The sequence below is a fragment of the Vanessa atalanta genome, chromosome 2, assembly GCF_905147765.1.
Source record: "Vanessa atalanta chromosome 2, ilVanAtal1.2, whole genome shotgun sequence".
Lineage (NCBI taxonomy): Eukaryota > Metazoa > Arthropoda > Insecta > Lepidoptera > Nymphalidae > Vanessa > Vanessa atalanta.
In genome coordinates this window covers 4,091,713-4,235,891 of record NC_061872.1, presented here as the reverse complement: position 1 = coordinate 4,235,891, position 144,179 = coordinate 4,091,713, and the positions used below count along the sequence as shown (strand labels likewise).

Below are 144,179 nucleotides of genomic sequence, written 5' to 3'. Positions count from 1 at the left end.
GCTATCGCGCAATGCACCACCAATCTTGGAAGCTAATGTGTTATCCATTGCGCCTGTACTTACACTGGCTAACTAAACATTCAAACCGTAACACAAATTCACCGAAATATATAACTGGCTGGGATCTACCAAGACGAACTCCAAGTAATAATATCGAACAAATTCTCGATACATTTAAAGAAAGGAACGCTGAGTTTCTCACCGTCACGAAGCGCTTGAACACGTTTCCGAAGAAATTGATTATTTTCTTCAGTCAGTATAAAATAGAATAACAATATAATCTAACCTATTATATTTTTTAGACCTTTTACGTTATATTATATCCAAAAGAGGTTTTTAGCGTAAGTAGTGTGTGCCAGTTTATACTATGTCTGATGGTGGTTCATTTTCAACGAGATCTTAAAATTCATAAATTAATATCTTTATATCTCTTATTGCTGAGCATCTCAATCAAGTAGTCGAACTTATCATAATTTATTTTGCGAAATCTATATTCAGATTTTGTCTCTGTTGCTTTTTTTCAACATATCTGAGGTATGTTAATTATATAAGACAGATATTTTATCTTTAGCTTGGCAGTACGAAGGCGTTATATCTTTCGAAAGCAAGGACGTTTGTGTTATTGGTAAATACTTTATGAATTCAGGTCGTTTTCTCTAAATAAATCAAATAGTAGTCCGACAGTTGCAAAAGCAATATAATTTCATCAAATAATTTATCTCTCATGTTAATCTTTTAAGAAGATATAGTTATAAATAAAAAGTAATAATTAAGCAAAAGATTATGATAGATATTTTTTTTAACAGCGGCTTGTTTCAGAATCAATTAATCGTTTCGGTGTCACGTTGCTATAACTTATAAATCAGGCGTTTATAAAAAAAAAAAACAATTTACTATCGAAATATTTTTTCCGAAATCAACTCAAATTAAAAATGTTAGCTTATGATTTATAATCTTAAATGGTTAATAATATATCGCAACCGATATAATGTTCATATTATATAATGTGTACAAGCTTTAGATTTTTTTAATGATGAACTTGTTGAAAATCAATAAATCACTCTGATCCCGTTATTAGGCTGACTTATGCCGCCTTAACATTGCCTAATAAAGGCAAATGGCACTCAAATCATCTGAGATTGCTTACAAATATAGAGAGAATGTTACAGCCGGTTTTATCGTATCTTATATTAATCTAAATTCCTCAAAATGGCTAATTCACACCTTGTTGACATACATATGTAGATATTTAATACATATAAGAGATAAAAAACATCCGATTTAATCGACATAAATTCAATTAAAATAAAGGTCATTATATTTAATTAAATTCCATTATTAATTATAGCCTGATTGAGTAACAATTAACAATATCAAACATCGAAACACGCACACAAAATTATTTGTTTTCTTTTATATAAATGAGTAGAAGTTTTCTCAATAAGATTTGACCTCTGCAAGCCCATGAATAATTATTACGACGAAATGAAATATTTAACAAATAAACTGATTATTTTATTCGAGTTTCAATTATGTAATAATTACTCTTCCTCTAGCATTAGCAGCCCGTAAATGTCCCACTGCTGGGATAAAGGCCTCCTCTCCCTTTGAGGAGAAGGTTTGGAGCATATTCCACCACGCTGCTCCAATGCGGGTTGGCGGAATACACATGTGGCAAACTTCGTTGAAATTAGACACATGCAGGTTTCCTCACGATGTTTTCCTTCACCGCCGAGCACGAGATGAATTATAAATACAAATTAGGCACATGAAATTTCAGTGGTGCCTGCCTGGGTTTGAACCCGAAATCATCGGTTAAGATGCACGCGTTCTAACCACTGGGCCATCTCGGCCCAGTGTTTAGAACTGGGCCGAGACTTTCCTCTAGTCTAGAAGAAAACTATCACGTAAATAAGTAACTTAAATGGAAAGCTATAAATAAGTATATAAATAAGAAATTAACTACAATAAAATTAAAATAAACTACTTAAACAATAAGAAAAGTATATTTTGAATGTTACTCATAACTCATTGTAGTTTATTTCTTCAAACTAGATAGAAACATAGTTTGTAATAAAAACCAATATTTAATCATAATTAAAATGATGTTCTCTAATTTTTAATTGATTTAAATTTTATAAGAATAATAAAATAAAGAAAGAAGTACAGACTAAAAAACCTCAACATCAGTGTTGTTATCGTGGTGGCAGAATCAAGTGCAATGTCTACGTAGGCCATCAGGAGGTGAACGGCATGCTAGAACAAGCTTCACAGTTATAAAAAATATAAATAAAACTGCGAAAAATACATCTTTCATTAAATTACATAGTTCAAATAAGTCAATGAGTATTAAATAATATTTATTATTATTGAATACCGAAAGTGTGAATAAATGTAAAAAATATAATAATATTTCCTTTACTTCTTTTTTGTCAAAGAACTATGTCCGTTCGGCCTAGTTCTCATAAATTTATATCGATAAATATAATGTATTGATAAACTTTAAAATATTAAAAAAAATTAGGTCATTTTCATAAATCGATTTTAGTAAATATATTGCTAAAGGACGTTAATTATAATTATCTAAATTGTAATTCCAACAATCAGTAAGATTTTATTACATTGCGATTGGAAATTAATTAAATCTTTAAGACTATTACAACCTTCATTTACTTGGTTTATTTTTTTTAATGACATAGATATTAGCTGACGTCATTGATGTTATTCACAGATAAAAATAAACGACAAAGAGTTGATGAGAAATACCTTTACTATTTGAGAGAATTGTTATGGGAACATCAGAACATACCGCAAACAAAGGTCACATTCCTAATGTAATCGAGAAAAGGTCAAAACGTCTTCTGTTACTATTAAATCGTTAGGATGCTAGAGAATAATAATAACAAATGCAAATCCGTAATGGCATCGCTACATTTAAATTTGGAAGACGTTCTTCTGGAAACTTGAGACGCCATTTTAAATTTTTAATTCTACAAACAAAATATTGTAGTTTTTGTGATATATATACACTTATTTATATATATCACAAAATATATATTTTATATATATATACTATATTTGTGACATATATAGCAACAAACAGTTAAGTTATAGCTCGTAAATGTCCCACGGCTAAGTTAAGGCTTCCTTTTCTTAAGGGCAAGGTTTGGAGCTTTTACAGGGCGCTTTGAATAAATATATAATTGATTGTCCCGGCTTCAAAATTTTTACTTCCAGTTTTGTAGCCCTGCGATCGCGCTACCAAACAGGATCCAATCTAAACCATCCACTCAAAGCACACCAAAAATTTCATAAAAACGTGTACAACCGATTAAAAGGAGTTCAGTTACATTCACACATACCGAAGATATTATATATGAATACATATATATATACATATAGTAAGTATCACGAAAAAATATTCATACGAATCTACAGGCGTACAATGAAAAGTTTTGCAAAGAAATGGTTCCAAGGAGTTATCTATACATATGCAGGTTTCCTCACGCTTTCCTTCTTTAATGAGGATGACGCGATTTCAATACAAACAATATAAGCACGCCAAAAGTCAATAATCCTTTAATTGTCGCCTCGTACCGTAAAATAACCACAGTTAAAATTAATATTTACATAGATTTTTGACCCGTAGATCTTATCCCTAAGAGATAGACATATACCATCGCTTACTTTTTTGTAGACCTTTTTACAATGCAGTACATTATTTTGATAAATCTCGTAGTTTAGCCAGCGTTTGCAATGTAAGCGCAAAAAATGTGTTTATTTCCGAGCTCACATTAGAGATCTCTAAAATTATCAGTGTTTCTCTACTATATTATACTTGTATTATATAAACCTTCCCCTTGAAACACTCTATCTATTAAAAAACCCGCATCCAAATTCGTTGCGTAGTTTTAAAGATAAGCATTCACAGGTACAGACAGACAGCGGGAAGCGATTTGTTTCATACTATGTAGTGACTGACTGCTTATGATTATTTATAATGATATTATAATCGTCATAATAATAATATAATTCTATATATATTTAAGCACTTAATGTTATCAATTCTTATGTTAATAAATTACGACTATTTACTTGGTGGTAGGGCTTTGTGCAAGCCCGTCTGGGTAGGTACCACCCACTCATCAGATATTCTACTGCCAAATAACAGTACACTGTATTGTCGTGTTCCGGTTAGAAGGGTGAGTGAGCCAGTGTAATCACAGGCACAAGGGACATAACATCTTAGTTCCCAAGGTTGGTGGCGCATAGGTGATGTAAGGAATGGTTAATATTTCTTACAGTGCCTATGTCTATGGGCGGTGGTGACCACTTACCATCAGGTGGCCCATATGCTCGTCCGCCAAACAATGCCATAAAAAAAATATATACTTAATATATGTATATCATAATAATTAAAAATCTATTATTACTAATACTCATCTATTATCATTATCTCATCGTAAGTCCAATCTAAATTAGTCACTTCGTGAGTTCAAGGATAAAAGTGAAATATATTCATATACGCGACTATAGCCTATACAAACTGCATGATAAATGCAGTTGATGCTGTTGTTTCTTGTTGTTCCCCGGAGATTAGCGTTGACACTCTTTCGTTTTAAGGGTTGCCTAGTGGAAATAAATAATTTGTTTTTATTATCATGCCAGCATAACCACAAATACTAATAATAAGAAGAAGAACTTCTTATTGCGACAAAGTCATTTACACGAGAACTTTGCCTTCAATATAGATTAATATAATCTTTTACAGCACGTTATTTAAGTGAATATATTAAAAAATATTACAGATTTAAAATGCAGGACATAGCGGTTTGTTTTGTCTAATGAAAAAAAATGTGAACGTTGTATATAAAGACACCCTGTTGTATACTTAGTATAAATATTGCAGCCGTGCGAAGCCGGGTGGGTCTCTAGTAATTAAAATAACAGTTGTTCTGTGAAACATTCGGCCTTTTTGGAGGAGATCAGAGTAAACAAAAGTGAAAAATATTAAACTTATTTTTTGATATATATTAAGTTTTGAAATTTGAAATTATTTTGATTAAGAATTTTATAACACAGAGTAACTTCTTTTAACATTGGCGTTAAAGTGCTTAGCATATTTTATTAGCTTAAACATCCTAAATCACATAGCGTATCAACAAATTATATACAAGGAAGCCAAAAATATCGATGACGAATAATCCAAAGAAGATATAAAGCTTACTTAGTCATATTAAAAAAAAAACAGCTCCCACTAAATGACGCCATGGAGCTTACGATGATTCATCTAGATGCTTATCACTCCTGTAACTAAATACAAGATAAGATGTTTGCCAAATTATAATGCAGATAAACCAAATAATGCCTAATGCAAAGAATATTTTATAATTGTTGTCAAAATGTTAACAGTAGTTTAAAGATTTAAAAAAACTCTTCGATTGCCAAAAAAGTTTTGCTAAGCTTTTGTTTGAATGCAAATTTGAAAACTAAATTTGTTTTTTATCAATTTTAATCAGTTTTCTATATTTTGTTGATGAAAATTCCTAATAAATTTTATTCAACTAAAATGGAACCGTAATTACAACACTCAAGTATTCATTTTGCGTCGACCCTTATCTCAAACATGAATGTACTCGTTCAAAGATTTATCCGTATACTGATTCGAATGGAAATAAAACCGTAAGAAAGCAAATGACTGCCTCACGGCAAGTGATCACCTTTGCCCTTTGACTTCGTAAGGGTATCAACTACTCCAAGCATTGTCAGCGCATCTCGTCTCTCTAACTATGGATCAAATAATACTAATAAATTGTTATGTATTGACTTATTATTATTGGTTTATTTGCTGGTACATCTTTGTGCAAGTCCGTCTGGATAGGCACCATAAACTTATCGTATATTCTACCGGCAAACAGTACTTCTTATTGTTGTGTTCCGGTTTAAAAGGCGAGTGAACTAGTGTGTAACTGCCGCAACAAGGTACATAAAATCTTAGCAAAAATTAAAATTTCTTGTAGCGCCAATTTATATAGGCAGAGGTGGCTACTCGCCATAAAGTGGCCCGTTTGTCCGTCCCCCTATTTATAACTATAACAACAAGTTTATATCATTATATTTCTAAATATATAATCAGCTACGTACAACACCCGAAGTAGGTTGCGGGAACCGACTGGATGTGGAGGGCGAAGAGCCGTGAGCCGTCTTTAGTCGATGATGATGAAGATGAAAATATGTTATAAAACCTAAAATGGGGGCATTTGGACTATATGTACGCACAAATAATGAGATCACTAATACCTAGCATAGTTTGACAGATCGGTTGACATTTGTCGTTGTTCCGATGCTTAAACCAAAAGTAACAAAACTTCGTCAGTAAATAGGCTATCCTATATATCTATTTATCCTATACAAGAAAATAATTATTCAAATGTTACCGATAGATTCTAAGTTAAGTGCTACAAACAAACTATTCGGCTTTTAATATTATATTTACATTTATTCACATTACTTTCGCGCACTTCTTAAATTTATCTCTCAGAATATAGAGTAAATATTATATATGTTTAAATAATCCGTTACGTTAACGTTTTTCGTGGTAGAAACCTAGCGCAACATATTTCTCGTCATCGTGTGCATTATTTTATCCTGATTTGAATGGTAGAAGAACTGGTGTTATAAGAGTCATCTCAGGCCAGCTCATCGATGATGCGTGAAATTCCAATGTAGATAAACAGGTGACCACTCACGTGGCTAACTGATTCATCCTAGGTACAAAACAGAAATGTACATATTATCCACTTATATTATTAGGAATATTATCTTTTGACGAAACTTTGGCCAACGCGGCCAATATCGAAGACCAACCAACTGCATAGAAGATATTATAAGGCACACGTTTACACATATGTACGTACATAAATGTTGGTTTGATCTCTTCCCCAACTTTGGAATCCCATGAGACGACAATTCCATATTAATGAAGCATCAGATGCATGATCACAGTACTTTTATTATTTCTGAGAAAAAATAGGGTAACAAACACAAGTGACAAACTCCTGCTGCTACTTTTTTAGTTTCGTGTTTCTAGACTGAAATCCTCAGAAACTCTTTAACTTCTAAAACTGGTAGCGAACCAACGACTTCAAGTCCAATAAATTCATGCGATAACCACTACACCAATGGGACAGTCGATACTATTATTATTGCTTATATTTACAAGATTCTTTAGTTCTAAATTGACTTATGACGTATACGCCTGCGTATATAATATCACTTATAAGTTATCGAGTCTCATTTAATGTATTGTGTCTGATTATTTACTATATACTTATTACCATATTTACTCATACACGTGTACATAAACTACTACATAGGAACACATGTGTACTATTATAACTATTATAAATACTAACTAACTATCATAAAAACTAATCAAAGACAATGAGATGTAGACATAGACAGGTTTACTACTTTTTAGTAAATGTTATATTCCTAACTGTAGATACATAAATCTTTCTTATATCAAAACTTCGTAAAGTAATAAATTACAATGTTATTAACTTTAGTAATGTATTAAAATATTAAGGTAATAAAAATCTTGATTTTAATAAAACTGACACTCAAAACGGATCCACTGAAAAATAAAACGTCGCCTTAGAGACATTTCTTTGCATTTTTGCACTTTACGCCTATACATAAGTCGAAGGTTTCGTTCAATTTCAAATATATGTCCATATAAAATTTAATATCTTTAATTGTATTTTGATAAACAGTACTAATTTCTACACGGATTCTACTGCTGTTCATATAACATAACAGATTCGTATGAATGAAAAACCGGGATAATTATTATATATATTATTATAATATTTATTATGGTTTTTTATTTTTTATTCGTAAATATTTTAAAATAATCATCTATAAATAGTCATTTCGGAAATATTAAATAATTTTTTAAATAAAAATGTAAAGTGTTTTAAATTGAATATGAAGTAAATAATTTTAATGATTATATCATATAACTGTGTATATTTTTTTTTATTTAAACCATATTGTTATTGAATAGCATCGAAAGAACCGTACGTCTCTGAAATTATATCAATAACATTGCACTAAGGTGCATTATTCTGAAACAAGTGAACATTACGGAATATATCTTCGTCTCGTTTTTCCTTTATTGAAATAGAACGAGACGTATGACTTGAATGAGTACTGCTTTCAGTATAAATGTTTGTATCAAACCTGTTGGACAACCTCTAGTCACGACTCTGGGTTCAAATTTCGAGTAACTGAGCTCCGGAGACTAAATAAAGCGGTACAAGCCGGAGCCAAGAAACAAGAAAAGCATATTATTATTTAACTTAATAGTAAATAATAACAATGTGGAACCTCTTTGGTAGCCGTTTGAAGGACTCGTCAGTTCATTTTGCACCTTCCACCCTTTTTTTTTAAATTTCGCTTTAATATGCCACAAGTAAAAATAAATTAAACACTAATTAGATTTCTACTAAATGAATAAAACAAATAAAGTAATAAAAACAAGAATATCTTTTAGAATACTTGTAAGCAATATATATTTATTGAACAATTCATTGCATGCTGGTTGGTATTCATTGTATGCTCAACAAAATCTGACAAGTGGCTATTAATTTACGCGAGAGATTAAAATTAATTTGACCGCCCTTATTTTAATTTTGATAGCTTGATAAAATCAATAGGCCACTTTAGGTTTCAATTTATCTTTAAGACAAATGTATTCATGTGCTTGATAAGGCACTTTACTAACTAAAAATGTGTACACGTATTTGTGTTGATTATCCATAGACGGAAACGTGCACACATATTTGATGGTAATTGCTTAATTTTCACAAATATGGCAAATAGGAAATACGGGTTTCGTCTACTTGGTGTTTTTGTTATATATCCGTTCAATTAAAGGAACATACGTTTGTACAGTCGACTCCTTCGTTCAACATCATTGGACCACGTGCGTTTATGTTAGACTAAATATCGCTCGCTGATTCGCCCGCGTGTTATGTATAAAATAAAACAGCCGGTGTCCTTAGGGCTCAAGCTTACTTCATAAAAAAAACATAAAATTTAAAAAGTGGGTAAGCCTTAAAACCGTAATAGACAAACAGAGACACTTTCGCAACTTATAGTATTAGTATAGGAGAATAAACTATTTTTAAAATAGCATATTTAAGTGATTCACGAAATCGGTCTTCACTTATGTATGCATGACGCGTATTTAACTTTTTAATAATTACGAATGCGCCAAATGTCAAACTAAGCAATATCTCTAGAAATGAAACCGTGCATATCAAACTCCCAAATCAAATAATAGAAAGATACACCAAGATACAACTGGTTACACAGATTGAATAAAAAATATGAAACTACTCGAACACACTAAGCCTTGTAAAGTACCGTTAAAATGTATGTCTTATACCAATTGCATTTTGATTTTATTCATTTTAAACTATTAATTATTATTATTTTATAATATACACAATAGTTCCCACGGTATTCGTATTAATCCGAAGCACTGAACTGGGTCTTTAGATCAGGGAAGAATCTATACTAATATTATAAATGCGAATGTAACTCTGTCTTTCACGACCAACCCACTGAACCGAATATGGTATAATCAGGTATGAAGTAAACTTGAACCCCAAAGATGAACATAGTCTACTGTTTTATGCCTGCCTGCCTATCACCTGACGACCAACCCCTAAAACGGAAGCAAAACCACGCTTGACAACTACTGGCAATAAATTCGATGCAATAAAAATATTACAATGTTATGTGACCGTTGAGTGGATAAGGAACTGAAGCTCATCAGAAAGGGTTTTTGAAGTTGTTCAAAAACCCTTTTGATATCTATATACACATTTGCACATAATATGTATCGTTCTATCAATAATTCTAATTGAATAAATGTATATTATACTATAAAATGCTTATATGATATAAATAATGTAACAATTTATTTATAAATAACTCTAATTGCTATAAAGTAATATGTATTATAATTTAATTTATCGTCCGATTGTTATTATATTGTAATTTATATAATATATAATCGCAAAGAACAATCGTTTTATTCAATTGATTGATTTCATACAACTTAATTAACAGACTACAATGAAATATAATTACAAATACACAATTTCATAACTAATTTGTTTTTTTTTTTATCACTTTGATATATTTTTAAAGATAGTTGCTTGAATTTTATCAAAAAGGAAATGGATAGGCCACCTGTTTTGTCGTAAACTCGCCTCATTTGTCTATTACCTCCTTAGACGATGATATAATTTCATATTCTAACTCGACTTACCTACTTCTTTTGTTAATGTTTTTCGTTCAACGAGTTATTCATTATTAGTTTATTTTGTCGCTTGTTATTTTGTATAGCTAATGTTTGTATCATTGCGCGCTAATCTCAGGAAGTGTCAGTCTGATTTGAAAGATAATTTTTGCATTTGATAGCTTTAGGTTACTTGAAGAAATTTTATAGATTATTTAACTTGACGCTACATACACTTATTTTCTTTTATTTTGTTTTGTTTTGCTTCTGAGTTCTGACCATCAAACTATTTTTTTATGTTGATTGTATCATATAGGAAAAACTGCTTTTGAGATAACGCCACTATTAATACCGGAAATTGTTAATATTATGAATATATTAGATAATATAAGAGATGTGAAACGCCGAATTATTAAAGTCTAAAGTATTTAATAATTTCCTTTTTTTTTATAACAATCAAAGAATATAGCTTTAACTTGTAACAAGGTTAAAATCCTGCGAGTTACAGTGCGTAAGTAACACGTCACTTGCCCCCACCTGACGTCGGCCCCCGACCTGCGGCGACTCCCTACAACCAGGGGTAATAAAACTTTGGTTCTAATTTTAACAACATTTATTTCTTGATTTCTTATCATTTTTAATAAATCTATAGTATTTTAAATTAGTTATTTATTATTAAAGTTTAAATGATGTGCAAGTAATATTAAATTACGTAATGTATATTAGTTCATTAAATTCGTATTCCATTATTTTCGACAAGAATCACCGATACTACAATTATACCGCATCGTATCAACTTGCAGAAACACTAACATAATTTGTTAATATTTAAAATAGGAAACCATTTTTACAGTTACAGTAATCCTGATAAATTGCATATCTATAATGTTATACATTTTAATTTAAAGGCATTTCATATTTTTTTTATTTTATTTTATGACGCTTTTCCCGTTTAAATCTGCACGTTTTTCATTTACTTTCTGTACATTTATAAACTATATGGTCCAATTACACTTAACGTATGCAAAACTATTAATACTTACTATGAATCATATGACCTATCGTTCCTAAACCGGTTTGATGTTACCAAAAGCATTGTTTGCCTTGACGCCCAACATCAAATGTCAGATTAACATATAATCTTTGCTGTTCTCGTATTATGAAACCCTTTACACCAAAATAAAATTTGTGTTGTACGTTAGTTAAAGGTTAGTGTATGCTATCTGTCATACGTAATTTCTATAATACAAGTATTTGTATAAGTTAATATTTCATATAGACGAAATTAACATAAAATAAATAAAAAAGATTTTATGCAAGATAAAACAATGACGACCTTTAAAAAATTTAATATTTTCCGTGGCTAATTTTTTCGTTAATTTTATGTCAAAAAGTTTTCATATACTTTTTCTATTATAAGGGATCTGGTTACAATCAAATTGCATACTAAATAAAACATGCCTTTTTATTTTCTTTAAAAAACAATGACATAAAGGTTATTAACATCTGTACGTACCTGTAACGTTTTGCTTAGTTCCTGCCTGCTGCTCCTGAGGTAGAGGAAGAATGACGTAATCGACTATTCAAGGTCTAAAAACTATGGGGGATCTTCCTGCTTATGTTATACTTCACTTTCTCGACTGTTTTTTTGACGGCGATTTTTATTTAACGACGAAAATGTCATCCTTTACTGTGACCAAATCAGATGTTGATAAATTCACGACTTTTTCTAAGTGATATTGCTGAAATAATTAACAGTGCCAAATACATATATATACAGTCCATTTCCCACAAAAGACAGTTTAAAACAATATATTATTATGACGTCAATTAATATTCCATTTATATTTTATTTATGACGATCAACACAACTAATTAAGGTTAAACGTACATTTAAAAAAATAATAAAGATAAAGCTTAAAGAACTTCTTCCTTGTTTCTAATTAAAACAAATGAATTAAATAATTAATCTAAAAATTAAATATATTTTTCAAATTAATGACAAAAAGGTCAATACATCTCGTTAATAACACATCATATTATAACAACCATTAAAAAAATCTTAATTCTTAATATTTAATTCGGTTTTTTAATAATTAATCGATATTAAAATGATTTTCTCATTAAACAACCGATTTTGTCGTAAAAACATTATAATTTTTCCAAGTGTTATCTCTATGACACAGACCACAAATACTTAAGGCAATAAAAAATAACTGCATTTTGATTGGATTCACAATTGAAGTTTGAACCCATTTAAATTATTATCAAAAAATAGAAAAAAATACTTAGAAATATAACAAATGCCATATTTTGTAAGATATTATTATATCCATATAAGAACTCTGAACAAAATTCATATTAACCATAAAAATAATTTTAAAAAAACATAGCATCGTGTTTTTTTGTTAAGAAACATAACAAATATTAATCTGATTACATTTAAAGTATTCGAGCGATTAAAAAAAGAGCAAAAACGTTAAATATACATCCGTCTCTTACCTACTCATATAAAATTATCAAGTGTAAGAGAGACGGTTCATGCTAAAACGTCAACTATTATATTGAAGATCCTTGTATGAGTCACTTCTGTGTTTGTATCGTAACGGCTGTCGACGGTTGGGAATTGGGAATGACTTATTTTGTGTAAGCCTTCAATCTTACTTAGGACAATTGAGTCAATAAGTCAGTAAATTAAAAATCCCCTAATACATAAGTATTAATACAGGAAACTATTTGAAATAAACAGATTTGACTTCGCTAATGACCTTAATATGCATTGGTCAAGTAACAATTATTATAAAATTAGTGCTTAATATTTAATTTACTAAAATCTACCTACGTTTAAAATTGTTAAGTAGGCAATGACAATTTAGTAGTTTTTTTGTTTTACTACAATATGTAAACAAATTTAAATTTTGAACAGTTTTAAAACTATATTTTTTATTATAGTCCAGTCACATAGTACTTGTTATCAGCACCAACAGTGTGTCCAAGACTTCAACTCTATCGGCTAAGTAGAACCACCTGAATTTTATTCATTTGTAAGTCTTAAACGAAACCTAACATTTGAACGATATTTCATAAAAAAAAAAGGGGAATTATAATTTCATAAAAAATTAAATTAATTTTCCAGTCATAAATCCTTTACAATTTGAATCATCGCCATTTAAAAATAAATATGTTTTTTTATTCCTTTATTAAAATGAACCGAGAATGTATAAAAATGTTAAAGTTCGCAAGACAATTATTATCGTTATAAAAAACCATATGTCTACGTTGTTAATGAAATTCCTTGCGATCATTTTGATTCATACAAGCTATATGTGATTCATTGCAATTTATTTTTTATATCATAATAATATTAATAAAGTTAAAAGTCACGAGCCAATGAGAAATATCCTAACATCCATATATCTTACGTGAAGCGTTGTAAATTCAACAGTATAATACGTAAAAGTAATATGTACAAAAATGCAAAGGAGACTTTAACATCCTTGATCATGAACTTGCCAATATGAAAAATAGTTTACAAATTACAGTGCGTTTATCGTGCAAGGAATAATTTAATATTATACACTGCGAACTAGTCCAGTTAACATATCCGAAACTTGTATATAATTCATTAAAGGTTTTATGTATAATGGCTAAAATTTGACTATATTTGTTGATGTGAAAGAATCATGCCTACTAGGAGATTAACTTACGTGCGCCCCATAAACCGAAAGAGTAATATTTATTACGATATAAAACTTTATACAGACCCTTGTTCCAACCGAACCCTACCGATTTTACTTTAAATAAAAAAAAATATTCAATTTCCAAACGTAAATTTAAGCATATGTACATTTAGCACAGATTTCTGAACCACCCATGGCTGGTATTTGATATGTATAACGTAAATTATGATTATTTAGTTTAAACAATTTCTCTGGACGCGCTCGAGAATAGGAAAATTTTGGGGCTAGTTTGGAATGTAATTAATTTTTTAATATTATGTCTATTTTAAAAGTATTTGCGCATTATTAATTTGTTTTTGTCTATAATTCTTATCACTTAGACTATAAGTATCAGATGGATTATATATACATTATATAATGATAAACATTTTGCGATTATATTTAATTATTCTCCCAATTACAAAACAGGTAGACAATCGTCGCAGTGTAATGACTCAAGCATTAACGTTTTTTAGGAACGTTATCCATTAACAACAGTTTAGGCCGCCTTGAATTACTGCATTGACCTTATGTAATGGCCGGACCTTGTTATTACACTACTAAAAAACTGTATTTAAATATTTCTTTCCATGTAAAACTAATTTATTATTTTTAATTCAATGCCATAAAATAGCAATACAAACTTTTATTTATGATTGGAATTTTTAGACGTAAATTGATCACATAATTGTAAGTAAACGCCAATATAAATTGTCATTGGAATAAATAAAAACCTATTCGTCATATAATTCCTCCGCTTTCCTCTTAATTATATGATTTAAGAATGTCTATCAATTGATCCTAAAATATCTTCTTTTTTTATGATATCGGTAGGTGGACAAACAAATGGGCCACCTGATATATGGCAAGTGGTTACCACCGCCCATAGACAATGGCGCTGTAAGAAATATTAACCATTCCTTACATCACCAATGCGCCACCAACCTTTGAAACTAAGATGTTTTGTCCCTTGTGCCTGTAGTTACACTGGCTCACTCACCCTTCAAATCGGAACACAACATTACTGAGTACTGCTGCTTGGCGGTAGAATATTTGATGTGTGGGTGGTACCTAAACAGACGGGCTTGCACAAAGCCCTACCACCAAGTAGTATCTTACTCACTCAAGTAATACTGTTGAGAAGAAGATTTATATGCGCTCCGGTTTCACGCGAGTACAATAAGGGTACTATTACAACTCTTAGATTGAAGATGATAAATGGTAAAAATCTTGTTTTATTTCGGCTAGGCAAGTTGAAAACTCAAAATCCTCGGCTTTTCTCTACTATAACCTGCACGTATTACCTATAAACGTTTCTCTTGAATCGCTTTGTTTATTTATGAAAACCACATTAAAATCCGTTGCGCAGCTTAAAACATCTAAACGTACAGACGGCGGAAGGCGACTCCGTTTTATGTCGTTCTATGTTGAGAAGTCGAATTAATATTAAGGGAAGTAATTACAATGTAAAACTTAATCTTACAAATGAAGATATATCTCTAAATTTGATAAATAATTTCTGTTTTTCAGAATATTTGATAAGTGTTAAGGCTGAAGAGCCGAGATGGCCCAGTGGTTAGAACGCATGCATCTTAACCGATGATTTCGGGTTCAAACCCAGGCAGGCACCACTTAATTTTCATGTACTTAATTTGTGTTTATAATTCAACATCGTGAGGAAACCTGCATGTGTCTAATTTCAACGAAATTCACTGTGTATTCCATCAACCCGCATTGGAGTAGCGTGGTGAAATATTCTCCAAACCTTCTGCGCAAAGGGAGAGGAGGCCTTAGCCCAGCAGTGGGAAATTTACAGGCTGCTAATGTAATTTAATGTGTATGTGTTAAATCTTATAAAACAGGTGCAAGTCCTCTGTACAGTCTCAGAGCTACCACCTGTGTTTATTATTAGACGGAAGCTAAACGAGTGGATGACCCCTCATACTCATAATAATGTTCACCCGATTGCGCTCTAGAACTGGCCAATTAGAATATATTGTATTATTTTACATGTGCATGTTTTGTTAAATTACTTTAAGTGTTTAAACACCTGTTATCCACCAAATAAAACGTACTAATTTACTTATAAGAACACTTCTTAGACTAACCATTAGAGGATTAAGAATAAGCTGAATGAATCAAATAGCATGTCTTGGACAAATTTAAGCGTTCTCATATTAACATTAAACAGCTTACGTTAAGAATTCCTTTTTATATACCAATAAAAAATTCCTGCACATCCTCCCATTCACAACTCAGGTAAAGGCGGATACTCACGACAGTGGGTACGTGTCCCGTTTAGTCTCAGAATAAATAATAAATTGTGAAATGGCATATGCTCAAAAATTACAACTTTCAGTCAGATCAGGTCAATGGAAATCTACTGGCAATTTGCCACTGTTGCCTATAGATATTAGCATTATAAAAAATATATTTCTTAGTTTAGTTCGTATATTTAAATCGGTAGTGTCCCTTGTATCTTTAGTTACACTGGCATTAGGTATATTTTATGCTTAGTATTGCTGATCGGCGGTAGAATGTAATGTGTAGGTATTCACTTGCGTTGTGTAAGTGCTCCCATCAAACACTTCTTGCGAAATATTTCAATATAATTAAGCAAATAACATCGATTTTTGAGCAAATTACCTCCCATTTTTTTTCCAAACAAGGCTTCCAAATATGAACAACGACAACGTACGTGTGTTTATGAACAGTAAATATTGCTCACTTATTTGTCACTGATAGTTCAAAGAATATTAAAACGTATTTATATTCGAGTAATATTAATATTGGTTTGCACCAATTCTCGAAACAGTAGACCAAATATTTGCGACTGCCAATATATATTTTGTTGTAAGATTAATTAGCAGTACCGTGACTAAAATTGTTATTTTTAATACAAAGAGAACACAGTAAACAGAATTTAATAAAAAAAATATTATAATGATTATTAATCAGTAGGGTAATGTTTAGGTTTCTTAAATTTGTTTCATGTCATTTCCAGTACAAATAAGATCCAAGTCTAAAAAAAATATGCGAAGCTCTTTATTTAAAGATAATAAACCCCGTTGAACTCTCGTCAGTTTCCCTTGGAAATGTTTATATCATTTGCATTTATGATTCAAGAGGCATTAGATAAGATGGTTTCATGCATTAATTTCTAATCAAATGTACATTAGTTTGCTGATATTCCTTTTGACTCACTTTGACTGTAAATCAAAATTTCAATACACTGTATAAATTAAATATATCTGACTTTTTATTTACTATTTATTATTTTTAGTACTGGCTGTATAATTTTTTGATTTTTTTTTTTTTAAATGTTTGAGACGATATATTTCAAACATATTCGAGAAAGAATATTTATTAATAAAACAATACTAAATAAATATACTAAAAAAAACACTAAAGCAATCCTTGCAGTGGAATTTTATGAATGCCTGAAACCTAAAGTAAAACGAAGTTATAGCAGTGTTGCCAGTCAAAATATAATCCAAGGCAAGGAAGTTCATCCGATAACATGTGCTGTCACAGTCCAGTGCTCGCCCCACTTGTAAGAGCCACTTCCCTTAACCTTTCCACTTGAATCCGTGACACTTTCTTATTTTACTTCAACATGTTGCTATTATACATGATAATATACATGTTTATATATGTGGTAAGAATGAGCAAGCGCCTAATATCATTCATTGACCGGTAATGTGGCGATGATATTAAAAAAATCTGTATAAATGAAAATAAAAAAAAGTAAATGTTATTAGTAAAGAAAACTTTTAATTGGACTTACATGCTCGTCTGGGAAAATACCAATTACCGGTTAATCTATTAGACCATTACCCACAGCGTTGAATGACGGTATTAGAGATGAGTCACACTACATCAACTTAAGACTCGATACCAAAAAGTTGAATTTTGTATTTAGATAAATATATTGGACAAGCTAAATGACAGATATGTAGTGACAGCAGGTGGACTAATTGCTTTGTTGGCTTATGTACTTTCATATTTATTTAAAAACAAACGAACAACTAATTACTCTTAGTAAACAGTTACCTTCGGACATATAAACTAGCGCTATTGGAAATATAAACCTTTTCTTACTAAGCCAATGTTGCGCCGACCACAGAATTTGAAGTGTTATATTACATGTTATGTTTAAACTGGAACAGAAATATTGCTATTTGGCGGTAGAATAGCCGATGATTAGGTGATACCAGTTAAAATATTTATCACAGCATTAAAATAACATTCAGACAGTGTAATTTAAGTTTGTCAAATGAGTTTTTATATTGAATATCCTTGAACAGCTTACAGAATTACTTTAAAAATTCTTTCTTTAATTATTAATTCTTGACCAAAATATAGCGAACTCAATATTACTTGTATGAAACATAATTAATAATTCCTTGACACTCAGTAATATATCAACATACATTTTGAAATAATTAGCTTGGTCAGTATTATTTAATAAATATACGTTTTTCGCTAAATCATGCCATTGCTAAAATAATGTCAATGATGCAACATAGAAAACTAGATCGTACGTACGCTTATCGAGAAATTCTTGTTTCAACTTAAAAGGCCGGTACGATTTCGTGAAAACACTTGACACAATAAACAATAATGATAAAATTTGGTTGAATACCTGTTAGAACTTTGATCTACTAATATCCACATGTATGAATCCACTAAAACAGAACTAGAATAAGGATAGTGATGATATGATGATGATCGGTAGGATATCACACGATCCTGATTGATTGACCTTGATGGCATAGATTAACGGAGACTGGCCGACTGCGTAATGCGAAATTGGAAATCGTACACGACCGGAAAGAGTGGCGCAGGACCAACGACTACGCGTACTTTTTAAGACAAAGGAGTCTAAAGAATGACAGCTCGAAGCTAAACTCTTAATCAGACCTAATGACAATATATTGGTGGAGAATCCCAATAACGTTTACTTAGTCAACCCGCGGTTTGAGCCCAGCAAGGATCTGCAATCTTATCAGATCTAAAGATATAATATATAATATGTAAGATGCACTCCGTGATGATGGACCGGAGCCGAAGCATTCCTCGATATATAACGTCAATGAAAGCTGAATAGTTAAAATAATCTATCTAGTATGTCTATCTCTGTCATACACAATAGTTTCCAATATATTTATCTCGTAATAAAGAAGAGACTGACCTTATAAATATCGATATAAATATAACTAAAGACTATTGAAAGCGCAAACCTGTAACTTGTTGACATTATGAGGAAACCGACATTTTTCTTCGAATCTATAAATTATTCAATACAATACCATTAAAGGAATTATTCATCTCTCACGAACGCATTATGCATTGATTAATTCCAACAAAAAGGCCTTTTGTTCAACTAGACAGACGAACGAATATTTTTAAACATATCTGAAAAAATGTAGTCCGTTAATAATAAATAACAACTCAATATTAGGTTATGGGCCTTTTGTCGTTACAAGGAATATGATAATGTACTATATTAAACCATCTGTTACATTTGCCCCTGGGCTTCTAGCTAGTGGCTAAGCTTAGCGAGCAACCTCATCATGTAGTTTACATATCAACCTGTCCGTGCGTGTCATAAAAACACTCTCATCGTTTTATTAAAACGCATCAAAAGAGAGAGCCGAGATGGCCTAGTGGTTAGAACGCATGCATCTTAACCGATGATTTCGGGTTCAAACCCAGGTAGGCACCACTGAATTTGCATGTGCTTAATTTGTGTTTATAATTCATCTCGTGCTCGGCGGTGAAGGAAAACATCGTGAGGAAACCTGTATGTGTCTAATTTCAACGAAATTCTGCCACGTATGTATTCTGCCAACCCGCATTGGAGCAGCGCGGTGGAATATACTCCAAGCCTTCTCCTCAAAGGGAGAGGACGCCTTTAGCCCAGCAGTGGGAAAATTTACAGGCTGCTAATGCTAATGATGCTAATGCTAATGCATCAAAAGTAGTATAAATAAAATCCTTCAAAAATAATTCATTTTCAATGTATCTCTTACGGAATTTTATGTAATATAAATGTGTATTATGAATTCGAACAAATATGATATCTGATCGATTTGTAAGCGTAAAGCTACTTATATGAAGGATAGCTTAGTCTTAGACACAATACGTAATACAACACCTTATTAATTTTCTTATAAGATATCAAGGTAAGTGAGGTATGAACGTCAATAGAGGACAAAGGCCTCAAGTCGCTTGAATCAGAGCGTAACCTATCATGCCCTACTGTGTTAACGGACGAGTGCTTTTTAGGATCTTTAAGATATAGGTTTCTATGTGAAGACTCGTTTCCCTACTCGATATCTCGGTATTAAAAACGCCTGTGAAACAACTCTTTTAATAGATAAATGGACAATACCCATAATCTGAAAATTACAAAATATCATTTTAAAGACATGTCAGTTTTTTTTTTTTTACATAGAAATCAATTCTCTCAAAATTCTCAATTCTATACATAAATCTAAAATGTCATATCCTTTGTATGTGTTGTTATAGTGACTCCTCCAAACCACATTACGATAGAAGCCACAACTTAAACTCCGAGGGTTTTGATTCTCGAACGATATTTACGTTCATGTAAGATCCTTCGGTGTCTATAAGAATTATCTCATAATTAAGGTTACTTTTTACTTTTTAGTGTATAATAAATAGATAAATTTAAGTAGATGCGACGGTATTATAGGACTTTGGAGGTCGAATGTTAATTCATCTAAGGAATGTTTTAATCTGTGAGATCTTTATAAATAATAACCAGATTGATACCTGAGTATAGAATGGCTTAATGTACCTTGTACTTGAAATGGAACCACAAGAACAAAAAATTCTAACCTGAGTTAAACTAAAAATCATGATGCTAAATAATTTGCAGAAACTCCTGGTGATTGCAATTTAATTGGGGCTATAAATATTAAAAAGGGGTCTTCCTAATTTCATACCCAATACATTTAAGAATAGTCATGAGTAAGGATGTGGAATTATATTTCCTATTCGAGGCTTATTAAGACAACATGTAAAGAGTGTGTGTTATGGTGTGAGAAGAGTATAGTAAGAGAAAATAACCTCAAAGCAGTAGTGACCGCTTAATTTTAAAACGTTACATGTAGAAATGTTGCACGCAAATATTACCTTAAAACTTTTGATACATAGCTTCTAAAGTCGATTTAGTTAGTAAAAAAACATTACTAAGTTTAAACTATTTATAGAAATACTTTTATAAATTTCTTAACTAAATTCACCCGCATTATTATTCAGTTTCTTTCTACATTCTAAAATGCCTTAACAAGTTATACATTCTATATACTTGCCGGTTTATTGGAAAATATCCACTTAAATCGTTTTATTTGCGAATCTTTTTATTTTACGTAAGCATAAAATATTTTATTGAAACATGGTTTCTATATTTATTTTTATCAGCCAACACTTCAAAACATGTGTACACGTGGCAACATACGTTCGGATTTTCTTACAATGAACATAAAGACAAATCGAACTAAACTTAGTGCTTCAACGTACATCAAGGGATCATAATCAGACGCAATTCCGAGTATCCAGCGATAACTGAGCTTACCTGCGCTTTGCCCTCTCTCGATATAACCCCACCGAGTTAAAAAGCATACGCTTTTGCAAAAACATTCCACTGTTCAATAAAAACTGAAACGAAGATTTATTTTACTTTAATATTATATGTCATATATAAAACAATTACTTATTACAAAGGCTCTAATATCTGATATTAGATATACAAGTAGACGAAATGAGATACATTTCACAATATATGACAATTGACTTTATATGTTTTATCGTAAAAAAATTAAATTGTTCTCGATATTTTTAAATAAATAGTATTAACTCTTTACGCCTTTCTCAATGTATTATTTATGTTGTTAAAGTTACGGGCTTCCTACGTATCACAAGCCATTTAGTTGTTAATACTTTTATAATAGTTTAAATAATAATCTTAATTGGAATATAATTAAATTTACATCAAGCTCGATTTTTCTACACCTACAATGTTGTATGGTTCATTTAGATTGTTTTTTTTTTTTTTCATGTCCGCTTACTAACGCAGCCACATACAGCCATTAAATACCCCGGTTAAAAATTTTAATTAATTTTTTTCTTTGTTTCATTCGCATAAAAATATATGTATATTTATATATAAGGATTCATATTATACCAAAAAAAAAAACTTTGAATATTTATATTTGTTAATTATTTCCACAATAACATAAAAATATTTAGCAAAATTTGTATATGAATACCGGAAAATCTATTGTTAGAATAGTTATTACTAATACTTTTTCCGGAAAATAATCATTAAATACAATGAAACAGAACAATCAGTTTATCTGACCTTGCTTTAGAAATAGATTTTAAATCGGTTCTTATTACATGAAATCACTTCACTATCACTGTCCCGAAACAATTATATCCTAACAAAAAAACAATAAATCGTATAATTACAATGCAAAAAGTATGACTGTTTACACAAATAGCTAGGTATAAACTAATTTGTAGTATAGAATATATTTTCTAAAATTGATTCGGATTGTATAATTAAAATTATATGAAATAGGTATTAAATATAAATGTTTCTATAAGAATCCTTATTAAAATTAAACAATAGAAACTATTATTAAAAAATAGATTTAAAATGGTATCAACGAAAAATATAAGTATGTTCTATATAGTAATTGTAAAAATCCTTATGATCAATCTTACAGACAAAATGATCCAAAACCTTAACGGAACACGAGACGCGGAAAAAGGTTAGTATCTCAATGACGCAGCGTACCTTCCCAACTCAGGCGGGTTACGACGCCGGTGGGCGGGCGCACGCGACCGGGCGCCACTCGCGCGCGCACCGCGGACCAAGCCGCTTCGAATTTCGAACGTTATAAACGTCAACGTCATTGCCATTTTATTTTTTGTGCCAGTGTATGGAACTTAAGGATTTTTGTGCCAGTATTTGTGTTCCTTACTCAAACAGGTTAGTTTTATTTTAATTATAGCACTATTTTGTAATATAGTCGCGATTTTGTGTACGAAAGGGCGGAATTTTGAATTATAAAGGATTTTAAACGGTTTCGTCAGGTGTATAGAATTTATGTAAGCTTCGACATTCCACGTGAATATATTTAAAGATAAATTAATATAAGTTTATTTACATAATTTACTAAAATAATGTTATTATTAGATAAAAAATACAAGGAAGTACTACATTTTTGAGTTTTATAAATTATATTTCCAGTTATTTTTAAATTATAGTTTTTTATCATTTAAAATCTTTATATTTCCTGACAAACAATTCATTTTAGTGGTTTTGGTTTGTTATAAGGACAATTGTCTTAAGGAAAGACATCAACGAGTTCTTACATTCGAATCTTACACGATACCAAACGAAACTTAATTATATAGCTTTATTTATTACTTGCAAGTTTTAAGTACGGTTTTATCAAACAACCTGAAACTTTTTTGACCATTATAGTTAATGTATTCATCAAATTTAAAGTTGCAACACCAATATAAATTTATTATAATTATTTATAATCTGTTAATATTTCGTTTTATCGTAATTGCTTTTATAATAATTCGAATGTTTTAAAATTGTTAATGGCATAATAAAACGGACGAGTCGTTAGAGAATCTATAATATATTCCGTATGGCGAGTTCAATCGACGTTCTCTTCTCGTATTGGTAATTTACTTGAAGTGTTTTAGAAAACGAGTTGCATACAGTATACCTAAGATATATAAAGTAAAGGAACAGCCTGTAAACGTCCCACTGGTGGGCTAAGGCTCTTTCCTGTAGGGAAAGATTTACATCTAATTTTACCGCGCTGCACCAATGCCCTCATCGGAATTATTATTAGACATGCAGAATTTCTCACAATATTTTCTTCCACCGCCCGTGACAGTAGGAATTATAAAAACTAATTCAGCACATGTAAATTAAGTGGTCATACCCGGATTTGAACCTGCTATCATCAGTTACAATGCAACCACTGGCCGATCGGCAAAAACGTATTAACTTTATATTATTAAGACGTTGATTAACATAAAATTATATTTAAGAATCATATAGAAGACATTATTACTCGCTTTAAAATATCAAGGATTTTAATACATTTTGTGATTCATTTATTTATAGGTTACGTATTGTTTTATTTCTGGCGATAACAGTACGGAATTGATAATGTACAAGTTTCGAAATTGTTTTTAAGTACATTATAAGCAATATGTAGTCTGAATATACGTCGCCGTTAAAATTAATACTTCGTGTATGCTCATTACGTTCCTAGATATACCTATGCAACTATTGCAAACGTTGAATTAAATGTTACTTAAAAGTAACTTTAAGTAACGGTAACACTTATTTTTTATCATAAACTTACTCAATGCTGTACTTTATAGAACGTGTTGTGTATGCTCTTACAAAATTTACATTTAAATTTAAGTTACGTTTTGAATAATTATGATATTTATATCACTTGACGGCAGGGCTTTGTGCAAGACTTTCGGGGTTGGTACCACCTACTTATCACAGTCTTTCGCAAAATAAGAATACTTATTATTTATATGTTTCGGTTTGAAGGGTGAGTAAACCACTATGGTTACCATAGACATAAGGTGCATACCTAAAAGTAATTAGTTAATATTTCTTAGTGTCTATGTAGTAGGTGTATGGTTGGTGTTGCCCACCTAAAATCAAATGTTTGATTTGTCGTATGCCTACCTATTTTATAAATAAATAACTATGTTACGTTCAGTAAAATTAAAATATATTTTACCTAAGTAAACTATTACACAGTACCCATGTTACGAAAAGATACCATTGATATGATAAAAAAAAATATCATACTTGTATAATTGTAACTCTTACTAAAAATATGACACTTTTTTTAATTTGGCTTTTATTTAATCGCAATGACAATGATAGCAAGCGTTTATTCAATCTACAATAAAACGCACTAACCCAAAAAATACTTAAAGAACAAAATATTAGTCATCAACAAGAAAACCCCCTCCCGCTGCCCCTAAACATACCTAACTTACAGTGATAGAGAACGGGAAGTCACAAGACTGACTCGCTCACAGAAATTCAGAAGCAATGACATTAAATTATAATCATTATATTATTATGGTATAAAAAAAACGCACAGTTGGAGATCATTATATAATTTTGAAATGTACTTTTTTATTATCATATGAACGTTAAAACAATTTCGTAACATCGATTAATTTGCTTTTTCGATTATGACTCGAATGTAACGTGACTTATCAGCGACGTCTTACAAAAACTCCTACGTGACATCGCGTTTACGTGATTATTCAATAAAATAAACAAACTAATTTATTATTATTATATTAATACCCATTTCTATAGACTACACTTATTGCTATTGTATACATCTTATACGTATAATACACAATTAAACATAACAAATAATATTGCCATTATATAAAATTAATATCTAGGTCTATTTTTTATTTAATAATTCCCATTTTAAAAATAGTTTTTTATTCTTTATTCTGTAAGAAGTAATTATTGCACATTAAAATAAACCTAATTAAATATATATATAAATATTAAGTATACCAAAGACAATTTATAATGTATTCTGTTATTTGCTTCCTGTCCTTGGAATTATGTTTTACGTTGACCTTACAGACCCCTCTGTCTAATTATAGTGTATATTAATCAAAATCTAACAACGACTTCGAGATTATCAAATTGTATATATTTACTTGGTGGTAGGGCTTTGTGCAAGCCCGTCTAGGTAGGTACCACCCACTCATCAGATATTCTACCGCCAAACAGCAGTACTCAGTATTTTTGTGTTCCGGTTTGAAGGGTGAGTGAGCCAGTGTAACTACAGGCACAAGGGACATAACATCTTAGTTCCCAAGGTTGGTGGCGTATTGGTGATGTAAGGAATGGTTAATATTTCTTACAGCGCCATTGTTTATGGGCGGTGGTGACCAATTACCATCAGGTGGCCCATTTGCTCGTCCGCCTACCGATAACATAAAAAAAAGAATTAGGATTAGATACAGTCGATTAAATCGAAAAAAGGTTTCTTAATTTTTTTTAAAATATAGAATCTAGAGTTCGAAGAATTATTTTAAAATCAACATAAATGTCACAAGAAAAAAAAATTGGAATTAATATTACTAATTGCATAAAATTGTTTGAAATAGATTTATTACACTTACCTAATCATGCTAGGTGCAGCTGCAGGTGGAATAAGCTTTAAAGTTCCTTAAAGGTATGCCCTAAGGTAATGTAGGTTAATAAGGCTACTTAATAAGAGACCGGTAGTATGACACAATAGACTGCTAATACGTACTACTACAGATTAATTTCGACAAAATTAAGTACTGCGAAAGTAAAAAAAACTTAAAGTTAATTAATCTTTAAAAAAAACTTTCTTGAAACAACATGAATGCAACACAATCTACAGTTCAATCAAGTAAAATATCACAGAAAAAAAATTAATTAAACAATACGAGCCCATTCCCGCGTCTACCAAAACATCGCTAAACTAAAACCGTTTTTTTTTTTTTTACTTCCATTGTGTTATAACATATATATGTATTATATTATTCGTTCTGTGTCAAAGCAAGATTTCCCATAAAAATAAGAACTGGTTTAGAGTTCAAGCTACTTCTGACCTTGCGTGATTCTTGGGGCCGAATTGGGATAAAATGAATATTAACATTAAATAAATGTAAAGGTGACAAGAATAATAATCCTACTTATTTGAAAATAAAAAATATCTGATAATCCCCTAGAGATTAAAATGACAGATTTTAATAATACCCTAAAAAATTACATACAAAAATGATTTTCTCTCCCTACTTAAATGACTTGACAAACTCATTATTTCATAAAAAAGATCTCGATTGCGTGCTTCAAGTATATATTTCACAAAAAGCTAACTGATTACAAATCGATAAACCGAATCGATTAAATTTATCGGTTTCAAATATAAATGACAAGCGAAAACGGATTTTGTAGGTATTTAAGTAATTGTAAAAAACTAAAGTTAAGAATAAAACCTATTAACTAGGTTATATTTTTAATCTTTTTCAAAGATATTACCGAATGCAAAGATACCGATTCGTTACAATATCGTGCGTCACCCCTCAAAAGGAATTTCCTGTATCGATAAAACAAAAAGCCAGGTCCGATACACTCACTGTTACTGAGCCAGAGACAATACACAAAATGCAATTTTCATAATGTAAACGATTTTTAGATTAATTCTATATTATATCGTTCGTCATAATCGTTCGTGCCGCGATTCGACAAGTCCAAAGTAGCTCAAGTACATAATTCTTTCATATCAATTGCTGAAACAAATTAAACTGTAAAAAAAATATATTAATACCTCGTTAATTATACGACATTCGATTCATTTCGTCATTTACACTGAAAGAGGTCGCTACGTTCTAAAAAGTTTTATTTACTAACATTGCAAATACATTTGTATAATGGAAACTTTCGTTGTTGGAAGAGGATGTGTATATAAATCTTTGTAATGTTAGAGCGAGACAGGGTATACGCATGTTTGGCTGGTAGGAGTGGTGCAGTATGCGTTTTTGCCGCGGCATTCTGCACCTTCAGTCTTGGTCTAAGTCATGGACTTGGAAACGATAAATACTTAGACATTATGTAACTGGACAATGACATGAGAGGCGCAAATTTTAATCATAACTTCTTGATATTTAAGTATACCATTTACACAAGGTGTAGTAAAAATTGACCGACCTGAATCTCGCCTCGATAATTTAAAACACGATTTTAAAAAATATAATCAATTATTTGCGAAGAGTAACCGCGTAAAGCGTACTAATTGCCTACCTAGTCTACCACGCCACGTATTACGGTAATACGGACATACGTACACTTTACTTAGTATTAACATGATACCGATTGAATGATTCTTATCAAAACTACCGAACACGTACGAATGAAAGTGGTTCGCTGGAAGAGCAATCCTTGGTATAATAAATGGGATCCTCTTGTTGCTAATTTTAATTCAATAAAATCATTTTAAAATTTACGTTTAGCTAAGCTAAGTAAAATAACTAATGTTATTCATTCCTGTATACGTCACTAATATCAAATGATTACTACTTTATTATATGAGTCCATATTTACTTACTATTCGTCTCTATTGCACGCAATATACGAAAATACAAAAGACGTGACAAAGAAGGTGAACGTATGCAAAGGCGAACTAATCTTATTACTTGGTAGGGCTTTGTTCAAGCCCGTCTTGGTAGGTACCACCCACTCATCAGATATTCTACCGCCAAACAGCAGTACTCAGTATTGTTGTGTTCCGGTGTTTAAAGGATGAGTAAGCCAGTGTAACTACAGGCACAAGGGACATCTTAGTTCCCAGGGTTGGTGGCGCATTGGTGATATAAGGAATGGTTAATATTTCTTACAGCGCCATTGTCTATCGGCGTAGTGACCACTTACCATCAAGTGGCCCATTTGCTCGTCCGCCTACCTATACCATAAAGTGATCTCTCCCAGCCAACATCGGGCATAGACTACTATTAGAATTAATTTACGGCACTATTACAATTTACGGTGTTTTTACGGTAAGGAATACGTCATCAATCGAATCACTTCGATAATTCCTTGATTAATTACGTGAGTGAAACCGGAAAAGTAAATAACAATATATATATTTTTTACAATCCGCTTCCGCCTACATCTTGCGTACTAGCGTTAGACAAAAGCGCTCGCTCGTCGTCCTTCGCGCGACCGGTCCGCGCCGCTTACTTTCGCAGGCTAATTCGAACAACGCTCACTTCTGCAAGCACTATTAACTTCGCTAATGATTGATTGATCAACGGAATGCTTATGAATTTTGAATTCGAGAAAAAAAAAACAAATTGAATAAAACACCCAGTTTAAACTGTAAGTTTTCAATAACATTCGAGCGATGGTCGTTATTGATTTGATCTGAATTTGAATTTAAATAAAATTACACCTTAACATTTGTAAAAATATTAAATAAAAAAAGAATATGAACAGTCGATTTTGAAATTTGTCATACATACTTGGATCGGTTTCTAAGTTGGATTAGCTCAATATATAATAAACAACTCGCAGGTATAAAGGCTGATTTATAATCAATTCATAGTTGAAACACGTGTTGCCGTTACATAAGCATTCATAAGAGACTGGTCAAATCGTAAAGAACTCGATTAAGTATTGAACACATAGATACGGTGCGCATCTCGAACACTTGTTTGCATGTTGATGACGGACACAACTCACAACGCAAACGTTCGGTTTTGCGTCTCATAAATTACTTAAGAATACAAGTTATAGTCTTGAGACTTGGTTTTTCCTATGGACGTAACGTGATCAACAGGATCACAAGTATCATAAAAACTATCATACAAAACATAAAAAACTATATTCATATTTTTACAACACAAATAAATGAGTTATAATTTAATGATCAAAATTATGGCCTTCAATTATCTTTTTTGGATTTAAGTAACATAACGTAAACCAAAATCGAAATAAAAAAAAAAATAAAAAAAAAAAAACAAAATGTCTATTTTTAATTTTACATTACTTACATACGAATTGATTATGAAAAGAGTAAACACAAAAATACACTTTCCATCCAAACATGTTTATTACGTAAGCTCGGTCAGGTCAGGTGGTACCACCGCATGAGTATGCGATTATTGGAGGTCAGTGTGGATTTGACATTTAGGCGAGCAATCAATTTGTCTTGTTACGTATGGAAGTAACTATGTTTTTCGATACGTTAACAGTATTTCGTCGCTTAATTTCATTCGTAATCGAAATTCTCCAGAAATTTCCAATTATACGCGTTATCGACATTACATAAAACGTAATGATGAACTATAATATATATACGATCAGATTTAAAAATATAAAATTTAAACATACTCTAGACTTACAAGTAATTTAAATCGTATTTTTTGAAATAAAATAAAATGTAAAGCTATCCCCGGTTCGAAGCGAAGCTACATGAATATTCATTAATTAATAACATAAATGATTACATTAAATATATAATTATTACATAATTATTTATACAAAAATACAGAATATGATTGTTTGGTTAACATTTGTGGTCTGTATACTCCAACGTAACCTTAAAAAAATGTCTTGTAATAATGGTTTTTTTTTTATAACGTTTGATCCCTAATAAAGCGAAGGCAAAACAAACTACAGCTTACGACGGTTTGATAAATTTGCTAGATATAAGGACATACAAAATTCGTAAAAAGTAGCACATCATTAAAACAAACTAGACAGTCGATAAACGGGTTTCGATATTGATTAATCTAACATAAATATTCATAAATCAGATGAGGTTATGTAACAACCGGTATCGAAATTTCGTTATAACGTGTCATACAACACTAAGAATGTCATAAACTAGCGACGCGCACCCGACATTCCACGGATGAAATTTATTAATAAAGAAAATTATATGATATAAACATATAATTTCTACCCTATAACGCTCAGGAATACTGTAGCATATATCTATCTATCATAATTATAATACATTACTTGGACTACCTCGTCGGAGCTGCAGATCCCGAGATCCTGGTTAAAACTCCAAGTCGTCCCGAAAATAAATTATTGGATTTTCCGTCGAAAAAATCTCAGTAACAGCCCGGAATCTGGAAGTGAGAATGGGAACGGAACTACAGCATGCGCCGTTGGCTTGTCTCCCTTGAGATTTTCCGCCGGCTGAAATCTATCAAAACGATACCATAGACTATTTTTGTCTAAATAACATTTTAACAGTAAAATATGAAGCGTATAAAACAACGCTAAGTAGTTAGTATTAAGATAAGTTCTGAAACTAAATATTTACTAATATATTACCTTGGTCTTACTACGTTAAAACAATTTGGCATATTTAAATTGAATTTGTCATGGCAAATTATGTCAAGGAAAAGAATACTAGTTACTTTTTTATTATTAAATGCTTATTGCTAAAGTTTTAACGATGCACACGGCGCGTGTTAAGTATATAACCTTAGCAATTCTTCAAAGTTCTCACGTAGAATGAGAAAAATAGAAGACAAGATAATGGATCATAAATAAATGACTGTAACTAAAATACTTAATAAGAAGAGACTATATATTAACACAAATAATTACTTATGAAATTAAATATCTATTAAAAAGTTGCCAGTGGTCTAAATTCATACAATTTTTTATCATTGGACGTAAATTGTGCATGCTTGTGACATCTTCAACAGTATTTACTGTTTACACAATAAAAAGTACATTTTTTTTTAGGTCAGGTACTAATATATTTTATTTAGGTTGTGCTAGAAATCTAAAATTCAATCGAAATTATATTAATAACACTAACCCTTAAAAAGTTATTTCAATTAGATATTACTTGATTTCGTTTAAAAATATATATCTTAAAACTAAATTACATCCATATAATATATAATTGTATATTGTTATCTTACGTAGCTTCAAAACCATCGTGATCTTAAAAAAGTAGCCAAAATATAAATTTGAAACATGATACTGGTTGCTATGCGGACTATTTCTCTTATGAGTCTATTTTTTTCATTAAAGTATTTAGAATTTTAGTATGATGATCAGGCGTACATTAAAAAATATTTACAAAACTATCACAGAAATAAAATGATATTTGAATTACGAATTTGATTCATTCGACGTACTTAAAAGCACTCATCGAAAAAAAATATACAAGTGTATGTTTCCAATATCTATTCAAATTAAACGGTGTGTTTGTGTCAATATACTTAACTCGTGTGCACAATCTGTTGCCAGTTTTTTGTTGATCGAGTGATGTGATCGCAGTACGCTAATCCATAGACAACATTGAATCAAGTAGCTGATCACGACTGTTTCATTGCGCATAAGGTCACACCAGTTGTAGTTTCGAATTTAGGTTTTTCTTAGCAAAAGAAACATAATGGTATACCTATTTTATATTTAAAACTTTGCGTTTAATTCTTTAGCTTGGAAATACTAATATAAAAATATGTAACCGTAAAAATCCACAGGTTTTGAACGGGTTCCAAAGCTAATACACTTACAAACTACGAATTTTTCAATTGGACAATTAGTAGTTAACCTTTGTAAAAGAACGTCATCCAATTTGTCGTCGTTATTTTAGGTATGCTGAGGTTATTTATTAGAAGTAACAAGTATCATCTATTCACATCGAACTAATGGCAATCATTACTTCAGTCGATTAGTAGTGGTCCCGGTCAACACAGGTTTTTGATTATATTATTATTGCAAAATTTGTTATTATTTATGGAATGTTAATTTTATTTTTTTCGTTTGTTTCAGACAGTAAAGGTGCCATCAGTGTCAGTGAGCGTGACCTGTGATGTGCAACGAACATTTCGAACAATCGATTGACATAAATTAATCGATTAACTGTTAAACGAATAATTAATCGAGTTTTTAATTACAAAATGTGTTACAGCGGTTATTAGAGTTGGGAAATAAAACGCGTAGTGTACTTTGCAAGAAGCTAAAGTGACATTGACAAAGTGTGCAGTGAAGTGTTTATTATTGGGCAGCGCTCAACACTTGACCGTCTTATTCTTGGTAAGGATCACCTTTTATTACTTATTCTAGAACACTACATTATTGGTCTAATTTTAAAAAATGTAATGTTATTTCATTTATAGCTTTAATATAGCAGATTCAAGTTACGCACTTCGTGGAGTAACTTTCGTTACGTAAATATGTATATTTAAATTAATTAAAAATTTAATATGATACTTTTGTAAGGATAATAAAAATGTCATAATATTAATGAAAACGAAAGTGATCCTTTTTGGGCTTAATTGACCCTTATTCTGTGCATAAGTATACCGCAATAATTGCTTACAAATTTAAGTAAGTAAGCCATTTAAGATTAAAAGTAGGTTTAGGAGGATTATGTCAGTAAATCAGAATTAATTTTCCTCTCTTGACAGTTCGTATTTTTAATCTGTGAATAAATTATCTGATGGAACGAGTTTTTTTTTAGATGACATAATAATCTCTTAAATAATGTATTGATTTCAAAACATTGAATTCAATACATTATTTAAGAGACGCTTTATAAATCATTTTAGTATAGAAAATACTAATAGAATAATTCCTTCCTCGACAACATAAATGCACGTCATTGTATTTGTCAAACTGTAACCAAAAAGAGAATTAAAAACATAACAAAATATCATGTGATGCGGAAGAACGAAAATAACGAACTAAAATCGTATTTTAAAATTTCAAGTGATCGTTTAATAGGATATTTAAAATTTATATACTAATATTATAAATGCGAAAGTTTGTATAGATGTTTGTTACTCTTTCACGCAAAAAAACTCTATGGATTTTAATAAAACTATACAATTATATAGCTTATACATCAGAACAAAGGATAGGCTATAATCTATATAGATACGGATATTGTATAAATTGACTAAAATAACGACTGTTAAATTAGTATGAAAAAAAATTATTCGTATAAATTTTAAAATTTTAAATGAGCTAGTGTATTTCTTATTACAAAACATTGAACCGTTCCATACCTTTGGAATGGACTTAAGCAGTTTTTTTTACTATTTGTTGTCAGTACTTGCACAACGTGAACTACCGGATAGGTAATAGCGGAGCTCGGTCATATATGTATACTTCAGAACGCATCATAAGTATATTATAGCAATAATCGTTTCAGTTCCATGTACTTATAAGAAAATAACTATAAACTATTATCTCTAATAGACACGTAATATCAGCATGTAATGTTCATTTAGAAAATAACACAAAGCAATTTTAATACAAGCTATATTGAATGTCAGCGAAACAATTTCTAACAAAACAGTAAAACTATATAAGAGACATTGCGAACTCATTGTATGTGTGTGTGTCAATGTCGACACGAATACGTTGAATTATTACGAACATAGGAAGTTGACCATTATAAAGGTAACATTCCAATATAATTTATAATAAATAAATATAATAATCGTCAACTAAAGCTTTTGTTCTTATAAGCGAAGTATTTATTGTGTTATATATCTGATAGCTATCAGTAGCATTTGCACGGTTACAATACGGGTCTCACGAAACCTTTATATATTAAATAATATACATTTCTATTGGTCGGCCTTTTTGTTTTCTGACTAATTCAACTATCGTCTTCATATTTCAGCCCATTTAAAAAAAAAAACATTATGGATTATACACCTAAACCTTCCCCGTGAATCACTCCATCCATAGTAAATAGAAAAATGTTTAAAATCCATTTAGTAATTTTTGAGTTTACCTCGTACAGAACCGATTAGAGGACTTTTTAAAAGTATATAAGTTAAATAATTGTATACATTATATATTCATATTTCATGACCGCTTTGAATGTCAACACAACTATATCCCTGATGAACTGGAAATTAAGATTTCTACTTGAAAAAATTAAAACCTCTTTGAAGAATACAATAAAATTATGCATCATTTTATCGAATATTTGTACTTTAAATATTCATGGTATATTATCGTTCTTAAAGGTTGAATACTTTTTACCATTATTAGGCTGTGTATATTATGTTTTGAACATGTATTTAAAGGGTATTTTTAAAAAGTTCGTATTAACAGAATCTGTCATTAAGTAGGTACTCTGACATCATATTTAAGTTTTGACAATTGACACCAGGTTTCTGATATTAATTAAAACGTAACTGTAATAATTGACCTAGTGATTATATCGAAATTATTTCCAAAACAGTGATTTGTTAATTGCAAATTAGCTAATGTATTTAAGTGAAATTAATTTTGTAATTACTAACGTACCTATTATTGAAAAGCAAGATTTTCCAAAAGATAATAAACTCGAGCCTGTAATAATTGTCAAATGTATTATGATTAATTTAAAATAATATCATTAAGGTAAATTAAAAAAATAAAATGCAAAATGTTGTACGATTTACGAATCATTTCGTGGAATTATGGCAAGATCTAAAAATCATGCTGGTAATAATGAATCAGAGTAAAGGAAGAAAATCTATTTTTTCGAATTATAAAAAAATAAATAGATTTGTAATTTACCACAAACTCTAAATTTAACTTAGTACGAGCCAACTTGAAAAGACATTCTTTGATTTTTCCTTGCAAATTCTTTTAATGACAATGGTACCTACGTTTATCTAACTTAGCATCTAGCATTTGAGTGGCGTATTGATGATTAACTTTGGGTTCCCATAACATCGTCATCGTGATGTGGATGTTCCGGTCATTGCTGTCAGTTGTTCCTACCACGTAATTGTGAAGGTCATATTAAACCATTTGCTATTTACGGACTTTGGTTTACATAATCACTGAATGATTTACTAATGACCAAAAATTATATTTCTAATGATTTCATGATATTTATTCTACAAACTAAACTACTTTTTATGTTTTATTACTTTAGGAAATAAATCTGGATTTATAAAATTAATGTCGTTACATTGAGATGAACAGACCGTTCCGGTCGACGTTGCTATTATGCCCTTGTGGAAAATCATCAAGGCCAAGGACGCGAGAATTATGCTTGGATCACTTGAGACGAAAAATCATCCGTAACGATTTTTTTGTATAATAGTTATATATAATAGGTAATTTAATATACTAATAAAATTATAGATATACATAAATAAATAGTTTACTTTTCTACTTATTTTGTCATAATTAGGAAAGCTAATTATGGAGAATGAACACGTACATGCTTAGGGATGATAGTGATACGAATGCTCTTGTAACTCATACACGGGTGTTATCGATAAAATCAGAAATTATCGTTGCATCGATATGTAATGTGTATATATAATCATAAACTATCTTATGTTCTTTGAACTTATAATTATCTGACTTGCCCTTCAATAAGTAGAAATCATTATTATTCGGCAGTAAAAAACCAATTCGAGTCTGCTACCCAGAAACCCACCCGAAGCAGGTGCATGCAGGTGCTACTTACCCGGCAGAATGCGTTTACATGTGACCCCCAGTGTATAAAATAAGTGACTTAGCATTAGCAGCCCGTAAATGTCCCACTGCTGGGATAAAGGCCTCCACTCCCTTTGAGGAGAAGGTTTGGAGCATATTCCACCACGCTGCTCCAATGCGGGTTGGTGGAATACACATGTGGCAGAATTTCGTTGAAATTAGACACATGCAGGTTTCCTCACGATGTTTTCCTTCACCGCCGAGCACGAGATGAATTATAAACACAAATCAAGCACATGAAATTTCAGTGGTGCCTGCCTGGGTTTGAACCTGAAATCATCGGTTAAGATGCACGCGTTCTAACCACTGGGCCATCTCGGCTCAAGTGACTTAACTCTGGAAGTGACTTAACCGAAGATATATTCTAATCTAGGCCAGTACAATTTCGTTACGAAACCTACCTACCAAATGTAATTCTTCCACTCATATCCAAAACACTTCCATATCAAAAAGCGTCTAACTAAAACTGGAACTTGGGTTGCTTTATATGTTCTGTATAATCTATATAGAAACTTATTTTTTTTGTGTAATCTATTCCTAAATGATTGTTCATTGTCAAGGTCAAACGTAAAAACAATTTTATTGTCACGCGGCCTGCATAGGAAAATCATTCCTATATAATTAGTCATGCGCCGCAGGTTTACGCGGCATTTTTTTGCAATAACATGGGCCTAAAACATATTACGTAATTACCAATAATCTAGCTAATTCTTTTTAGTTTTTAGAATTTCGAATCGTTTCATAATTGTTTTTGTCCTAGCAATAATGACTTGGTGGTAGAGCTTTGTGCAAGCCCGTCTGGGTAGGTACAACCCACTCATCAGATATTCTACCGCCAAACAGCAGTACTCAGTATTGTTGTGTTCCGATTTGAAGGGTGAGTGAGCCAGTTTAACTACAGGCATAAGGGGCGTGACATCTTAGTTCCCGAAGTTGGTGGCGCATTGGTGAAGGAATGGTTAATATTTCTTACAACGCCATTGTCTATGGGCGGTAGTGACCACTTACCATCAGGTCCATTTGCCCGTCCGCCTACCGATATCATAAAAAAAAAATGATATCGTGGTTATATCTACCTAGTTAATTTATTTATTTGCACAAATAATACCACATAATTCACAAAGACATTCTCCTCCAATCAACCCTATATCAGAGTATATATAGTGCAAAATTAGTTTAATAAAAAAATAAAATAAATAAATAACGGTATTTTAATAGTATAATAAATATTATGTAATTATTGTAAAGAAATATGCAATTTATAAGAATTTACATTGATAAACCAGTCCTCAGAACATTACATAAAGTATGGGTATATTGTATTTGTACGTAATAAGAAGATAATATGTATGTCCCAACGAATTCCAATACCAAGTTTGTTCATAATTCGGCAATGACAGCGCAATCTTTAAACAAATAAACTTAGAAAATTTATATTCTTGAGACATTGCTGTTGAGCGTATGCAAATATTTGGCCAACTTGATTTTTCACAGCTTTCGTTTTTTTTCCGTTTATCATTCAATTTTATGAAGTATGTATATAACAATACTTATTTATTTATTTATTTAATATTTGGGAAACAAACAGATGTAAAATATAATCTAATTACATAATACAATTTAAATATCACATTATCCAGCGAAGTTACCACCGATTGATAAAACATAAAATGCACTCAAATATTTTAACACAATAAGAGAAAAATTATTGGACAATATTATAAATATATAATTAAGTTAATTTAAGATTGTTACAAATATTATCTTTAAATTGAATCAAAGATAAATGAAATATATCAATGTTCCCAAAATGCTTATTATATTCGCGACAAGCGAATACGTTACAATACAAACAATACAACTTGAATTTATTTTGGAAACACGCAAATTTAGTCACTTATACCCATGTAAGATTTTTTATATTTAGAATGTATTTTAAAACTTTTTATATCCTCAAAGCGGCTGAGTCTAAAAATCTTTGCGCTTGAAACTGTTCAATATTGCAACCGATACAACACAAATATTATTGTTTGATAATAGAATAGGAAATTATTGATCTGATTAATAGTACTCCCAAATAAAACCCTACCACTCAAAAGCGGTTCGTATAAAATCGGTAACACAAATTTAAAAAGTGCGTGCTGTTCAACACACTGCTTTGACATTGTACTCGATTACTTATTGCCTTGAAATTATAATCGATTCTATAATGTCTGTTTTTTATAAATTAAATATATTTTTAAGAACAGCTACTTATATAATGTATGCATTTTGTGTACCTAAATGTACTTATTATGCGATATTAATGCAAGTGGCCCGTCGTCACTTCTTGAAGGGAAAGTGCAGGGTGTGGCGGCTGCTTAACTGGATTCCTTTAAAAAAAAACTTGTTATGCAACAGAATTTATGGATATGCCGACTACGGCATTGATCGCGGCCCAGAAAAAAAAAACTTAAATATTTATCTGTTTGTCGGTCTGTTAGTCTGTCTGTTCCCTCTTCACAACCATATCACTTAACCAAATTTGATGAAATTTACTTTGACGCGAACTTAAACTCATCCAAGAAAGAACATGGTCTACTTTTATATGCCGAACACCTGACGACCTACCCATGAATCGCGAGCGAAGCCGCAGGCGACTACCGCACGTACCGCAAATATCCGTTACTGCCTAAACTGAAATTCGAAAAGGCAATACTGAAATCTTATTGGCCACAACGTATTGCGGACTAGGATTATCCGACTCGAGTGGAAAGCTCCGCGACCCAGTACCGTACCTGTTCTCCTTTACATAACACTCGCAACTTTCACTGCAATCACCTTGCATTTTTCTGCGTCACTGCATCTTACGTCAATTATTATTTAATTTAAAACACCGATTGCATAATATTAATTTTAATTTATATTTGTGTGAAAATAGTATTTACATGTGTGGGTGAATCCGTGACCGTCATTAACAATTTGCATATTGTTATTTGATAATTCTACCTATAATTCAATAATAATACTTTTATTAAATACGTTATTCCCATTAAATGCAATATAATGCTTATAATCGATGGCTATCTCTAGTTATTACTTCAATTATTTATAATTAACGACGAATGGTTTTATATACATTTATTAATATAACCTTAAGTCGATGCGTTATTATCGAACTCACATTTCTAACTTAACTAAACTTTATAGTACACTACGTATTAAAAACAAACTAACCTCACAACAAACGCTTGTGTCAAAAGAAGCAATTATTTTTTTCTATTTAGACGGAATTTTGTCACTCAGTGACTGTCACGCCCGTAATTTTAATTAGTTATTATAAGTACATCGACTATTTATAGAACATTTGAATATCCTATATAACATCCTGGCTCTATGATAGAGGAGAAGCAAGTATGCCTAATGGCAAACGGCAGAGGCCAATATCATAGCATAATCTCGGTAAAACGTACTGTCTCTCGGTTGAGTTTCATTCACATGGACGTGATAGATGTCATCTATTTTTTCAAAATAGGTGCAATTTGGAGAATCTATTTAACACATTAGAAGCTAAAAATAATTTCGTAACTTAAACAGTGTAATCGATTTGTTACAGACTGTAAACACATCACTATTCCGTATTCATTATTTTTTACACTTGACAGGTAATTTTATTGTTTTTATTTTGACTTAAAATATGACGAGTCAAAGAATTGTTCAATAAAGAAATGATCTATATATAACAACAATTATCTCGCTCAAAAGATGTCAAAATAACTATGGCGAATATTTCACAGCGAAGTATGCGGCTCCGTGGCTTAAAACGATTCGTTAAGCTTGAGGCAGACGTTGACCTCGTGGAGTAAAATATTAGCGATTACACTAAAAATACTAAAACCGTTTCGAATTGGTGCTTTGCAATTTATTCCAAAGATATCTTCTCTTTAATTTTGACTAAGTAAGTGCTGATTAAATAAGAATGAAATCTTTTTTATCTCTATAGAATTGTTTAGATATTTTGCACCTATTGTGCAATGTCAAAACCATTGACAATTAAACTACTTTCCCTTAATATTTACTTATCTGCGATCTTCTGAAATAACTAAGAAAATAAGTGAATTTAATTTAAGTATAATACGCACAAGTTTAGATGGCTGGCTTTGAATTTTTGGAATCTATTGGCAGATATTATTTTATTTATTTAATTTATGTGTTTATTTAAAATTTATAAATATAGAACAAAATATATAAATATATTTTGTATAAATATAAAAATAAACCTTACGCCTTAACACGAAGATATATTTTTATTTATTTTTAATAAGTAGGTAGTCGGACGAGCCAACGTTGATGGAAGTGGCCATCGCCTACAAACCTTGGTGACATAAAATGTTTTAACCATTCCTTATAGCACCAACGCACCGCCAACCTTAGAAACTGAAATGTACATAGCCCTTGTGCCTGTAGTTACATTGGCTCACTCAACTTAACAACCTACGCCAAGTTTTACTCTATTTTACCCAAGACTTTTACCACATCGTTATTTTACTAACGAAGCTTATAAAGAATAAAAAATAATCAGTACGTTAAATTTATAAAACAAAAATGTATATCACATAACGTATGTATGTATAAAACATTTTATAATACCAAATATGTTTTATTTGATAAAAACACAACAACCAATCCACATCATTAGAGCAAATGACTTGACTTTCTTGTATACAAGTACAGTTTCCCTTTCAACGTATAATGTCGTCTTATAGTCAGTAAAGCCGTATAACAAGTTCAGACAAATCAAAAAGTAAACGGTAATAAACGAACCGACACCAGGACATCAGAAAGTGGAAGGTGGTTACAACCCTTATACGGTACGACGGCTTTCGGAGTCTGGAAACTCAAGCTTGGATGATATAGTTATTATAATTACATTTTTAACATAGTTTATAATAAGTTGCAATAAATGCTACTAATATTCTTTGGATTCGACAGAAACCTGCAAGTAATAAAAATTTCGTTTAACGATCTCTTATCGTGCTGCCGGTCCAAAATAGTTTTGGGTAAAATTCTGACAAAACATTATCTTTACACAGTATAAAACAAAGTCGCTTCCCGTCGTCTGTACGCTAAGATCTCTTAAAGTAAGTAACGAATTTTGATGCGGTTTTCATCAATAAGTATTCAGAGTATAGAGACAAGCCGTGAATATCAATTTCTTAGCCGGAAATAAAAACTTTTTATTTTTTTTCTTCAATATAAATGTATATATATCATCATATAGATCAGGTGTGAGCCTCCTGCTCGTTTCCCTATAACATAAAAAAGGGGACGACCAAAGAAACGATGAATGGATTGTTTGTAAGACGATATGATTAGAAAGAATGTTACTTGTGAGATGACGTCCGACAGAGGAGTAAAGTAAAAGTCAAATTGGGTTAAGTTCAGGAGGATGATGAGAATGATAAATGTATATAGATCCTCATTAGGCTCATGTGAAGCCGGGACGAGTAGCTAGTAAATTATGGAGGCACTATATGCATATAGCCGATGTAGATCTGCAACGTTTTAGATATCTCAGAGCACAAAATCCGCAATTTAAAATTTCACGGACCACTAACACACTTTTATTCTGTTTCACGGGGTTAAGAAAACGCTTTTAAAATTATGATGTTTTGCGACTCAGTGGTTTGCAACAAATCAATTTACATTAAAATACTTTCGTCCCATTTTGCGTATAATACGAGTACCGAAAATCCAATCAGTAATATCTTCTATTAGGAATTACAAAAAAATGTCTCGTAATTTATTAGTAGATATATTTCAATATGTAAAATATAACCCATTCATTTCAAAATAACTGCCTCGTTAGTCCAGTTGAGTTTGTAAGCTAGGCTTGGCAAAAGCTACTTTACTAACGAGGCAGCGAGCAGATCCAGAGGTTCGGCGCTCAAATCGTTAGTTAACCGGTTTTTCTTTGAATGCAATTTTAGAAGAGCCTATAGTTTAATTAGAGTCCTTCCGCGCATATATAAAACCGTTGATTTAATGTCTTAACAATCTGGCGAAAAGTGAGAAAAAAGAGAATGCACCTGTATTCGTTCTCTATGGTATTTCCTGTCCTAACCATCAGTATTGTTCAACTACATATTTTGAGAATAGAGAACGAACGAAACAATCCAGGATTGGTGTAAAAGTATAAGTTATTTTACGAGTTTTCCCTATCCCAATAATATCTCCCAATTTCTCTATGAGATAAAGAACATCAACTACTGCGAATATAATAAATAGGAATATTTTAATTAAGTTTGTTTTCAATGATAGCAAAGTACGAACATACCGATTACGTATAAAGTGTCATTATCGTTAACATGTGATTTTATGGCGTGACTGAGCCATCAAGACTTGATATTACATGCATGCAAACGCTTTAATAAATTACGTGGTGATGAAAAACATGATGGAGCAACCTTCATCGGGCATGTCTTGGAAGAAATTTTGTGATAATTATATCTAATATTCCGTAATAGAAGCCTGATGAGGTTTTCAGTAGCAAGCCTTTGAGTCTGGTGCCTGCATGAGTATGCAAAAGTAAAACCATAATGATGTAAAATATGCTAGCGATAAAAATCGTGATACTTTAGAAAATATAACATGGCAACACTAATTCTTCATAGCTCGTGATCTCCGAATTTATTTCGACATCACCTATGTAATAGTCGTCAATTACTTAGCCACTTTGAACGTTGTGTAAAGTAAACAACTGAGGCATTGCGAGTCTTGAATAAATTTTGATAGCAAACATAACCTATTCGAAAACTACATAATATATCTCCGTTTCGCAAAGGGGAAATCACAAACACCATTTATTTGTTTCCTTAAAAAAAAATGTGATAATTTCAACATCTAATAATCTATGGATTTCAAAAGGCCTTCAAATCGAGTATTCTATTATTGTAAATGAAATTAAAGTAGAAAAAGTAAACTAATCTCAAGCGAATTATAAAATAAACATAAACATCGACAGTAACTCATCAAATTATCACATACTCGTAGAAGTCTATTACATTAAAACCTTTTTGAAATACATTTATTATCTGTACCCATCTGTTATGCATGTGAGATGAAAGTGAAACTATTCTATTAACTACTTTTACCCGCTACATACCACGCCCATATCACTCAACCATGTATAGATTAAATAGTTTGATGTTATTAGTATCAGTAATCCATTTGTTCTGTCAGATGTTAAACGAATGATAATATCGATACTTAATCGATTTTTATAATTAATAAGAATTAGATAGGAGGTGGCGACAATTTAAATATTTTGCAACTTTATTTTTAATTCTAAAGTGCACTGTATAAAATAAAACAATAATTTTTTTATTTGCTCCAAAACCGTTTTACTGCTTTTGTTTGCTTACATTGAAGAAAAAAAAAGTAAAAAAAAAAAGACACGGGCACAAAGATCAATTATTATTTTTTTTTGTTTTTATATGTAAAAGTTTAACCGTTTTAAAATCATACATACATAAATGAGATATAACTTAGATATTTATGTGAATGACTATAATTAAGACAAATAGACGATGGCATAAAAGGTAGGTCTGTGTGTGATATGAAGGGACTCTTTGTTGACTGAAGGGACAACGAAAACATCGTTTTTAAATTTTGTATTTCTTTTTTTAAATTATTTAATTTATAAAATAAGTATTTAGCATGAAAAATTGTTTATATTGATATTACGGTTAAAATAGCGGCATCTTAGTACACTTACTTAATTGATTGTAATGACGAATTACAGGTGGAATTGTAAATGACATTCAGCTGCAATACATAGGTATGTGAACCATATATACTTATAGTAAAAAAATAAAATTATAAAATTAAAATATTACTTAGTGTGAAATCTTCTTCCCTTTTAATTAAATATAAATGAATCTTTGTCCTTTACGCGTTCCTAAACCGATTCTGAAAGAATTAACCAATTGTACTGCGTACGTCAGCAACGGACCAACGGCGAAAAAAAAACCAATTTCATATTTGTCGTTCAATACAAAAGTTTTATGTGTGTAACGTTAAATAAATCAATAACGACGTAATTATCTTATAGAATACGTCAAAATTATCCAAGGTTTAAACTGAACACTTAAAAGAAAATAAAAAAACATTTCATATTGCATTTATATTTTATCATACTTAATTACGATTATTACAACAAACATTAGCTAATGGTAAGTAATAATTTATTTACATAATGCATACTTGTTTACTAAGACGTACCTACTCGTTAGATCTGCACTTACGCCGATATAATTTTATGAGTCTTGTCGTATAATTTACGCCTCAAAATCGTGATCATTATTAATGTCAATTTACGACGAATATTTTAATAATATAAATAAACTCAATTTGCACTATTCTGTCTTTACCTAACAAAACCTAACGTTGAAAAGTTGATTACGTAATAATGAAAGATAATGATTGTAATCTTTAAAACAATATTAGATATATTGTTTTTTTTTTTTTTGTAACGTTTTAAAATCGGTAATAAGATCAAAGTAAAAGCAATCACTTAATAATTACAGAACGTTCCGAGTCCGAGACATCAAAATAGAATAAAATCTTTAACACAGCCGCATTGTTCGACGTTACCCAATCGAAGATGCTCGCGAAATTACTTTTACTAAATCAAAATAATAGAAATTTAAACCATGTACTCCAAGAATAGAGTCTTAAATCCTTCAGCAGAGTGTATACGAAAATCGCATAGCCTCGATAAAGTGCTAAAGGTGCTATTAGGCATCGATCACACTCTAACGGTAGAATAAATTTTCAATACACTTTTGTGGTTTTACATTTTTTTTTATTAGATTATGTTTTTTTATCAAATTTAATAAATACTGATAGAAAACAACAGAGTTTATAAATAGTTTCATTTAAGACTGTCAAAAGACAATAATCTAAATATAAGGCTTTTATAGCTCCTGCTTATTTTTTATCCGAAGATGAACAAAATGAATATCTTTTTACAATTTTTAAGATATTTATAAGATAGTGTCATGTCAAAGAGTATAGATACCAATTGGTTAATTTAATAATTACGCATTTGGTATTATTAGCTAATAAGCCATTCAACAATCAAAAATAAAAAATCATATAGGACGAAACAGGAAGACAATATAAAGATTCATAATTTAAAAAAAAAAAAAACGTTCTAAATGTGTATTATTTTTTTGACGACAACTTTAACTAAATTTTGTTTCAATAATACTTAGTATTAAATTTTTATATCAAAATAAGCAATACAAAGACACGATTACATAGAACTCCAGTTGAAACAAAACAATACTAAGAAAGTTGACTTCAACCGTTGAAGGATAAAATCTTTTACAGATGAAAATCTACAGTTCAGTGACCTTCTGTGACTGTTCCTTTAGCCGCTCGACGCTTCAATAGATAGTCGGATACTTAATAGATAGTTAGATACTTACTGTACAGATACTTAATTTGAGTTAACATTAAGATAGTAATATTATCATACAGGATGGACTTAATTTGTACCTACGATATGAAATTCTACCATCGACTTTTGTCTTATTGTAGTAATTTTACACTCCGAAATTCAGTGACCATCTTGTAACGGTTTATTTTTACAGTTACGACGTATTTTTTATTTAGTAAGGTTAAATTGTAATTTTAATTTAATTTTCAACGTCAGATGACTATTAAAAAATCATGTAAAAATATCGACGACATAAGAGAAGAAAAAAACATAAATATCCGAAAATCTTTTCTTAGATCTAGTCTCTACGTTACCAATGAAGGACTTCCAAATACCAAAACTTTATCGTATACCGTTTAAAGTGGCTGATAGGACCTTATATATAATATAGAATAATTACTGATATTAATTATATTGATTAGATTATAATATAATTTTATAAAACGGTTCATCGGAATAAGGAAATACTAATTTACTTAGTGTAATATTCTCTTCATACCAAAGAAATATATTTAAAATAAAACTCGACGAAAACTATTCTTAAATTATGGTATTAATTTACATAAATTGTTATCCTATCAGTAACTTCTATAGAAATAAGAAATAATTATGTTTGATTGCATTATTCGTTAGCCACGTTAATCGGTTTCGAAATCGATTCAAATCTATTACAGATAATAAAGTAGCCGCTCGAATTTATTGTAATATATCGATTCATATTTATTCACACAATGAGACATCGATGACATCATTTTATTCGATAATGAGTCCAAGTTAGATTTTTTAAATATTCCTGTCAAAAATAATTTATTTTACAGCAATGAGTAATTCTTATATTTTACATAATTTATCCAAGGAATACACGCTAGCCTTCAAAAGCATCAGCCGGAAACCCGCATGGAGTCGAATTCAAACCTACAAAAAACATTTACATACTGTACAAATTGGTAATCAATCGTTCTGCATATAGTTCCTGTCTGATCTGGGAATATTTGTCGGAACAGATAGAAGCAGAAGATAGATATGTGTAAAAACGTGTTCAAATATTGGCTGGAACATAACATCTCAGTTTCCAAGGTTGGTGTTGTAAGGAATGGTTAATATGGCAAACGGTACCTATGTCTTTGGTCTTCGGTGATCACTTACCACCGCGTGGCCTTTTTGCTCGACCGCTTATCTATTTGGAGAAACTGATATGACCCAGTGGTTAGAACGCGTGCATCTCAATCCAAGATTGCGTGTTCAAATCCAAGCCAGCATTTCTGAATTTACATGCGCTTAAATTCTGCATATAATTAATCTTCTGCTCGGCGATGGAGGAAAATATTGGTAGGAAACCTGCATGAGTTTTATTAAAAAAAAACTGTCACATTTAGAACACAGAAAAGTATTCATAAATCATGTAAATAATCACCTAACTAAGGTCATCAACTTCTCATCGTCAGGTAAAATCGTAATTTAAAATTATCGATGTTTTAATTGAATACCTATGTTTAATTATTTTAAGCGTGCAAAATTCTAGCTTTAAATGCAGTTTTATTGTGTTTGTGTAAAAAAATATGTTAATAGTTGACACGGTTAAGTTTTCGAAATAAAAAGGCACACCACTAAATAAATCCACGTTTTGCAACGCGTTAAACATGCACACGGTTTTGGCTATTTGGTCAAGGCTTTAAAACGAGGTTTAACCAATTAAAGCCAATTACGGTAATGCGTGATTATTTTCTCTATTTTATCTTTTGAAATTATGAAAAAAAAATACTCGCCCAAAACTAACTACTTTTAATACATTTGAACATTACTTGCACCATGGTGCATGTTGTGCTTAAGACGTGTCTGTTATATATATATATATATATATATATATATTGATGTTGAATGTTGTGCTTAAGACGTGTCTGTTATATATATATATATATATATAATATATAATATCGGCGACAAATAGTCACACATGATCTTCCTTGCGTTTGCTTTCCACTATAAAATACCATCTTTGTAAAGGAAAGCGTACATGGGTCTCACATAACGATCAATAACAGCTTCCGTATATAAAAGTCGTGTTTAGTTAATACATTTGTCGTACGCACTAATCCTCCGCCTCGCCCCCCAACCGCAATGTACTCGTTAAGGTCATATACTAAATAGTCAATATAATTTCGTCATCTAACAGTAATTTGATCAATGCTACCGAACCCTTCGCTCGGCAGCTTAAAAAACCGCACCGTAATATGCCTTTATAATATCTATTTAATATTTATAATAAATACGTCTTTGGCAAAGTATTACCAAATAGCATGATGTAGGCAAACCCACTTGATGCCTGCAGGCGGTGTTTCAGGGTCGATTAGCACCCACACTGATTCTGAACTCTCGATTTCTATTGACACACACACATCTAATGTAAGTGACACGTGCTTAGAAACGGTGAGAGTGAATTTTTTATTCAACATCTTCATAACACATTAAAAGGGCCTTGACCTTCACGTACCGCATCGAACTAACTTCTGCTTGAAGAAGAAAATGTTTCAATCTAAGTGTACATACATTATGTACAAGGAAATGATTAAAAAATGTACATTTCAAGTCAATTAACAAGTTATAATTTCAATAATGACGTAATACCGACTTCTATTAATTCCGAAATTAAACTTCTGGTCCAGCATACGGTCTAACAAAGCCCCATAAAAGTTTTGAATGCACGACGAATTGAACATTTCTCCTTGAGAGAATGAGCATTTTTTGGTTACTGTTCATTGTATTCGTACGGTTATTTAATAAAAATATTACGTGTATTATATAAAACAGAATAATAGTCAATTATTTAAAAAAAATCTCTCCGCTTGCATGAAAATGACTATCCTTAAACTATTGAAGTAATTCAAGATGAAATTTAGAAAACATCATATTTCCAAGCCTATTACCATGACAAAACTATTTTTTTTTTTAAAACGGCCAAGTACGACTCGGGCTCGCGCACGATGGGTTCCGTACCATTATCTATAAAACGGCAAAAAAATCATGTCTGTTGTATGGGATGCCCCACTTAATTATTTTATTTATTCTGTTTTTAGTATTTGTTGTTAAAGCTTCAATAGAAATAATCATCGGTAAAAATTTCAAGTGTCCAACTATCACGGTTCATGAGATACAGCCTGGTGACAGACGGACATATGGACGGACAGAGTCTTAATAATAGAGTCCCGAGCTACCTAACCCTACGGGTACAGAACCCTAACAACTATAGTTAAGTTAAGTTAAGTCAGTTAAGTACATATGTATCATTGCCTGAACCAAAAAAAAATAATTAAAAAAATAGTTTTTAATCATTTACTTTTTATACTTTAAAAAATGTTTTCATAGCAGCGTTACAAATAGTACCTTCAAACATTGCAACAAAGTACTATCAGTAGCCCAACCATAATTACGGCCAAGTTTTTGTTATCCATATTACTAAAGTGAGCATCATTGAAGCGAAAATAAACGCGATCGATGTTAAAACGATTCACATATTACAAAGCGATTACATCAAACAAATCAGTTACACAATATGATAAATACTTTCTTAGGTACATTCACATTTCGGCCTTGTTTCCGGTTGCAACGGAAGTAACGGTCAGAGACGTCGCGTGCTTTGTGCGAATATGGCATTCGATCTAACGATCGGCTAAGGTCTATGACACTATTATGTGTTACGCTAAAAGAATTTAATTTATTTTTACTTTACGCTTTAAGTATACTTAAGAATCGAACGGATTATAACAGTGAAAAACATCACAGCCTGTAAAGTTTCCACTGCTGGGCTAAGCCTCCTCTCCTTTGAGGAGGTTTTAGGCTTATTCCACCACGCTGCTACTGATTCACTCATGGCAAAATGTCGTTGAAATTTGACGCATGCAGGTTTGATCACAATGTTTTCCTTCACCGCCGAGCACCAGATGAAGTATAGACACAAATGTAGCACTTGAAATATCAGTTGTGCTTGCCTGGGTTTGAACAATAATCGGTGAAGAAGAATCTAGTTCCCAAATTAAGTGCGTACACAATTGCGTTGCAAGCAATATAGATATAAACGTTTAAGGAAGAATAACTTACATCAAAATGAGTTTAATTAATTCCGTTTAGTGGAAATTATTTTTGTGTAATACTCGTAAACTAATAATATTTATAAAATTACACTTTAAGCCTTGTACTTGAGAACGATACACTTATTTTAAACTTCCTATTTCGTTTTCCTCGAGTCAGATTTGCATATATTAGATGTTATTAAAGCAACCTGATTTACAGAAATGGTTTTAAATATATAGAATTATGCTTTAAACCCATATTCAATATGGCGTGCTTGATTTTTTACAGGCCACTCATTTAATTAATATTTTTGGTTTTAAGTATCCAAATTTCCTGGATTGACTGAATACATACAAATATATATATATATATATATATATATTTATATTATTAGGAATTTAATTTTTAAACGTGTATTTAAAAACAAAACGTGTTGTTGCAGAAACACTTAGTATTTTTGTGTACCGGTTTGAAGGGTGTGTCAGCCAGTATAACTAGAGACAAGGGTCATGACATCCTACTTCCCTAGGTTGACGGCGCATTGGCGATGAAAGAAATGGTTAATATTTCATAAAGCACTAATGATACACGGCGGTGTACCACATACCATTAGGCGGCCCAATTGCCTGTCTAGGCGGAAGTCTAATTCGCGGAAGCATATTTTATAAAAAAAAAATATAGAAACAACGTTATAAGGTCGGTTATTTTTTTTAATTACATATATATAAAGGAAGTCAGAAGCACAAACAGGCAGGATGGTAAGTAATCATTACCGTCTAATTCAAAAACATTGGCAGTTTTAGAAACATTCATCAGAGATTTTTAATCCATTACAGACGCAAACCTATAAATGACACAAGGTCACGATAAAATCAAACATATTGTTTTAAAAATTTAAGTCATAATCTCTTTTGTTTAAATTGGATTAAAATAGTCTTACACAATTTTACATTTGTCTAAACGAAGGTCGTCCGTCACGAGACTGTCGCAGTTCATTGTCAAGTAAAAGTTGCTCGGCGTGCTTACATAAATGTAGTCGACTAATTGACTAATCGAAAGCAAGTCTCACATCCATTACGGTTCGTTATTTAGAAGATATATCTTAGATTGATTGCGAAACACTTTCATTTACAACGATTGCTTCGCGATCGCCTCACATGCGATATTAGACCGGAATCATATCTCATCACACATATTACATTTTAATATCAGAGACGATCGCTTTTATTTACAATTTACGTGAAATGAAAACCGAGATAGATCCTTGTTTTGAACGAGAATCTTAATCGAAGCTTGTGAGTCTAAACCCAGGAAAACATTTCTGAATTTAATTCGCTTAAATTGACGTTATAAATCATCTCGTACTTGGGGTAAAGGATAAAAAAGTGAGGAAACCATTGGTGCATCATGGTGGAATAAGTTTCAAGCCTTGTCCACAATAGACGATGTCTTAGTTCAGCAGTAACATTTACAGCCTGTTACTGTTTGTGGACTGTTACCAGCCTTAATGTTTTTCGTAAGAAACTGCATTATAAAATTACAAACATAAGCCTTAATTATTCTTATCATTCATCTCAATTATAATTCTCCGTCGACAAGTCATTATCTTCGAAGTCAATTCAATTGTGTCGTTCGAACAGGCGTGACGGCACTGGCGACGAAGCCGCACCCAAATTCTTCTCACTTGTAACTTGCTTGTGGCAGCATAGCTTTGCGCATGCGTGACATAATTTTCATACCTACATAAACATTATCTACGTCTTACCGTAATTTAAATGTATTAAGCTATCACGTAAATATGAATTAATTGTGAAGGATTTTTTTCTGACCTTGTTTCTTGACCCACAGGCATTTGGCACTATAGTAAATATAAACGACTGTTTCCTCCATCGATGCTAACTATGGATCTAAGTTGTAACATACTTCGTACTGCAATACAAAAATTCAGATTGTGATGCTGTCTAACAATAAAATGCAGGCACAATAAAATTTCATAGTTTGATATAAAAATCTATACTAATATTATAATTTCCGACGGTAATCACATCAAATTTAAATCAATCTTTTAAAACTTGAACGAAAATTGAAATGCTCGCAGGAGGTTACTTGTATAAAATTATATTTTATTTTTCATTGGTAAATATACGTATCATAGCAATGCCAAAACTCCAAGGTGATATAAAAATATAATTGTAAATTCGATAAAAGAATAGTTTTTAAGACGTCATCCCTTCTTATTCATTATATAACAAAAAGTTTATCCTCGCAAACGATACGTTGGTTCTGCATAAATGCGGATATACAATATAAATAAGCCTACGAATATAATATCGTAAAACCTTAATCACTTCACAGCGCGTGACCAATGTTACAAATAAGGTTACAGACCGGTTGCATTCAATCCATTGCAAGAACTACGACAGTCTTTGTTACCGGCCTTGCGATCTGAAAGCATAACTTCCGATCAATCATAGTTATAGATTAACTAGTTATCGTCTACGGCTTCGGTCGTAGGTATATATAGGTAGGTACCTACACAAGTAGCCCATATCCATCCTTGGGGCTCAAGCTTGCGTCATACAAATTCCAACAATTAAGTACGTAACAAACAGACAGACAAAATTACTTTCGTACTATTATATTAGTATAGATTAGCTTATATCTACATTACCTGCTGCTTTACTTTACTGCTGTATATATTTCCAAGTTACAAAGTGTAATTAAACCTAGTAAACTTTGTCAATTGTAAACTATACTCAAACAAAATATCACGTCGATCAGGGCTTTAATTCTACTGACAAATGTACAGTTCATTCCAATCGAATCGAAACATACTCGTTGCCGTTGACGTTTTCCTTTTCTACAAACGCAACTACAATCCAGTTGCGGTATTAGACCGCTTCATGAAATATTAGCCTTTTTACATTGTGTTAAACTTCAGTAAGTCTAATGACATATTGTGTTATATCTTTTCAAAACCCTTTATAAGTGTACTTTTCTGACTTGAAAACAATAAGAAAAAAAAATCGATAAGACGTCGACTTTACGGACTTTCAAGTATTAATTCGCATCAAAATATTCTATGTCAATTAGAAGACTTGTCTTTAAGTATTTTAACGCTATTTATAGATAACATAAAAAGCAAAGAACAGAAATAGCGACCGTCGTAAACACGAGAGTTCCATCGTAATTAATTATGTCTTTATGTTGAAAGCGTTTATGTTTAAAACCTGTCTTGTATTTTGTTAGTAGACACAAGTAAAACAACAACATGTTATTATTATACTAATACATATAAAGTCTACTATCACTCCAATTTTGAGGAAGTACCGTGTGACACTTTTCCCTGGTCGGCTTTTTAAATTAAAATAGCATTTCCTAAATGTAATGACTTAAGGAGACGGAAATAAAAGTTGCATAGAAATGGTTTTATTATAGTTTCTAATTTAAGCAATTGTTTTTTTCTATAATCAAAGATCGGAATATTTTGCAGTAGTAAGAAGAAGGTTCTATTTAAAACGAAATAGATTTTTTGTAATCTTTTCATCTCTTTGTAACATTGCGAACTCGGAACGCATTTAATTATTACTGTTGGCAAGACCAAATTACAAAAACAAATGTAAGAATTCATCAGTACGTTCTCTTTGAATTGCACTATTTTATTGAAATATTTGTGTAACAAAAAAATGTGAATGCTCTACTGCTAGTCTACGGCCTCCTCTCTATTTGAAGGGTAGGTTGGGAGTTCACTATAAAACTATTTAAATACTCATGTCAAATATACATCCGTCACTGACAGTATTCCTCACGATGCATTTTGTCTTCTGAACACTAGATTAATTAGAAATACAAATGGACTTATAGATAAAAAATAATACTACAATTTTTTAAGGTCACCTTTATTCGATTCTCCTGTTTCTGTATAACGATGGATAACTTTTCAAAATAACAAGTCCTATCATATTAAAACCAAGCCATCACTTAAGATAAACCATTATTAATAAAACGCAAAAAAAATTTATAATAGTCATCTATAGAAAAACAGAAATAATAAAAAAACTACTGACGCACTCTATTAAATAGATACGTAATTTTTTCTTAAAGTTTCCCGACTTCTTAAAATTCGCTCGTCTTCATTACCGAGCGTGTGAAAAATTCCGACTCAGACATAATAGTGTCTAAGCATCTAGAATAAGAAACGAGTTACGGAAAACAGCTAGAACAATGTAAACCAGTTGTAATTGAAACAAGAGTTAACTATTAAACCGGACTCGTAACGTCACTTAAATAGCACATTAATTAGTATTACGGAATCCTGGACAACTAACACTCGGATCAGATATAACGGGCAAAGAGATTCTTAAATCAATTTTAACGAAACAATTATTAGATAAAACAAAAGATGGATCACGAGGAACATCAAAGGAAAGCAACTAAAGCGAATACAGATTCAAAAGCGAATGCAGATTTCGGTCAGTACGAAACAAAGCTTATGTTTTTAATACTGTCACTTAACACAATTTGGCAATCGCTATATAGTCGTAAATTACAAAAGAGTTTAATATTATGGACGTTTCTTTCAATCACGATAGATGATTTGTAGTAAGATGTGGTATTATATATGTAACATGTATAAATTTCGTGTCGATGTTTAGTACGTTGTGAAATAAACTAATTGTTGAAGGATTTTCAAGAAAATTGCAATAATCCTTTTTCTAATGTTATATTTTAATAACTTTAGCTTACTTAGTTAAAGTTAACTATGTGACTTACAAATTAAGTATCAAAATCATTCTTTACAAATCATCAAACTGCTTAAAATAATCTTACAATAATGTACGATTAGGTATACTATTTACGACTAAATATTTAGAAATGTATGCATTTGAACAACAGTTTGTAAATGTAAAGAATTAGCTACATTATAAACATAATTCAGCGAGCGTCTTAAATTATACGTTACTTACAAACTAAAGTACTGTAGTGGCGAATATGCTCCCACGCGATTTGGTTCATTTACCTCCAATACCAAGTAGCTGGTCACTGACCATTATACAGTTACACACCAAACTGACTTCAGCTGATATAAGGGCCGTTACAAATAGGGAAGCTACATACAAAGACTACAAAGGTTTTATTTTATAACGGTATTTGTGATGTCACGATTCATGTTGTAATTTGGAATATTTAATATTTAATATAATCCATTTGTCATATGAAATTACTGAAAATAAAATAATAACAAAAATTATAGAAATAATTTTATGCATCCTTCAATGTTAATAAATTTTGTAACGTTTTATTTCTAATTCCTAACGGAAAAAAAACTACTAAAACCATTTACGAGTATATTCCGAAAAGTTTTTTATTATTATGGATTTAGTGAAAAATATTATTAATTATTTACGTAGGTTTGCAATTTCACCCTTCTTAAACGAAAAGCGTGAATTTAATGTTATTGTTAATATAAATAAATTCTTAAGATGAATTATTTTGAATTAAGTTTAGTAGCTTAAATTATGCAACATTGTACGTACGAATACCAATGTGCAAAACTTGTTTGCAAGATTCTTTGCACTTAGGCGTAATGGTGATCGTAATGTCGATAATCAATCTTCATTACACCAGCTATTATATAGGTAATGTTTTTGAACAAAATTAGTATGGTACCGTTACATGTGATCTGATCACGCTATGTCACAAAAAAAGTTATCAAGAAAGCTTATTAAGTATCCAATCATTTTCGACTGTTTTTTCCAAACTGTTTTTTCCGAAAGATTATATATATAATAACAAAATAACTAAGAAAGTTTGATGATTAGATTTAGTCCTAATATTTAAAAAAAATAATTTCGTATTAAAATTCTTTGACAAATAGCGTTTGAGTAATTCTCAATCAAAGTCGCAACGAGGTCATTTGGTGTCACGACACTTGTTATGTGAGGGCGAAAGTTGCTTAACTTTGAACACTTAACACATTGCAACTTGAATACAAAGCCATGATTTTTGTCAAGATAAGTTCCAAGTAAAAATATTAGCTACAAAACTGAAATTAATTTAACATTGTACATTTGTTGTAAACAAAAGCAAAAATGAATATGTTGAAACAAATGCATATATCCTGTTTCAAATGGTCTTTTAAATACGTGTAGGTATATAATTTAGGAACCAATGATATCCCTTAATTTAACAGAATAATTAATACGGTTTCTGCCAATTTCAAGTTATCGGTGTAATAGAACCAAATTGCATTAAACATCCGGCTTATCTAATTGGATTGAAATTTATTTACACGTGAGTAATGCATAAAACTTTCAATGTTTCGTATCACGAAACATATTCAAGGTAAGGCTCGTTAAGAGAGAGGCTGTAAGCGAATACACATTCCATATGAGTTAAGATTTAAACCACCCGCATATTATATTGTTAAGGCTTAATTTATCCCGCCAAAAACGATTCATACACTTTATGGTAATATATTTTCTTTGTTCGATAATTGCACAAAACAAACCATTTCTCTGAAACCAATTTGATAATGTAACATAACTATGACGACCTCCGTGGTCGAGTAGTGTGTACACCGGTTTTTCATAGGTACGCCACTCCGAGGTCCCGGGTTCGATTCCCGACCCAGTAGATGTAGAAAACAGTTCATTAGGTTTCTATGTTGTCTTTGGTCTGGGTGTTTGTGGTACCGTCGTTACGTCTGATTTTCCATAACACAAGTGCTTTAGCTACTTACAATGGTATCAGAGTAATGTATGTGATTTAATATAAAAATAGATACCTTGTAATATACGCTAAGTAACTCTTCCAATTTTAATTCGTATAGATATATTATTAATCAATAAAACAAAGGCATATATGGTTATTGATCACACCTAATATAACGAGTTTTATTAATTATTGAAGGCTGGAATTTTGATTGGCAACGCACGCTGAGTGGGTTTCATTGCTATTCAGAATGTTCAAACAATCAAACATTACTCCCACGTTTGAAATTAAGGTTCAATGTAATTTGAGAATACAAATGCATATTTTGATAAAATATGACGTAAAATCTATAGTAATACTCTTACTACTCTTAATAAGACGAAGAATTTGAGGAAATTCTTGCTTAATAAATATCGCTTAGTATAAATACTAGTGCATTAATTGTGTTGGTTTAAATGTTTTGTATCCAGCATATTGTGAGTTTTAACTAGTTTATAAGGTTGTTTATCTTGGGGTTTAAATTCTAATCCCGGTTTGGCTAATAGTTGTGCTGGACTGCGGTCTCATTACACTATGATAGTAGGGTTAAAGTAGCTTTCGCAGTTGACTAATCTGTGTCAATCATTGTTAAGAATAAACGAGCTATAAAAAAGGTTTTACTCCACACTACCCCTATTATGAAAAAAAAAAAGTGTTTTTTTTTTTTATATATATATAAGTATTTATTCTTTATAGTAGATTTAGCTTTTATAATCGTTGCGTGGTTGTAGTGTAGTGGTTGTAGAACCTTTTAAACTAGTCAACGTCGCAATTGTATTCAGATCGGGTGACGTGTCGCAAGTAGTCATGATCAGAATTACCTAATATTGCCCACTGACTGCAACGCTCCGCTCTGAATCTTTGATCATTCATTTGGCTATTAGTATTTTGTACAATGTCTTAAACGAGGTCCATGCAAATCTGTACCTTACGGCCTTGAGGATACACCCATTGAATTACAATTATTGAGTACAAGGGCTTGAAATGTAGTCGGTTTGGGTATATAACCTTATGCATACAGAACATTTGAAGAAATGACTTGTGAGTAAAATTTTAATTCTATTTGAAATGACCCTTTTAAAGGTCTTGTTTATCATTCGTAAATTAAACTTCATTCGAAGCTAATAATACATAATTATGTTGTTTATAAGCAATGAAAGGGGCTTCCCCGCAACGTTCAAATTTGCTGAGTATAGGCGACGGGCGCGTTATATTTGCCTAATCATAGATTTTTTTCATAATATACGTCTTATTTATAGAGAAGATAGTGACTTCAAACCAGATCAAACACGACTGAATTTTCGTATGCCCAATTTGCATATATAATAAATCATCCCATGCGCAGCGGTGAAGGAAAACATGGTGAAAATGTATCAGGTGTGTATCCCTAAACCCATTACGGGACCCTCCTAGCTGAGGTGGACATTTAGGGGCAGTTACTTTTTACATATACAAAGACGAACATTATTATTATAGCTTTGCTATATCCTGTTTTATTGTAATACGCTATAATGTAAAATAAATGTGCAGAATGTCAGTATGCATAACACGAGTTCTCATCAGAAAAACCTTTCGGACGAAATCCGGACAATGCGTTGATATAACGCGGGGATTTCCTTCCTTAATTAGTTATATATTCCGTTTATCACCCGACTATTTTCCTGATACCTTGATTTGTATAACCGTGTTCAATTGATTACCTCATTTTACGTTTACGTGATAATACTACATTTATTCAAGTAGACTTATACTACCAAATCTGAATCGTCTCAGACTGTATCTGTGTAAGCTACCGCCGACCAACCGACCAGTAACTCAATAGTTACTCTTTTCCAATATTTCAAGTACAAAGTTATCTCAACGTCTGAAAATCAACAAGTAATATAAGTCCACGCTTTATTTTATCATCTATTTACTTGGGTTGAGATCTAAATTTATTATTGGCAAAATTATAAAATATTTGATCAATTTTATAATGAACCTTTAGTACCCTTGGTTTAGTCTAGTGAAACGTCAGGTCAGGTAAATTAATGTTTGACTGGCCCGAAGTATGATAAGTTAGCCTTGTTAAACTGTGCAAGTACAGCCATTAATCAACAGTCCTACACGACTGGAGACAAGTCAGGCGCAGGACCTATGAATTGCTACTGCGGACAAGCGCCACACAGCAACTGCTACTGAGAAATTCTTGACAAAAAACCGACTTGTATAAATGGTCCGGCTCGGTATTCAACCCTGAGACCTCACAATCTCGAACTAGCTATACGATTAAGCGTAAACACTTTCTAGGACAGTAAACGCCTGTAGATGTCGTAACAATTACTTACCTATCGTGAGTGACCGCCTGTCGAAAGTGTTAAACAAGGAAACTATTAGGTACTTTAATAAATTTTTTGATAGTTGTTTGATAGTTTTTTAATTTAATATTATCAAGCTTTATTTTTTTTATTAAGCAGACGTATATTTAGTTACAGAAATTTCGTTAATATAGAATTCAATTTTCTTTTTTAAATTGAAAAAAAAAAATAACTTAACATTTATGAGATGTCAAAGTCATTGTCACTAGCAATTTATAACAAACTTTAATGCGGACGAAATAAATATAAAAATACTGCTAAAGAATTTAAAAAACAATTATTATCGTGATGTCATCTTTATAATGACACACCCGGATCACCGATTCATATTCGACACTTTAAAAAAAAACAGAGAACCTTTAATTTATGGTTCCTTAAATATTATTTTTAGTTTTTCGTATTAAAGTGCAGGATTTCGTAAAAGTATAAAATTTAAATTTAAACGTCATCTGGGCTATCTTATGTGTCTGTTACTTTTTAATTACAAGCAATACAATTTATATATTCAAATTATTACAAACACTTCATTGTTTGCCCAATAATGAATGAAGAAATATCGACATGAATATCGACTTTTGTTAAAGAGTTTAAACAAAAGTTATTGATGCTTAATTAACACATTTTTCAATTGGATTTTCTCTAATTAATTGTAATCTATTATAATTTTCCTTAATTTTGACGAGTCGATGACGAGTTTCGATTGCAGTTTCTTAAGATTACATAACAGTTCTTAAGACGGATAACGTTCCGGTGTAATATCCGCGTTAAAACAATTAAATTTTAATGAAATCTCTGCCTGACTTGGAAGGCCAGACGTTCAATACCTTGGGAAGATCATTGTTGAAATATATCAATGAATAATATTAATAAATTAAGTAAATTTTAAGAATTTGTTTAACCGATTCCAATGACAATAGTAGTAAGGATAAATGGACACAATTTTGACATTCAATTGACATAATATCAGCATGGATACATGAAAAAAATACGGTTGGTAAATTACGTTACAAGTCACTTTTTTGACGATATATAGACAGAAAACACGGTATTTAATAATAACTTAATTAAAAATCTCCTGAGAATTTATAAATAGTAATAGAAATAATTTACAATTTTAAAAAAAAAAAGTAAATCAATGATTTGGTTTTTGTTATCGCTAAAACAAAAAAAAGGTCATTTATAAAAGAGTCTCGCATAACTTGTATATAAGAATACATAGTCTGTATTGCGCCTTATTATTATTACCGAACTGAAGCACAATAAAATACATAAAAAATGAAAATAAACTAGTTATTTGGTAAATTATTTATTTTAAAATATTTTTTTAAATTACCTTAAATCAGAACTTTCAATATAAACACGGGTGTGATTGCAAATCTGTTTGAAAATTAGTCTAGTTAGCTAAACTAAATACCTAGAGGTCAAAATTCTCCAATAAAAAACTGGTAGGCAAAGTCCTGCTATGCATCTTGGTGGGTTTGCATATGGTAGAATTGCATCTGACACTTGCAAGTTTTGTCTATCTGTTTCCCTTAACCGTCAAGCACAAGATGAATTTATTAAATTTAATAACTTATGTAGAAAACAATCCTTTATTCTAACCGCTGGGCCATCTCGGCTCTGATAACAGATATTCTCTTGAATTTACGTGTCAAGACGTTGTCGTGACTCATGTGGCCTGAAGCTTACTTTCACATGTGCAGATTAGACGCGGGCGTGAACACATCTTTGCAAATGAGCGTTAAGAATTCGTAATCTATCCCCACACTAATGTACCGACAGCTTAACTACATTAAAAAATGTTTGTAGGTATATAATAAAGGTCATATACAGTTATTCTTTAATTTTAAGTGATTAAGGAAAGTTCAATCTTTAAATAATCGTAAATTAACTTTCTGGGTCAGTAATTATGTCTCTAGTGTACTGCTCCTGAAAATGTTAAGAGATATATTTTAAATATAACTGTGTATGTATGTATGTTGACTGTTGGCTCTATTCTGTCTGAACATCCACATGATAACGAACTTATAGAAAATAATATTAATAGTTATAAAAAAACCGATCGTTATATTATTTTATTTTATTATATACCTAGACGGACGCGCTAATAAGTCACCTGATGGTAGGTGATCACCACCGCCCATAGACATTGGTGCTTCAAGAAATATTAACCATTAAGGAATGGTTACATCATGGCACATTGGTGATGTAAGGACATCACCAATGTGCCACGACCCTTATTAATTAAGATATTATGTCCCTTGTGTCTGTAGTTACACTGGCTTACTAACCCTTTGAAACGGAACACAACAATATGAAATATTTAGCGATAAAATATCTAATGTGTGGGTGGCAGACGAAGGAACTTCTCAACAATCAACAGCATAGACACGAATATTGTATATAAAACCTTAGTATTTACAAAATATACTTATAATAAATATTTTATATCATTTTTAATATTTCAATGATTTAACGTCTATGCCAAAGGTATTATTATATAAAAACAAGCATAAAACTTGTATCTTAACTGTAAGGTCTATTTACAAGGGTTTTGCACCAGCTCGCAGCAAAAACTTAAATCTAATGCTAGCGTAAAATGCAGTTAGTCTAGTATGCGACCAGTACGGCAAGCCTTTCACGACTAGATGTCTGACATTCCTTCCCTAAAGAATATTATCAATACGCTACAGCCACGACATCGAGTTATCATTTGTTATTTAGTATTTTTAGAACAATCTATTTCTTTGAATGACGGTGACAATTCTGCTTGTATAATATACTTTTAGCATGAAGTCATTCTTGTTGAAAATATTTTATACAGCGTGTTCATAAAAATATTAATGACAGATAAATAATTAGTCTGCAATGTCATTGTTAATTCGTGTAGCGTAAAAATAATAACTGTATTGAATTCGTCTTAATAATATTAATTTATAATAGACTGCACTTATTAAATACTATCAAGCAATATCGAAGATTTTTGTCGTTAAAAATCCTAAATATACAAACATATGTGCATCGAAATGTATGCCCCTGTATAAAACAATAACAATTATTGTTTACGTGATTGTTGTCTTCGTCGTCCGACTGCGCTGTGCGCGGTCGATACTCCGAACGAAACCATTGCCTCACATTAAAAAATATAAAAATGTCAAATCGGGCGTCCTTATCTAAACGGTAGAATGTGAGTGAACAAAATGCCAGGTGGCGGGAATTTAGTAAGGAGCGAAAGGTATAGGAAGACGCCTCGGACTCCAAGGTCAGCGCATGCGCGATACTACTATGCTAGATCCATGGTAGAGACGCCGAATACGCGGAAACCTAACACACCGAGGTCAAGGTTAGATATGACACCATATCATCTTTCCTTGTATATATAATTTTCAATTAGTATTATTTATTAAAAAAAAAAACATATTAATCATTGAACTTAAATACATTTCGATGTTTTGTTTTATTAAATAACTGAGTGAGTGAGTACGTTTTCTTATTGATTTTATCTTAATGAATCAAAAAACATTCGAAAAATAACCAATAAAACGAAGTATTTACCGATATTCAATGGATTAATTCGTACTTTAATCGCGAGCGTTTATCATAAAACAAATAAACGACCGCTTCATTGAGAAGCGTATCGGTCCGGAAACGAATTAATGGTCTTCAATCGCTTCAATAAGAACCTCACATCACCTGCCTCTCTGAAGGACAACTAGTCGACAGTTGTTTTGCCCCGCTTTGTATAAATCAATTATTATTTCTCTATTTCTTATCTGTTTGGCTAAGACTTGCAGCCGCATTTATGGTTGCAGTACTTTGTTTTATGTCCACTATTTTGTACGGAATCTAGATTTATCAACCGGCTGAGTAATTTCAGCTCTAGAGTGGCAAATTTGAAGACATATTCAACGCAAACATTCAGGCAGTATGAATAAAGGCTTTTCGATATCTTGAGAAAGAAGAATATAAAAAAAATTTTGATGGTCCTCCTCGTCTCTTATCTGCAATGTTTTTATATGGGCCACCACACGGTATAAGATTTATATCCCTTATGCCTGTAGTTACACTGGCTCACTTTATCTTCAAACCGAAACACAACAATGCTAAGTATTGCTGTTTGGCTTTAGAATAACTGTTGGGACCTACCCAGGCGGAATCGCATTAAGGCTTACAACAAATAATATTTATATTAAATATAATTCTCCTATATTCTATATATGTATTTAAAAATACCAAAAAATAAGTTAAATTAACTTCTTGGTTCTATTTTTTTAGGTAAAAATTGAACAGCCTATACTTGAAAATGTGTTACATCGACAATGGTCTAATATATTGCAAGTCCTTCTCGGCGCGTATTTGTATCGATCGTTCTCAAAACACTCTTACATTTTTTCAATATTTATAAATCTTCTTTGTAACTGAATAATGATGTTTCTTATAACTAATCTCTCGAAAATTCCTCGACGCCAACCTGTTACAGCAATTACATTATTTCCGGTTAGTTAAATATTAGAGTATCATTTGAGTACATTAGATTTTTTAGAAGCAAACGACAATGTTTTATTTATATTAATGAACGTAAGATTCTTCTTAAATATTTCACCAACATCAGATTTTAAATGTTAACTGTAGATAGTGTTTTTTTTAAATGTTATAGGATATACAGAACTATGAAAAAAATGTAACCGAAAATACAGAAAAAAGATACTAAAATAATAAAAGATTTTTTTTATTTAAAACACGTAAAGCTGCCTAAATTTTTAATCTACATCACGGTAGTATTCGCAAGCAATCGTGAGACGTCATACAAAGACGGGATGTGTACCGCTGATTTTAGTGGATCTAGTACGCGACCAAGAGTTGTTAGGTTAGTTGAATTTCCATCAGTTCCCGCGAATTTTAAGAGATAAAATTTCTTGCCACCGATGATTCAATTATAGCACAAACAAATGCAAATGTGAAGTAAATAAATAATGCCTAGTAAAAAAAAACAAAAGCAAAATTATTATACGCTGGCAATAATCTTTTTAAAAACATTTTATTATTCTTACTTCCCGCCACGAGTGTAACTTACAACTCCCATTCATTTAGTTTTGTAACACTGCTTGCATGTTGAAAATATTTTTTTGCGCCTGCGTGATTAGTTAATCGAATCCATATACGTTACGCGGTGAATAATATGTTCGTATTTTCAAACAATAAAAAATATTATAAATAAAATATAAACACACAAATACCATATACTTGATTTTAAATATTATATTTTTTATGTACAGATAAACTCTTTGTTATTTTATTATTTCGTATCGTATATTCATTTTCATTGAAATAAAAGCTTGTTTATTAAGATAATAAATTTAAAATAATGATACAGATAATTAATCAATCAAACTTTTTTAATATATCCTTGACACTTTTGCGAATGAAAAAAAAAACAAAAATACAATTATTGTCAATATTTCATTATCATTAAAAATTACAAAGTTGTCAATGCTAAAATGTAATTCTCGCAAAAGTCTTCTTTGGATTATAGAATAATCAAAATTTACCGCACTATATTTTTATTTTGAAAAAATGTTTGTATAAATCTCTTCTTTTTAAACAATTATAGTAAATCTTTGGTAAGAATGACAGGAATTTTTAAAAAAATAGCAGTTAATCCAGACCATAACTTCACATCAAGTAAGAGGTGGTTAGCCTCGCTGCTTTTGTATTGAGACTAAGGACAGCAACACATTACACGCATTTTTACCAGATTATACCGAATAAAAACAAGCGTATATTCATAAATATCACTAGGTGTCATAATCATAATATATTAATTGATCTAATTATTTTGACAGTCATAACGGGTTTTATTTAAATTTATTAATTGATTTAGATTAAACTGATAACTTAAAATTCAATATGGCCGAAAAATAAATAGTAAAAAATATACAATGACAAATATACGTGTATAAATTGGATTAAAAAAATAATTAAATTGTGTAAATAGCGCAATGTTTAACATGTAGTAGGTATGTTGAGGTCAACGGACGTTTATGTTTGAGATAAGTTAACCGACTATCGCCGAATCTTTAATGCGTTTACATGTAGCCGCAGATTTACCTGTTTAACTTAATGGCAACAGTTATTGTCTTGTTTTGCCAAGACAATGTCCAAGAACTACAAGTCCTACTCCGGAAAACATTACTTTTACGTAGATTAGTATAGTGTTTATAAATTCAAAAATACATTTCAAAATCCGAAAAAAGCAAAGGACTTTTCTACTCCAATGGTTAATCAATTATTTCTCAATATATCCGCTTTCATACTTATTTGATATTTCACAAAATATAAATCAGTTTCTATAATTTTTTGCTTAATTACAAAGTAGGTTAAAATATTTAACTGCAATAGATTTTTTGCGATAACAGAAACAAGACTTAATCTTACGCAAAATTCGCTAATTATTGAGATAATTTACAGTACATATCAAACGTAATAGTTAAAACCAAATGACTCTAACCTAGCGGCAGAAAAAGATAATTGTTTCGACTTTTCTTAACAAAATTTATTTAGCGGTGTTTAATTAAACATTGTGTCTTCTTCTTCCTGACGACAAACGACGGGGACAGAAAGAGACAAATCAGTATTAACTAATCCGCCGCTAAACCACGTTTTGATCAAGACAAGATTTGTTGTATGAATGCGCACTTAGTAACAACAGATAATTCCCTGAATACCTTAATGTATGTAATATATGACGTAACGTTTCGGTTTAAGAGTAAACAGATTTACAATTTAAATAGAAACAAAACTGTCATAATGCTCTTTTGTAAGAGATATTGTTCGAGTCCAAAATCTGAGTTTGAGACGTGACCAATGCATTTCGTGCTACGCCATTTGCAATAAGTCGCAACAAGCGCTCCAATATTATTATAATAATACCTCAAAAGCATCAGTATTGTTTCCTGCTTCAAATTATGAATTTATAGACGTAATTTTATTTCTAAAGCGATTAGCATTTTCCACTTGGCTGCCATTTCCTAGCGTTATAAATAATATGTATTCACAAATCAAAATTGAAGTCGACTAAAAGTCCATTGCCTTTTCGCAAGACAATTCTAATTAAGTTATTTAAATTTAAATGATTACTTGGCATTACAATTGATACAAAACTCGATAAAACAAAATCAATAACATATATTTGCTGGTTAACTTGATTTTAATTGCCTTTTCTCTTTTCAGATGTCAGTCCGCTCCAAAAATAATGGATAGCCACAGTAGATCGGCGTCCCCGAGGGACCAAATGCGGCCGCAACACCGCCCCCCTTCCCCGCCCTCATCTCCCGCTGCATTCGACAACCGAGCTTACCAACATGATGAATCGGATCCGAATCACAACGATTCGTTCACTTCCAATGGACCACACCAAAATGGACACAGTAAAGAGCCCAATGGTGACACGAAAACACTAGAAGCAGTCAACTTAGAACTGATAAATCTTACGCCTAAGAATGGATCGAAAAAGAAGGACGTGGAGGTCGATATGAATTCTACAAATCCGTACGACGAATACTTCGTCCCAGTCAACGAGCACAGGAAATACATGAGGTTTGTGGCTTTTCAGTTTCCTTCATTTTTATTCCTTTGAGAAGACTTATAGAGTCGATACCGTAAACTTTAAATCAAAAAAGAACTTGTTCGATGTTTAAAAAAAAAACGTTAAATTTCGAAAAAAAAAGTGCGAGTGCAATATAATTACTGAACAAGTACACAAGGTAAAATTATATTTTGGGGTTAAAAATTTTGTGTTTCGTATGAAAACGTTCTGTACATACGGTTATGTATCACTTCAAAAATATGTATTAATTATTATCTGAAAGAATAGTTTCACTAATAGTTGCCGAACTGTACTACACAACTACGTTGCAAGTTACATTCGAAAGAGACCCGTTATTTTACTATCATACTGTAACCAATCACTGGAGTATCGAAGCTAGCCTTTGATCAGCCAGATTTATTTATCTATTATTGATACCGTTCTAAACGGTATAAATATAATAGAAGGTCTTAGTCATCGTAGTAATTATTCTTGATATGACGAATAATATTAATCTACAATTAATTAGTTGTAACCGTTACTTTTTTAAGTCTGTATGTGTGGACCAAATCAGTCGAGAATATGTGTGTATTTGACGTAAAAACAGTGCTTCTGATTCTTCAAGTTTTCGTGTTCAAATCGATAACGATTATTTTGTTTTACAGAACAAATAATTAATATATCTTGTTTCATTTGTTTACTTTAAAGCGTTCTTCATTTATTTAGTTTTTTTTTTATACATATTAATAATTAAAACCTTCGCGGTATAATCTATTAAAAAATAAAATCGGTTCACATCGACGAAGATATCACGTTACATAACAAAAAAAAGGAAAATCTAAATTAAAAAGAATTTTACTTTCATTTTGAAATCGACTGTCAAGTATATTTATTTCTAGATAATATGTAGGTAATTCAAACCGAATCGTAATATTCCATAATACGAAATCTTAATGCAAACCAATAGAATTTCCATTTAAATTATTCAATGCGACATTACAAACTAACAAATTGCTTAAAAATACAAACCGTAATAGTATCAACTGAACAAAGCAAAATTGAAATAAAACCGATAAATTTTCATAGACAAATTGAAATTCGCGTCAGTCAGCCTTTTGTAAATCTGGTTTCTCGCGAGAATGTGGTTATAGATGTTACGCAACTGTTCAACAGACTGTGATATTGTATTTATAAAACATAAACGAATCGTATTTATACATACAATAAATATTAGAATTACGTTAACATGTAATTATTTTAATCTCCCAAAGATCTGACAAGAAATCATTCATCGACCACTGGTTACGTAACTATTAACCTGAAAACTAAATTAACACTGTACTTTATATTATCACTAGCTGAAACTGCGGCTTTAATCGCGCGAAATCTTACCCCCTTATGGGTGGAATTTCATAAAATCCGTTCTTAACGGATGTCTACACCCTATAAGAAATCTACGTAAATTTCAAGTTGGTAGGTGTTATAATTTCTGAGATTTCGTGTTTAATCAGTGACTGATACGAATAGAATCAATGAACGATACTGTGATTTATACAAAAATCTATAAATAATGCAAATGCTATAAATATTTATCACAAAATGTTAATTGTAAGTATTAAGTTTAATCTACCTATGAAATGTTAGAAATTAAAAATCTTACTTATCACAAATTAAAAAAAATTGATAAGTAAACTTATATTCACGTTACATAAAGTGATTTAAAAAATAGTGTCAAGTAAGTTATCTAAATATATATCTAAAACCAGTTTCGAGTTTATTAATTACATTATTACGTATTCAAAACGATACAGTCGCGAACAAACCGCAAGCGACACTCCAACCTCATCACACGTCCTTGTTCTAATAACGATTATATTAAAAGACCTACAAATTTTATTTAACGTTCGAGCTGACCTTGGCCGGTTAAATAAAGTCAGTTGACACCCGCGAATTGCGTCAAGGAATCCACGAACTATTGAAGCCTGGTATGAATTTTAAATGAGCGTGCTTTCAAACTTTTGCGAATTTTGCTAATTCTTATGTATAGGAGCGTTCGGAATTGGAATATCTCACTTGCAGCTCAGTCCAACGTGGGTTGTGTATGTTACGTCGCAATATTGCAATCCGTTGCGTTAAAATGTCACAATGTATTAAGACTGTCAGGCGATATTCGAAGCGCAGCTGTAAACAAACCCGACGGTTCTAAAACTCGCAATGTGTTATTGCTAATGTTTGCTGTGCCCCGGTTACGAGTATGTGAGCGAAGATGGCCCAGTGTGAGCCGAGTTGGTCCAGTGGTTAGAACGTGTGCATCTGAAACGATGATTGCGGGTTCAATACCAGGCAGGCACCACTGAATTTTCATGTGCTTAATTTGTGTTAATAATCATCATCTCGGAGGAAGGAAGGAAGGAAAACATCGTAAGGAAATCTTCATGTGTCTAATTTCATCGAAATTCTGCTATATGTATCCACCAACCCGCATTCGAGCAGCGTGGTGTAATATGCTCAAACCTTCTCCTCAAAGGGAGGGGAGGCCTTAGCCCAGCATTGGGAAATTTACAGGTTAATGTTATACAATTATGTAGATATATTTTTTATTCGACCGCATGAAATTTGGATCATATATAATTATGGATGTGTTTCATACAGTTTGTCACATTGATTGACGTTTACGGTCACTGCTCCGCCTCCTTAGATTCACGACGTGAAATAAATCGACTACATAACACGAAAAAGATGAGTTAAAAATGCCAGGGCCGTAATTTTACTAAAATATTGATCATTTATCGCCATCGAATCGTAATATTATTATCGCTGCCGTTCAGCCGTTTCGTATTCTACAAACGCAATGAACGATTGATCGGAATATAATCGGGTTCGTTTCGTCAACGATATAAGTAATTAATATTGGCTCTCAATTACGGCTAAGCTTAGGTTGGTTGGATCGGAATAGAATCGGGGACGTATCGTTACCGTTTATAAGTTAGTAGAATTGTCTCTTAGCTTGTGCCTGAGATTAAAGCGTTCAATCATACGAAACGTTCAAGATGTCTTTATGATGCGGTAGATATAGATTACAAACGAATCTATGTAACTACGTTATTAATAACGTTATATTTATAGTTTGAACAAGAAATCGTTTCGTTACAAATACCTTATTGCAACTGTAGACATAAACAGAACGCAACGCACGATTTTTCTAATACCTTATCCAACATTTAACTTGTAATTGGGAGATAAGGACTAATTAAGTTAAAAATACTATGAAAGGATACATTTGTCGCTTAACACTAATTGCATGACCCACTTAAGTTAACCGCGACTTGTAGAAAGCATTTAGAAGATAAATAGAGAAGTTATAAGTTGTTACGTGATTATATAATATACTAGCTGACCCTGCGGCTTTACCCGCGCGAAATTTATAAAACATACTTTCAACCCCGTTTTACATCCTTAGGGTTAGATTTTCGAACCTACCTGCCAAATTTAAAATTTTTAAATGTTTATAGTTTCTAAAATTTCCTCATTAATCAGTGAGTGGTATTTCGCTTTTATACTTATATATAAAGATGTTTAATATGTACTTAATGAGACTAGTGGCTAGCTATAAGGCTTGATAAAAAGGTAGGTTTAAAATGCTATATCAAAATACTCTTAAAGGCTCCAGAGTTCAACTCATCCGAAAAATAGACCCAGACAGGTCGTTCCAAACTGCAAACTTCCACTTACGTGCCTCGCAAAGATTATAAAGCCATTGGTCCTGTGCCCTGAACTCTTTCCGTCTCAGATTTGCTGTTCCCTTAGATTATATAACTGACACTGATACTTTTATTAATCTGCCAAATTAATATAACTCATGAATTTGATTTCAATAAATTACGTCTTATATTCAAAACATTTACTTCTGAGATATTAAAATATCAAATATACATTTTATAAAACTGAACACTAAATACTAAAGATAAATTCTAATAGGTATCGGAAACGGTGATTTAAGGTTAAATGCAATATCGTTTTCTAGGAAATATTAAATTACGTAACACATCATCATAAGACACGACCAATGAACTGACGCCTCGGTATTATTTCAACTATTATACACTTATAACGATCTTATATCCGTCATCTAGTTAAATGGACGTATTTTATTTTAAAATTTATGTTTTACCTTTTGACTCACTATGATGAGATTTCAACCTAATATTATGATTGCGTTAGTTCCTTTTTATGTTCGTTGATCGTACATAATAATTGAGATATAGGTAGGCGAGGGCCTGAATAAAAACTTAGGAATATAAATTACGTGTTTAAAGGAAGGTAAGGATCAGTTAGACGCGGTTGGATCAATATTGAACAAATAATAACGAAATTACAAACTTAAAAGACGCCTAATAGTTATTTTATATAAATAGATACGCTTATTAAGTAACAACAAATATACGAAAAGCCTAACACTGACCGTAAAGATCTGATAACCACAATGTTGGTAATTCTGTTAGTAACGTAATATATAAACATAATTGAGATTTATTATTTTAGTCATTTTTAAACATTATATTTAATAGAAAAGGCCCAGAGGTTAGTACCACTGGTTCAAGCCCAGGTAAACACAAGTGTATTTTCATGTGCTAAATTGTGTTTATTATTTATCTCAAGTACTTACCTTCATGTGTCTAATTTCAATGAAATCCTGAAAACATGTTTATTCATCAACTCGCATTGCAGCAGAATGGTGAAGTAAGCTCATACCTCAAAGCCAAGGAGGTCTTTGCCCAGCCGAGGGACATTTACAATCTATTACTTATAAGAATCAAACAGTATTTGGTTAAGATTAACGCGTACCTAAAATATAGAGGTACATTACTTGTCAGTCACTACGTTGTCAGAAATGACATTAATAAACGATTTTATGGACCTGTCTGTTCCGACTTCTTACGTGTAAAATTCATAAAAAGGTACACCTTTCCATAAATTTGAAATTTCATTTAAAAATAGAACCCCTAGTTCTTAAACGGGTTTTCTTTCTTCTATTTGAACAATTCCATCTCGAGGTAGAAGACAGTTTCATGTGTCACTTGCTATTGTTTTAAAATTCGCCAAGAAAGTTTTTAAACAGTCAACAGGTAAACAGAAATAGCTGTAAACATAATGACTCGCTACTAAGGCGAACGACACATCAGCTAGCCGAAGGCTAAACATACAACTATTACAAGTGTATAATGACCGTTTTATAGCTTGTTAAACTAATAAATAAACCTTAACGGGACCAATGGACCATGTCTGAAAATACATATATCTTGGACTAATTAGCTGCAATAAAATTATAAATAGATCGATCTGGAAATTGTTACGTTAAATGTTTGCGAAATTGCTTCAAAATATTATTTATTCCCTTTGGAATCATCACTTTGTGACACGCACTACGTGATGATTCCAAAGTAAATTAATATATTTGGATAGGTAGATAGTACCAAGAAGAACCGACTAAAACTCACTAGTTACTCACTACCACCATATACAATTAAATGTATTCGTGTCTTTTAAGTGAAAATCAGGGAATACAAGCTCTACACTTTTTATTATCTCTATGGTATTTTATCGATTAATAAGATGTAATAAGATTTAGCAATGATTTCTTGTCATGAGATTCAAATATATTAGTAAGCCAAGTTCAAAATGTCTGCGGAATCTTAATTAAAAAACTTGAAACTTTAAACGTGAATTGACTTGAAGTCTTAAATTGCGAATGTTCCATCGTGATTATACAATGTTTGCTGCTGTTTCTTTCAATATATTATTACATTTTTTTTTAACATTAGCAGCCTGTAAATTTCCCATTGCTGGGCTAAGGCCTCCTCTCTCTTTGAGGAGAAGGTTTGAAGAATATTCCACCACGCTGCTCCAATGCGGATTGGTGGAATACACATGTGGCAGAATTTCGTTAAAATTAAGATGAATTATAAATACAAATTAAGCTCATGAAATTCAGTGGTGCTTGCCTGAGTTTTAACCCGAAATCATCGGTTAAGATGCATACGTTCTAACCACTGGGCCATTACGGCTCTAATTCAATATATATTAACGTATTTATATTATCTTTATACAGGATATTATTGTGAATATTTTGTGACACAACGGTATACCCACATTAACTTTTTTAAAACATCGCGAAGAGCGTTGTCACTTCCGAAATTAATAAAATAGATTTATGATGTATGAGGGTCGCCTAAACTATAAGTTTGTTCGAGAAAGCGGTTGCATATTCATAGCAATGGTCAGAAAGAAAACAAAGACAACGACGACCTGAAAGAAATTCAAAACAATGAGACTAGACCACAATGCGGGCCGACGCGACGCGACGCGTTGAAATCTGTACAGAACATTCTAACCTCCTTCAGGTAATCATATGTTTTTAAACTATGGCTCGACCCGTCTGCTTGTGGAAAGTATGTTTTAAACTCTTAGCTGTATATATTTTTAAAATTGAAATTCTTTGGAAGATTAGTGGATTATTTCAAGGCCATAGTTAAGTACTTGGTGGTAGGGCTTTGCAAGCCCGTCTGGGTAGGTACCACCCACTCATCAGATATTCTACCGCCAAATAACAGTACACTGTATTGTTGTGTTTCGGTTAGAAGGGTGAGTGAGCCAGTGTAATCACAGGCACAAGGGACATAACATCTTATTTCCCAAGGTTGGTGGCGCATAGGTGATGTAAGGAATGGTTAACATTTCTTACAGCGCCTTTGTCTATGGGCGTAGTGGTACCACTTACCATCAGGTGGCCCATATGCTCGTCCGCCAACCAATGATACATAAAAAAAAAAAAAATCTTTTCTATATGTAACATACATCACTCAGTTGCATTCGCTTTTTAAACAAAACTTCTTAATAAATAAAAATTCGTATTTGCAGTCCATACTAATTAAAAGATGATTGTAATAAAACTTTGGTGAAATGTTCACCAAAAAAACAAATTTTTTTCGTAAGAATATTGTCCTTCAATATAAACGTCTAATACCCTTTTTTCTACCAGTGTGAATTGTGAACGCGTTGCTGTTATATAATTAATAATAATAAAAACCTATTTCTATCCAAACTGTATAGTACTTTGAAAACATATATACCTCGACTTCAGTCTATAGGTACATACAACGGAGAACTGGTTTATTTTTCGCGCGTTCGAATCGCGGAATTATAGGTATTGGTGTTTTAAGAAATTACTAATATTTCTTACATTACTAATGTTTATGGCAGTTCTTACCACTGACCATCATTGGTGGTCCATTAGCCAGTTTGCTAAGCTAAAAAAAGTCGTATAAGTAGTGTACTAATCTATAATTAGATCATCTCATACTTATATAGGTACGCAATTTGTCATTTTGCTAAATTAAGTTTCTCCATGTGCCTCGATAACATCAAAGACAACCTCATAAACAGGATAAACCATCATTTGATTTAAGATTCAAACTAACAAACACCGTAACTAATGGGTAATGACACCATAGCGGTTAGTGTGACTATCCATTGTGATATTACGCAAGTGAAAACGCGTTCGTATTTGGTCCCATTCATGAATGTCGGATGCGCTTGCTCAATACATCTTCAATGGAGAACGAAGCTTTTGATTGATTTAAAAATAACTGACATGTACATAACAGTAACTGACATTTTGAGTTTGGTGACATGGAAACATATTTAGAGTCGTTTACAATAACAATGCGTACAGAATTTGTTCACAAAATTTTATTATAACTTAATAAATATACATTACTCTGATCCCAATGTAAATAGCTAAAGCACTTGTGTTATGGAAAATCAAAAGTAACGACGGTACCACAAATACCCAGACCGAAGACAGCATAGAAAGTTAATGAACTTTTTCTACATCGACTCGGCCGGGAATCGAACGCGGGACCTCGGAGTGGCGTACCTATGAAAACGCACTACTCGATCACGGAGGTCGTCATTAGTAATTTCCATGTAAAGAAATAAATTTAAAAAAAATCTATAAAAAGATAAAATGTAATTATCCTTTGAATATATATATATATATATATATATATATATATATATATATATATATATATATGATAAATGATGTCTGTTATATATCATTATCCCTCTCAGATATTTATTAAATAAAGAAAAAAATGATTGATTAGACTGATTATAATTGATAAATTAATGAAATCCGGACATTTTCACTTTATATCGTGTCATAAATTGATGATAATTACAAAATCTTCATTTAGTGGCCAATTAATCGATTAAAAAAAGGTATTCGGCTGAGGAAGGATGCGCTTTAACCATTAACTACTTCACTTTTATAAAAAAATAGAAACTGACAGAGGAAATTGACTTAATTTAAAAATAGATAACAAACCAGCGCAATTAATATCGGTGTGAAGGTCCTGTTCTTAATTAACAAGAATTTTAATCGATAGTGTAGCAGAAAAGAAGAAACGATTTTAAAGGGCACTGGCACATAAATTCTATGATGGTAAAATATACCATCATTTAAGAATACATCGACACAGCTGGTTTAAATGGGCAACATTGTTCGCCGAAGTAATTCTATATCGTATAATCACGTGTATCGTGAGTCTTAAAATTATAAATATCCGCGTATGTAAATTAACTAAAAGATGGTAAAAAAAAATACTGCAAATTAAATTGAATATAAAATGTTTTAAATACATTCATTACTAATAAGTTCTGTTAGTAAGTTTAAATATTTAATTAAATGGAAAATGTAAATTCGCTTCCTCGGTCCTTATTATTACAAATTAGTATACGAGTAGCAAACAGCCACCTACGAAGATCTAAATAGAGGCTCACGCCAAAACACCCGAGGTGTGTTCCAGGCCCTTTGTAAGTAACCGTATGAAAGGACCGCAGGAACAAAGCAGAGAGCAACGACCTCCGCGCACCATACCTGGTTGCAAACGGACATATAACAACACAAGTGTTTTCGTATGGTTTAATATACTACACTTCGAAGTCCTTCCCTGACAATTGATTAAAGTATTTTTTTTATAATAATTGTTTGATAATAGCTTTAACTAGAGATGTATCCTAACGATAGTCTGTAATTTTGTCCATATGACCATCCATTTGTAAATTATTTTAATAAGGCGCTAATAAAGAAAATAACTTTATCATGTTCCTGTAGTTTATATTGTATATTTTCACTATTTTATCACACCGAGTAGATACAATCCCGTTCCGTGAACTGTCATGCCCTTATTTACGTACAAGAAATAAACATACATATCAATATATTTACTTAACTAATAATTATTATAAAGTTAATATGAATCTCTAAGATCTATTTTTAGTTACTATCCTACTATGTCCTAAATTTCCCAATGGTACTTTGCCCAGCCGTGGGTATTTTACAGAATGTTACTTCCCTCCTTTTCTTTTGAACAAAAGGCTTGAAGCTTACTCCACCAAAGTGCTCTGATGCAGATTGTTGGACACTTGGCATTTTCTTTCGACATATGCAGGTGTCCTCACGCTGTTTTTCATCACCGCTGATCACGAGATGAATATAAACTTAGATTAATTACTCAGGTTTGAATAAGATTAAGATTCACACCTTCTAATCATTGGGTCATCACAGTTCAAAATAAATCGTGTAAGTAATACTTAAGAATTTGACGCAACTTAGAAAACGACTAGTTTTATGTGATTGTTGAAAACTACCAGATTTTTAAATGGACAAATCGTGTTCAAAGACTTTATATATTTCTATAAATAAAACAACATTTAATTATTCATAGAAATTTACATTTAAAAAAAAAACTGTCACAATCCATAAACTTTTCTAATTGTACTAAAAACATAATATTTTATCTGACTGTTGAAAATATTTTTATTAATAGCTCTCTATCTCGGATGCAACAAAATAAGTGGGTTATACATATTATATAAACATTTAGCAAGTTTGATCAAATGTCGCTTTATACCTAAGCTCGTTTGGATGGTGAATAAGTATTCAAAAAAATAATTAGATACACCTTCGATAACCTTAGTTGTTATTGTGTACATATAAACCTTTAAAACGGGTTATAGTATAAAAATATATTTAAAAGAAAATTAAAACACCCGTCCGATCGCTCTCGTTTTTATTTTATTGTTTAAAAATGTCTTTTTAACCTCCAAACATTCGTGGCATGTATTTATTTGCTTAGGTGTATTTAATACTATACTCAGCGACATGTATATTCTACAAACATACATAGACACCTTAGCAAACAGATTGTATGCGTTTTATACCTTAATGCGTTTATATTACAATACATTTCACGCATTTATTATATGCAGCAACTGTAAGTTACGCGACTATTACAACACGAGAAATTTGATACTATACGTAGACAGAAAATTGTGTAAAGACTTAGTTATTAAAATTATTTTATAAGTGAACGTGGTCTATTTATTTTGGTACAACATTATTTTATGAATATTTTTTTTCTATCGTGTAATTAAATAAGTTATAAGTCCAAATGGATAAGACTAAACCTCTTCCTGAAGTCCATCAACTCCTCAATAACACTCCAAAAAGTGAACCGGTGTTAGATCAGGAGAAGTACGTATTGATTTTTTAATGACATTGTCTTAATAACTGTTACTTTTATATCCTACGTACATATTATTTTATGAAATACCATTTTCCATTCAAAGGAATAATGGTAATGTTTGTAAATTGTATTTGTAACATGTTTTAATAATGATTTTCTTGTTATTTCCAGAGGCGAGAAACTCTACGTGACCGCTGACAAACGCGGGGAGAAGGGTGGCTGCAAGCGGCCTCTTTGCTGGACGTTGCTCGGACTGGTTGTTGTTGCTATAGTTGCACTCATCGTTCTCGCAGCCAGTAAGTTCAAATATTATATAAATAACTTGACAAGTTATATGTACGACGAGATACAATTGTTGGTTAATTCTTAATCTTAACTAGAGCGTCGTTCTCGATTGTCTATGTTCAATAACATATTATCTCTAGTTTATCAATATGTTTCTGGAAATCAAATATCAATTCATAACATTTGTACATAATATAGTATTTTTATCATTAAGATGTTTACGAAAGATACATATATATTTCTTTAATATCTTAATTAAAAAGATAGTCATCGCATTAAGATAAAAGGTTTTTCATTCATTTTAATACACGCTATTCAAAAGGTTTCGCTATGAAAAAACATCTAGTTTATTTAACTTTAGTCAATAGGAACTAATCCTTGTGATGATATTACATTCGTCATATTGTGTCTAGACGACAGTGGGTTTTTAAAGTAACAGATTTCGAGGGAATAGTTTTTATTCAAATCGCAGTTATCGCAAATGCGCTTACACTTGTTCAGTTCAGTCGCAGTTGACTAGCTTGTGTGGATATTGACTGCCGAAATGGGTCAGGAAAATATCATCAATACAGTAAAAACAATACTGTCTTTACCATAGGGTACATGGGGCACGTGCCCAGAAGAATAACTTTCACACGTTTGTTCTCACATTGACTACTATGTATATTTTCGAATGTGATATATTTGTAAGAAATAACTAACATATTTATCAAAAATGGCTATAAAATAGCCATAAGATTGTACAACCAATCAGATTCTTACGAATATCGTATATTCGTAAGAAATTACCGCACGCTTTATTTGAAATTATACTTAAAGCCTGGCCCAAAGCAAATTATTTGTACATGGTAAATATCTACCAAAAAGGTCCCAAATTCATGGGTGCCCAGGGCCCCAGCATAGCTTGAGACGGCTCTGAGTAAACATATAGTACATGAAGGAAAATAATTCACAGTCAGCGTAACAACTGGAACGTTTCACTTCTATGTGTCACGTGTTGGGTGCAACAATAACGACATAATTGATAGACTAATTTAATTTTTTGTTAATCTAAAACATAATTTCGAAGATCCTTCCAAGTCCTCGGTAGTATAGTGGTAAGTATCCCCGCCTGTCACGCGGGAGACCGGGGTTCGATTCCCCGCCGTGGAGTTATCTTTTTTTGTTAGCAAGTAAATCATTTTTTTTATTTTTTATTTATAAATTGACAGTTAAGTTAACATCCTATGCGTTGTCCATTCAAACGGGGAAACTCCGCAAGAATCTTGAGTTTTACTTGTTTTATTGATAGAATTAATCCGTTTTTCGATTTATAATTTTATACTTTATACCCAAAATAATAATATATTTGGAAATATGGATTCAGATAGAAACATGATTTCAATCTCAGATAAAACCTAGTGGGATACGCTCCGATAACGCACAGATATTTTAACATGCAATGTGGCACAGTTAAGCTTTTACATAAGTTTAATACGGTCGTATTCTTGTACTTAGAAAAAATAAAGGTACCATTTAAAAAATATATTGATGCATGTTACTGATTGATAATTAAATATCGTAAAATCTTAAGTACATTAGCGAAAAGTATTGATTACCTACAGTAGGCATATTCACCTAATATACCTAATAATATCTACCAAGTACAGGATGATTATCCTATTTTAACGTCGAAATAAACTAATGATTAAATATTACTTTGAATTGCAGCTGGCATACTCTTCACCAATTCGCCAACACCCCTCGAGCAGTACAACGCATCGGTCAGTTCCGCGCGTGCGTTTGGCGGCATCACAAGCGATCACAGCCATGATCACGATCATAGCGGCCATCATCACGACCACAGTAACCATAATCATGACCACAGCGACCACAATCACGAACTTGACCACAGCGACCACGACCATAGCCACGAACAAGAACCAAGCACTTCGCCTATTCCACAGCAAGTTACGGAGACGCAAAGTGACGAAGCACCAGATCTCTCCATTATGTCCGATGAATCTAACGATATGTCTTTGTACGGTAAGTTATAATACGAATATTAATCAAAACACAGGTCACAAACTTTGGAATGATCTTCCGTACTCGGTACTCCCTCAGTCATACAATATGTCCTTCTTAAGCTTAAGCTTTTCAGCTAGGTGGCTTGGCTGTGCTCCTGGCATTAGTGACGCACATAGACAACGGTGGCTACTTCCCATTGTGGGCATGCCTTGATGGGCAATATTAAACTCAAACTCAATAAATATATATATATAAGATTTAAATTGTTTTTTTTTTAATTGAAGATTCTAGTACAATTTTTTTATCCAATTGCAAAAGTCAAAAAAAATTAAATACTACTCTTGAATATTATATTTATTTTATGGAAATATATTAAAATTGTTTTTTATACTATTTCAGTACCAAGAACAGTAGAAGGAGAATTAAAGATCGACAATGAGATTTTCTTGCCAGCTTTTGAAGATACGGACAGCGAAGAATATAAGGAATTTACACAAACGTTCAGCGACGCTCTAAAACACGCTCTTTTCGATAGAAACAGTTTAGAAAATGGAGACAACGAGATAATAGTGGAAGTCGTTCAATTAAGGTTAGTAGATATTTTCTATTTAATTTTATCTATGTATTTTATATCTATGGTACGATGAGAGACCTTATTTTAAAAGCAGAGTCTAAATCTTCAAAACACTAATTAGATTTCATGTGCTTAATTTGTATAATTAACTCATCTCCTGCTAGGCAGTGAAGGAAAACATCACGAGAAAATAATGAAATTGTGTCACTCGTGATGGTTTCAACCTTCAAATTCTCATAAAGGGATAGGAGTTGTTTAGCAATTAAAATTAAAATATATATATATTTATTGGCTGTAAGTTTGCTTTGAAAGCTATTATAATATAATTTCTTAACAATTATTATTTAGAAAATGGAATTATTTTTTTACAGCATATTTCGTCGGTTGTCTCATCTATGTTAAATAAGTAGAAATTTACCAAATCATGTGAAAAACAAATTAATCTTATCATGTCATTTTCTCTATAAATAAAGACTTAAACTAGTAGTTGACTGCTAAATTTTAATATAAATAATTTCAAACAACTTTTTTCTTAATTGCAGGAAGGGATCAGTCATTGTGACGTATCGAATTCACTGGTTACCAAAATACAACACTGAACCAACCGAAGATCTTCTAACGGCGAAAACTTTGAAAACCAACCTTAACAATTACCTAAACACTAACAATAGAATGATAAGTATATATCACGTCGCAGAAGACCAAGAGATACAAACCAAGCCAGTTCTTGATATATGCAAGATTAATAACAATGACTGCGAACATAGGTGCGAATTTGACGATTCCACACTCGATTTTACGTGCGTTTGTCCACATGGACAGATGATGGATACGAGTTCACCTAAGAGATGTATGCCTATTTTAGACAATTCCGTAACAAAAGACGATCATTCCAAACCTACCACTCAAAGGCAACTAACGGTTGACTCCGCTGAGTTCACAATGAGAACAATTTCTGAAGAAGAAAAATCGAATGCTGAATCTGCAAATGAAGCTACCGGTGAAAATGTGTTTGACTGGAAAAAGACACGTCAATATATGCCAGAAACAACTACAGAAACAGAGGCAGATTTGAAATTTTCCCATATATTTGGTCACAGTGATACAGAGATGCCAAAACCGGAACCTAGTCCAGAACATGAAATTTATTCCACCGTAGAACCGTTTTCTTCCAAAGAATCTGAAGAAGAACCTAAATCATCGCCAAAACTTGTATCTGAATCGACAGAAGATGTTCAACCGGAACCTGAACCTACGGCAGAACCAAAACCTGAGCCAGAACCCGAACCAACAGCAGAACCAGAACCTGAACCTACAGTAGAACCGAAAGCTGAGCCAGAACCCGAACCGACTGCAGAACCGAATGCTAAGCCAGAACCTGAACCTACAACAGAACCGAAGTCTGAGCCAGAACCTGAACCTACAGCTGAACCGAAATCCTTGCCAGAACCTGAACCTACTGCAGAACCGAAGTCTGAGCCAGAACCTGAACCAACAGCAGAACCAAAGGCTGAACCCGAACCTGAACCTAAGGCAGAACCAAAACCAGAACTCGAGTCTACAGTTGAACCGAATGCTGAGCCGGAACCTGAACCTACATCTGAACCGAAGGCTGAGCCCGAACCTGAATCTACAGAAGAACCTAAAGCAGAACCAGAGGCCAGGTCGGAGCCAACAAAAGAAAGTTCGCCCGAAATATTGCAGTCACGTAATCCCGCAACGGAATCGCCAGATAATACAGAGTCGGTAACCCGTTCTAATTTTAAATCAGAAACGGACTTCCAGCTTCCAGAAAAGTCAACTGATAGTCCAGATATAACAACAATTTTGATCCCTAATTCCGCTGATACTGATGAGAGCAAACAAAATGAAGCAGCGGAATCGAAAACTTCGCCTAGACCCATGTTTGATCATCCCACGTTTGATTTAGATAGTTTAATGGGTCTTCATACTACTTCAAAACCAATGCAAACACAACAAACAGATGCTGAATCTGGTGAACTTACGAATATTGAAGAAGAAAATAAGGAATCAGTAAACGAAAATACCGAAAATAATAAAAATAACATGGGTAATTTAATGACAACTACAACAAGGATCTCTATTTCTGAACCTAATAGTATTAACGAACCTTCATATGAACCGAAACCTGAAATTATTTCTGTTTTACAACAAAATGAAAACCCAATGGATTTAAACGATACTTTTAGCAACGACTCATCAGTCGACAATGATTGGCTTGAAGCTGAAGAAAATACTACCAGCTTAGTTCCCCAAAGCACTGCAGTAATGACAAATAATGATGACAATATTAAAGCACCAATGGAAAGTGAAATGAGTGATGAACGTAAGACAGAGTCGAGATCATCTAAGACCTTAGAAGATTATATAACAGAGACAATGACAGAACAAACAAGTGGAATTACAAACGATGATATTACGTTTGATCTGATAAGGAAACACAATGAAATGTCTTTAGAATCAACTACTAATAGGATGAATATGGAAATGACTACATCTAACTCACGAGAAATGGATGACAATGTTAAGGAAGATGAGTCGAATAAAAATAAAGTAGAAACAACAACACAATTTTCTAGTAATGAAAGAAATGATCAAAACATGGATAATTCAATGAATTTCAATCACAATGATGTGGCAACAAGTACCCAAAGCAACAATGAGAATAAAATGATTATGTCTCAATCGCAAGGATCACAAAGTATTTTAATAAATGAAAATCCTCCAACAGAAATGACTACTACTGGAACAGATACAATCGTTCCGAATTCATTGAACGAACAAAATAAAGATTTGGAAAACCGCAAACCGCTAACAGAAACCTTAGAAAAAACTACCGTATCTAGTCAAATATTTAATGACAAATCTTTAGAGAATGAAGGTAAAGAAATAACTTTTGATACGATTAATATGCTATACAATCGTTCATCTAAAGCAATCATGGATAAAGAAAATAACATTCAAGACATAACAGAATCTAATGAGATAACTAAAGACTCTGCCGAAACATCAACTGATTCAGATTGGTTATCTGAATCAGTAACTGAAGTTAATTATGACGATATTATGAAAATTACTGAAAGCGGTGAAACCACAGATACACCTGCGATTAAGGTAGACGAATTATTGGGTCGCGGAGCTATTAAAGATGATTTTGAACCTGACTACCTAAATAACATGGGATCTAACAGTAGCAAAATATCAGATCAAGATGAGATGTTGTATGGAATTACTCACGATTATTTAAATGACGATTCCAGAGTAAAAAGAGTAAATACACAAAAAGATAATTCTGATGGAAGCGGGGCATTACATGTTACCGAAGCCATGTTACCAAACAAAGAGATCGAATCAAATACATTTGAAACTACAACGATTGGCCAATATATTTACAAAATGTCAGAAAAAAAATTAGAGGAGACTGGTAATAATCCAGAAAGTTCAATGACAACTTCACATCCAGCTCCAGTTTGGGAGGAAACAGAGAAAGATATTACGGTCAATGAAGGTTTCAAATCTGAAATGAACCAAAGCGATGAAATAAAGGACAACCTAAATATAATGACATCCACAGTCATGCCGACGACAATAGACGCATTTAAAATTAAAGATCAACAAATCATAAATCAATATAATGTCCCAAATACGTCTGATATGAGTTCCCAAAATATCTCACAAGTAAGTAATTTAAATGTTACAATTTATGAAATACCCAATCCAAATGACAACCAATCAACTATTACCACAAAACCTACAAACATCCAATCTTCTGAATTCATCGATCACGATACTGACATGAATCCTTTCTTGCCAGAGGTTGAGAACAATAAAAGCCTTGTAAAGAAACTACAAGAAGGTCATGACATTGAACCTGCTAACTTAAATGAAACGCAAAACGAGAACGTAGAGGACCATATGAATAATTCAAATACTGTTAGCGATATGGTACATACGAACGAAAATACTAACTCAAATGATCTATCAGTTATACCGCAATTAGTTCAGGAAACTACAACAACCGCAATCAATAATCCCGATGGCATGTTCAATCAACTTTTTACGAATAGCAATTCTCGAGTAGAAGAACCAGCCACTACCGACGCAAATAAAACACCAATTAACACAATCACCTCGTCCAGCGAAGAACAAACAAGTGAAAATTCTTACAACGAAGAAGTTTTACCTATTTCAACATTTTTATTAGACACTGATGATTTAGACACTACGAAGAAACCAACTACATTACCTGAAAATGACCTGGGTAATGGAGCCGAAAAGACAACATCAAGGCCCGTAAATAATGACACTGAATTCCTTAGTGTAGTACCAATTAGTGAGGAAAATAATGAGCAACTGAATAAAGATTACAGCAGTGAAAACATTCAAGAACTTAATTATATTAGTGATTCACCTGAAAAGAGTGACAAAAGGACAGATGTAAGCAACTTCAATTCTATCTTAAACAACGAAGCGTAGTTCATCCTGTAGTTATGAAAGGGAAGAAATTGTACATTATTGTTACTCCATTTCCTGTGATTTTAAATGCTATAAAATACCAATGTAAATTGATATACCGTTACATCTATTCTCTCGCTAAGATTCCAAATGGTTCTAAGTTTATTAATAATACTAAAGATATTTTACCTATATTGATAAATAATAACTTGTTTTATTAGACTAGTCAAATTAGAAAAAATAAATCAACATGAGGATTTTAGATTATTTATTGCTTCAAGTACGTGAACAAACGCGGCCAAAAAATTAATCATTTAATTATTATCTTCAACGACGAAGAATTAATTTCTTCTTTTTAAATTGTTACCATAGATAAATGTATATTTTATTATAATAACATTTTTTATTTCAATAATCAGTAAATTATGACATTTAATTGGGTTCCTTATTATTTTATCTGAATTGTATTAAAGGGATGTTTGTTACTGATATAAATATCCCTTAATATTTAAAATGTATAATCCATGCCGTTATGTGATAATTCCGAATGATAAAGTGGCATTCCATTTGTCGATTAAATAATTTTTAACTTAGTTATACTTTTAGAAGTGAGGTCTGATTGTAAAATAATAATTTTTATTACTGTAGTAATTGTTAACTAAGATATATTTTGTATAATATGGTTGAAAATGTAAAGAAGTGTTGTAAATAAATATAAAGTTAATATTAATAAATATAGTTTTTATTTTTTTCTAATACTAATATAATCGCAACACCTAAAATAGTAAGAATTTAAAAATATATGAATCTATGTAGATTATAAAATCAACATAAACATAACTATTAAATCACAGATAATAAATTACTATGTTGTCATCATTGGTTGTGGTGTTATCTCATCAATTTCTTGAGCCGTCATTTGATGGTCATCTATTGCCATTTTAGCACATAAACAATTCTCACTTATGGTACCACTACCACTCACTATACATTTACCTAACACTGCTTTACAACTATTAAAAGGCACTTGATTCATAATTTTGAATAATTCATCAGTTTCAGTCATTTCTTTTTCTTTTTTAATATTGATAACAATGTCAATTGTATCTTTGAGTTTTATTGCACCATCATCTCTTAATTCAAATTTTGGTAAATTGTCATTTGTATTTTGTAATAAGGGTTCTTTTAAAGAGTTCATATTTTGGACATCAGATTTGGTATTGGAACAATCACAGCCTTCACATGCATTGCTCATAACACTGATATCCTCATAGTTGCTATTGAGTGTTTGCTTATTATCTATATCAACTTTAAGAGGATCAAAGTTTTCGTTCGGAAGTAATTCATCATAAAAATTATTCGCATCTTTAATTTGCGCACATAAACAACTATTTGGTGAATTTTCATTTGCAATACATTTTCCCAATATTGTTTTGCAGTTGCTAAAAACTTCTATGTTATTATAATTATTATTCAATTCAATTTCAATCTTTGGATTTATATTTCTGTCTTGAGGCGTTTCTGGTATTGGCATACATTCTCTTTCATGATTTGCATATGAAGTTGGTGTTACCATATTTCCGCATTTGGCACAAAGCACTGCTGCATCTGCTGACAATAAACAACTTAATAGGAATACTTTTACTTACTAAGGGTTTTTGAGTGAAATTGAACATATCTCCCTTGATAGAGAGTAAAATCTTGGTGATAGCCGGTAGGGCTTTGTGCAACCCCACCTGGGTAGATACCACCTACTCAGCATATATTCTACCACCAAGCAACAATACTTAGTATTGTACTATTCCGGTTAGAAGAGTGAGTGAGTCAATGTAACTACAGAAACAAGGGACATAACATCTCAGTTCACCAGGTTGGTATTGCATTGGTGATATGAGGAATGACACATATGTTTTACAATGCCAATGTCTATTACTGAGTTTCACACTGCCAATTATTGTCAGTATAATCTACACATTGCATTTTAAATATAATTTTGAATCATCAATTGACTATTGCAAAGTAATAAACCTTTTAAAATATAGTACATTTTGACTTTTAATCGTTTATGAATTATTTCCAGTGTTAGTTACAAATGGGATAACTACAAGACAAGTACAGGAGGTGAATGAACAAATCACATCATAAATAAATTGGATAAGGCATAGCAAAATCCTATAGTCGAAAGTGATTTATTCACCTTTTAGAAATCATTATCTGTTTTATAAAGATTTTACCTTTTAATGAATCCTGAGATCCTGAGATTTCACAGTTCGAATCGGAAGATATGCCACTATCGATAGTTGTCCCTAAAAGAAAAAAGTACATGTCTAAAATTACAGACATATTGGTACTTCCAAAATCCATAATAAATATATAATTAGAGTCCACAATAATTATAAGCGCATTTGCAATGTTAAGATGGTAATGTAAGGACTATTCAATGCCAATTTCAATGGGTGCAAGAAAACAATCATCTGTTCAGGTGTGATTAAGCTAATTTCTAAAATGTCCTTTAGTTTCAAATAGCTTCTTTCCCGAAATCTATCTATATCCCTTTCTGAAAACAGCTATACATTGCCATGAGAATATATCAATAATATAAAATTATCCAGAATATTTGAAACCAAGACACATTTTGGGCCTGAACACAATGATCATCTTTTGGATTCTCTCCCCATTTAGTCAATAAAAAAATGCTAGTACTAACTGTGGCTTGTGAGATGTTTTTTTCTTGCATATTCTGTAACAAATTTCTTATCACAATCTGGTATGGTACAATACAGCCAATTCTCAGGTTCATGGGTTTTAATATGAGACTTCAAATGATGAGCCTGAATAAAACCTAAAACAAAAATATCAAATGAAAATCTATCATTTTTAACACAACAAATAACTTGGGTATACTACCCGGCACGAAACTTGACCTAACATGGCGTCCTCTGCGCAGGTACAGTCCTTGCGAAAATCACGTACTATCTAAAAAGCTTAAAATAAATATTTAATATATTAAAGGGTAGGTACGTAATAAAACACAACGGGTTAATTATTGTATATTTAGTAATTATTGTATCAATAAATAAATAAAAAGAAATAAAAATAAAATTTAGAAATATTATTAGAAAATAAATTAATCACTATCACTCAACGGCGTGAAACCCTCAAAATCAGCAAATGAAGTCGAAGTTCTTGGATTGGTACTGGGGTTGGTACTGGTGCTCGGACCGGGTTCGTCATCATCAAAGACTTCCCAATCGCTACTACTGCTGCTATCTGAATCTCCCACTTGAATAACAAGTTGGTCTGTCAACTGGTCCACTACATGGTCGCTTTTGCAATAGTCGTCTTCAATAGACCTTACTTTTGAACATAACTTTTGCCATTCACTTGATCCCATAGCATCTACCTTCTGTTTCACCAGTTCCATAACGCGTGTGACGTTCCACGCTACGTTTTTGCTGCTAACGTAACCTTTGATTGCGGCCCACGCCATTTCAATGGGGTTCAGATCCGGATGATAGGGCGGCAAGCGAAGGACACTATGATTGTGTTGTGCTAATAATCTATCGATATTATAATTTTTTAAATTTTCTTTGTTCGTTTTTATTAGTTCGTACAACTGTGGCTTGTACATTGTTGGATCAAACGAAATTCCTTTTTCAGTCAGCCAGGCTTGCATGTCGCATTTCTTGGAGTTTGAATTTGGGGCCAAATTATATTGTGTATTATGGTAGGATGCATTGTCTACTACCACGACGGATCTCGGTGGTAGGTTTGGTATTAATTGTGAAGTTAACCATTTGGAATAATTTTCATAATTCATGTCGTCGTGATAGTCGCCCGTTTTGGCTCCGGATTTAAACATTAATAAACCATTTGGTATAAAACCGGCTTCAGACCCTGCATGTACCATAACTACCCGTTGACCTTTGGATATCGGTTTTTTTAAACCTTTTTTTGAACCGTCCGTCCACGCCTTGGAACTTGTGTGCGAAGCGTGGACATACGATTCGTCAGTATAAATTATGGGCCTTCCTTCATGTCTGTACTTTTGTATTGCTTCTAAATATTTGATTCGCTGTAATCTTATACTGGTTTTCTCAATAAGAACTTTTCTATTATTTTCTGTTGCTTTCCATTTAAAGCCTAGATCCTTTAAGATGCGTCGAAGACTCCGTTCAGATCCTTGATAATTTATATCCGATCGCAGTTTTGTCAGAAGTTTCGTAACTGTTGGGATTTCATTATTTGTTAAATGAAAATTATGAATGCATCTTTTGATAACTCCTTGATCGAAATTGTCTATACCAGTTACAGGTTTCGATCTAGCATGTTTTTTTCCAGGCGTCCGGAATACTGTGAGAAATTCTGACTGCTCAGCTTCTTTTACGATTCTCCGAACAGTGCATAGAGAGGTTTTTGTTGCTTCAGCTGTTCTCTCTTTAATTTGAGTATCACTTCTGCCATTAGCTTCGTTTTTTAAAAAACAGTAAACATCGTAAATCATTTTCCGAGCTTGTCTTTTTAGAACTATATTATTTTTTCTTGGCATTTTAGTATACTTCGTTAAAATCTTACTATAATAACAAAAGAAACAACCCACAAAATCAACAATACAAAAACAAAGTTAATAATCAAACACAATTTTACACAATAAAACCGTTATATAATAATAACTTATGTTAATGAGCGTACACTAAGACAACACAGGAACATGCGCGGGCGACGGGAGACGCGGTGGCACTGCGCGGGGCCACGCATCCACCCGTTGCTATGGTTACTAGTAATGGCGGCCTTGTTTGCTATAGTAACGCGCTCCTCGCCTCAGACCGCACCTCAAACGACATCTATTTTTTGTTACTGCGCAGAGTCAAGATTCGTGCCGGGTATTATAGTAATTGTTATTTTGTTTGGTAAGTTATAATTTAGAGAATCAAAATAATTTCACACAATATTTGTGTGTAAAAAAAACAGCCCAGTAATACAAATACGAGATCTGTATTAAAGGTTCAGGATATGATAACATCACCCAGATTAAAATTTACATTTATAGTTCCAGTAAAAGGAGGTATTATATTTTTTGAATTATATGATAATTAAAAAAATTACTACTATAATTATGTATGTATTCATTGTCTGTCACATATGAAACTATATGGTAAGTTATTGTTCCCATAGTCTAATTTTTATTGTTCAAATGCATATAAAAATAAATAATATGTACATAAAGTAATAAGGTTTCATACAATGTTTTTAAAATGACTAATTTATAATTGCAGCTTCTTATATTTTATTCAAAGCAATGAATCAGTCTTAGTAAATGTGTACTTACGTACATGAAAACATCTTTATCAACAAAACCACATTCGAACTATTGACACACAATTGCATATTTGTCATACAAAATAATTAGTCATATAATATTGTTATCGGAGTTACCTTTTCCACAAGTTTTACAATAAAACTGTTTTGCATTAGTGTGTGTTAGCTCATGATGTTTAAGGTGGTGTGCAAAGTTAAAAGATTTTTTACAGTCTTCAAAACTACACTGGAATCTTCTTTCAGCTTTAGGCTTATGTGTCTTCATATGCGACATTAATGCCAAGTCACTTTTGAATTTGGAGCTGCATTTAGAACATTCATATGTACCTGAAATGTTTATATATTTTTTTATATTAATTATTACATTCTTTCGTTTATAAATAAGATACATCTACATGAAATTCATACTTCTTCATTCGATAGACTAAATTGAAAGCAGATTAAATCGTTAGGTGCACGTACTTATAAATGCAATATATATATATATTCTAAAACATTCTTTGAAACGTTTTGCAACCTTGTTATGAGTTTTATATACAATAGTTTAGTTGTTTTTTCAGTCAGGCATACAAGAAAACATCTGTCATTTATTATATTATTCCAATATCTTACACACTATGCTTCAGCTACTGAAACCTTTCTATTTAAAATTTTTAATTTTACGTGAAACCTTTCTATTTAAAAACTGAATCCATAAAATTGTAACTGCATTAACTCACAATTTAATGTAAAACTTTAATAACTAATTTTGAAAATAACAGATACTTTAAAAACATATCTATTTACCTATATGTAATAGAAAAAGATATGTTTCACATCATTGAGTTCACAGCATTGGATAACAAGATTAATATGAGAGAATCATTTTAAAACTCTTATAATATTAATTTTAATTACTTTTATAATATATATTATTTTACAATTTAAATTAAGCAATTGATCTATTAATTCACTTTATTCTAACAATAAATTCTAGATTTAAATCAATTAATAGCAAAATGCTATCAATAGTGATGTAAATCTTACCTTTATGCGCATATTTTATGTGACGCTTAAGAAGAATATCATCGCGAAAATTACGTCCACAGTCAAGGCACGGAACATGTCCCGTCCTTTCATGCTGCTTTTGGTGCCTTCTTAAGGCTGATCTACAAATATTTAATAACAATATACAAAAATTGAACACTTCTTCTTTAAAAAAAAGACGATATTAATTTATCATATTGTTAGTCAAACTATTGTTATAGTTATATATAGTCAAACAGATTCACAATAATTTAGTGATAAATTATATTTTAAATATATTTATTTAAAACTTACAGAAAACTAAACTTCTTAAAACATTGGTTGCACTCAAATTGTGGAAAATGACTTTGTTCATGTCTCTTTTTCTCGCTTTCATATTTAAACTCTTTAGAACAGTAACAGCACTGCAACATTATAGATAGATCTGCTGATCGGAAAATTCACTGCTTTCAATTTTCATATTTATTAGATTCTTGTTATTATCTTATCACCTTATCATAACGAGTACAAATTAAAGAGTGTTGAGCACTCAACCACTACGGGTGTCAACTGTCAACAGTCGAAAGTTCGACATGCAAAACATAAATATTGTAAATGTGACAGCTAGTATAAGTGTATTATCTATGCAACTGACAGTCGACTGGCGGCAGAGACACTAGACCCTTGAAACCTACTATAGAGACAATGAAAAACATAAGAATAGTAAAAAAAAAAAAAGTATTTCTTTTTATTTAAAAAAAAAAACCTGCAAACTTAAAACCACTTCCAAATTCCTATGATTGGAACTGTTGTTGCTGATATAAAATCAATAATTCGGTATTATGTACTATCCTTTTTTGTGATTTCTATCGTCAAGTTGCAATGTATAACTTTATTAGCCTAGTATTATTTATATATCTTGCGATTATTATTATTAATATTCCAATTATTAGTACATCACTAAAAAATATTTTATATTAAATTTGTTACTTAATGCTCTTTTAAATTTGTAGAATGTATTAAAACCTGATGTGCTGTCCCAACTGATTAACAATTGTCATAAAATATACTAGATCAAGTTATACTACATTCATTCATATAAAAGTTTCGTCTTAAAAATATTACTGTTTTTTATTGTAGTCACGTGGGAATTCATAAATGCAATACAAAACATTTCATTCTTGCCTCTTGTTGTTGTATCATGATTTTGTATGTCACATTTTTCACAGGTTAAAATGTCATTGTCATAAATTCATAATAATCAAATAATGTTATGTCATATGGCTTAATTTGAACTTCTATATTATACTCGTGCCTGAGGTTTATAAAAACAATTAAACATTATGAGATACATGGAAAGTAATATTCTTTCTTTACATATTGTAGCGGAAAAACGGAACTTCTTCGTAGAAAAATATAAACAGATTCCGGCATCAATAAATAAATAAAATAGTAATAGCTAAATACTAAGGGCTTTTCTCTAAAGATTATATAAAATCTTAATCTAAACGGAGATCGAAACGAAATTAGGCAAGACGTTTGCACGATGCACGACAAACTATTGCACATGTTGGCTACAAACGCATTTCAGAAACATTCGTGCAGTGCGAATATTATAAACAGCACGTCGCACGTGCTATTCTTATGTAAATATTTCATTTTGTGACATAATTAGAAATGGAAAACTGGATAAAAATTACACTTGTCCTGTGTTTATTTGGAACTTTGCGTGAGATCCGGCCCTCGGAGCCATTTGTTACTGAATTCCTTCTCGGCGAGTGGCGCAATATTACGGAAGATCAATTAAATCGCGAAGTTTATCCGGTTGGAACTTACTCATATTTGGCCCTTCTTGTTTTAATATTTTTGATCACTGACTTCCTTAGGTTCAAGCCAGTTATTATTTTATCAGGTGAGTCGATGTAAATATTTCTGTTTTTTTACACTGTATGGTATTTTAAGCTGATATTTTTAAATTAAAATCACCTTATAAATAAATGTCAGTAGCATGTTTAAAGAATACAATTGATAAATTAAAAAATAATATCATAACTCTTTTCGAGTAATCTTTATTTTAATTAAAAATAAATAACACTAATTTCCGGACATTAATTTTAAAGCTATAATATTACATTAACCACTCATATTATCCTTATCTTAATTGATTATCACCTTATCATCATCAATATTTAATAAATATTTTGTTAATTTTAATCATAGATTTGTAATTTGGAAAAACCAAATACCTACACAAATAAGAAACTGTTTTAAAATAATTAAAACAAATTGATAAAAAAATATATAGATGAAAAATAGAAAATTATTAATCAAGAAAAACACTTTTTCTAAATATTTGTTAATAATTCCTCATATAAACTAAACTAAACTAAATAATTTTAGGTTTTTTCTTCACTGTAACAATTCCTTACTTCTGTATATTTTTTATTTTACTCTATGTTGTCAGTGTAAATTAATTAGAAAGACTAAATTTTTTACAGAACTAGTACAAGCTTTCAAAAGTAATTTTTCAAATTTTCTAAATAGGACTTAAATGCAACACAAGACATTGATGCAATACATTGACATACATTATACAAAAGTCTAAATTGTTTTACTGCACTAATTCTCTTATGATAAATAAACTTATCAGTATCTATCTTATCAAAGCTGTTTTACGTGAGGCAAGCTGTGTCTCAGTAATATTATCTTATTTGTATCATAATACTACTTTTATCATTTTATTGATAAAAATCATATTTAATTAACTCTCATCTCTAGATTATCCCTAATCCAGTAAGATAAAACTTAAAAAAAAGGTCATTATACCCTTGTGAATGATATTTACAGTTTTAAATTTTATGACTATTGTGGTAAGTATTAAAATATAATAAACATGATTTATTTTTGAATTGAATAAGTTTCAAGACAAAAAAAATTAAACAGCAACAGTTATCTTGAAATGATTAATCATCTAAATATATAAGAATAATGATATGGTATAAAATTATAACAATCAATCATAGTTTTTTAAAATGTTATCGTATTTAGATTGTCTCTATCTTCAATTCATTTTTAATATATTATATTTATTAAAGGATTATTTTCATATAATAGTAATTCTTATCATTGTTCTCAAAAAGTATCAAAATATTCTTAATATTTTTGTAATGATGTATAGATATATTTTGAAATAAAATTCTTTAATTTCTCAATAGGTCTGAGTGGTATCTCAGTCTATGCTGTGCTACTATGGACTTCAAGCATAGAATGGCTCCAAGTCTCTCAATTTCTGTACGGACTGTACATGGCTACAGAAGTTGCTTATTTAACTTACATATATGCAAAGGTAAGTTTTACATTACGAATGGGAATTTCATAATATAGAATCATAATTGAATCATGTAAGGAAGTTCAATTAAATAAATTATATATTAATTGAGGAAGTTATTTTAACATTATTTCATTAGACATACCATTCAGGTTTTATATTATATTTACATAAAAATGTATGATGACCGATTTCGGCCACGGCCTCTTTACTCAAGAGATATAAAAAAAAAAATTAACTCTATTCTCTCACTCTCATAATTCAATGGGACGGGAAATTGGACGCGTCCAGAAAGAGTTGAGGCGCAGGATCAACGCCTATATGTACGTACTTTTTTTGGTACAGTCTTGTCTACACTACTTTGGACTGGTACTGGGAATTTGCCGACTGGTAACAGTTTCTTGGGGCCCTCGGCCTTACACCAGTCACTAAACTAATGAGGAAGTCAGGCATATATATCATTACAATCAGGATCGATCTAAGCACTGCCAAGTGATTTGTACGCCGTATTCTGATACCCTGTTGATACAATATTCAAATATCTTAGGATATCGTATGATATCTCCGAAAGTAGGTTCGAATTGCAAAATTTAAACTACTGTTGTCTCTATTTGGATAAACTTACGAATAACAGAAACCGAATTATGTCATGAAATTGAGCACAAGTGTTCCATTAGACGGTCAAAGAGCTCCCTTAAAAGGATTTTTTGTGACTTTTTTTTATCACATGTTAATTTACTTTTGTTTCGTTTATTTGCAGGTAGATTCCGCGAAGTACCCTCTCGTTTCATCTTGTACTCGGATAGCGGCATTGACGGGCCGTTTCCTGTCTGGAGCAAGTTCTCAGCTCCTGACTCATTACGGACTGATGAACTATCGAGATTTGAATTACATCACCTTTGCTGGTATGTTCACCTGGTATGTTAAATTGAAACGCGTGCTTGTCACAGCTAAACTTATGTCATTTTTGAAATACTTAGTTCTTATTTTATTTGAAAAAATTACATAAGTAAACACAATTCAACCCTCTCAGGATCATTCTCTTATATTTTCACTAGCTGAACCTGCGGCTTTTCCCGCGCGGAATTTATAAAACATATACTTTCAATTCCCGTTTTATTCCCTTAGGGGTGGTGTTTCGTTAAATCCGTTCTAAATTCATAAGGAACCTCCCTGCCTAATTTCAAGTTTGTAGGTAGTATAGTTTCCGAGATTCCGTGATTAATATGCGGTATTTCGCTTTTATATATAGTAGTTGGTAGCCCAGTGGTTAGAACGCGTGCATCTTAACCGATGATTTTGGGGTTCAAACCCAGGCATGCACAACTGAATTTTCATTTGCTTAATATGTGTTTATAATTCATCTCGTGCTCGACGGTGAAGGAAAACATCGTGAGGAAACCTGCATTCAACTAATCTAATTTCAACGACATTCTGCCACATGTGTATTCAACCAACTCGCATTGAAGCAGCGTGGTGGAATATGCTCCAAACTGTCTCCTCAAAGGGAGCCAGCAGTAGGAAATTTACAGGCTGTTTATGTATGTATGTATGTATATATATAGAAGATAATACTATTATTTTAAATAAAATCAATGAATGAAAACATTGTTATAATTTATAATAGCGACGATTGTTGTTTAAAACAAATAAATCATTGAATTGAAAGGATTCGATAACCCTTAAGATTTATCACTTATTCTCCTCTATCTTCTCTTTGATTTATTTGCGGAATTTGTGGACGTATTTATTTTAATTAACAGCTTCTCAGCGTATTTGCAAATATTACAGTTGACTTGAGCCTTTCTCGGTATCCTTTATACCTTTTTTTATCACATCTGATTATTTTTTATCACATATTATATTACTAAAGTATACATATTAGTACTAAGGCTTAGTGCAGTCTTCTGGGAATGGTCTAGTAAGACTTTAATTAAAACGAAGTTATTTTTATTCGTTTATTGACAGAACATTAAAATTCCAAAGAATTGTAATTGCGTCTAACAACGCCAGTAAATGGTAACAACAGACCACCCATATCTACCGTCCCACAGTGGAGTTGTAATCTTTGATTTCCACACTTGATAAATAATAATTAAATAAAAATAGGTACCTCTGTATTTAGCGGAAAAGAGTAATTACTGAGTGTTGTGCCAGTTCTTCTTGCTAGAACATATATTTTAAATATGTGCGAACTTTCAATTTAATTTAAAATTGTAAAATGACAACTGGCACTCAACGTTCCGAGTCATCAAAGTAGTCGTCGTCGTAGATTCCAATTACAATTGATTAATAGTTATAAAATTTTGATTGTAATTCTGACTGGAAATTAAAAACTGCAAGCATATGAATCATGAATTAAATCCAAATAATAGAAGATATACACCAAAGACACAAAAGCACGTCTGTTTATATACGAGATACAATTTTCCGAAAAAATGGCTCAGTTTGCAAATATATATATATGAAAGTTTAGAAACACGAGAACAGCTGAACGAATCAGAGTAAAAAAAAATTCTAGAGCTATTCTAGAGCCTGTAAATGCATACAGAGTTTTTATCCCTTAGAGTGGGGTCGAGGGGGGGGGGACTAGTGAATAATGACTTAGATAAAATCAATCACGCAAATGTATTCTCTTGGTTCACAATACAAGAATGATTAGATAATAAAGCAAATAACGAGAACAATAGCGATGGTGTATCTTTAATTGACTCGTGTACTGAGGTACCTACCTCAACGATTAATTATAAATGATCTAAAAATAAATACTCATATGAGTAGATATTTCTCGCTGTAAAATATCGTCGCTATCTTACGAAATTACCCAATAACTACAATTGTCTATAAGCTGAAAAATCTATATACATGTGGTATAATAAGATATTTAAGTTAATTATTTAAATGTTAAACCTCCTTATTAGATGATTTATTTTTTATAAAGATGTTGACACTGGACAGTTGTCATAGAATGTAACGCAAGATAAGACGTGAAAATTGAAAATCCGGGTTATTAAAGAAATATTACTTTTTAAAGCGTTTCACTCACAATAATCCCACATACATATGTATGTATATAAAACTGATATACCACTCAGTGATTAATCACGAAATCTCGGAAACTATAACACCTTGCTTATAGGGTGTAGACATCAGAATGTATTTTACGTTACGTGGTTGGAAGTGATAAATCTCGTATAAAGTCACAAGTTCAGCTAGTATCTATTTCGTCATCGAATTCGCTGGCAAATCCTCTTAAATTCAATCTTATTTGTTACTCCGAATTTTAATGCGATAGGTTGTATTTGGACGCATCGAAACCGACGACGGAGACTGATAAATACTTAGAAATAGATAGATAAAAGGTGATGTTTTGAAAAAAGAGAAGCTTTTTATGTTAATATATTTTTATAAAATTGGTACTTAATATAATATTTTTTTCTACGTTATAAAAATTAAAAATACCGTACAATAGATGTCTACAAAAAAATGTCTAATTTCAACTGGCTACTTTCAATTACCGTAGTCGAAATTACTAAAAAGAAATAAATATTTATACATAAAGCCTAGCCTAGAATAAACAAACAAACTTAAAGTTGACGTACTGTATGAAATTTTCTATTAGCATAGCTATCTTGTAAACTAAAACCTATTCTAAAATCCAACCACAAGAGGACAATTATAGAACAATAAACAACATTTGACATCGGATTGAAGCGATCTCTTTGGCCGAGAGCTTGCGTGATGATATTCACTATGGATTTGTCTCGGTGCTATTTTCAACGTGCAACTTATTTAATCGATATGTTAAGTGGATTACAAGTGAGTTGTATGTCTCACACGGTGTGAGAGAAAGGCGATGTATTTAACAATAATTAGAATTCTTGATTTAGGGCGTACAAAAACACAAATAAAAAATACTATAAAAACAATCTTTTTTTAAGAAATATATTGGTCAACTCACCCGTTTATTACATCTATACGTCTATAGTAATCTTATAAGGAGGTAGAATTTATTTGTTTGTATGTAGGGGGTAAACTCCGGAACTAATAAACCAATTCCAAAAGAATGTTTTCACTGATATAATGGTATATTATATCTAAATGCTATAGGGTGTTCCGTGCACAAAACTCAGTAGTTACTCTTCTCCGCTAAATACAGAGGTACCTATGTTTATTTAATTATTATTTATCAAGTGTGGAAATCAAAGATTACTACTCCACTGTGGGACGGTAGTAATGGATGGTCTGTTATTACCATTTACTGGCGTTGTTAGACGCAATTATAATTCTTTGGAATTTTAATGTTTTGTCAATAAACGAATAAAAATAATTTCGTTTTAGTTAAAGTCTTACTAGACCATTCCCAGAAGACTGCACTAAGCCTTAGTACTAATATCTATACCTTAGTAATATAATATGGGATAAAAAATAATCAGATGTGATAAAAAAAGATATAAAGTATACCGAGAAAGGCTCAAGACAACTGAAATTCATTGAAGTATTATAAACAATTCAAACTTATGTATAAAATGTTTATTTTTAAATAAGACAAGAGGATAAGGCTTATCACTTATTCCGTCAATAGTCTTTAAGAATTCGTATTTTATTATTAAAGTGTAATTAAAACAATTATAATAATAAGTAACCTATTATCAGTAATATAAAACAGACGTTTCGTTGACTTAAATAAGTCTGTCATTTTGATCAAGTACGTTACATTGATATCAATATTGAATACAGGCTTTATTGTAGGTTAAAAAAAAAAAAGATAACTCTTGGAAATAAAATTTAATACGTTATTCCTATGAAAGGAATTCTTGTTGTGCATGTATTTTTTAATTACAGTGTTTTATATTTTATAATATGCAGATCTTAACGAGTAATTTCTTTGGTCGATCAATGTAGTTACTATTGTCGAATACGTATTTTTGTATATAAATTACTATAATGTGAGGATATATATATATATATATATATATATATATATATACATATATTACTATGTGTATGTGTCCGTCTTTTAGTCATAATCTCGGGTACAGGTGCAGTCTTAGACAAGTGATAATACGCCCCAGAAGGTCGATTAAATTTATTTTTGGTAAGGATCCTTCCTTCAAATTTTGAAAAAAATTGCTTTCGGGCGCTTGTTTCGCTTAAGACGGTGCTTATACCGTTCACCCGATTTATAATAATCTAAAAAAAAATTGTTTTCATCAAATGTGAACGGTTCCGAATGAATATAATGTAATATACTCGTACATTACCTACTAGCAAAAAATACAAAAAAGGAATTCAGTCGTTACTAAATCACATTAATGAAAATACATGGTATGATGACAGTGAATTTGCATGATTGTGGTCCTGGGTACAGCACTGTCCCTGTGCACACAATTGTGTTCCCCAACACGTCTTTGACCAGGGCGAAAATTTCCGCAATATCCCGCAATTATAAATCCCATCCCGATATTAATGAGCACTGTATATTTTTACAGCTCAAATTTTAGCAACGTTCTGGGCATTTTGGCTGCCGCCTGTTCCTTATGGAATATACTTCCACAGACGCTCAGTAGCCACTACCATTCAAATAGACGTAGGAACTATGAACATGGAAAAGCAGAATCCACAGCATTCCGAGAAGGTAAAAAATTGTAGTGTGTCTTTGTATTTGATCTTTATTGATATATGAAAGGGAAACGCAAATAGCCTAGTTGGTGATAAGTGGTCACCTCTGCCCAAAGACATTGTTAATATATCTATAGCCTATTCCAATGGAAGTAGGAAAAAAGATAAACAAACATTCGATTTACTTATTTCATGCGTACTAATAACTCAGCTATATTGTGCACTACTAAGAGTTTATGAATAATATATCTTTATTTATAATACAGCACTATTATATTTAACTACTTATTTCCACTTTAATTTTACATCCAAAATTCCGATATCAGTTTCGTCGACGTTCAAAACGCCATTTTTTCGCAAATCCATAGTGAATGTCATAGATTAATCAAGCTCTCCAACCAATGATATCGCGTCAATTTGCTGTCAAATGTTGTTCATTTGGCTTTTTTCCTGTTATGATTGGAATAGAGTATAGTATCTTTTATTTTACCGTCTCGTACTTATATGAATATATCTTTAGTAAAAATAGTAATATTGTCTATGTTTAAATATTTTTTAAAGTTTATTTAATATAGATCTTTGAGTATATACAATGTTTGAGAGTATGCTAAAAGGCTATGTTGCTAGGCACTAATTAAGTGTTAAATAATCATTATATAGAGTAAATAGTAACTAAACAAAACTCTAAAATTCAATAGTGATGACCATTTATTTATTTATAATACAAAACTGTATACATGTCATTACAGGACATTGTTGTCCTAATTCGATATTACAGCACGTTTATTAACAATATTTAAAATAAGTCTCTACGTTATATATGATATAGTCCAAGTGGCTATAGTTGTGAGTTCACTCAGGCTGCAATAAAACTGTCGGCTAAGACGTTGAGGGGTACGTAACGTATATCGTATATACATATACACACACATCTTTACATGAGAAAGTTGTTATACAGAGTGTTATGAATGATATATGAACAACTAATTACAGCTTCTCAATAAATATATACATGTATATGTGTATAATTAATATACGTGTGTGAAACAAAATATTCTCTAGGAAAGTTTATTTAACACTACGATGCACCAATAATTAATGCAGACACATGCATGTTTCCTGGCAATTCATCGTTAGGCATTTAAATAACAAATTAAGCACATTCAAGCAAACTCGTAGAGTTTGTCCTGTTTTCAAATAGTTGTGTTTAATTCTAGCCATTACGCCATCTCAAGAGCAAGCAATTAAAATAATATCAATTGATTGCAGCGTTCGTTCCGTAAAGACATAACGGATGCGGCGTATCTCATAGCGCGGCACGCACGCTCCGCCTACACTCGGCCTAAAGTTCTCGCGTGGTCTGCGCTGTACGCGGCCGCCATGGCGCTGTTCGTGCAGGCGCAGACTTATGTGCAGCTACTTTGGAACCAGATACAGAAGGATGACGAAGCACCGGTCAGTATGCTTAATGCCCTTATCCACTGCAAAATGGATATAATAAGTACTGCAGTCTCTGTCCTCTCGCTCATATCTTCCATACATTAGCCTCCGTTGATAGAGGTCGTTGTAGTTGAATCATCATCAAGTGAGTAGTTTTTGGGTAAAGTGCATCCAAGATAACTGAGCGTCTCAGCAAAGCGTCAAGCAAGCAGCCGGCTGGAAATGTCTACCAAATCCCACTACTCTGACTCTCAATAAACACGTCGGGGGCAACTGGTGATGTCGCCGATGATGCCTTGCAGGTCGTGTACAACGGCGCGGTGGAAGCCGTACAGACGCTGCTGGGCGCGCTGGGCGCGCTGGCGGCGGCGCGCTGCGGCCGCGCTGCGCTGCCCGCGCCCGTGGCCGCCGTGCAGGGCGCGGCCGTGTTCGCGGGGACCTACGTGCCCAACGTGTTCGCGTCCTACGCGGGCTACGTCGTCATGGGCCTACTCTACCACTACACTATTACGTTAGCCAGGTGAGTAGTCTAGACACGTGTAGTGGCCGAGGGTTTTGTATGAGCTCACATGGTAGGTACCACCGACGCGCCAGTTATTCTGCCGCCAATCAGCTGTGATCTTTGTTTTTCATCCTATCATATATTGTGATCTATATTCTGGTTTAAATATATTTCAAACCCTGTCACAGGTATAGGTAAATTAATTATTTGTTAAATTGCAATCAAGAATCTTCTTTAATTTTCTGCACATTACTGTTGGAGCTCTTCAAAATAAGACCACAACCGATCTTCTACGTGCACACAAATCGTTTACGCTTTTACTATATAAGATAAGTTTTAATTAACACACTTATTTGGATCAGTGTCTCTATCATATTCATTTTATTGACCTATTTGGTAAACTTTTTGAATATTAATTGACTTAACATGTAGATTTTTTTATATTTTTAAAATAATCCAATTTTTTTATCCCCTTAGTGCAAAAATTGCTGGTCAGCTCAGTGATGACAGTTGTTTCGGTCTCATATTCGGTATCAACACATTGCTGGGTACGGGTCTACAGTCTCTCCTCACACTAATTCTCATTCAAACACTCACTTTGCCGATCACAGCACAGTACTTTACCCTCAGCGGCTTGTTTTTAGTCCTAGCGTCAATTTGGATGCTAGGCTGGATAGTAAATGTATGTAGACAAACAAAAAGTATTAATGTTACACATCAGTATTAAGTATATGTAGAAGATTGTTCATAACTTAGTTTTATATGTTGATAGTGGAGGATCTGATTGTTTTTTTTTTTAGTTATAGAAATTAGTGAGAAAAGGTTCTATATGACTCTTTTTATATGTTTTATAATATTGTGAGTATGACTCTAAGAATAGATTTAATGTTATTTTAGTTTTATATATGTTGAAAAAAGACATCTTTATTTCCTAAGCTATGAAGTAATTTTTTTTATTTTCCATAAAATATAATTATTACCTTTAGCTAAACCCTTATAACTTTAATTATGAGATAAAATTGTCGCACCTTTATATATGATTATGTTATGTTTTAAAAAAATAGATAATTTATTAAATGATTTATTTAGAAACGTAATATTGTTTTAAAAGTTTAACTTTTATAAATAAAATCTGGTTACATACATTTTTATGATTATCTGGTATAGAATGCATAGTATTCTAATATCAGACTTATGAACAAACAGTACTACTATGTACTATGTAAATGGAATTTTATATACAAAATATCTGCTCAGTATACATTATTTCCTACTGAATCATAAATTAGTTTCAAAATTATGGATAAGTTTTTTTATAATTGATAAGACATGAACATTCCTATTTGGAAAAAAAATATTTAAAAGCAAAATTAAAAAGAATAATTATTAATACTTTACAAAGAATTAGTTAATTTTAGTAAAAAAAAAAAAAAATATTTAAAATGGATTTATATTTTTTTTTATGGAAATGATGATAAATGTTAACTAATAAGTACTTAATAAAGTTGGTGTGGCAATTTCCTTCAGTAAAATGGTAATGAAAAACTTTTAAAAGTTAAATATTTTATTACTAGATAAATTCATATTTTATAAATCTGTATAATATTTATGTAATGATAGATCTTAAATAAATATATGTTTGAAAAATATATTGTTTTAATACCTTGATACACCCTTAATACTGAAACAAGACAGTTAAATTTATTTAAATTAAATATGATTCGATAAAATAATGTGTTTTAAATTCTAATATGTACAATGATATGTTTTGTTTTTGGAATGTTAAAGAACATATTTCTTATAAAATGCCAGTATTTTATATATGTATTTCAAATATATAACAAGTCACCATACAACTCACAACCATGGTATTATACATTTACGTCACACTCTGGACACTAATAATTTACTATATACAATTTTATTATAGATATTCGTAGTTCTTTACGCGTACTGCATTGAAGAGGGCCGTGTTTTAAAGTAGACGTAGACACATATCAATAGAAAGATAACCGCAAACGTCGGCAAGACTATTGTGTTTATTTGTTGACGCATCTTAGCAAATTCTTGCTTCCTCTCGCGTTTCTGCTTAGCGGTTTCTTTAACTACTCCCTTGAGCTTCCTCATTGTGAAACTAAAACAAAAAAAAAAAAAATTAAAAATAGAATAACATCAGATTCTTTCGTCCGGTTAAACTACCGATAATATTGAAGATTATTGAAATATATTTTCTTTATAAATATTAATCTAAACAAAATAAATACTTACAGTAAGTTTAAATTTAATATAAGTTACTTTTATTTAATAATTAGTATGTATAAAATAATAACACTATCGTGTTTATAAATTACAGTATACGTATAATACACGTCACCACGAACTTTTTTGTCTATTATGACAGTGACAATATTATCATGTGACATATGACAGTACCATTTTTTAAATCTTTTTTCCTTTCGAAAGAGCTTGGGTAGAGCAGTATACAGTAATTTTTGAATGACAAACAGGTAAAATTATTAGTTAACGTTTATTATAAGTTTTTTGCTACTTCCTAAATACTTTTTTAAAAGTATGATTGGAATGATGTTTGATTGCTATGTTATAAATAAGTACCTGCCCTTTGGCAGAAGAGAGGTGCTATAAGCATGAACAGTACGGCAATCCCTCCACGAAGATAAATACAGTGTAGTGATGGTCAATATGTTACATCAAATCCAAATGAGTTAACCAAAGTGTGTTTTTCAACCTAATTTAAAATATATTTCTCGTGGACTGACGAGTACTGAGAACTGTATTCGGTAGCGAATAAAAATAATACATTTATCTGCCCAATAATTGGGGGGAAATTTAGTCTTTACCTGTCTATAACATTGAATTTCGCGCTTAGGCATAATAAAATATAATATAGTGATTGTATACACTTAGGTATAGCCTAGTTTTAAAAGTTTGGATAGATAAGAAGACATTTCACATTTTCAGTTGTCTTTATAGATTAAATTACTTTTAGAACTATTTGTAATAAATAGTAAATATAGAGTGCCATAATAAAAAAAAGATCACTTGTTCTTTCAACTATGTTTAATTGTTATAAGTTCACAGCAAATCACATAACATTTTCAATCTACTTCTGTAGACACACAAATTGAATTATGAAATCTACATAATTATAAATTTCACTTAAGTGTTTTAACTTTTTTTTTCAAATAAAATATTCAACACACAAAAAATATAATAAGTTAATATAAAAATATTTATATATAATAATATTAATATTTTATGAAAATAAATTTAAGATTTTATACATGATATATATGATGATATTAGAATTCAGACATGATATTCTCCACCATCTTTCTTTTCATCAGCCAAAGATGTAATAACACTGACAGCAGTGCTTTGAGAAAACCAAATAAGAGACATGAATAACCCTTCCAATACTCCAATACCCAGACCAGCAAACACATCCAAGAAATAGTGCCTCTCCGCGAGAACCCTAGATATAGCTACAGCTCCAGCCCAAGCAAGCAGGGGTGGATAGAATATAAAATAGATAGGATCTATACAAATCAAAATGAAAGCAACTAGAACTGCTCTACTTGTATGGCCTGAAGGAAAAGAATATTTGTCTGGATTACCAGGCAATAGTTTGTTCATGGGGAGGGGGCGACGTCTCCTTACAAAAGCCTTCATTACTGCTATTACTATTATATCTAAAATGAGCGCTGAAAACAGAAAATGCTATCAGTATATTTTTCTTAGAAGTAAAAATATTTATATAATAAACTTCTGATAAAATTATTGATTAAATGTTATCTCTTATGATAAAGCATTACTCAACATAAAGTATAGTTATTATAAAGAAAGATTCTTCTATTTATATTGTTTAAAATTTAAAGATATTTAAAATGTTGTTATACAACTATTAAAATTACGTACCAAATAACATATTGACTTGTAGTTGATACAGTTCCCTGTTGTTAAAAAACCAAATGAATGAAAGCCAGCCCGCTAGCCACACTATGCCATGACATGATACCTAGAAAACAAAACAATAACTTATCAGTTAGTCCAGTTAATATTACAGATTAAAAGTAAATAAAAATATAAAATTTGTCTGGTTTCTACATCAATATCAACAAGTTTCCATAATGAATAAATAAGGGTATCTTTTAAGAAAACAAAGATCCAAGATACTGTTATTTTTTTTGGTGGCATAGAAATGGAACTTTGATACACTTGCTGAATACTGAGTCTGGCTAATTATGCATTTGTCTTTTATTTTTTAATTAGTCTTGCTTAAAATAAAATAGGAGGGTGTGTTCTTGAACACCAATTTACATCCATAATTTTAGTTTAAATGCTTCTAACAAAAGTATGTTAGTAAAAATATATAAATTGACTCATTGACAATTGTGAATCACTTAATTATGTATGCAAGTTACAAGCACACTTTCAATGTTCCTATTTAAAGGAATTACATCACTGAGTTGCATGTAACCATAACAGATGATTTTGTTTCTTTATAAACACCAAATTACACATAATAATAAATAACAACCTCTAAGAACTTTGAATGTACACGAAGTGATCTTAATGCAGTTATATTTTGAGACATTTCAACGAATTTTTTAGTGATCTGAATGTCATATCTTAGTATTCTCTGCAACATGTCTGGAACTTTTCTCTTGTCTTCTGTTTCTCCTAACTGAAAATATAAATTGAATACAGTAAAGTACTCCCTATTTATAATACTACTTATCAGACAACATTAAACCAAAATAGCTAAATGATTTTATTAAATGAGTAGAAGCAACGAATTAATTAAATATGTCTCAGATTATCTTACCATGTTGATTTAAAACAAATAATGGAAAACAATGAAAATTATTGGATCTGCCACTTGAGTAAACTATATTAATCCTTAGTGTTATATGAAAATGTCAATATAAAAGGAAAAAAGAAAAATACATGCAATGATAGCTATATTACTATAATGTTTGAGAGTAAAAGTTAGTAATAAAATATGTATTTTACTTTGAATGATTGAGAATATAAGTAAAAGAATTATCAATTATCTTTAGGATATTCTATTCGTATTTCGTTACTAATCGAAAAATACCAAATCAAAATGTCAACTTGTCTAATGTCTTGACAAATATTCCGAATTCCTTGTGTTACAAGTAAATAACGTTATGTTGATATGTATCGGCAAATTATGCTTTTCCAAAAACTTGTAATAAAAATTTAAAGCGCATTTTATTACGTGAATATAACGTTATAATTTTTAGTGATCTATTATTTTATTCATTATTCTTGGAAAATTTTGATATATTTAAACACAATATTTAATATTATTGCTATTTGTTATAAAATATTTTAAATGCAAGTAATTTTATGAAATTATTGTATATGTATACTCTTTAGAGCATTGACTTAAACATATAAATTTAAAAAAAAGTCTCTCAAAATCATTACTCTGGTATTCGGTTATCTTTGGTTTTATAAGAAGTAAATAATAATACTTTTTGATATTATCTTTTAGAATAATAATAACAAAACCAGAGATCAACACATGGAATTTTTTGGTATTTCATTATATGGTGCACAAAATTATATTAAAGATATGATTAAAGATGATTATGTTGAACCTTTAAAGGAAGAAGATGTTCAAGCTTTAATGAAAAAAGTAATACAGAATTCTACAATGCCTAAAAAGGTTAAACATTGTATTCAGAAGTATTAGTTTAAAAATATCTTAAAAATAACTATAAACATCAAATATTTACAGATTCAGAGACCCGATATGGATAGAATGAGACTAATTGATTGTTACATGGGCAAAGTCAATGGTTTTGCTTACGGCTCATCACAAAGATTTATAAAAATGAAACGTAAAGGCGTTATAAAGCCAGTGGGCCCAGCTGATATGTACAGATTACCAATTACTACATCAGTTGAATATGGTTGGTGGCAGCATGACCCTGAAATAAATAATGCTTCCTGGCATCTAACTCATCCAAGACGACCTCAACCTTCATCTCCCAATACACTTATACTTGACGTTGTTAGAAAAAATAACAAATACGCTACATTGTTTTAAACTCATTAGAGTCGAATTTAATTTTTTCAGTGACTTATTATATTTATTGTAGTATATTAAAATAAATGCAAATAAAAACTTTAGAAGGATTTTAATATTTTAAAAATCAGTTTCACTCCCCAAGCATTTCAATGTCAATGTTCATCTTTAGTAAAAGTACACGCGGTTGGTCCCGTTTAAAGTAATTTATCAGTATAAGATATAATTTTAAGACTGATATTTTGTGTCTATAAACTAAGATGCTTTTTTACAATTTTTAATAATTTTTTTTATAGAAAGATAACAAGGCTGTACGTACTTATACTTTAGTCACTTTGATTAATAACCTGTTTAGTTAGCTTACGTTTGACTTAGAGCTGTCATCATCATTTTATATTTCTCTTTTCGGTTTTGACATCACATCGACGAGGTTGTTCAAGTCAAAATGTACGTAATCTAAGAATTTATTGTTAATCTGAAAAGATATTCTAAATAATTTTTCATTAATATTTAGTATATTTGCTGTATAATTTGAAGGATTAATTATTTATAAATTTCGACAATCAATATATTTGAAAGTTAACCTAAAAATTATTCCAGGTCGAAGGTATCGCGTGATACGCTTTACGAGTGCGTCAATGCCGTGCTGCAATCGTCAAAAGATAAGAAGCGTAACTTCTTGGAGACTGTCGAACTCCAAATTGGTCTGAAGAACTATGACCCCCAGAAGGACAAGCGTTTCTCCGGCACCGTCAAGTATGTTTACCTGGAAAGCGCATTTTTGTGAACATGTGTTATTTAATTTATATTGTACACAAGAGTGCGTCTGGACAGGGAGTCAGTGTAAACTGACGGGACTCCACCCAGAGTCTTAAAATAATGGGTAGGTTTGCTTCGGCTTACCGATTTATCATAAACATGTGTGAGGCAGTCGTGGTAAGATTTCTATGGATGTAGTAGTGTCTGAAATGTTTATTTATTTACAAGAAAACCTGGTAAAATTAGTTTTGACTGAAAATGATGAATAATTTAAAAGCATGTATTATCTGATAATTGATGAGTAAACCTTAACTGATGATAATTAGTAGTTAGTTTTTAAATTGTTAGAAATTTCAATTTATAAAAAAATAATCTTTATTTCAGGCTAAAGTACATTCCCAGACCTAAGATGCAAGTATGCGTTCTTGGTGACCAGCAACATTGTGACGAAGCCAAAACCCTCACTGTACCTTGCATGGATGCCGAGGCACTTAAAAAGTTAAACAAGAACAAGAAGCTTGTCAAGAAACTAGCCAAGAAGTAAGTATAAATATTAATACTATTTTGTGTTGTTTTTAATATTTACAATTATGTGATCATTATTAAAATTGAAGTTTTTACTATTACATCTAAATTGATGTCTGATTTTGCAACAGAAAATGTGTACCATTTAGATGACATGCATATTGCATGACATTCAAAGACAGCATTATTCAGATAAATTATTTTCATGATTATTAACAATGAACTGTCAAACAAAGAAAAACAATGGAAGGATGCTATTTAGAACTCCAGTAACAATTTCTTAATTTTTTTCAGATATGATGCTTTCCTTGCATCTGAATCACTCATCAAACAGATCCCACGTCTGTTGGGTCCTGGTCTGAACAAGGCCGGCAAGTTCCCTGGTCTTCTTTCTCACCAGGAGTCAATGACCCAGAAAATTGATGAAGTCAAAGCTACTATTAAGTTCCAAATGAAGAAGGTAAAATATGTTCATTTATGTATTTTTATATATTCAAGTTAATATAAGTCGATATCAAAATATAATAATTAGTTAAAAACTGTTTAATACATGCAAGATTGTTTGTAAGTTAAGATAAATTGTAGGAGTCTCGCTAATACTGTTAAGGATTATGATTGTATACAGTAATATTTATATTGATAGTTATCTACAATTATCAAATACACATTTAAAAGAATCTTGTCTAAACAAAAAATTGAGAAAATTAAAGTTATTAAAGAAGTTTGTCAAACTAAGTATATGAAAAATATAGCATCATTTATAATGTATGTACATAAGTCTGTTTTGATTTTTATTAATTTATTTAGTATAAAACAACAATATTATATTTTTTGACAATTTATATTCATCAAATTTATATTGTCAAGTATTATGATAATGAAGGAGATTAGTCTTAAATTGACTTTGCTTTTATTTCAGGTACTTTGCCTCTCTGTGGCTGTCGGCCATGTAGATATGACACCCGATGAACTAGCACAGAATGTGCATCTTTCAATCAACTTCCTTGTGTCTCTTCTGAAGAAGCACTGGCAGAATGTGCGATCACTTCACATGAAGTCTACAATGGGTCCACCTCAGAGATTGTACTAAATCATAACAATAAATATTGACTACTGAACTCTTAGATTTTAATTAAGACCTTTATATTTTTTTCATATGATATATACATATATATATATATAAGTATTTTAATTATTTATATATTAGACAGTGTCACAAGGATCCTGGTGAAGTGCTTGAATTGCTAATTTCTTCCCAATTTACAATATAATACGCACAAACTTATCAACAGACTGATGGTGGATCTCCGAAAATTTCGCTATATTAATTGGTAACGGAAACGAGCTCGTCTGTTTTATTTAATTCCTATAAATTATTAACTTATTTTAAAAATATTCGGGCAAATATTAAAAAATATCTGAACTACATATTTCAAATATCTCTTGTATAGAATAAACTGTACAACCAAAATATTTAATTACAAATAACATATCTTCCATTTAGAAATATACCTTTAAAAAATAATTAAGAAAACCAATTCAAAGGTATTTATTATCTGGTATTACTTCCAAAAATATTAATAAAATAATGATTATACTCTGCGAGTGCTATTCCTTACATTAATATAATATTTTATTGCAAAATTATCTTTTGATTTAAAATAATAAAGGTTTTTTTTTATGAAAAAGGTAGGTTAAAATATGAAAAAGGTAGGTTAAAATATGAAAAAGGTAGGTTAAAATATGAAGAAGGTAGGTTAAAATATGAAAAAGGTAGGTTAAAATAATAATACTATCTCGTGGTAAGTGGTCATCACCACCCATGAAACTTGAAAGCTTGGGAATTATACTGGCTTATTCACCCTTTAAACCGGAGCCCAACAAAACTAAGTTTTGGTTATAGAATATAGAATGAGTGTGTGGTTCCAGAACTTATCTTGAGAAAGTAATATTATCGAAAAATTAATGGCTATCGATAGTACAAAACTATCGATATGCAACACTAATGTTAACTGTCAATTTTGACATTTGACAAAAGTTATGGAATATCGAAATTTCGCAATAATAAATTTAAGGTTATACTCGATCATAAATAAATCGGCTACTCAAAATGAATTTAAACATTTCTAGTCTCAGTAAATTTATTTTTAAATCTCAATCAGTCCCTGGATTTGGGGTAAGGATCCCATATACACAAATATTGAATTATGTTCATAAATAATGATTTATTATTTTACCTGTATTCTCGATTTAGTTTCAGCAAGTAAGAAATAAATGGGCTAATAGCTTGATGATAAGGGACGTTAAAAGAAGACGTATGAGTGCTGAAAACTTTCTGGAAAGAAGTAGAATCAACGCCTTAAGAAAGAATGATGTACTACCTATAGAAATAAGAGAATTAGCAGATAAGGAAATAAACAAATTTGAAATGAATGCTATACCACTTCGGATCAACAACAGATGTGTTATAACTTCCAGGTCCGTAAAAACCAGTATCTTTATGTTGTCTTACAAATTGAAATTGAATGCAATCCCGGTATATCGGGATCCCACATAAATTTTGCGGGGCTAATCTCGATCGAAAATAGTACATGAAAAATATAATTAACGAAAGTAATGACACAAGTTTAATCTTTAAATCAAAAAGTATTAATAAATCACTTAAAATTTACCAAACAACTTGTTAAAATAAAAACCTCGAAAATGAGGTCTATTAGGTTTTTATTGCTTTTGATTTCTGGGGTCTACATGTGACCAATGAACAAACAACTATTTAGCAATGTGTACCTAATGGTTAGAGAAACACTTAATTTAAATTAAAAGGAAATATATTAAATCTTTAATTTAATATTTTTCAGACCACGTGGTATTGTCAAGGAATGGAGAATGAGTCGTATAGTGTGGAGGCATCTTGCTGATTACAACAAACTTTCTGGAGTTCAGAGAGCTATGTGGGGTTAATCATTTATCTAATATATTAGTTAACATTACTTGTTTTAGGAATAGTTTATAATAAATGCTATGTTACTGTATAACTATTTTATTTAAACATATTACATGTTCTACAAAGAATACTTAAAAATTAAATTAGAATGTTAAAAATTACTGATGATAGTGTAAATGTATAAAGATTAACTACCAGCTACTAAAGCAAATAGTTGTTTTTTTTTATATTTTACCAATAAAAAGTACCCTGATTCGTAACAAATTGATGCGTAGAGAATGGCTATTACTTCTTAGTGCATACATACGTCTCACAATTAGCTTCGCTATGGTAGCATTAGATATGGTGGCCAATTTTTAAGCCTAAAGCAAAGGTTAGCCTTTACCTTCTGTATTCAGCCTCCAATTCCAGATAATGTTATATTATATTAGATTTTTCCATCGAAATGGGTGCAAATACTGTTAGTTGGCAGTATTTGATCTCCCTATTTCTTGAAAGCATAAAGTTTTGGTTTTGCTCTGGGCTAAGGCCTCCTTTTCCTTAGAGAAGGAATGGAGCATATTCCACCACGCTGCTCTGTGGGTTGGCAGAATTTCGTTGAAATTAGACACATGCAGGTTTCCTCACGGTGTTTTCCTTTACCGCCGAGCACGAGATGAATTATAAACACTAATTACTCACATGATAATTCAGTGTAGCTTGCCTGGGTTTGAACCCGCAATCATTGGTTAAGATACACGCGTTCTAACAACTAGGCCATTTCGGAAATTTTCGAATTGTGTATAATTTGAAATCGTATTGGAATATGAGAGTGAGGGAACTTGTTTTAGCACAGTACATGTCCCACACAGATTTTAAGTCTTATTTGATCACCATGACCAAAATTAATCTGAGACGCATTGGAAGCTGTTATATATTTTTATTTAAAAATATTTTTAAGTGTTACACTAGCTTAACACTACGATATCGGTGTGCCTCCAAGTTTACTTTATATGAAAATAAAAACCTCAATATATTTATATATTAGAGAACAAAGTGTATCCAGCCTTATTTCCTGTACCGCACATGGTGCAAGATTTCGACATAATTTCGGGTGAAATATTGGAAAACCATTCTCTTACTTTACTTCGGGAATCATCTTTCTTTAGTTATGTAATTTTAATTCATATTTTAATTATATTTAATAAAAGTATTACGAGTAAATTGCATCTACAACAATCCGAAGTAATTGTCCTTTGTTGATAAAACATACCATTTAAATTACATATAGATCTTTGCTATTGAAAAAAAACCTATTACTAGATCAACAGGTGTAAAAGAAAAATTCTTATACTAGAAATTATAACGAGTTTAGTGAATATTGTAAGAATATCTCAAGAGAATAAGGATATATTTAATAGTCTTTTTCAATATTTTGTATGCCTTGCTAGGTCTTTTCCAAGTTTCTTTTGATATAATAAGTTATCAGTACATGATAAATGAGTACTCATTTAATCACAGATTTCAAATAGAAACAATTACTTCAAAGATATTAAGAATATTGGTACTTCAGATATAATTTTACTACTTTAAAATGCAGTCATAAATTGTACAGTAACTAATTTTTATTTTATTAATGCATTAATGTTAATAATTCCTGAGTAAATATGTTATTAGCGGGTATAAATTTAACACAATGAAAATTAGCTTTTCTCTTTTTATATACTTTTTTATTAAAGTTTCCTTACAACTAAACAAGCTTCATAAAGCTCACAATGGAATACCAAAGCCTTTATAAAAAGCTTTTTAGTCGAAAAGACCTGAAACAAAATAAACAATGCCATTAGACAGGTTTAACACAAAAAAGTTTATAAATATATTCGGTAGAGTATCTCAGTAAAATATTGTCAATCATTCATTTTCTGAAGCTAATACATTAGATCAAACATCATTGATAATTTTTAATGGCTACTCTCATGGTTGTGTATTAAATAGAACTAGTGTTTGCCCCATGGTTAGACTTTATCAACCATTATTAATTCAACAACTGAGGAAATCATTGATTTTTTTTCTGTAAATTTCTTGATTAATCAAAAAATAAATTGTTTGACAAAAATGAGGCGAAAATGGTATGTATCGGTATTGCGTTTGCTTTTTTAATTTATTTATTTAGAAACACATGTAATGTTCAACACAGAACTTGCTTTATGGTCAATTATAATGATTATTACACTGGCTTGAAAAAAATTAAGCTTGTTACATACCCATAGAAAAAATAAATAAATATATTACTAACTCCTCTGTTCAATTAAGACATTAATTCAGAGAGCAGCCATGGCTAAGTAGTTCGAGAGTAATTTTATTACTATCATTTTACGAATTGAAAACTTCACTTACCGAAGCCCATGTCATCATCAGATTCTTCAGGTTCTTCTTCCTTCTTCTCTTCCTTGGCGGCTTCAGCAGCTGGTGCTGCGGCGGCAGCTGCGGCGGGAACACCACCAGCGGGCGCCGCTCCAACACCAGAGCCGATGTTTGTGATCAAATCACGTACATTGACGCCTTCGAGAGCTTTAGCGAACAAACCAGGCCAGTAAGGCTCAACGTCAACGTTTGCCGCCTTCAAGATGGTGGAGATTTTTTCGCCCTACAAATAAACATGTTCGATAAAATAAAAAAAATATATTTATCACATAAATACGAGTGTAAATGCATTGCAAAATCAATTATTAACATAGATTTAATCGTTTATAAATATATAATTGGGTATTTATTTGGATTGAAACGGATAAATGTGAAACATAACCCCAAAATCTAAATATCGAGGAGAAAAATTATAAACACGGGTTCATTACTTACAGTGACAGCGACATCATCATCAACAAGGATGAGAGCGGAGTAAACACAAGCTAATTCAGCCTTTGATGCCATTTTATTATTTATTTAGTGCAAGTCGCCAAATGGCCTTAGCTCAAGGAGGACAAGCACGATTGACTTCTAGATTTGGAGAGAGAAAGAATTGCTTGTCAAGTCAAGTTGTCAAAATCGTTTATATGACATTTTGTAACTTAGTTGCCTTGAATACAGAACTTTTGGCAGTCTTTTCAAATAAAGTTTTTTATACATATCTTACATTTAATTATATTTTTATAATCAAATTTTATAAGCATTCGTACTATTAATTATATTGTACTTTTATTTAAATCTAGAAGATATAATTCGGAATAGAATGCAATAAATCTTTCATTCATTATAATAAATCTTTTATAGAGAGCTTTTTAAAACACATTTCTTTATTACCGTTAGAATTCTCTACATTGCTAGGTTAAAATATATGACAAACGCAGTTATTCTATTTTATTTATTATGTCATCATGATATTATACTAGAAAATGGTTTATATATTTTAGTTAATTCTTATAATTATTTAATACTAATTAAAAAATATACACGAAAGTTAATAATTTTAAACCACTTAAAGAACTAGTATAATAATTGTATAATAATATGAGGAGTATGGAGCATATTCCACCACGTTGCTCCAATGCGGGTTGGTGAAATACACATGTGGCAGAATTTCGTTATTATAAATAGAAATTAAGCACATGAAAATTCAGTGGTGCTTGCCTGGGTTTGAACTCGAAATCATCGGTTAAGATGCACGCGTTCTAACCACTGGGCCATCTCGGCTCTTAGTTCTCTATTAATTCGAGTGACCTTCTTATGGAATCGGTAGGTGTACGGGCAAATAGGCCATTTGATGGTAGATGGTCACCACGGCCCATAGACATTAACCATTTCTTACATTACCAATTCTCCACCAACCTTGGAAACTGATATGTTACGTTCCATGTGCCTGTAGTTACACTGAAAACAACAAAGTATTACTATTGTTGCGGTATGCGGTATAATTATTGTTATAGCCTGTCATATATTGTGAGTTAGTGGTCACCTATCGAGACGGGCTTGCACGAAACCCTAATACAAAGTTATTTGGCATTCAATTGGCAATTCTCTTAATTGATGGGGATCGGGGGTAGATAAGTTTTAAAGTTGTCTTACAGAGGTGAGAAATAAAAACGAAAGATTTGATCGAATAGTTGAATTAGAAAAAATATGTATTAATAATTGATCTCTCCGCCAACTTAAACAAACTTTAATTGGCGTTTTTACCAAATTGTATATAATCACGACCTTAGCGGGTTTTACGAGCTACTTTATTATGTACTTTCATAGGATCCTGTGCGTGCATCATAAAAATCTACTCTCATAACTTTTTTATAGCGCGCCAAAAGATCAAAATATCTTTAAATATATTTTTGTGTTAGTGAGATATACATTTATTTCCGATTTTATGAACGGAAATGAATTGGCTAAGTGTCAGTTCAAGACTTCAAGCCGCTGTTTCAACAGCGCCGTTTAGTAGTGGCAGTAGGCGTTTCATTGGATGGCTAATTTAGCTATTTGCTTGCGACATATATATTATATATACTAAGTATAAATAAATTAAAAACATTTTTTTACAATAAATTATTTTATTCTGAAACAACATTCACAAAAAATCTAAGACTAAAGCAGTCTATACCAAACCCGCCGACACACCTTAGCGGCTAGGTAGTAGGTGTAGGTCGCATTTTCTAAAAGGCACTGTGAATGAATTGTCACATGATGACAATTCATTCACAGCAATAAATAACTACCGAAAGAATTGCATATTTCGTGTCGCTGGCAAGGTTTTCCAACTATATAATTAACAATCGTAACCCTCAAGCCAACTACACTCGTCGACGTTTCGTCGGGTTTGGTGGGTAGACACCTTGAAAAAAAGCTATATTAATGCGTGCAACTGGTAATATTTATATTATACACATAAGGAATCAAGGACAGAATTTATTATTAGAATTAAATCAATAATTTTCTATTTACACTAAACAAAATATTAGATGTCATTATGTCTATAAATAAGATCACTTTATAAATAGTTTATCTAGAAAATATATAAACCAAACAGCTAAATTATCACATAAGAAGGCAAAGAATTACATGTACATTTTAAAACTATTTGCTCATAAGAATAACAATATTATAGAAAACATCACAAGTACAGAATCTTTGGAATGTTTAGTTAATTTCAATAGTATATGTACAAAGTATAAACAAGACTAATATTTATACAGATGGTGACTTTTATAATTTTTTTAGTGCTTATAAGTACAATTTAACCACATCTAAAATGCAATATGAAAATATAATTTTCAGATATACAATTTAGCTTGACTTAGTAGTTAGTATTGTTTAAATTTTGTACAAATTTTATAAAATGGACTTGGTTTGGTTTTTACAGGTCCCAAGAAAATAGGTGATGTTTTACCAGCATATCTCTCACACCCTCCTTTAATGGTTGATTTTGTGTATCTTTTTTTAGTGGAAGCTCCCAATCTGGGTTTAAATTAAACCCAAATTGAGATAGAATTCTCAATTCGCATTTAATTTGAACCCAACCCGGAGAATTAATAAAAGACCAAGGATGATACCACTTCTGGACAACATCAACACAAGAACATAGAACTTCTAACCATAAATGTAAAGCTTCTTCATTTAACCCCATACAAATTAGTGTGCGTAATTTAACATCCATTTGTGCATGAGCATTGTCATGTGAGAGATTTATTGCTTGTACACATCTGTATAACAACTCTTCTGGTGTGAGAACCTTACCATCTTCATCCAAACGATATGTTTTACATAAAACTAAACGACTATATACAGAATTGAAATCTTTTTCTACTTCTCTAGATGAAGCTTCCTCAATAAACAACCATGGATGACAAGGTCCATCTAAAAAGCTTGGTTTCTTTATGCCATGCAATAATACTCTTTTAAATGCTGGTGCCAAAACTCCTCTTACTAGATGAGCTGCTTTCTCTGTCACAGAATCATCTCCAGCTCTACTATATTTCACACCTTTTTCATCTAATAATTTCACAAATCTTGCAGGAAACCAGCCTCTTAAGCCATTTAATTCTCCAATCCAACAATGTTCATCCCTTGAACTGATAACTTCTATAACATCATTCTTTCTAAACCCTAATTCATCTCCATCTCTCCTTTCAAAATCTAATAGAGCCTTAGCACGTCTTCTTTTACTTCTAGATACATTGACATATCTCTCACGGTCTGCTGCATGACTTTGCATACTGTAGTCAGCAGTGAGTTGAACTTCTGAAGCTAGTTGTGGTTCAAGGGCAAGAAAATGTCGAGCAACTTGTAAAATTGCTTCTCTTAAATCAACCAGAATTTCAGTTTGTTTAACATTTTTTGAAACAGCATCTTCATTATTACTGTCATCTCCAAAAAGAATAGTTTGAATAACTGATTTGCTTCTTTTAATTTGGCGACGTTGAAGTTGCTGTTTAGGGAGATTTGGTACTGCATTTGGATTTCCAACCAATGCCCCTTGATCAGCCATCAAATAAGCTAAATGTCTTCTACGATGCGTTTCAATTAAAGCTGGGCTTAGTGTTTCACCACAGACTTCATCAATTGTTTTAATTAGGAGGTCTACATCATCAATTTCTCCAGGAATGTCAGATAAAGCATTAAAAATCTGAGCAGAATTTGATATTTCTGTAAATCGGTTTTCCTTAATCTTTAACATAGCTAATGTTGCTTTGAAAAGAACAATCGAGCCATCTAAGAAGAACAAATCCCATACCCTTAGTAATATTTTCATGTGTACTACATTAGCATACAATGTTAGAAACCAGTGCATAGTTATAAGAGAGAGTTCAATGTCATGGGCATTGAGGACTTGATCAATACCAGGTAAGTAAGTAGATATTAAGCTTCTTAGAACTTTTTGATCAGCTTGTATACCTATTAATGTTGATGAATAATAGGAAGCTGGTAAGAGGTCTTCTACTGTAGTGCACATTATCCAAAATGCCTCTTCTTCTTCCATAAGCAACAACAGGGAAGCAGCAATCATACCAGTTCCCTGACAATAACCAATGTCAGGGTATAACCAAGCTAATGCTCTGAGGATACGACGAAGTCTTGGTACACCAGTGCTTGTAGGATGTGAAAAACAAACATTATTAGGTAAAATTTGGACTAAGTCTTTCTCAATTTGCTTACTGGTAACCAATCCATCATCACTGGATGCTCTTACTATTTCATGGTAAGTTATCTCTGTTGATGCTCGCTTTTTATTAGCACCACAAAGATGCATCCACACTTGTGGACGCAGAGAGTGAGGGACTCCATCCTTAACCATTTTCTGCAATTTATCTGTTTTTTCTAATTTGTTTTCACTCTCCGAGAAATTTATTTCTTTACTATAAAATTCCCACTGTAGACGATGTTGGTCGTCTTCTACGAAAACATTGGCAAGTAATTTGTTGGAGCTTTGTTCGGGACCGTCTTCTTCTTCAACACAGAACCCAAATTCATCGAATCTATAATCGGGAAGTCCACCTCCGTGACCTTCTGATTCTGGTTGTGCTAATTTTGCCATAATATCTTGAGGTACCATGCTGGGTGTCAAAGCGGAAAATGGTCCACCAGGAGCTGGTAATAATTCATCAGCGACATTCATCCCACGGATAGCATCGATTATGTCTTCGGGGTCGTCATCTGCTAAAGCTGCGCTGATTTTGCGTTCATGTTCTTCACGCCCCACATACCCTACATGATCGCGTGAGCTAAATAGAGACTTAGCTAAATCCATTTTTTCTTGTTATAACTAACATTCATTAGACTAGAATCATTCGAGTAATATTTGTATAAATTAAACACAAACACAAAACACTTTCTCTTTAAACGTCAATACCCAATACGTCATCGTGGTTCTGAATCCTCAATAGATTCAGAACATTTCAATTATATAGTTAAATAAATTAAATAATTAATTTACTACAAAATTAGGAATACATTTTTATATATAAATTTTAAATACAAATAAAGTTTTTTTTTTAATAATAAATCCTTAATGTTTGCAATAATTTGTAACATAATACTGTTTGTTACATTTTGCAACATTTGTATATAATAAAGCCAGTGCTGCTGCTGGAATTTATATATTATTTAGGCAGGTTATAAAAACAAGATGGAAATATTAACAAGTAAATTATGGTAAACTTTTAATTTATTATTAGACACATTAATTAAGTGTGTTTATATCTGAGACTTGTTGACTTTTTTTGTTAAAAAGACTTATCGCATTGAATTTTTTTTTTATTATTTGAAAACTACTTTACATTGTTACATTATTTAAGCAAGATAGAGAATATATTTAAATTTATAGTATCTCTAATTTGAATATGAATACATAAAGTATTAATAAACCTTGTGTTATGTTTTAATTATCTATGCCATTATTGGCATTTCGTTTTACGATTTAGTTGTCAAGTTAATGTTTGGTATTGTGTTGTGTAAAACTGCAAAAATATTGATTAATAGACTAACTTTATTGTAGATTTACAAAATATTGTGCTAGTATCTTAAAGTAAACAAGCTGAATATTATTGCTCTGTTGATTTGCATTGTTGCGTGAAGTTATCAAAAATGAATTTATCAGGAAAGACCATTATATATATTTAGGAGTATCATATTTAAGTGAGTATTGTTTTCGCAAGAATAATATTTATATTAACTATATATATATTTACATTATAAATATAAAAATATAAAACACTAATGATTACAAATAATAATAATAGTACAGTCTTATGTATATATCTTATAGACTTGTTTTAATTGTTTTTGTAAAATAGGATGGCTGTTAAAAAATGTTGTGTAGAAAACTGTAATTCTTCCTCAACGAGAAGAGAAGATATTGGTGTAACATATCACAAGTTCCCAAAAGATAAGATATTGCGTGAAAAATGGGTATTAGTTACACACTATATGCACACAAACACAGCTCACTCTACTTATGTGTGCTCACGACACTTTTGTAAAAGTGATTTTCAAATTTATCAGGACTCGAGATATGTTCTTAAGTCAGGTATTTACACACTGTAGATGTTTCAATGTTAGATAATTTTTTCTTTTTATCCTTATAGTTATTTTTATTTGACTTTGTTGTGCACTTTATTTTACTTTTTCTACACAATGTTTATTTTTTTGTAGTTAGTCATTCTCTTTGTAGTTTCATTATCTACTCATTATTTATATTGCTTGAGTAGTTATGTCATAACATTATTTTTTGATTGACTACTATTAGAAATTAACAAGTGTAATACTATTTGTCTTTCTTTATGTGTTGGACCTAGTAGATAGTGATTGTCTTGGTTTCAACCAATCAAAGCCAGAGAGATAATTACATAGTAAACATTGATTACAGATGCCGTTCCGTCAATATTTTCTTGGACCATGACAGATGTTAAAACAGACAAAAACATGGAAACACCAAGCCCCACCAAAGATGTTGGTGAAAAGTTAAACTTATCATCTAGCAGCAAAGAATCTGAAGGTGAAAATGTGGAGGCTATAAAAAAATATATAGAAGATCAAGAAAAAGAAATTAAGGACAGAGAAGGTCAGAAAGACTTTGACAAAGCTCTAGAGAAGATAGAAGCAGCACAAAATGATGATATAATCAATCAAATGGAAGTGATAGAGCAAGGAGATCCTATTGTTATAGCTACTAGTGTTATGGATATGATTTTAAGTGAATCCGAAGCAAAAATTGCGAACAATAAAGACATTAAAACTCTTACAAAACATAGCTTAAGTCCTAAAGAGAAAGGTAAATTATGAACTATATTATAAAAACACAAAGTTTAAACTTAACATTATATTTTAAAATGCTTCTAATGTAATGATAAAATGTTATATATATATACCTTTCTATATTAATATTATAAAGGCAAAAGTAAAGTAAATTTTATAAAATTTTGTAAGAACTTAGCTTGAGTTTTACCTCAAGGATCTGACAATCAACCCCTGAAAAACAAGTAAAACCATGAGTAACAACTAGTATAATATAATAATTGAACCAGCCATACATGAATTTACTTTTTTAAATTTTTCAAATTGAAAGTTCTTTCAGGTAATAGTAGTATGGCCTTATCAGTGGGCTCGAAGGTTGAGGTGAAGGATTTTGGTGATATCTGGTATGCCGCTGAGATAGTCGAAGTTGATTATGATGAAATGGAAGTATTAGTGCACTATAATACTGTATCGACGAAGTTAGTAAATTTACTATCATATTACTATTTTTAAACTGTGTTTGAAGATGCCATATTGAATAATATGATGCTTATTTTCATTATTATAAAATTATCCTTTACAATATTTTTTCCTAATAAAATGTCTAAAAGTTGCATCATTGCATTTATGTGTGTTGCTTTAATAATGCGATTATTATTATATGTTTTTAAGAAAATAACTTAGAAAGTTTCACTATAGATAGTTCACAAGATATATTGGTGATACTGGCATAATACAACAGGGTATAAAGTTTAGTACCCTGTCTGGAACACCAATCTAGTTTGGTTTTACTTTCAATGAATCCTAATAAAATGTCTAAATATAATTTTGTCTAATTATAATGAATACCACAGATTATTTTAGATCTTGACCAATGATGTATTTTCAATTCAAGGTCAAATTAGTTTATTTATGTTTGCTCCTGCCTAGACTATAGTGATTGTTTTTGCCTAAGTACACCTTTAGATACTGGTTTATTTAATTTTCTGTTTAATAATAAATTATAGAAGTATTTGCATATGGTATCTTTCTTTTTTAATTCTAGCATCTCTAATGAGGAACTGTGGTTTCAGGCACGATGAATGGATAAATGTCAGTAGTCCCAGACTAAGGCCAATGACTACCAATACTTCACCCACTCCCTCAATATCGTCAGCGGTCCAAGAGCCAATACCTGCAGATGTTTCAGAAACTTTTAAGGACGAAGCAAAGCAAGAAGACAAAACAAAAATTGAATTTGTAGTGGGAGAAAGATGTTTGGCACGTTGGAGAGATAATCGAAGATTTATCGCTACAATCTCTAATGATTTGGGAAATGGTAAAAATAATGTTTCACAATTAATTGAAAATGTTTCATTAGATCATTTATAATCCTCAGGAGTATACAACGAAAAGAATAACATCATTTTCTGATAGTGATGTTTTTTTTGATAGATTGCTATGATCATTTTTTTTTTTCTATTTTTGTTTATTATTTTTTTGTATTAACAGGCCATTACGAGGTTATTTTTGATGACGGTTTTCAATGGAAGTGCAGTACATCAAGGTTGTATAAATTGAAGTCTTCATCAGGAAGAGCAGGAAGTTCTGAGTGTCTTACTGTTGACACGTCTGTGTCCTCAACAGCTTCAACTCCATCTCCAACTCTAGCTGGTGCTGGACCCACCGTTGCATCTTCTCCAAGCGCTCACACAACATTTCCTATTTTCCATACCCACCTGTTTGATCCCACCCGTGATTATTTAGGTTCAAAAAGTGAACGACGCGAAATGAAAAGGAAATTAAATATTAAAGAAATTTTCAATATTGGTCAGAAGAAACAAAGGAAAAAAACAAAAATACCTGAAGAGAAAGTTGATACTAAGATCGTAAGTGAAAAGAAACCTAAAGTTTTAAAAAGTACAATTAAACCTAAACCTGTAGAAGATCTTAAACTTGACGTCAAGATGGATATACCAGGTAAGAGTTAGCCTCTTTTATTATCATTATTATTACACATTAGAAATATACTTACCTAAGTAATTTTATCTGTAGATGCAGTAGCTTCCATCATAGGGACTGTTGCTAAGGAAGATGTTAGTGAACCAATAATCACTGATCAGAAAACTGAGACTGTTACAACACAATCGCCTGAAACGAAACCTGAAGAAGTGAAGGAAGAGCAGGAAATTAAAGTTAATAAAGAGGAACCAGTTGATATTGGTACAGTAGGTAGTAACTCAGATCTTGTAGTACCTAGCGATTTAGGATTGGATTCTAATGAATATGTTGAACCGGTAAGTAGCTTAAAGTATTTAATTCTATACAATTATAATACATTAAAGTAATCATATAAAATTTATGAAAAAATATTAAATCTAGGTCATAGATGAAGAAGTAAAATTGGAAAAATTCGAAAAACCAGATGACAGTAAGCAAGAGGTTATCGAGAAAATGAAAGTCGTTATAAACAAACTAGAAGATGGTTTGCATCAAATGGAAAAGGTCGATTCGCCCAAACCAGTAGTAAAATTAGAACCGGTCATAGAAATGAAGCCCGTAAGCGAAGTTGATACAAAAGTGGATATGGACAAAGAGAAGTCTAAGAAACTATCTAAAATAAAGAAAAATAAGAAATTGAGATTGCTACAGGAGAAGAAGGTAAAGAAGCAGGTAGAGAAGGTGAAAAGCGAACTGGAAGAGATGAAACGGCAAGTCGAGGAAATGAGGAAACAAATGTTGTTGAAGACTGAGGAATTAGCAACACCGACCAGGCCCCTTGAAATGCCGGAAAGCTTCTTGTTACCGGGCGAATGGTGTTGTAAGTGGATAAATGGTCAGCCAGCTGGTACCGTCAGTGAAATTGAAGCCGAGGTTAAGGATGCCACCAAAGTGCCGTTACCACGTAGGAGTGTGCAGGTAAAAAGCAGATTATGCATTACATACAATTTTTTTTGATAGTATATTGTTTTGTTCTAATAAGTTATTAGTACGATTATTTATATTAAGTTTTGAGATTGTTTCAGCTTCTGTGAGATAACTTTTTTCTTTTTTATAATTTAAATTACGTAACCTAAAATATATTGTCTTGTTGCTTATGGTTTATTTGTAAGGTTACAATTAAGTTATTTAAACTGTAGAGGTTCACGTTCAGAATAAAAAAGAAACACCATTCGTATTATGTCTTAAATATCAGTGGAAACATTTAATTAAATTTACTAGCTTTTGTATGACTGATGTCTCTACTTTTATATATTAAGTTTTGAATATTATTCTCAACAAAAATAGTTAAAATGCATGTAAAAATATTATCTACTTTCGAGTTTTAGCTTAACTAATTTGAATCCGATTAGTCTGTATCCGTTTTAGTTGGTTTGACCTTATTTAGCGTTTCAGTAATGGGCGGTAGTTAATATATTATGTTGTTTGTTTTTCTTAATTTAAAATATAATTTTAAATGCAAATATTTCCATGTGTAAAATGTATGTTTTATTAAATGTATACATATCAAATCTTTACATATGGACAGATATATATTTATATTAGAATTTGTTTTATCTTTTCAGGTTGAAGATAAAAGATTACCTCCAGGCTGGACGAAGCACATGGTGCGACGAAGTCTGGGACAATCGGCTGGCAAATGGGATGTGGTTTTAGTTGGGTATGTTTTTTAATTATTTCGATGCTTAGATGAGTGACTTAAAATTTGCGTTACTTAAATACATAATTATTTCATGTATTAATGCTAAGAGAGCAAGCTCTTCCAGACAGTCATGACATGAGATTGAAATTTTATACCAATATTTTAAATGTGAAAAACAGTTTGTGTTCTTGTCACTTCATCAAGACTATTCCACGGATCGTATTGCAATTAGACAAATCGGGAGGGAGGGTCCCGAACTTGTATTAAATTCAAGGGATTGAAGACTAATACTAATATTCCAAGAGGTCTTTGCCAGTGGGAGATATTAGACATAATAATAGTTAAAAAGTATTTTTTTGTTTTTCAGACCTGATAATCGACGATTCCACACTAAAACAGACATGCGGGCCTTTTTAGAACACACATCGGACGAATCACTGAAACCATACGAATTTGCATTGTTAGATTTCGGTGTACATCTCAAGTTGTCCAGACGTATGGGGTGGGTCAGTAACACAGACGAAGGGCTGATGCCACCGACTGGTGTTAATTCGTTGTCACCGTTGCTCAAGAGAAAAAAGATAAGCCATAAGAGAAAGGAGGAAAAGAAAGAGAGGAAGCGGAAAAAGCAAAAGGTATGAAATATTTTTATTCTGATAATCTTTTTTTGTGATATGGGCGGTTGCGACGTCTGAAGTGGTCACCGTCGTCCACCAAAATTGGCGCCGCAAGAAATGTTACCCTTTCCTTAAATCCACCAATCTTGGGCACTAAGACGTAATATATGGTATACATTTAAATTTTTTGAATCTCCATTTTTAAGTTGGTTGGTTTTAAAAGAAAATATTTATTGTAATGCTTACAATAACGCTATGAAATAAATTACTTAACAGATTTTTCCGGATGATGCACCCAGTACCAGTAGTCAAGCATTACTGGATTTATCAGAAGCAGCAACGGACGTTTCTTTCGAAAATCCCCCTCTAGAAGATGGTTATGGTGAGCACTTGACGTGTTAGACTAAATTCGAAATTGTTTATTATTCCAATTGGTATATTGAATTCTAACCTAACCTTAAAACCATTCTTTATCTCACAGTATACGTTGGATCGTTAAAAGTCCAGATTATAGAAAACTTGCTACGCTGCCCGGCCGAAAATTGTTTCAAGAACTTCAGAAATAATACGCTATTGCAAATGCATATAAAGCATTATCACAGGGAACTGAGGAAAATGTTGGGTGCAACACCCAAAGTTCTAGATTTAGCTAGAGAAAGGACAAAACCAACTGATATAGAAATACCTAAACCACGACACGAACCAGAATCAAAGATCATCAAAGTCAAATTACCGAGACTACCAAAGCGCATTGAAGAGGCAAAAGTAGAAATCAAACCTAAAAAAGAGGAGACGCCGGCTGAACTTCATATAGATATACCCGTAGCAGCTCCGAGTAAAACAAATTCACCAGTACCAAGATCTCAGGATTCACCGAAGCTCCGTCAGGCACTGGCAAATAAACCAGTGAAAAGACCGAAAGTGTTGCTTCCTGTTCGGAGACCAGATCCTGAACCGGCTATAGAAAAGGAAATTGAAGTACCAAATCTGGATTACGATGAAGCTGTTATTGATACTGCATTTGAAAGGCCAGTGGAATGTTTGGATTTCGAATCGGAAATATCTACACATACAGTTACGAAGCCGTTTGATGATAATATACGAAAGAAGTTGGACAACAAACGCAAATGTTTTTCAACAATATCTAGAAGACCGATGAGCGAAGAAGACGAGTGGTACGGGGGCAATTCTGATATGGAGACCAGGTCGAGCTTTCCGGGTTCCGGGACGCCGGATTCCAAAACCATGGACAAAACAATAACTCAGCAAGCGGTATCGTCAGAGTCAAACAATGAAGATCAGAAAGAAACCAATATGTACATGTACACGGAAAGTGAGTAGCGTTTTATTAGACACAGACATTATACAGACTTCAAAGTGAAGCATTATTATTTTTATGCGGATGCTCCATTTTTTCCCCGGTTTTTTTTAAGTAATAAGATATAAAGAAATGCTATAGGAATCAGTATGGAGGCAAGTGATGTTAAAATCTTGTGATTTTTCTAAAACTGTAAATCAAATTCGCAAAATGTAAACGGGACCTTTTTTATTTATTATTCGTATATTTAAAATTATAACTTAGAGACGACAAATCTCTTTCCGAATTATTTTGGTAGGGTTGTTTCTTGATACCATCTGCTAAGTATATTTTAAGAATACATACCAACCAGTTTTAACCTTAATACGAAAAAATCCTTTAGTCAGTATTTTTCGACATCAGGCTTAGATGTATAGAATAGAGTCACTATTCTAGAATACCGGAAACTATATCGCAATGGCAATGTTAATAAGGCATGACTTAACAAATACAATATAATAAATTCAGGTGGTGAAAGAATAAAGATTGAGCATATGAAACGCGAAGAAATAATTAATTGTCACTGCGGCTTCCGTGAAGAGGACGGCCTGATGGTGCAGTGCGAGCTGTGTCTCTGCTGGCAACATGCGCTCTGCCACAACATACAGAAGGAATCCGAGGTACTATTCAATCATATTCATACCACAATGCAGCTTTAATGAGATTCCTTTTCTTCACTTGAGCGAAGGTTAAAGAAGATGTGAGGAAATCTCCATATCTCGGGTCTAACTTCCACTTGTCTAGGAATCACAGCTAGATTCAAACAGGAGATGAGGGAAAGAGCTTTTGCCCTCGCTTACATTTTTTTTAAATGAAATAAATTATACTTATTGCGTTACACTAATATCCAAAAACTATTGTCTGCAGGTCCCTGAAAAGTATACATGTAGTATTTGCCTTAACCCAAGGCGCGGTCGGCGTTCCAAAAGATTCCTCCACGACCAGGATCGCCTATACGAAGGACTGCTCCCAGGGGCAAAGCCCTGCGAATCTCTTCGTCGATCACACGAGCTATCTGGAAACTTATTGCGGATCCAGGATGCCTTGCATGCTCTAAGAGTCAAGTACTATGTTGCTACGTAAGTATTAGTATATTAAATGTTAATGTTAAGACATTATTTAAAAAAAATATTGCCTAAAAAAATGCTTGCTATGGAAACAGTCGCACAATAAAATCGTGGTTATGTCGATGGATAATATGCTCCTAAAATGAGCAAATCAACAATTTTTGTTAACTTTTTTTTTTGTATTATTTTCAGTAAAAAAGATCATCCTAAGCTATATCTGTGGGCTAAAGATTGGGAGAATACCGAAGTGACTTTCACTCAAGAGAGACTTAACTCGGACTACTCAGACCTCAACATCATGTTAAATAATATAGGCAAGGAGAACTTACCAGTGAAACCGGAAGAAGTTAAAGATGGACATTTGGACATGAGGACGCCGATTATCGAAGACCCTGATCAAGATAGATTTATTCAGAATACATCAAATTCATTGCTGAATTTGACGACGACTTTATCTAGTCCGAGCGGTGGACCTTCTCTGGATTTGCCGATAACTACATCGGAATTAGAAAGACTGGCAAAATCTGTCCAAGGTATAAAATTTATAATATTACTGTAATCTGGTAATAAAAATAAAAAGATGCAGGCACACTAAAATAAAAAGATAATATACCAAAGGCACGGTCAATATGTCTGAGATACACGAATAATTAAAATAAATATTATTGTACCTGTACCTTAAATACTATATATCGTTTGTTAGTATGTATTATGGCCAAACCAACGCAGAAGTTGCATTTTGATTTTGATGAAAATTTATATTAAGCAAGATTTAAATTAAACACCATTTATTATTGTTACGTTATTTCACCTTTCTTTATTTGTATACATCTCTCGGTGAGTAAAATTAGTTTGCGTGAAAGGGAAAACAAATGACACGTGCGACATCGAACCCACATTAATAAAGTAAAATTTCAACATTGACATATAAAATTAATTTAAAGTTATATAAATAAGGGTTGCTACTTTTCAATCGAACCGATTTGTTCATTGTACATATTGATATATTATACAATTTAATTGTCCATTAGAACAAGAAGTGCCAAGAAACGTAATAGTACCCCAGCCAGAAGCTGCGATAGAAAACAGTGCGTGTCGTGAACGGTTACTGCGTCACGTGCAGCGCTGCCAGGCGCTGATTGATGCGAGACTCGACTCCTTTGAAGCGCAGGTTGCTGGTATGTATTAATGAAGAATCAAATTCCCATCGATAGATTACAATATAGCGAAAAATAATGCGTTAAATTGCAATCATATTTCACAGTATTTCGACAGATTACAATCTGTCTCGTCAGATTGTAATCTAACGATTTTTGTAATTAAAATATTATTTTTAAATAAATTTAAAAAAAAAATTAAAAAAAAAATTGATTAGCAGATTTCGAGAGTTTAAATCTTGGTTTGGGTCAGTAGAACGTTTCTAAAGTTTTCTGCCACTGAATTCTAAGTAACTGCTTGAAGTTGTGGAGTTGTCATTGTTTACATTCCCTTGAAAGCATATTAAGTCGTTAATCTTGCGCTTCAACTCCTGTTCGCTTTTGATTTATTGATTAGTGGGCAACTTATGTAAAACATTAAACAAATAAATCGTTTATTTTTCACAGAGCTGGAGTCCCAAGATCCATCATTTGAAGACGATGAAACAGCTGATTACTTCCCTCGAACTAAACAGACCATACAAATGCTTATGCGTGACCTCGACACAATGGAAGAACTTGGTATTATTACTTAAAGTTAATCCTGCATATATCAAATGTCTAGTCTTTTTCTGTAGCAAGTTCTATGAAATGTTTTGTTTATAAAATTCAATTTAACAGCAATATGAGCATAGAGTATGATAGTGTGGGAGGTTCTTGTTATTTTAACACTTCACATTCAATATTACTGAATATTAAAGATAACACATGTTATGAATTATAACAACTATCTTCTCTTTAATTTCTGTGTTTTATACCCAATTATATTCCTATGTATTTCCCTATTATACATTTAAATATATAGCAGTATGTTTATTCATTTATTAGAATTATTATTATAAAATTTCAGTATAAAACTAGTATGACTTATAGTAAATTTGCTAAGGTCAAAAAATATACATATCTCGAGAAAATGGAGTTTAAAATATTTTTTTATTGTTCTTTATTTTTAAAGTGACCACATATTATAATTTCCTTTAATTAATTACCATCGTAATAAGATAGCAGGTATAAATAGTGTTGAATAATTATTGAATCACCATTTAATAATACATTTGTACAATGCAACATTTTAGTTTCGTTATAAAACAGAATTTTCACAATATTCAACAATATGATAAATAAACAGTTCCCAAATGTGATCCTAGTGGAACACCCAATATAACAAATGTAATTTAAAAAATGCAACTTGTAACTCCCTTCAGCAATATTATATTCAATACATCATAATAGAATGCATCCAATTATTAGTGAATATTCAATTAACGAGATATTGAACGTAGATTTTCTTCAGTTTAAATTTTAAATTAAAATAAGTTGAATATAATAACAAAGTAAAACTAATCTATTGGTGAGATTCAATCGAAATAATTGTTTTAATGGAATAAACTTTTAACTGTTTTTACCTTTTCTGAATAAATACATTTGCAATGGTAGCATCGAAAAATAAAAGTCATGACTGTTTATGCAAATTTTATAAGACCTTAAATTTTAAAATACATTCATCCTTCATAAAATTTGGGCAACTGGTCACCGAGGATAACGGATCTCTCTACTCCAGCCTCAGATATAACACCGAGTCTCACAACACCTCCGGAAGATCCATCACGAAGCATGGCCAATGTTAGGGTATTGGTCACAAACTTCTTGGCTTCCTCCTTGGTCATTTTAGGTTTGAAGTTTGCATCAACATAACCATAGACATAAGATGACCCAGATCCTCCAATAGAAACAGCTTGTCTTTGAACCATACCACCGATCGGTACTGAGTAGATTTGTCCTAAAAATAATCAGAAATTTAAAACAAAACACCCGACAAAAGTGATAACTTATACTGTACGAAATAAGGGTAGCGCTGTGGGTTAGAGTAAGAGAACCTGCGTAAAGAACTTGTGTAGAGAAGTAAGCGTAAGAGAAAGGGTAGCATAACAGACTGGTGCTGTAACTCGTTATGTAATGAAGCAGTTTACCTTCTCATAAGAAGTATTCACTTCAAAAAAAAACAAATGGACATTAGTTGCATTAATGCAAATAAGCAAATAGTTTTATGAATTAAATTTAATCAATTAAAATAAGTTATTTATGCCAATTGCTGTGCATTTTAAAGGTTCAACTTGTGAGAAACACTAATTTACGAAGAACTACAATTTTAATTTCAAAAGTATTGAAATATATTTAATGTGTAACTGAATGTTATAATTATATTACCTCCTCTCTTCTTATCCCAACCAGCCACGAGGATTCCAGCAACAAGAGAATCACGATAATTATAGCACAATTCTCTGAAGATTGCCGCTGCAGTCTGCACTAATGGCTGCTCTCCTAATTCCATCTTGTGGAAATCTAGAACAAATGATATATTAAAGCAGCTGTTATAAATATGACACATAAGTAACATTCAAATAATAATTCAGATGATTAAATTATTATTAAAAATATTACTGGGTTATCTTAAAATTATATTAAAATATTAAGACAAATAGACATAAATTTGTTTTCAATTTTGCTGATTTTAGCTTATTCCACCATACTACTCAGGAGGAGGAGTGTTATAGATATTAGGGGTTATTAATACTATATGTGATACTATTTATAATATATTAACAACTTTTTAATAAGTTATTGAAGTGCTCTGGTGTTTGACACTGAAATGGTTCTTAATATTTTCTCAAATACTTACTTAAATGATAAGTGACAATGTCAGCAATGGCCTGAGTATCAGCGGCAGAACCAGAGCGGCAGCAGTAGATATGATCAGTGATTCTAGTAAGTTTATCAGTTACTCTATTGGCAATGTACGCGCCGGTAGTTGTTCTAGAGTCAGCGCCGATCACTACACCACCATCGAATTCACAGGCCATTATAGACGTTCCTGTGCTGTGAGGAGCGTTCATCCAACTCATGTTGGGGTCCGAGTACGTATCAACAACTGATGCTGCCATTTTTCTGTAATTTGTTTAAAGTTGTAAAATTATTTCTTTGTGGAAATTACAAAACTAGTTTAACTATATCTTATTAATAGCCATATTATTGGTAATTTACATATCGTTTTATATATAGTTACTTACTAATATATTGTATTACTTGCAAACAAAATAAGAATTAACAATTTCTGAAAGTCACGATTCGGTTGCGGTAAACGCTATTATTAATTGTCAATGTCTGTTAGTGGAATGTCAATGTCAGTGTTAAAAATACAGATTGTTAAAAGCTTACCTTACTCAATAAATAGGATTTTTTACAAAGGAAAATATATACTTAAAATTCAATTTATCTAATGATAAAAAAAAATAAAAATTATGTATACCTAAACAGATTTAAAATAACAGAAAATCGTTAGTTTTTTATTCCATTTATTCATTGGTAACTACTATTTACTATTTTACTTCACATTCTAGTAGATGGCGTTGTAAATATTATATTACATTGCAATGTAAAAAATATGTAAAATAACAATTTATGAAATGCATAAAATCGCTATGTTGCATAATTCTCTTAATTTTATAATGGATTGTCTATTTGAAAGTGTGAACACTTTCAGAATTCTGATTCGTAACTGAGAATATCTTGACAGAAGCACAATATTTTTCTAACTGGCCCGACTAGGGATTTACTCCCATGGCTCCAGGAGTCAGGATGTTCAACTTTTTCAGCCTTGCAGTGCAGTTACCTAATAAAACTACGTTAGTATTTCGTATTTCCAGTTTATATATTTTAATTTTTAATAAGTATTATACTGGCATGGTATTTAGGTTTCTTATTTGGACTTTCCGTCGCGGCTTCGATTAATGTGTGTCAACGAGACACTTTTGTCTAACCATAAAAACATAATAAGTATTTATGGAACGTAATTTAATCATAATTATTTGTTTGGTCTGATACCATGGTTGATTGAATTTAGTTGAAGATGCCCTCATAAAATCAAATTATGCAAAAATATTTTTTAAGTTGCCTTCACACTAGGAACTTTCCTAGTGTCTCTACTTTTATAGTTTAAGTTGTGCATCGATAGCCAGTTAGTCAGGTTTTAGCAGTGCTATTCTGTAAGGACTCACTACGCGTTTGTTTCGTAAAATAATGAATACCGACTTAATTCGTTGTGTTATATGCCTGTATTTTTGAATGTTAAATTTATTATACCTATAGTTTTAAAAGCATAGGCAAACGCTATACTTAGTTAATTAAAAAGTTAAGTATATTGTCTTTGAATGAATACCGAGATTAATTTATATTAAAATGGAAAGGTCGCATTCTCGTCAGGTTTTGTGACTTTACTTCTACGAATATCGTCTATAATTGTGTATGGTATATTTCATTACCGTTTAAAGAATACCATAAAATACCATTTAAAATAAAAATTGCCTTCAATTGTGATTTGTGAAGAGTAAATTTTGTAAGACGAAGGCTAAAGGTTGGTTCAGCTTTAAGTAACCTAAAGCTACGTACGTATATGTTTAAATAAACAGAAATATCATAAAATTACTGAGTATCTTAATAGCATAAAAAAAAGATTCAATGAGATTATTGAAGTTCGGCAAATAAGCACGGAGTCACTTTTTAAAATGAGTACCTACAAAGCAAAATTTTTGGCACTATAATCGAAGATTGGGCCCGTACTTAATATTACCTAAAGTATTTTCTGGATGTGATCCTAACGTTTTCATAACCAATATATATGCGACGTAGTTGCTAATATGCCAGCTGTCTTTAAAAATATTTAACAATTCCAAAAAAATACAGTAGGTACTATTAATTTTGGCGAATGCTTTACAAATATAAAATAAATTGCAATTCATTGTAGCGTGGGTGTCCTCCACTCATTAGTACTCTTGTCCCACTAAAAATGAATGAAAAAAAAACTTCAATTCAACACGCACCGTTTTGTACGTCATCCCAAAATCGTTGTTTATTTAAACTTTATAAAAGACTTTTCGGTTTGAATAAGCAAAGGTATTTGATAAATCGTTTTTTTATTCGACATTTTTATTCAAAAGGAATATCGAATTGATATTTATTCATGAAGTTTTCGATTCGCCACCGTCGTTCAAAACGATAGGACACGAGCGTCTTAGAAATGATTTTTGATATAGATTTTAGATCAATCTTGATATTTGTACTTATTATTGTATAAAAAATAAGTATCAGCTTTTTTGCACGAATATTATATCAACTGTTTCTATCTTTTTATTTTTAACGTAAGTTTATTGTTATGTTATTTTGGGAATTAATAGTATCTGACATAATCTAAGGAGGCGCCAATATAGTAAATATTTGTAAATTACTATCGTTATTTAAGTTAAACAAATGATATTTCATAGCCATATATTTGTAATTGGTCCGATTTTACCTATAACTGATAAGAATATAAACAAAGCGTAATTTCACTGATACGTTTATATTTTTTCCACTTATTTCCGTCTAAAATGAGAATAGCGGGAATAGTTTGTAGCGGCCATTTTAATTACAATTAAGCGTAATTATGTTATGTTAAAACGATGATATCTGTGGTCTTTGTCTATAAAACACGACGTCTATCTGTTAGTATAGAGAAAAATGAAAATCAGAAAAGTTAATATGTATTATTTTTGAATCGTGATAAGTAATTGGAGCCACGATTTAGAAGTAAGAAAAAATATAAGTAAAAGACGCTTCTCTTAAGAAGAAAGTTTGGAACTTTTTCAATCTCGCCGCTGCAGTGCGGTTTTGTGGATGCGACGCTTGCTTCCTTATAATTTTTACCTTTACTCAAACGAGTTTAATTATAAATACAAATCAAACACTTAATAGCACTAGCATGCTTGGTTGAAATTAAAGCCACAATGTCCGGTAGACGCGTTCTAACAACTAGTTCATTTCGGCTCTAGCTTTGGTTTTACTTCAGTTTTTATAAAGATGTTTTTGATAATACATAGTATCAAAATTGCTCAATCATCATAGTTTCAGGAGCAATAAGTAGGCGTATTATTATGCCGTACCCCGACCTATGGAAGTAGCTGTCAATCGCACTTGAATAATGACGCGTGCGGTGGAGACATTTTGTTATTTATTTATTTTATTTTATAGCGACTCCCCCGCTATCGAGACAATGGCCAGATGTTGATATTTTTTCTATATTACAATGTATTTTAAGTTGCGATGATCCCGCTTTGTGATGGAGATGTGGCAGTTTCCGTTGAACCGTCAATGGTTGTCCATTCTGTTGGTATCTGGTTAACGGCTGACGTGTCATTCGGTTATTTCTGCTGGATAAGTCAATGAGAGCTATAATGCCACGCAATCGTTCAAATGTAATTAAGATGTGGAGACAAAATAAATTAAAAAAAAAAAACAGTTCAACTAAAAACAGATACTTGTTACCTAACTATAACAGGTCGGATTCTACCGAGAAGAATCATTAATTTTTTGGTTAAAAATCTTCAGGAAAATCTACGAATGCTAACTAGGTATTTTGATACTCTACAAAATAATAAGCTATATCTATTAATATGATGTTTGGGAAATTTATTAATAGTTAAACAAATTCAAATAAAATCTTATAATCCATAACAAAAAAATTACGATTTATAAAAACAAAATGCACGATAAGGACATCGTGCATTTACCTACTGTGGATTTATTTAATAGAAATAATAAGTATTATATGAATATATTTCCACATTGAATTATACATTATACCTATAGAGATTTTAGTTAATTCTTAGTTTCGAACTGTGTGTTGTACTTAAGTTCAGCTGGTAATAAATTATTATTTTTGTATCGTATAGATTAATATTTTTTCCACAGTAATAGTTAAACGAAATCACTTGAGTATTTTATAGGCTTCTTAATAAATAGAACGCGTTTACGTGTTACGTACATTTTCAGTTTCCAAAAGCTTCAATGAATCCCTATACGCGCTCAGAAGTTACGTACGAAAGTATTTAATATAATGGCCACTGGTTATCAATAAATTCCTCGAATAGACCGACCTATGCGTTAATTCATAATACGAATCCAATGTTTTTTGCTTCTTCCTCGTGCCAACAAAGGTACTTCCCATTATATAAATTTGATACGATATTTTATAGCGGCATTGTAAGCACGCGCCGGAGCTCGCGCGTACATTTTGTTCTTTTTTTTTTTAAGAACGTTGGCTCCCCCTACGGAGGCTGTGAGGTGGGGCGGTGGCAAGGGACCGCAGGGGGACGGCCCCTAAAAAGTTATGTATTTTTTCTCCTCTTTTTTCCCATCGACGTGATGAAACGGCGAGCGATATTGATCCAGCCTGCGTTAGCTCGCTCATTTTATCGTTCATAGATTTTGTCATCTTTTACTTGAGCTTCAGATTTAAGCTAATTGTGAGTAATATTGGAATGTCGTTCGTTTAATTATTCAATTATAAATCTACGAATAATATTATAGTTTGACGTTAAATCTATCTAGGTATGCTATTTGTATTCAACTGTAAACTTTACGTTTGTTCGAACATCCCGCAAATAAATAAATTCACATGATTCCACCTAAAAACTGATTTGTATTTTACCTCGATACGCTAACATGAATTCCGCAAAGTACTGAATGGAAAAAATAGATTTCAGTTATCATTAATTCGCAGGATTTAGCTAGGAACAACATAAAAAAAATCACTTTACTGTATGTAAGTACCGTCGAGGATGCGGTAGTGCATTGACCTTGGAAACTTATAAATAGTAAAATGTATAGATAAGTTAATAAACTTGCCTGTAATCGCTTAAGGTTTGGTACCGTTTGGTATATTTCCTTGCATTTATTGCAACATTATAAAAACATCGCTCTAACCTTCTCAAACTAAAATTTTGCGCGTGTATGTAATAAAAAAAAAACAATTAAATCTTTTTTTTTTTAAAACAGGTTAACGTTTCAAATTACTAATTTAAATATAATTGATGTTTATTTAATTATGTTTTAAAGTTTTATGAAACATAATTACTAATTTTAGGTTACACGTGAATTTTTTATGCGTGTAATTCTAATTTTATATTTGGTGTGAATATCAACTAAGGAATAGATTAATACAAAAAAATCTAACACAGTTAATATTGTTTGTATATTTTAATTGGTACATTTTTTAAATAATGAATAAGTTTCATTATAAGATGATACATGTTTAAGTCGTTGGGGATTATTTGTTCTAGGCATTTTTTTTTTCTATATTTTTTCATACGCAGGTGTGTGGACGTGCGTCCATCCCTTTATGTTATGTAAGGGACAAGCTGCTTCATGGATACTATGGAGTGGGCACCCATCACGCACATTGTGAACTTATACAGAGTGATATAATATAAATTATAAATCTGTAGAATTAATCTTATTTTTATAATTGACTAGATTTTGTATGAAAATATCAATGATACTATAAAATTATATGTATTTATAAGATATTATTTATTATATTACAGTACGACTAAATTAAAATTACATATATTAATTTGATTTTATTAAAATATTTTTAAATTAATGCCAAATGAATTATGAGAAATTTGAAGGACACATAGACGAATTATTGATATTATATATAATAATTATTAAAATAGTAACTAAGTAAAATTTAAAGATCTAAGAAAAACTGATCCCAGTACCCATACAAACAATAAAAAGGGAATATAAGGACCAATTTTTAAGGTAGTGAACAGCCTGTAGTTTCATACATAAAAATATCCACGATAAATAGGCGATTTAGTGCTTTTTTTATACGGACCAGCGTTGGCCGGCATTCACGAACTCAATACGAAGTACTTTGGGGTCACTTTTTGAAGATTATTCCGTATTGTTAAGCGGAGTCGAAAAATTTTTACAAAGACTTTAAGCCCTGTTGACTGACCGACGGCTTTTTGTAAAAAATAACATCGGGTACATTACACATCTTGATTTTAGTTTGATGTATGGAATATCGTTACCCGAGATCTCGATACGCATCTTAGTAATGAAGATATCTATATTGATCGAATGGTTTTTGAAGAAATCGAGCCAATTGTGCTTAAAATTGCGTTACATGGCACGCGTCTACGATGTTTTAGGATATTATTAATATGTATAAAAGTATATTTATTTATTTTTAACGTGTGATCCTTCCAATTTCATTCAAGTGAATCCCTGGCAGAGTAAAACGATTAGAAATTGACGTGCAGTATGTATAACACAGCCTTTATAAAGTATCATAATTTCAATAATTATTTACATTTTAGAAGTATTTTTTATATAAAACAATGTTTGTCTTATTGCAAAGGTGTCTGATAATGTATTATGTAATTTACAATCATTATTTACGGAATGGAATTATACAATAATCCATGACTACAGTCTAGGATTTAAGTATTTCATCTGGATTCAAATGAACTTTGTGTCTGTTTTTTTTACAAAATTGCGTTTATCTTTTATTATAAAATTAGTTGTTAATTGAAATTACTCTTTTATTATAAATTATTAGGTTGATCTATTTTGTTAAATGTGGAGACGTATTATGACGTCTAACTGATAATACTATTACCACAATCAAAATACGTAAAACTTGTACCGGAAGATGCAGTGCATTTTGGAAGTGTTAATATATATAACATTTTTAAGCAGTACAATATCTACCGACGGTTTTAGTAATTAACATATTAAATTATTTTCAAACTGATAATTAAATAAAGAAGAGTATGCTTTAATAAATGCAATTAATTATATAAAAATCTAATATCATATTTTAGTTTTTTAATCATGTACACGTATATAAAACGATAAATTATATAAAATAAACACCTAATTAGTAATATTCAGTACTTAGCCAAAGTAGTTTCTTATACCAAATTTATTAAAATAATATATATATTTTTTAATTTGTACAATTAGAATCAACTAGTTACTCGTCCCGGGTTCACGTGGATACAATAAGGGCTTATATACAATTTCTTGATTGAAGAACAAACGAAAATAGTATTTTTTTTTTGCTTTTTTCTGGTAGGAAAATTAGTTTCCTAGCTTTTCTCCACTATAATATGCGTGTATTAAACAGATAAACCCTCTTCTTGAATCCCTCTGTCTATTGATGAAAACCGTATTAAAAACGCTTTTATAATGAAATGTGAAGGATCTTCTTTCTTTGGTTTTATTTGAAACGGAGCTTTGTTTTCTTCTTTCTAATGTCACATTACTGTTGACAGAAAGAGATAAATCATTGTGTTTTTATGTAACCGCTATACAACTTGTGTTAAGTAAAGCCGAGTTTATTAAACTAACGAGAAGTATTTATACATTTTACTTGTTATAGAATACCAAAAGGAGTACTATATAGTACTGGCCAGACTTATCTAATTTTAAGATTAATTGTTACGGAAAAAATTATAAGAATAGTTAGTCTATTACTACAATGTATTTGCATAGAATTACGCATGTGACCGAAAGCACTTACTTACTTTATCGTAATCGTATCTTTATCGATTTCAAATATATAGAAGAAATAAAAAACAGTACTAAGTTCACTTCTATGCACAAAATATCTCAATGTCAATTTATAAGTTTTAAGCAGCGAGCGATTTAAAGTCCAAATCGAGCTCAAACTTTGTATAAATTACTAATAAAATTATTTGCAAAAATGTATTCCAATTATACCTACTTTACTTGGTGGGACTCTGTGCAGGCTGGGTGGGTAGATATCACTCACTCATTATATATTTTTCCGTCTAATTTATATACAATACTTAGTATTGTTGTGTTCCGGTTTGAACCGTGAGTGAGCGAGTGTAACTAAAGACCTTGTGTCTGTAGTTACACTTGCTTACACACACTTAGAACGATAAGGCCGTCTTAGTTATCATGTTTGGTGGCACATTGGCGATGTAAGGAATGGTTGAAATTGGCGTAAGTTCAATAGAAATTTGCTATGATCGTTTTCTTTAAATATATTCTATGTTTTCCCTTCAAAACGTGTAAATCCTTCGCCTTTAAATATATACTTAGACTAAATGAACCTGCGGCTTTATCCGTGCGAAATTTATAAAACACAAACTTCCAATCCCCGTTTTACCCCCTTAGAAGTGGAGTTTTGTAAAATCCGCTCTTAGCAGATGTCTACACCCTATAACCTGCTAAAATTCAAGTTTATATGTAGATGTTATTATATGTGTAGTTTATATGAGATTTCGTGATTAATCAGTGTGTGGTGTTTATATATATACAGATTTCATATCGGCCCTTTCAAAATAGCTAATGCGATTAACAACGAAATGATTCCCACTTTGCTCAAGTGTTTAGTTACCTGCATTTACTTCCCACCCTATTACTATAACTAATAATTATATAATAATCACTTTTTACACGCTTATTTAAATAAAAAGTGTACAAAAAAGGCCCCACTGAGTTTATAACGCGGAGATAATTTTGACCTCTTTTTATGAGGGGGACTTTTTATGGTATGGTTGGCAGAACAATACTTCTGAGTTTTTTTTTAAGTCAAAGTCAAATTACTAATTTTATCGACGATAAAAAATTTATGCTAAGTTCAACCAACCGGATTTTTATGTTTTATTTTTAAATACGTGTTAAATTATTAGTCAAATAGATTATTAAAGTGTGTATGTGTTGCTTAATAAAAAATTAAACGTAACCTTTTCCAATTAAAACGAGCAATGAATTAATAGATAATGGATTTTGTTAAATACATTTTAAATGCTATTCATAATTACATTAAAACATAACGCATTCAAAAAATCATAAATTGTATTTAACCAAAAATTTTGTTAAAACAATTCGATCGATTAAAACCCTATACAAAAACCTGACAAATCAAAATCAAAATAAAGATTACCAAGTATAAAATTGAATCATGCGTAACACGTGCGTCACAAAAAGTCACGTAAAAAACCGTCAAGTAGTGTTGTAATATTAGGGAGGGAGCTTAAAAACGTTAAACAATTAGCGGTTTTTTGACATTCGCGTGCGTGTTTTTACCGAGGGCGTGTAATGTCAAGCGCGCTTCCGGTATTGAAGACACCCTTTAAGATTAAAACTAGGGTCTTTTTTATTATGATCTCTTTTGTAAAGGTAGCTTTTTTATAATAAAACGATTATGTAATTGTGATAGTTTTGTTTTGACTGAGATCAAACTTGACAAGGTTATAAAACAGGTTATTTAATACTAAAAAAATATAGTTGAACATTGATATTAACTGGAGAAGCAATTTAAAGGAAAAAGTTAAGTATTTATTTGAATGACAATACTAATAATATAATATCGATATTTTTAACATTAATTAAGAGAACAGTCTGAATGTCGATCACATACTTATATGTATAAAAATGATATATTTTAATCAGAAGAAAATGTTGTTATTAAAATACACTATAAAAATAATTCAACTATCAAGCGTTATCAAATTATCTATAATTTGATGTGAGACTATGGATTAAAAAAAAACGACTAATATTTTATTTTTAAGTATAATTAAATTTAGAATAAAAAAATATTAAATGTTAAGATAATGTTAATAAGTTTTTTTTCGAATAACAACACCGGCGAGATGAATGATCTTAGAACCGTTATTTTACACCGGCCATAGACGACCTAACTAAACAAAAATTAATACTTTTGTTCATTAATCAAGTTAAAAGGATTTCGCTTGCAAAAACTGTCGGCTGAGACCAACCCTTTTTTATACTTCGCTGTCCAATATACCGTTGCCTCGGTAATATTTGGAACAATTTCTTTGTTTTGTTCTAAGCTTTTTACGATGTCCGAGACGTCGGCTGCTGTCCCTTTGTCAAGAATAAAGTAATATATTTGCATATTGTAACCGGATTTGCATTTTGTTTGTACGAAGGGCTTATTTTTTATTTGTTTTTCATTGTCACCGAGTCGAGTTATAAAATGCAAATCAATTTGAAACTTTGTGTCTATATTTTAATGGTTTTAAGAAAGTTACAACTTTTTGTCGGCTCGAATGTATTTTCATGAGATTTATCAATAGAATAACCGTTTTCTATACGTATTATTATTTTTAACGTAATAAATAATAAATTTAAGAGTTACTTAATCTGGTTTTTATTTATGTGTTAAAATAATGTAGGTTTTTATTTAACTTTAAAATAAATAAATTGTAAGGATGTAAAATCGTTTTAGTATCGATTAAATACAATTATGATTTCATCACTAGTTTTGTACCGAATGGAATATTCCATCGGAAATATTTAAGGGAAGCTACACACAACAACATACAACATTATATAGTATAAGTACCTAATGTTTTGCAAGAAGTCTATAACAATTAATTCTATTCATCATATTTCTAACATCAATAAAGGCGAATTACAATATAAACTTTCATCCCGATTTCACTAACTACACAGTTATAACATAACTGTTGTAACACTGTATAACATTTTATTATAACTTTACTAAGAAGATATCAATGATAAGTATATTTTAATTTCAATTCTGATTGTAAAAATATTTGCATACATTATTCTTCATTTTCATTTTTATGAACTTGAAGGCCGATCGAACTGTTTGTACCCAGAGACTCGGATTTTGTACCATTACAAGCTAGCCGTAACCAAAATATGTCTATTCAACAGACACTTAAAGCGAAATCTAAATTTGATAATCAAAGATGATAATTTCTTACAATTACGATTTTTATAACAATAAATCAGTCAAAAGTTCTTTTAATATTGTGTCTTTTTTTTATATATTGTAACAACAATCAATAATGTTACTTAGAGCACATTTATTGTTTGTTTTCGAACGCTGAATATCGTTTAGGTAATTAATGTACAGTAAACTTCAAAGCTACCTCGTCGATGTATCAGTTTGGTTATAAAAAGTAAAAGTAAAAGTAAAATAATTGCAACGTTAATTAATGCTGCAATTATTTTACTCACCATACTTCTATGAACTTGATACTTTTACGAAATGAGTAGGTATATTTATATTTTTTTAGATATTAGTTATCTATTTGTAAAACTAATGACTGTCAGGGTAAACTAAATGATATTTTTTTTCATGTTTAAAGTTATAAGAAGTACCTAATTGTAATTTGTCTATCGTAAAAATTCTGTCGCAGAAATTGCTGTTATTTGTTGAGCTAATATTTTTTTTCAAATAACTTAATTTTGTATATTTAATGTGTGTAATAGTTTAAGTTGTGATGGCTATAACAAGTCGAACCAACTTTTTTTTAATTATATTTTGCACACCATCAAAGCAGCAAACAAGTCCTTCTTACCTTGACAATTAATAAAATTAAAAAAAAGAATAAAAATCATAATTCTTCCTCGCCACGGGTACCATTATTAAGAAGACGAGCTAATTTTACAGCCATAGATATCCTCTTAGCCCTCAATCTCATGACCGATACGAATTCAGAAGAAGTACCTACCAACAGATTTATGTATTTTCCGAAGCACGAGGTAAATACTTTTAATTTTTTTGGAGTGACCACAATTTGAACTCAGGCTCTTGGGATCTGTAGTGTTATGAGCTAGCTACTAGACCAACGAAGAAGTTTTCGTTTTTATTTCAATTTAATACACACACACAATGCCTATGCTTTATTTCTTAGAAAATCATCGTAATAACTATATGTTTTATATACGTGTCAAGTAAAATACATTACATACATAAGATAAACAAAAAACATTATTCTATATTATGTGTATAAATATAATGCTAAATTGTTGATTTATTTAGCTAAGACTTAGAAATTATTAGTGTTATTTCCTTCGCCATGTATTTTTTTTTAAAAAGTAAAACGATAATTTTTAAAACATTATGATATTTACTTAAAGGGCTGCGCG

The 144,179-nt window shown here is 31.4% G+C and overlaps 12 protein-coding genes and 1 non-coding gene across 19 annotated transcripts; 7 read left to right on the top strand and 6 right to left on the bottom strand.

The window, feature by feature from the left end:
• Window positions 1-22,934: 22,934 nt before the first annotated feature.
• Window positions 22,935-84,943, top strand: LOC125075112 (zinc metalloprotease ZmpB-like). Of its 2 annotated transcripts, XM_047686730.1 has the most exons (7): window positions 22,935-23,062; window positions 32,444-32,707; window positions 66,023-66,388; window positions 77,141-77,265; window positions 78,965-79,279; window positions 79,661-79,850; window positions 80,378-84,941. In XM_047686730.1, the coding sequence occupies exons 3-7, from the start codon at window positions 66,045-66,047 to the stop codon at window positions 84,330-84,332; spliced, it is 4,929 nt and encodes a 1,642-aa protein (XP_047542686.1). In that variant the 5' UTR covers window positions 22,935-23,062; window positions 32,444-32,707; window positions 66,023-66,044; the 3' UTR covers window positions 84,333-84,941. The 2 variants fall into 2 exon arrangements, with proteins under 2 accessions (XP_047542686.1, XP_047542687.1); XM_047686731.1 differs by lacking the exons at window positions 22,935-23,062; window positions 32,444-32,707; window positions 66,023-66,388 and adding an exon at window positions 76,816-76,977 and having other exon boundaries at window positions 80,378-84,943.
• Window positions 78,335-78,406, top strand: Trnad-guc. The gene has a single exon. It is a non-coding gene; the product is annotated as a tRNA-Asp (tRNA).
• Window positions 84,944-85,031: 88 nt separating the features above from the next.
• On the bottom strand, window positions 85,032-91,212 carry LOC125075135 (zinc finger protein 14-like). Of its 2 annotated transcripts, none has more exons than XM_047686738.1 (6): window positions 90,951-91,212; window positions 90,657-90,778; window positions 89,748-89,957; window positions 87,019-87,153; window positions 86,546-86,617; window positions 85,032-85,922 (listed from the first exon to the last, which is right to left on the bottom strand). In XM_047686738.1, exons 1-6 carry the CDS (start codon window positions 91,067-91,069, stop codon window positions 85,177-85,179), a joined length of 1,404 nt encoding a protein of 467 aa, XP_047542694.1. In that variant the 5' UTR covers window positions 91,070-91,212; the 3' UTR covers window positions 85,032-85,176. The 2 variants fall into 2 exon arrangements, with proteins under 2 accessions (XP_047542694.1, XP_047542703.1); XM_047686747.1 differs by having other exon boundaries at window positions 85,032-85,919.
• A 698-nt stretch (window positions 91,213-91,910) lies between these two features.
• Window positions 91,911-102,429, top strand: LOC125070951 (reduced folate transporter-like). The gene is made up of 7 exons (XM_047680981.1): window positions 91,911-92,547; window positions 93,851-93,981; window positions 94,724-94,868; window positions 99,456-99,601; window positions 100,855-101,040; window positions 101,328-101,545; window positions 102,005-102,429. The coding sequence occupies exons 1-7, from the start codon at window positions 92,313-92,315 to the stop codon at window positions 102,252-102,254; spliced, it is 1,311 nt and encodes a 436-aa protein (XP_047536937.1). The 5' UTR covers window positions 91,911-92,312; the 3' UTR covers window positions 102,255-102,429.
• Window positions 102,430-103,110: 681 nt separating this feature from the next.
• Window positions 103,111-103,923, bottom strand: LOC125073444 (single-pass membrane and coiled-coil domain-containing protein 4). The gene is made up of 2 exons (XM_047684277.1): window positions 103,796-103,923; window positions 103,111-103,661 (listed from the first exon to the last, which is right to left on the bottom strand). The coding sequence occupies exon 2, from the start codon at window positions 103,652-103,654 to the stop codon at window positions 103,472-103,474; it is 183 nt and encodes a 60-aa protein (XP_047540233.1). The 5' UTR covers window positions 103,655-103,661; window positions 103,796-103,923; the 3' UTR covers window positions 103,111-103,471.
• A 667-nt stretch (window positions 103,924-104,590) lies between these two features.
• Window positions 104,591-106,683, bottom strand: LOC125071490 (polyisoprenoid diphosphate/phosphate phosphohydrolase PLPP6). Of its 3 annotated transcripts, none has more exons than XM_047681781.1 (4): window positions 106,562-106,683; window positions 106,086-106,232; window positions 105,464-105,563; window positions 104,591-105,249 (listed from the first exon to the last, which is right to left on the bottom strand). In XM_047681781.1, the coding sequence occupies exons 2-4, from the start codon at window positions 106,194-106,196 to the stop codon at window positions 104,855-104,857; spliced, it is 606 nt and encodes a 201-aa protein (XP_047537737.1). In that variant the 5' UTR covers window positions 106,197-106,232; window positions 106,562-106,683; the 3' UTR covers window positions 104,591-104,854. The 3 variants fall into 3 exon arrangements, with proteins under 3 accessions (XP_047537737.1, XP_047537727.1, XP_047537718.1); XM_047681771.1 differs by having other exon boundaries at window positions 106,086-106,233; window positions 106,598-106,632; XM_047681762.1 differs by lacking the exon at window positions 106,562-106,683 and adding an exon at window positions 106,374-106,538.
• Window positions 106,684-107,099: 416 nt separating this feature from the next.
• LOC125074612 lies at window positions 107,100-107,667 on the top strand. Its single transcript, XM_047685975.1, has 2 exons — window positions 107,100-107,243; window positions 107,316-107,667. Exons 1-2 carry the CDS (start codon window positions 107,100-107,102, stop codon window positions 107,625-107,627), a joined length of 456 nt encoding a protein of 151 aa, XP_047541931.1. The 3' UTR covers window positions 107,628-107,667.
• A 229-nt stretch (window positions 107,668-107,896) lies between these two features.
• Window positions 107,897-110,008, top strand: LOC125069932 (60S ribosomal protein L10a). The gene is made up of 5 exons (XM_047679562.1): window positions 107,897-108,053; window positions 108,207-108,362; window positions 108,750-108,905; window positions 109,185-109,350; window positions 109,810-110,008. Coding segments are annotated over exons 1-5 (651 nt in total). The 5' UTR covers window positions 107,897-108,051; the 3' UTR covers window positions 109,981-110,008.
• Window positions 110,009-110,916: 908 nt separating this feature from the next.
• On the top strand, window positions 110,917-111,930 carry LOC125072688 (28S ribosomal protein S14, mitochondrial). Its single transcript, XM_047683357.1, has 3 exons — window positions 110,917-111,066; window positions 111,145-111,368; window positions 111,749-111,930. Exons 1-3 carry the CDS (start codon window positions 111,001-111,003, stop codon window positions 111,849-111,851), a joined length of 393 nt encoding a protein of 130 aa, XP_047539313.1. The 5' UTR covers window positions 110,917-111,000; the 3' UTR covers window positions 111,852-111,930.
• A 1,586-nt stretch (window positions 111,931-113,516) lies between these two features.
• Window positions 113,517-114,841, bottom strand: LOC125070364 (60S acidic ribosomal protein P1). The gene is made up of 3 exons (XM_047680206.1): window positions 114,673-114,841; window positions 114,211-114,460; window positions 113,517-113,633 (listed from the first exon to the last, which is right to left on the bottom strand). Exons 1-3 carry the CDS (start codon window positions 114,742-114,744, stop codon window positions 113,620-113,622), a joined length of 336 nt encoding a protein of 111 aa, XP_047536162.1. The 5' UTR covers window positions 114,745-114,841; the 3' UTR covers window positions 113,517-113,619.
• A 1,502-nt stretch (window positions 114,842-116,343) lies between these two features.
• LOC125073689 (small G protein signaling modulator 3 homolog) lies at window positions 116,344-119,641 on the bottom strand. Its single transcript, XM_047684655.1, has one exon. It carries the CDS (start codon window positions 119,540-119,542, stop codon window positions 117,152-117,154), a length of 2,391 nt encoding a protein of 796 aa, XP_047540611.1. The 5' UTR covers window positions 119,543-119,641; the 3' UTR covers window positions 116,344-117,151.
• A 587-nt stretch (window positions 119,642-120,228) lies between these two features.
• LOC125071530 (PHD finger protein 20) lies at window positions 120,229-130,114 on the top strand. 3 transcript variants are annotated; one of them, XM_047681832.1, is made up of 17 exons: window positions 120,229-120,429; window positions 120,588-120,820; window positions 121,160-121,564; window positions 121,868-122,006; window positions 122,601-122,845; window positions 123,019-123,486; window positions 123,562-123,803; window positions 123,889-124,425; window positions 125,073-125,167; window positions 125,517-125,784; window positions 126,043-126,148; window positions 126,248-127,099; window positions 127,592-127,743; window positions 127,991-128,202; window positions 128,383-128,723; window positions 129,222-129,368; window positions 129,795-130,114. In XM_047681832.1, exons 2-17 carry the CDS (start codon window positions 120,589-120,591, stop codon window positions 129,920-129,922), a joined length of 4,569 nt encoding a protein of 1,522 aa, XP_047537788.1. In that variant the 5' UTR covers window positions 120,229-120,429; window position 120,588; the 3' UTR covers window positions 129,923-130,114. The 3 variants fall into 3 exon arrangements, with proteins under 3 accessions (XP_047537788.1, XP_047537779.1, XP_047537798.1); XM_047681823.1 differs by having other exon boundaries at window positions 121,859-122,006; XM_047681842.1 differs by lacking the exon at window positions 120,588-120,820 and having other exon boundaries at window positions 121,859-122,006.
• A 732-nt stretch (window positions 130,115-130,846) lies between these two features.
• LOC125071915 (proteasome subunit beta type-6) lies at window positions 130,847-132,565 on the bottom strand. The gene is made up of 4 exons (XM_047682348.1): window positions 132,455-132,565; window positions 132,067-132,332; window positions 131,595-131,729; window positions 130,847-131,166 (listed from the first exon to the last, which is right to left on the bottom strand). The coding sequence occupies exons 2-4, from the start codon at window positions 132,326-132,328 to the stop codon at window positions 130,889-130,891; spliced, it is 675 nt and encodes a 224-aa protein (XP_047538304.1). The 5' UTR covers window positions 132,329-132,332; window positions 132,455-132,565; the 3' UTR covers window positions 130,847-130,888.
• Between the last annotated feature and the right edge of the window lie 11,614 nt (window positions 132,566-144,179).

What these genes read in the sequence shown, in the direction of transcription:
- LOC125075112 (XM_047686730.1), top strand. Translation starts at nt 66,045, where the DNA reads ATGGATAGCCACAGTAGATCGGCGTCCCCGAGGGACCAAATGCGGCCG. An exon ending in TAACGATATGTCTTTGTACG is followed by an intron (nt 79,280 to 79,660) that starts GTAAGTTATAAT and finishes ATACTATTTCAG; the next exon opens with TACCAAGAACAGTAGAAGGA. An exon ending in GTGGAAGTCGTTCAATTAAG is followed by an intron (nt 79,851 to 80,377) that starts GTTAGTAGATAT and finishes TCTTAATTGCAG; the next exon opens with GAAGGGATCAGTCATTGTGA.
- LOC125075135 (XM_047686738.1), bottom strand. Translation starts at nt 91,069, where the DNA reads ATGTTGCAGTGCTGTTACTGTTCTAAAGAGTTTAAATATGAAAGCGAG. An exon ending in TTGTAAAACTTGTGGAAAAG is followed by an intron (nt 87,154 to 89,747) that starts GTAACTCCGATA and finishes TTTTTGTTTTAG; the next exon opens with GTTTTATTCAGGCTCATCAT. An exon ending in ATCTCAGGATTCATTAAAAG is followed by an intron (nt 85,923 to 86,545) that starts GTAAAATCTTTA and finishes GTTTATTGTCAG; the next exon opens with CAGATGCAGCAGTGCTTTGT.
- LOC125070951 (XM_047680981.1), top strand. Translation starts at nt 92,313, where the DNA reads ATGGAAAACTGGATAAAAATTACACTTGTCCTGTGTTTATTTGGAACT. An exon ending in GCCAGTTATTATTTTATCAG is followed by an intron (nt 92,548 to 93,850) that starts GTGAGTCGATGT and finishes ATTTCTCAATAG; the next exon opens with GTCTGAGTGGTATCTCAGTC. An exon ending in AGAAGGATGACGAAGCACCG is followed by an intron (nt 101,041 to 101,327) that starts GTCAGTATGCTT and finishes GATGCCTTGCAG; the next exon opens with GTCGTGTACAACGGCGCGGT.
- LOC125073444 (XM_047684277.1), bottom strand. Translation starts at nt 103,654, where the DNA reads ATGAGGAAGCTCAAGGGAGTAGTTAAAGAAACCGCTAAGCAGAAACGC.
- LOC125071490 (XM_047681771.1), bottom strand. An exon ending in TACATTCAAAGTTCTTAGAG is followed by an intron (nt 105,564 to 106,085) that starts GTTGTTATTTAT and finishes TTTGTTTTCTAG; the next exon opens with GTATCATGTCATGGCATAGT. An exon ending in ACAAGTCAATATGTTATTTG is followed by an intron (nt 105,250 to 105,463) that starts GTACGTAATTTT and finishes TTCTGTTTTCAG; the next exon opens with CGCTCATTTTAGATATAATA.
- LOC125074612 (XM_047685975.1), top strand. Translation starts at nt 107,100, where the DNA reads ATGGAATTTTTTGGTATTTCATTATATGGTGCACAAAATTATATTAAA. An exon ending in ATTCTACAATGCCTAAAAAG is followed by an intron (nt 107,244 to 107,315) that starts GTTAAACATTGT and finishes AAATATTTACAG; the next exon opens with ATTCAGAGACCCGATATGGA.
- LOC125069932 (XM_047679562.1), top strand. An exon ending in GTCAAGAAACTAGCCAAGAA is followed by an intron (nt 108,906 to 109,184) that starts GTAAGTATAAAT and finishes AATTTTTTTCAG; the next exon opens with ATATGATGCTTTCCTTGCAT. An exon ending in TTAAGTTCCAAATGAAGAAG is followed by an intron (nt 109,351 to 109,809) that starts GTAAAATATGTT and finishes CTTTTATTTCAG; the next exon opens with GTACTTTGCCTCTCTGTGGC.
- LOC125072688 (XM_047683357.1), top strand. Translation starts at nt 111,001, where the DNA reads ATGAATTTAAACATTTCTAGTCTCAGTAAATTTATTTTTAAATCTCAA. An exon ending in AATCAGTCCCTGGATTTGGG is followed by an intron (nt 111,067 to 111,144) that starts GTAAGGATCCCA and finishes TTCTCGATTTAG; the next exon opens with TTTCAGCAAGTAAGAAATAA. An exon ending in AGATGTGTTATAACTTCCAG is followed by an intron (nt 111,369 to 111,748) that starts GTCCGTAAAAAC and finishes AATATTTTTCAG; the next exon opens with ACCACGTGGTATTGTCAAGG.
- LOC125070364 (XM_047680206.1), bottom strand. Translation starts at nt 114,744, where the DNA reads ATGGCATCAAAGGCTGAATTAGCTTGTGTTTACTCCGCTCTCATCCTT. An exon ending in ATGATGATGTCGCTGTCACT is followed by an intron (nt 114,461 to 114,672) that starts GTAAGTAATGAA and finishes GTTTATTTGTAG; the next exon opens with GGCGAAAAAATCTCCACCAT.
- LOC125073689 (XM_047684655.1), bottom strand. Translation starts at nt 119,542, where the DNA reads ATGGATTTAGCTAAGTCTCTATTTAGCTCACGCGATCATGTAGGGTAT.
- LOC125071530 (XM_047681823.1), top strand. Translation starts at nt 120,589, where the DNA reads ATGGCTGTTAAAAAATGTTGTGTAGAAAACTGTAATTCTTCCTCAACG. An exon ending in ACATACAGAAGGAATCCGAG is followed by an intron (nt 127,744 to 127,990) that starts GTACTATTCAAT and finishes TATTGTCTGCAG; the next exon opens with GTCCCTGAAAAGTATACATG. An exon ending in CTTTGAAGCGCAGGTTGCTG is followed by an intron (nt 129,369 to 129,794) that starts GTATGTATTAAT and finishes TATTTTTCACAG; the next exon opens with AGCTGGAGTCCCAAGATCCA.
- LOC125071915 (XM_047682348.1), bottom strand. Translation starts at nt 132,328, where the DNA reads ATGGCAGCATCAGTTGTTGATACGTACTCGGACCCCAACATGAGTTGG. An exon ending in CATTGTCACTTATCATTTAA is followed by an intron (nt 131,730 to 132,066) that starts GTAAGTATTTGA and finishes CATTTGTTCTAG; the next exon opens with ATTTCCACAAGATGGAATTA. An exon ending in TTGGGATAAGAAGAGAGGAG is followed by an intron (nt 131,167 to 131,594) that starts GTAATATAATTA and finishes GATTATTTTTAG; the next exon opens with GACAAATCTACTCAGTACCG.